Source organism: Notolepis coatsorum (genome assembly GCF_963971535.1).
Source record: "Notolepis coatsorum genome assembly, chromosome: 12".
Taxonomy (NCBI): Eukaryota; Metazoa; Chordata; class Actinopteri; order Aulopiformes; family Paralepididae; genus Notolepis; species Notolepis coatsorum.
The window spans coordinates 55967945-56082447 of record NC_140176.1 but is presented as its reverse complement, the minus strand read 5'-3'; the positions used below and the strand labels follow the sequence as shown (position 1 = coordinate 56082447).

Below are 114503 nucleotides of genomic sequence, written 5' to 3'. Positions count from 1 at the left end.
ACAGTACTGTTACATCCAGACATTTATGACATACAAGATATACAAATATATACATAATATACAGTACTGTTTAAGAGACAGTTTCTAAGGGGCGGCTACGTGGCGTAGTGGGCAAGGCGCTCGCCACGAATGCTGTTCGAGCCCAGCGCTCCACATTGCTTTCAGTTTAGCTGGTCGTTCATACTAATACACATTGGCCGTATTAGGGGGTGGGAAACTGATGGGTGGGGATCGGGCGTTGTGGACAGCGACTCCTACAGGTCGGTTGATGCGCCTGCGCAGTAGAATCAGGAAGTGTCGGGGGCAGCGTGAGCCTCCCACGCGTTACTCCTCGCCACTGAGTGATCGAGCTGCGCAGGTGAAAAGATGCGACTGCTGTTACCTCAAGTACCGGAGGGGACTTGTGCTATGTATGACTTAGTCCACATTGCAGCCGGCTTGTGGGAGGCAAGAAACAGCGTTCGTGACAGGGGAGGGTTGAATTGGATGATACGAAATTGGGATGGGAGAAAATATATAAAATGGGAGAAAAAGTGGATAAAAAAAAGAGACAGTTTCTAAAAGAGAATACATTTGAGGGGGAAGAAACTGTACATTGGAGGGGGTTGGGACATTTACCAGGGCCAGTTTCGAATTGCAGCCTCCCGTAGGTGCTCTTTGAGAGCGGTTTTGAAGGTGATCATCTTATATCTCAGTTTCTTTGCTCTGACCACTTAGAACTCTATACAAGGTACCTTCAAAATCAAGAGCTTGGTAACCCTTGGGCACTTTAGATCTACGATTTTAAACCATTATTTTTCTGTATAACCATGGTCTCAGACCTGCATGCAGAACCACATTGACACCAATTCACTCAGTTCATAAACAGGCCCTGAAGGTGTTGGACAAGAAACCCTTTCGCCACCACCACTGTACCATCCTCAGAAAACATGCCCTGCTATAAGCTGGGAAAACATGCTGAAACTCAGAGATGCCAGCCTGATATATAAAATCAAACACGGTCTGGCCCCACCACCTCTCTCACAGTTCTTAACAGAAAGGGAGGGAGAGCGGGGGAAGAAAATGACTCAATGTGGATGAGAATCTGGCAATCTGCGTATGGGGTGTAGGTGCTGAAAAACTGACTATAGCTCGGCAGAGAAAGGGATACTATTGGATCATGTATCCAGCACACTCACAGCCATAGCTACAACCACTTACGTCAAGGCTCTCATCCACATTCATTGCCCGGCCCTCTTCCATGAGCTCAATGTAATTGATTGATTGAAAACGTTATTAACAGATTGCAGAATGGGTACAATACAGTACAGCGGCTCAATACAAACAATTGTTAAGGGGATGCAGACCAGAAAAAATACTTGTTACGCGGAAGTGCAGTGGTCTATCGAGCTGCACAGTCACTCCGCCCTGGTATTTTTTTTATTATAAATAAATCTTTATTTCTAACTGTCAACATCCACAGACAGTATAAACAGAACACATCAAACATAGAAAAACACAACAAAGCTGAAACAAATGTAATGTAAAATACAAATATTAAATAGAAATAAAGATGCAAGTATGAGTTCACTTAAAAATGTGCTTTGCATTTTTGTTTTGTAAGGTGTAAATTGTTGACACATTAAGATGTACATCAATATTAATACATAATTGTCAATTAACCCTCTTATCCTTAAATGTACTTGACATCCTTTATTGGGGTCATTTTGAGTTTAAACCTCCAGAAAATTATCATAATCAAAATTGTTACCCAAATGTATGGTTTAGGTGCTTTGTTTCTTTGTTGCCTACCTAAATAACCAATAAAACATTACCCCCACCCAGGCCATTATGCATCCAGAATACCTATTATGTGACTATCGAAAAATATATAAATCACCATAAAATCTCACTGATTGACACAATTTAAAGAAAGATCGTTTTGCTGTTGTTAAATTATATATTATTTAAGTTATAAGTACAAGTATATCCTTCTCAATTGATGGTGTTATGAAGAGCTTGAATGCTGACTTTATGTCTTGTACATGGCTGACAGCATATCTGGTGCGGCCTGGAACCATTTTTATGACATTAGCAGCACTAAGCTGTTGTTCAAGTGGGGAGCGGGACCATTTCTGGAAAGTAACATGTCTGCTGCTTGTGGTTGAGAGACAACATGAGCATCTGCACTAAGGGCCTCTATCAGAGGATGTCTCATAACATAACCAGTATGTCACTTTCACCGTCAAAGAGCAGTGACAAAACTTCACTGGCAGAAATATTTTTATCAAGGTAATTTTCAATTTAGAGAGAACATGAAGATAAAGTACACAGTGTGTCAAGGGAAATGGTTTAGAAGGCTGCTATGCAAGCGTTTATATGTTTGCTCCTCCCCTAAGTTGCGTAAACTACCAATGTCTTTGCGGGAACCATATATCCCCATGTTGCTGGTTATATGCACCCACCCCCCTTCCCATTTCACAGTAAATATCAGTTCTCGTATAGTCTCCCCTCCCCATGTGAACTATAAGTGGTTTTTGCACTGCAGGTATGGTATGTTAGATTAGGACCCTAAAGCAGAGGGATGTTTTTTTTCCCAATATTATAAATTACTCAGTCACCTCAATATCATCCTAAATAATCAAAACAAATGTGTGTAAAATGTTGATGTTTTTATACTGTATGTTTTATACAGTTAAAACAGCCTTGGGTCAAATTGACCCTAAGGAACACCGATGCATACAAAGTGTGTTCAGGACATTGAAAACATAATTATGTTAATTTTATGTTTACCCATTTGTCCTCATTAAATTAGGAAAAGTAAAAAAAAAATACATTGAATGGGGAAACAGGAGAGTTGAATTAATAAATAAATTAACTGGCTGTGTAAGATGTCAATGTGTATATAATTTAAGATAACATTTCCCTGGTGGGGGTGATCATTTGAGCAGAAACGGAATGCTTTGAAGATTACGGTGCCCACGTTTCTTTTTGGTAACTCATCCTGTTTCTGAAATGAACATTAATCTGGCTAGCAGACAATATAAACGTGGTTCAGATTAATCAAAACCACGAAGAGCTTCTATGTTAATAAATAAAATAAAAAAAAGCCTATAAAACTATAAAAGTAGGCGAATTTCACGTGACAGAGGCTACGTTCACACTGAAGGCAAAAGTGGTCAAAATCCGATTTATTTGCTCATATGTGACTCAGATGAGATTTTTTCCAACAGTGTGAACAGCACAAATCACATGGAATCTGATCTTTTCAGTTCTGATTTGGGCCACTTTCATATGTGGTCCTAAATCAGATACAGGTGACCAACTTTAACGTCACTCTAAATTGACATTTGTCACAATTTCTTTTACGTCCATCTTTATTGTTAATTCACGCATGTGGGTCAGTTCAGGAGTGTGGCCAGTTCACACTGGAATACGATAACAGCCGAACAAGTGAACTAAGTAGCCACTAGCCATAGTAAAGTATCAAAAGCACACATTCTAAAACATAGACTAAGTGTCAGCTGGTGGTCCGCTCACTGTGCTGGTTTTGAATACCTTAATGTTTTGTGGACATAACCTTTTCCTTCAAAGTAACTCATTAGACTCAAATGTATCAGAATAAACGGATGTAGGTGCAAGTTCCCTAAAATGGGAAAAAAACTGTACTGTTCAAACTATCATCTTTTACTTTGACAGCACAAACAAACACAAAAGAACAACACTCTGGGTTCCCTTTTATTCTTAAAATTTTATGTACAAGTGCGACTGATTTTCTTTTTTAATGTACATTCAATATAGAAAGTTTATATACGTCATATTACATTGAACATTTCACAATTGCACTAGTCTTTCACATAGATTGATAATCAAGAGTCAGTATCATTCCTTACGTCATAGCAGAAGCTCATTTCTCTTGGTAAAAGGTTATTGTTCACCCTATAAATATTCTAGTGCTTTTTGCATTCTGGGGGGGGGGGGGGGGGAATTACATAGGATAAAAGGCAAAAAGGAGAGCCTTCGAACGGAGAGAGCAGAGCGGAGAATGAATGGAGATCAGTACACAACAGTGGGGCACAGAGACAGGACTGAAGGAGACCACATCGGTGTCACCTTTAGAACGACCGGCTTCAGTCAAGTGTTCAAGCTTTTGATCGTTTGTGGGAAAAACTGGGCCAGAACAATAATACAAAACAATCACCCCCCCCCCCCTCGCGACACCATTTCCATACAATAACTCAACAACATTTATTTTTTTTAAACTAGGAATTGAAATGTTGTTCAGCGCGAGTAGACGCATAGGTCCCCGTGCATGGGTTGAGTGTCACCACGTTTAAAAGTCTCGTTTAGGAGATGATAGCAGTCATTTTGTGATGCAGACAGCTGGGCAGACTGGAGTCAGGCCTCTGGGATGAGTTAAGGGCGGTCGTGGTAAAGAGAGGAAGAGAGACGGGTTGACATTTACATTGAATGATCCTCAGTGTTCCAACGTCTTTGACCCACACACACACAACAAAAACTAAAGAAAAAAACAAAACAAAAAAACACAATCAAGAGTAAAAAATATATTCATACAAAAGTAAACAATTTGTCTCATTGGAAGGAACAAGAAAGAAGCGCAAAACAAAATAAACGTGGTCATTGTTTAAAACAATAAAAAAAAAGTGTTAACGAAGACTTGAGTGCTGTTTGGAGAGGGAGGGGGCGGATGAGAGATGTTTCAGAAGTTTAAATTTTTTTTGGTGATAGTCAGTGACGGCCCGCTCTCCTTCATCTCCCTCTCTCTCCCCCTCTCTCTCTCCCTGTCTGTCCCCTCGTCTGGGAACTGACCAGTCCCTCTGTGCCGCGCCCTGGGAGGCTGCAGCGGGGGCAGTCTGGGTGCCTGAGCATGACTGTCTTGTGTGTGTGTGTTGTGTGTCCCTCAACCCAGGTCTCCGATGTCGTTGTCCACAGGGGGCGGGACGTTGGGCATGACTGTGGCGCCGGATCCTGCTGTAAGGTAGCCTGCTACTCCTGGACCTGGAGGAAGCAGAAGGTCGCAGCGCATGAGACGAGACTTACAGGCGGAGTCGTGACGCGGCTGGATGTGAGACTTACAGGCGGAGTCGTGGCGCGGCTGGATGTGGTCACATGGAATACTACGGGCTCACTGGCCGTGGCTAGAGGACATCCGTATCTCCATGAAATGCATTCCAACGTCTATCTATGGTCACACAACATCTTTTTCATATGTGTTTTAGGTTAAGGTGGGACATGTCTCCAGTGAGGTTAAGGTAAGGGTTAGGTTTATAAACAGTGAGGTTGAGGTTAAGGTAAGGGTTAGGTTTGTAAACAGTGAGGCTGAGGTGAGGGTTAAGGTAAGGCTTAGGTTTAGGTTTATAAATAGCAAGGTTGAGGTGAGGGTTGAGGTCAGAGCAAGACAGAGAGAAGGGCTGTCACCTGACATAAATAGCAAGGTTGAGGTGAGGGTTAAGGTAAGGGTTAGGTGTATAAACAGTGAGACTGAGGTCAGGGTTAAGGTAAGGGTTAGGTTTATAAACAGCTTTTAACACTTTGAATGCCAGCCACCTTCACACGTGTTAGCAGCCCGCCCCCTGAATGCCCACCACGATAATTAGCGTGACATTTTTTATTAGCGATCTGAATTCATATTTCATCAACCGAGTCTACCGTTGGGAAACCAGCCCCACCAAGAGCTCAGATGTGAAAAAAGCGCCCCCTATCGTCTCCCAGATGGTAATGCACCCTTTTGGAATTGACTCAATGAAAATGGATGAGAAAAATAAATTCCGGAATCCACATTTTACTTCTCACGCATGTAACCGGAGATGATCCCAGTCATTGTGGAGCCTCCGAACAGCGTGTAATATGTGTTTTACAGTATACGCGTTGGATCAATAAAAGGATCGATTTTTGGAATGGCAATCAGGAATTGGAATAATCTTTTTGGATACCATCTGATCTCAGGTAAGGAATCTATTTGACCAGTCTTCGGATAATCAGACCTGTTTTCACGGAGATATAAGCTTTTCCCCTATGTGTCATATGGCTGTTTGGCTGTGCGAGCGATCAGGAAATATATCAGATCAGATATCAGATCGGGTCCCCAGCGTGCATACGTACACATATACTATCGATAATCTAGCGTTTATTTGAAAACGATTCATAAATAGGCCGAAAAATGTAAGTTTTTTGTGTATTCTAGAACATTCCGTTTATTATGGAATATTTTTATTTTCCTTGAAAACGAGGGCTTTTCAAGATGCTATAAAACGGAAATGAACCGATAAAAAAACAATCCGCTTCGACAATGTTGACTGGAAAATGAGTCATTGATAAGCGACGGGCAGATTAGACACATAGCCATAATTTAAAACATAGATTAGGCAATATTAACGCTAACATTGAAGTGGATGGTGGGCATTCAAGCACTAAATCGTGCGCCCCCTGCTGGGCACTGAAAGTGTTAAGGTAAAAAAAGATCTACTAAATGCGGATACCTTCTAGCCATGACCAGGTTCGCTACTAGGATGGTCTAACCAAAGACAGTGGACATAGGAAGATGACTCATCACATGCTATATGACTATGGGGATGGAAATGGTTGTAGTTTCTCCCAAGCGTGTCGTATTTTACACAACCTCCACATCACGGACACTCTGAGATTAACTGACATTTTTTTTTGCTTCTGTGTCAGAATGTTCAGTACATCTTCACCCGACATACTGTATCCCTCAATTTCTGTGTGGAGAGAGAATTAACCATATTCCGTTAAAACACGTGTGTTTCATGAAACTTCATGAAAAGTCTCTGGTCTATATATATAAAAAAAAATTAAAAAAAAATTAGTACAATTGAACGCATCATACTGGTTGATGACGTATTACAGTCTTGGTGGAGGGAACAAGGATTTTGTGATGCCTTTAAATGTTGTCCCTGGTGCCTTCAGGCCAGACAACCTGCTGCCCCCCCCCCCCCATTGTGACTAGAGATGAGCGAAGATGGGAGGGTGAAAATGGAAAAATAGAGCGTGGGACAGAGGTGGACGTGAAGAGGGTGGCAAATAGGAGCAAGAGGGTAAAAGTCTACCTGCTGTCAGAGCAAGACAGAGAGAAGGGCTGCAAGGGCCAGGCCCAGGCGTCTAGAGCCCGCCCCGCAGCGGGCTACTGGCAGCCAGGAGAGAAGGGGTGGACACACCTGAGGAGGGGAAAATGCGGAGGGGGGAGAGAGCGGAGAAGCAGGGCCAGGAAGTCAGGAGGAGGTGGTGGAGAGGCAAAGGGTGCAGGGTGTCAAGCAAAAGTGAGGAGTCAGCCGAAAAGTGGTTTGAAGGGAAAAGGACAAGAGCAGCAAGGTAACAACAGCTCTGAGAGGGGCTTTAGCGACTTACCATTTTAAGAATTCACACGTGTTATTCCTGTGCTCCAGGGGATTTCAGTTAGTGTGTTAGAACATGCACCACTTGCTCCTTACAGTGAAGCTAGAGATCAGTGAGAAAACCCTCCGATTTGCGATGTCACCTGAATATGAAATCTCACGCCCAAATTAGATTTATATTTTAACGTTTTTGTCACAGGTCGGAGTTAGGATTTAAACCTCACTTGGGGGGGGGGGGGGGGGTGGGGGGGGGGGTGACCTCACACAGTCAGTGTACCAGTAATGGCTCACGGTCACAACACAGCTTTTGAACAGTTCCGCTCGTCAAGCAAATGCCAGCCATCTGTTGAATGGAGTCTGTGATTGTGGGTTGAGGTTTATAGACAGGTTTGCTAGAATTCCATCGCTAGGGAACAGTTTGGACACAATTATAATTTTTTTTTATCCACTTTTTCTCCCATTTTCTATATTTTCTCCCATCCCAATTTCGTATCATCCAATTCAACCCTCCCCCGTCACGAACGCTGTTTCTTGCCTCCCACAAGCCGGCTGCAATGTGGACTAAGTCATACATAGCACAAGTACCCTCCGGTACTTGAGGTAACAGCAGTCGCATCTTTTCACCTGCGCAGCTCGATCTCTCAGTGGCGAGGAGTAACACGTGGGAGGCTCACGCTGCCCCCGACACTTCCTGATTCTACTGCGCAGGTGCACCAACCGACCTGTAGGAGTCGCTGTCCACAACGCCCGATCCCCACCCATCAGTTTCCCACCCCCTAATACGGCCAATGTGTATTAGTATGAACGACCAGCTAAACTGAAAGCAATGTGGAGCGCTGGGCTCGAACAGGCGAGCCCAGCGTCTCCGCATTCGTGGCGAGCGCCTTGCCCACTACGCCACGTAGCCGCCAGACACAATTATTATTATAATTTTTTTGTATCTACTTTTTTCTCCCCATTTTTCTATTTTTCTCCCATCCCAATTTCGTATTATCCAATTCTTCCCTCCCCTGTCTCGAACGTTGCTAGACCATGCCTCCCACTGGTCGGCTGCAATGTGGACGAAGCCTTGCATCACCTGTACAGCGCGATCTCTCAGTGGCGAGGAGTAACACGTGGGAGGCTCACGCTGCCCCCGATACTTCCTGATTCTGCTGTACAGGCGCACCAACCGACCTGTAGGAGTCACTGTCCACAACGTCCAATCCCCACCCACCGGCTTTCCCACCCCCTAATACTGCCAATTGTATTAGTATGAACGACCAGCCAAGCCGGAAGCAATGCCGAGAGCTGGGCTCGAACCCAGCATCTCCTGCGTTAGTGGCGAGCGCCTTGCCCACTGCGCCACTTAGCCGCCCTACAAGTGTATTTCTTGACAACTATTGCATCAGCAAATATTGCAACAGGAAATACACTTGGGTCCTTTTACAATGTTATTGTTGTCACTTTGAAGCAGTCTATGGTTGTCCTTGTACCGGATTCGTCAGTCTCTGCACCCGTAACAGACTAAATCCCTGTACATTTGTATAGTATTTGGCAAACACAGCGATCGTGACTGTGATACTGTACCTGTCAGGTAGCCTGCAGTCTGGGACTCTGAGATGAACAGGTCATGTTTCTGGTCTTTGAAGGCACTCCACACAGTGGACCGGGCTAGTATCTCATTGACCTGCGACGCAAAAAGACAAAACAGATGGTTCGAAAATCAATGAACGAAGGACTCCAAAATCCATTGACTAATCCAATCGACTAAAAGAAACACTAAATGAACAGTGCTACTATCCACCGACTGCTGTAGACCCAATATGGCCATGAAAAGATGCCTTTCAAGGAATGTTTGGAATGGCCATTATTACTCCCATGTTGGAAGAGACAATGATTGCTATGTGAACTTTAGGTACAACATAAAAAGAAAAATGTATCAACAAAAATGTAATACACTGTTGTCTTATTGATGGATTTTGTAAACAAGTCACGGTGAAACAGATTTTTTTTTACAAACACATTCTAATACTCTTTTAACACTGCAGAATTTAACCATATTCTTTCAAGAGTGGTTACCAACGGTTACAGGCAGCCATGTTGGCATTCTGTGCAAGGCCACTATTGTTATACAAACATATTATTAATTAATACAGTATCCTACTGTACCTGTTCTCCATACTGCAGGCTGCGTGTCATGGACTTGAGAGCCTTGACTATCTGGGCTTTGGTGGCCGAGGGGTTGTCTAACGTCTCCAGGCCTATTCCTTCAAGTAGCTTCAGAAGGTACGGGACCAGCTCCACTCTTAAAGCCTGTTCACAGCAGACACTAATCAATCCTCAAGTCCATGTTGACCTTTCAGATGAACAATGTCATTTCATTCATTCTACTACTAACAAGAAAGACTGTCAGACTTTAAAACTGTGTAGGACCCAGGCCTAGAACTGCGCTCTGAGAGAGGGAACTGCGCCCTGAGAGGGAGGTTTGCCCTGAGTGGGAGGTTCGAAGGGTCAAAGTGGGTATCAAACAGGAGGGAAGACCGTCAGGTTTTAAACTGTGGATACCAAACAGAGAAGGTAAAGACGACTTTAAACTGTTAAAAAGTAATCCAGAAATTTTTTATTGCACTGTAAAAAATTATTTTATATGTCTGCACTTTACGTGCTCATTTCATGTCTATTCTATTCTACTACTTATTGCACTATTTTACTCTGTCTATTCTATCTTACTCTTTTTATTATTGTCTATTTCTTTTTTTTATCCACTTTTTCTCCCATTTTCTATTTTTCTCCCATCCCAATTTCGTATCATCCAATTCAACCCTCCCCTGTCTCGAACGCTATTTCTTGCCTCCCACAAGCCGGCTGCAATGTGGACTAAGTCATACATAGCACGATACTCGAGGTAACAGCAGTCGCATCTTTTCACCTGCGCGGCGCGATCTTTCAGCGTCAGGGGTCTGCGCTTTGGAGGGGCGCCGCCCCCATCGCTTCCTGATTCTACTGCGCAGGCGCACCAACCGACCTGTAGGAGTTGCTGTCCACAACGCCCGATCCCCACCCATCAGTTTCCCACCCCCTAATACGGCCAATGTGTATTAGTACGGACGACCAGCTAAACTGAAAGCAATGTGGAGCGCTGGGCTCTAACAGGCGAACCCAGCCTCTCCAGTATTCGTGGTGAGCGCCTTGCCCACTGCACCACGTAGCCGCCCATTATTGTCTATTTCTAAAACAGAATCAAACCATAAACAAGGTGGCCTGTTGGGATGTTAGATCCTAATGTGAAAAACTGTGATTTTATGTCTGCACTTTGTGCTCATTTTATGCCTGTCTTTTTTCTGTTGTGAAGCACTTTGAGCTGCAGTTTCTGTATGAAAGGTGCTATACAAATAAAGTTTTTTTTTTATTATTATTCAAATTTATCTGAAGATGGTCAAATGGAATGTTATGTACATTCATAGCTAAAGTAGGTCAGAGGTTGAGTACTTTAGGTTCTCAACCTAAAGTACATTCACACTCCCAGGTGATTCTGATTGACATACTGTACAAATGGCAACAAAAAAATTCAAACAGATTTAAAAGGAGCACTTTGCCGACTTTCAACCTTAATCCGATTGTTCTGTTGTGAGGTCTGCTCTCCTCTCGGTCACCTGGAGGAATTTCTCAAGGTATTTCTGAGCTCTCGAGACATTGGTTGGTTGAGTTACATGTCTGATTATCACACGTCCTCCTCACAACAGAACCATAGGATTAAGTGCCCGAAATGCCCCGTTAAAATCGACGAAGTGCCCCTTTAAAATCCCTTTTCAGCGTAATTCTGTTGCTGGGGAACAGGTTGGGCCTAAGTGCATTTCCTATTTAAACACTGGCAAGGGAGAAAGATTCAGCAACTCTTTGAAGACCGATGGATGTTCTAAAAATAATGTTCTTTATTCATATAATTAAAACTAACGCGTTTCGGCAACATGCCTTCATCAGGGTTACCATTTAAACACTGTGACGGGAAATACACCTTTGGCTGTTTAGAAGTTCTATAATATAGTATATAATATAGAATATAGAACTTTTAAACAGTCAAAGGTTTATTTCCCGTTATGGTATTTCTGTCTACAAGCTTAGATAAAAATGGAAGGAGGTTCAGAGACCTGACTCGGGTCCTTGGCTCAAGGAGATGTCTGGCAGTCTGGCATACATCTCCTTGATCCAATACACGTCAGCCTCTGCAGTGCCAGACTCCAGAGGGGTAGGATGGAAGACTTGTTATGATATGTGGACACATTTTATGGAGTTTATGAAAAAACCTGACCAGGACCAAAGAGTTTTGGTATATAAATAAAAATGTGAAAATAATATGATTTAAAGAATAAATTAAAATACAAGGTTCTGTATGGTTCTTGATGGTGACTGATGAAGTGGCGTCACTGACAGCGAGGCGTTTGGCATCAGAGGAGAGAGAGCACAGTGAGGGAGGGAGGGGTCCTACCTGGGCCACCAGCTCCGACTGCTCCTTCTGGAACATGCGGTTAAGAGCTTCACAGGCCAGACCCGCCATGTCCGCCCTCACCTTCATCCCACACATCAGAGGGCCGATGGTCTCCAGGGAGGCCATGGAGCGAACACACAGCTGCACACACACACACACACACACACACACACACACGCACACACAAAACACAGGATGTCAGCATCAGGTTCATAAAGGAGTGAGAGGCTGAATCGCATTCATGAAATTTGACTCGACTTAGCCAAAGCGTCTGTCCAATGATGCAGGTCAAGTTTACTACAGTACACCCTCAGCCCCCAAGGGAGCAGGCTGGAGCAAGTCATCAAGTCTGTTCACTTCAGCTCCAAATACAACCCACAATGCAATAGAAGTATATATACTTTTGTTTTAATATAAAGAAAAAATGGCAGCAACAACGGAACTAAAGTTACAGTGCTGTGATTCATGTTGAGTAAACTCATAATGTATTGTAACTTGGTGTAAATAAAAAAAAAAGATTTAATCAAATATTTTACACCGTGGGCCCTGAGCGCTGACCTTAGTTGTAGGTAAAGGAAGAATGATTCGCCAGGTATATCATAAAACTCCTTTAGGTCCTGAAATGCTTGAAGACTGTTTTTATCATATATCTTCAAGTATGAACTCCTCTCCCATTGAGGAATATTAGGTTTGTGCCCAACAAGTAGTTGGTGGTTATGAAAAATTGGAGAGTCGAGGTGAGGTGTAAATTACATGTAAATATTTAAGACATTTTTATAATAAATGTAGAGCTAATTTATATTATAGTTTAAAATAAATGTATTGTGCTCTCTGCCAAGAGGCAGGAATTGTGCAGTGGGGACTCTTTCAAATGCATGCTTATTTCATGTAATTGTGCAAGGGTGTCACATCACACTCTACTCCCTCACACAAAGTAACCCTCGTCGAGATGCAGCCATAAACAAAGTGTTAATTTTAGGGCTTGAATGAAAGTAAATGGGATCCAGCCAGTGAGTGACCAACATCGCCGGTCAATGAGGTGCTTTGCATCTAAAAAGTAAATCATAGTGTAGAAGACAAACTCCAAGGGCCTCTCCGGAGTGAAAAACCATTAGGTAGTGATTGTTCCCGTTGACGACACACTAGCTTGAGAAAACTCACCTCGTTGTCCGAGAGCACGTGGATGACACGGATGGAGCTCTTGGGAACGGCGTTGTTCTTGTGGTTGAGTGCCGCCAGCACGCGGGGCAGGTGGCCCAGCGGAGGGACCTGATCGCACAGCTGGGTCTGTGTGCAGAACAGACACACCGCTGCCGTGGTGACCGTCTCCAAGGCTTCGCCCTAGAGGTCAAGTGTCGGGAGAATTAATGGAGGCATCAAATCAATGTGATCTCTGTTTTGGCAAGTTAAAGTGAATGGTATCTGTGTGTGTGTGTGTGTGTGTGGCTCTCGTGAGGCTCACGTTGGGGTTGTTCTTCTCTAGCAGCTCTGTAAGGGTCTCCAGGAGGGACACCAGGAACTCTCGTGGTTTGCGCAGCACCCACCCTGGCTGGGCGATGAAGATACGGAGGAAGACGCCGCCCACTTCTAGCTCACCCTGTCCTGCTCCGTACGCCACGGTGAAGTCCTCTGGCAACTGAGCACACAGTCCAAAAGAGAATAATGTCACATACAAGCATACGCAACACAGATTAATGTCACATACAAGCATACGCAACACATAGATTAATGTTACATCGGTATATATATAATACATACGCAACACAGATATATAATCCATATACGCAACACATACATAGATTAATGTCACATCGGTATATATATATAATCCTTGTAATGGGAACACCTCACCTTCTCCGTAAAAACCCTGACTGCTCCATATCCATTAACCACTCTATCCTCCCCTCCCCCACAGAGAAAAACTTGGGTGTTCTTTTTGACCCCCAAACTATCATTCGAACCACACATCAACAACATCACCAAGACATGCTACTTTCACCTCAGGAACATTTCCCGCATTAGACCACTACTGTCCCCCTCCGACACTGAAAAGCTGGTTCATGCCCTCATTTTCTCCCGTCTAGATTACTGTAATGCACTACTCATTGGCTCAACATCTGAAGCCCTCCATAAACTTCAACTAGTTCAGAACACCTCAGCCCGCATCAGCACCCGCTGCCCCACATTCTCCCACATCACACCTGTCCTCTCCTCACTTCACTGGCTCCCTGTCAAGTATAGGATTGACTTTAAGATCTGTCTCCTCACTTACAAAGCCCTCCACTCCCTAGCACCTGCCTACAACCTCCTTCAACACTACACTCCCTCCCGCTCACTCCGCTCATCCAACTTAGCCCTTCTGAGCACACCACACTACCGCCTTAAATCCACAGAAAACAAACTATTCTCCTCCACTGCTCCCCGACTCTGGAATCAACTCCCATCACACATCAAATAAGCCCCATCTGTAGAAACATTTAAGTCCCACTTCAAAACCCACCTGTTCAATCTTGCATACCCTCACTCCTGACCTCCCAACCCCTGCATCACTTACAGTTTCACATCTGTACACACCTATATTTTAGTATTTATTATTTATTAAGATTTTCTGTCTTGTCTCTAAGCTGTCTCCCTTTCTCTGTAGTATCCCCACCATGTTGTCATTGTGAAAGTCCATGTACTGTGTTTGTCCATGTACTGTTTGTCCATATACTATAATTCCATGTATGTAAAGTGCTTTGAGATACCATATGTAAGGCGCTATATAAAATACATTTATTATTATTATATTGTTGTACTTACTCTCCAGTTCACATCAGGATTATCCTTTTGCTGTTTAAAGTGCCTGTGGAGGATGAGGGAATATACACACCATATTAAAACCAAGATTTAATTAAGACAACAATTGTTCTGTGGGTCAGTTCTGTCACTGGCTATCCTGTAATCTCTAGACAGACGTCCTGTGTGTCTCTAAATGAGGACGTCATACTCGAGCATCATCTCTCGGACGGTGGTGGAGACCGTCTCCCGGGAGCCGTCGTTCCATATGAGCTCTGGGTTCTCGTGCGTTCCTTCGAAGATGTGCACCGCCGCCTCCGCGTTGTCTCGCATGGCGTCCATGAACACACCCGGGAGGAAGCGGATCAGCGCCAGACGCACCTGGCAGGGAGCGAGGGATGAGTTACAGAGACGTGACGGGGATTAACCTATACGAGAACACTAGAGGTTTCTGTAGACGGGTAGATTCCAGATTCCATACTTTGTTGCTAGAGGATGAACTGATACTGGTATCAGATATGGGTCTGACACCAGGCTAAAATAGGGTAACAATAGGGTAATTGTATCTATTTCTAATACCAGGCTAAAATAGAGTAACAATAGGGTAATTGTATCGGATATTGGTCTGACACCAGGTTAAAATAGGGTAACGGTATCAGAGAATGTACCAGATAGTAGAAATCTGATACCAAAATGCCACAAAAATCAACTGGACTTGCTGCATTCTTGACACATAGAAGCATGTTAGATCTCTCTAATGGAGGAAAATGGATTATATATCTCAAATAATCTTTATGTCCAATGACCCCAAAATGATGTTCTAAGTCAGGGGTTCTCAAACTTTTTCATACCGTGACCCCATTTTATTTAGGATTATTTTTGGGGACCCCACACTTAATGTATCGCGTCATTTCAACGTGGAATTAAGGAATATCACAATAAAAGCACACGTTGTTGAACTTGATCATGCATATTTAGTACTTTCCAATGCGCGACCCCACTGTCACCTACCCACGACCCCAAATTGGGTCGCGACCCGTAGTTTGAGAACCACTGTTCTAAGTCATTGATTGGAGGGAATCTCTCTCATTCTCCCTCTAATTTCTTGCTTCAGGAGAGAGCGATACAGGAAAAAAGTTGCGTGTTTGAAGCAATTCCGTCTATATGCCCACCTTTGGCCCGACCAGCTTGTCTGAAGTCATCTTGGAGAAGAGCTCAGCCGTCTGGGAGCGAACCTGGGGGTGTGTGGAGTTACAGAACAGGTCCAGTAGGTAGATCAGAGCACCTGAGGAGACAGAGGTGGACAGTGAACAATCTAAAACACTCAAACCTTTCACACCTAACACACCATAAAATGTGCACTTATGAAGTATCCAATTCCTCGTGACACAAGACCATTTGAGTCAGATGACTCGGGCGTATACTGCCACCTAGAGGCTCTCAACTAATAAGTTGCTGATCCCGATCACTCTTTCCACTCAGTCATTTGTAAAGTGTTCCAACCACCACTGAATCTCAAATGAGGAAGAAACAAACAGTGTTGTCTTCTGGGTAGAAAACAGGCAGACTGTAGCGGTGTGAACGCATTGGCTGTACAGTGTAGATAGGAACTACCCCCCTCTAGCCGTGCGGATAGGATTTTTAATCCCTTTGATATACACACAATAAACACACACAGACAAGCAGGAATTACCTTTCTCTCTCTCTCTCGCACACACACACACACACACACACACACACACACACACACACACACACACACACACACACACACACACACACACACACACACACACACACACACACACACACACACACACACACACACACACACACACACACACACACACACACACACACACACACACACACACACACACACACACACACACACACACACACACTAACCTTTGGCCATGGCTTCTTTGACTATCTTTGTGTTGGAGGTCAAGGCATACAGGCTCTCCAGCACAAGCTGCCTGCCTGAAGGTGATAGAAAATACAAATGTGAAATATGAGAAAGAAAAAAAAATTAGATAAATCAATGAACTTCTCCCAATCGCAGAATCAACATGGTTTTAGGTGCAAGTGACAAGTGCTCAAAGGCTTTAAAGGACCCGTGTGGAGGATTTAGGGGGATCTATTGGCAGTTATCGGTCTATCTGTTAGTTTAGAATGAGCCCTTCATATCTCCAGAGGGAGCGGGTCCTCTCTCACGGTGCCCGCCATGTTGTACCGCCATGCTTCTAGCTGAGAAGACAATGTTCCGAAACCAAATGGTCAAAAGAACAGACATAGGTGCGGCTGGGTAGCACAGTGGACAAAGCACTCCCCTACCACCGCAGAGACTCTGGGATCGAATCCAGCTGTCAGCGGTACCTCCGGCTTGGTCAGTCGTCCCTACTAACACAATTGACAGTGTTAGCGAGTGGGAAGCCGGTGGGGTATGTGTCCTGGTCGTTGTAAACTGCGACTCCTACTGGTCAGTCCTGTTCAGCCGGGAGGTGATCTGGGGGGAATAGCTTGAACCTCCGCATGCGTTACGTTCCCCCAGTGAAACTCCTCGCTGTCAGGTGAAAAGAAGCGGCTGGCGGAGGAGGAGGAGGCATGTGGTAGTTCTACACCCTCCCCAGGCTGACAGTGGGGCAATGCGCGCAACAACCAGGAAGGGAATTGGCATAACAACAAAAAAAATTGGGACCGGTGAAAAATACAGAAAGCCCAAAAAAAGATAATAAAAAGAATTTATAAAAAAAAGGACAGACAGAAAACTATTGGAATTATATACTTGTGACACTAGTTTTTCAATGCCGTAGTTTTCCTGTTTTGGACGTTTCATTCATGGCTTCAATGAAAACAAAGATGGCGGTGAACGGCACAATAACAAACGAGAAGGAGACGGGTATTGGTTGGTTGTGATCTGCAATCTCACCACTAGATGCTGCTAAATCCTAAGTCCTTTAAGGTGCTTTTGGGAGGCATAAAATCCTGAACGTATGCAATGTTAGTAGGATTGCTGGTGCCCTCTAGTGCAGAGGGAGATATGAGCAAGGTCTTACTGGAGGGCAGAGAATGGAGCAACACCAGCAGGTTGGACAGCACCAGGGACTCTGCGATATTGCTCACACAGTCTTGGTTGGACGTGACCGTATTCACCACCTACAGGAAGTCAATACACAGTATTTCAAATCTAACACACAACAGAGAGATCACATGTTGCACTATTGGTAGCAGATTATTATTATTGTTTATTCCTCTATCAATAATACGGTTTAAGAAGAGTATTGATTTACCTCCAAAGCCAACTGCTGCACTTTGCCAGCCCCATGTACCCGCAACAAGGAGAAGAGCAGCTTGAAATGTCCGATACATTCCGATTCAGAACCTACAGGAAATATCATGAGCACTGGTTTAAAAGAGATGCTCCAGCACACAGGATTCAAGTTAAATAGAGAGTAAAACAATGACTTGATTTAAAAGACTAAGATACTTGATTATTAACACATTCTGTGCCATAAACGTCTTTTTACGTTTCTGGGCGCGATCGTTGAGTGCCATAAACGTAAACAATCGTTTTTGGATTGTTTGATCTTTTTATTTTGATCCCCGCTCTACACAGTTGCCCAGAGCAAGCTGCATCATTTAGGCACGTCCCGACACATTGGAACTGCATTCTGATAGACTATCACCAGGTGGCAGTATCGTCCCGTGTCTGAACTGCATGGGGCTCTGGGCTGATAGTCAGCTTCACTCAGTTTCTCCTCGCGAGTGGCCCCTCCTTCTCCTGGGACAGGAATTCACAGTCCTCGCCTCGGGATTCCGTTGCATAAGCGTATTTGACCATCGAAACGTGTATAGACATATACACTGGTAATCGCGATGGCGATGCGATCACTCACCTCCATCTCGAAAGTCATGGAAAAAATAGTCTACGAACAGGTCGAAAAGTACCTAGCGGAAAAAAATCTAATCTACGAATTCCAATCTGGCTTCAGAACATCCCACTCCACTGACACATGCCTTCTCTATTTGAATGACCACATCAAACAAGAGGTGGACGCAGGCAAATACTGCGGCATGGTCATGCTGGACCTACAAAAGGCCTTTGACACGGTCAATCACTCCATTCTGATTGACAAGCTAAAAGCAATTGGTTTTGATAGTCTATCAGTGAGCTGGATGCAATCCTACCTTGAGGGGAGGGAACAGATGGTGGAGGTAAACGGTACCCTATCCCCCCCCCTCACAGTGAGCTGTGGTGTTCCACAAGGAAGCATACTAGGACCGCTACTGTTCCTAATTTATGCAAATGACATGTCGTCAGCTTGTGACTGCAACTTGTTCCTGTTTGCGGACGACTCAGCCCTGCTGGTCTCTGACAAGAACAAGTTACAGGTTGAAAAAACCCTCAGCTCGGAACTAGGCAGAATCTGCATATGGCTCGCTGATAACAAACTATCATTACACATGGGCAAAACAGAGTCCATTCTCTTCGGTTCAAATAACAAACTCAGCAAGACCGACGGCTTCTCAGTTACAGTGGGTGACAATATTGTCACAAGGAAAGATGAAATTACCTACCTGGGTTCCATCCTAGAGGCTAATCTCTCCTGTGACAAAATGGCATCCAATGTAATAAAAAAAGTCAACCAACGAACTCGATTCTTGTACCGGATCTCCTCTCTGGTAAACAAGAACACCCTGAAGACTCTGGCAGGAGCACTCATTCAGGGGTACTACGACTATGCTTGCACCTCATGGTACCAAAGCACCTCAAAGGCGCTAAAAACAAAATTACAAACATCTCAAAACAAACTGGTCAGACTACTGCTTGACCTTACTCCTAGAACCCACCTCACCCCTGCCCACTTTGACAACCTAGGATGGCTTAGAGTAGACGACAGAGTACAACAACTTGCAATGGGCCTGGTCTACAAGATACACTACACGACCAAGGTACCCATGTACATGTCAAAATACTTCCCAAAGGTCAGTGAATACCACGATCACAACACCAGAGGGAGCTCCACAAATCATGTTAAACCCAGATTCGGCTCAAATAAGGGACTAAACACGTTTCGCAATTATGCCACATCAATGTGGAACGCCCTACCCAAAGCTGTAAAGGAATGTGGATCACTACCCACTTTCAAAACCTCTCTCAAGGGACACCTACGGGAGACTGCAATTCAACACTGGCCCCTGTAAATATCCTAACCCAACCCCCTCCAATGTACAGTCATTTACCTAGTATGGTTTTGTCAATAGTTCAATGTACAATTGTGTTTGTTTGTACAGTGTCTCCTCCCCCCCCCCCTCAATGTACAGTGTTACTTGTTTATACAGTGTGCCCCCCGGCCCCCCCCCCCCTCCAACCACCTCCAATGTAAATTACCCAGTATGGTTGTCAATATCCCAATGTACCCAACCCCCCCACCCAACCTCCTCCAATGTACAGTTTCTACGTCAAATGTATATACTCCCTTTTCTTGACTCCTTCTGTATCACAAACAGTACTGTATTTGCAAATCTGGTATGTCATAAATGTATAGATGTAGCAGTACTGACTATCTGTATGTCATGTATGTCATATATGTCTATATGAATTGAAAATGGGGGACCCTGATGGAAACAAGACAAACGTCTTTCTCAGGTCTGCATCCCCTTAACAATTGTATGTATTGAGCCGTACTGTATTGTACCCATTCTGCAATCTGTTAAATAAAGTTTTCATTCATTCATTCACACTTGGAATTATCTTTTGGAATACCTTCTGGCTAAGGTAAGGTACATTCTTTCTAACAATCACAGTTCTGTGTTCCAACGGACGAAAAACATGCTCGGCAAACGCGATCATAGTTTTGAGTTAAAACGACCCCCCCCCCCCCCCCCCTTGATGATACATAGGGGTGTAACGATGCATCGATTTTTTTTTTTAAACTTTATTTTTTAGCGTTTATCGCTTTTCTGGTCAAGCATGACCGACAGATACAGGGTGAAACGGGATATAGAGCAGGGGAAGACATTCTGGCAAATGACGGCGGGTCCGGGAATCGAACTCGGAGTCCACCAGATCCGTGACGCAGCACGGTTTTCCCCGATGCAGAAATAGCGCCGAGATATGCGGTGAGCTACTGGAGCTCCCGCGATGCATCGATTTTTATGTGTTAGAATAGATTATAATCTAAATTAAGAGAATTTTTTTTTTTTTTTTAATGTTTTTATTTTATGTGTATTGTTTTTATTGACCTATAGTCCATTCATGCTGAGTGAATCAGCCGGTTTAGTTTCGGCTAACAGGAAATGGTGGTTTGGTTAACAACGAGGCCAGAACCATTGGAAGAGACGATGAAGAAGAGAATTAAGACTAAACAATGACAATACGAGATGGGTAACATCTGATACGAGGCTTTTGTTTATGGAATAAACAACGTTTGACAAAGAAAGGTATCACGCTGTAGTGTTTTTTTTTTTTTTTTACTTCATTTTTTAGCGTTTATCGAACTCGAGAAAAGTTGGGTTTCGACACCAACCGTTGAGCGCCAAACCCGACTTTTCTCAGGTTTTTATCCTTTGATCTTTTTCCTTTGATCCCCGTTCTAAACACTTGCTCGGAGCTGCCTGGGTCTTCCTGGCCCAGCTGCCTACATTGGAATTGCAATGACGATGGAATCCCGGTAGGTGGCAGTATCGCCTACCTTTTGAACTGGGGATATCAGTTGTCTTCCAGTACTGAGTTTACCTCCGGCTGCTTCCGCCTCTGAGTGGATCAGGACATAGCAATCGGGAGGAGATCTGGTGCCTCAGACCTATTCTTTCCCGTATGGTAGCCATGCTCAATATACACGAGTAATTGCAATCGCCATGGGATGACTGGGACTTATTCATTTTAGAGTACCTTCTGACTGAGGTTAGGTCCATCTTAGGTAACCTGCTGGTATTTTTTTTTTACTTAAAACATGCTTCTGTACCGATCACAGTGTCGTATTTTACCGGACCTAAAACTTGCTTTTGGTAACGATCGCAGTTTAGAGTTGATAATTTTGTGAAGACACATTATGTATAGTATATACCTTTGATTTGGAAGTATTTGGAGTTTCAGGCGAGCAACCCAAACGATTTGGGCATAATGCATATAACTCGTCATATCTTGCGATCTATGAAAAAATACTGGATTATTTTGGAAAGGGGCGATGTTTAGCATGGAATAGTGCACAAACTACAGTATGTAGAAATTAACTGGTTAGTCAGTGTTGGACTATGAACAATGCCTGTCAAATGAGCCATACTATTGTCTCCATAGGTATAATACAGAACACACAATGGGTCCGCAAACATCGCTAAAATGGTCAATCGAGTAGAGATGGGAAAACAGCGTGGCGGTCAATGAGTTAAAGCAAATATCTTCTCAGATGGGGGTCCGTGGGACAATATCTTATCAAATGGGTTGTCCTTGACTTGAAAAGAACCACTGGTGCAGACCATTGCATTAATGTGCCTATGCCGTGCGCCTAATCCCCACAGTCCCCAGTGTCAAAGCCCTTTTGAGTGCATCTTTGAGATCGGCATGTCGGGGAGCCGACCACCACGTCTCACCCGGGTTGTTCTTGATGACGTTGCGCAGGGCCTCCAGGGCCATCTCGGCGAAGCGGAGCCTCTCGGCGTGCTGCTGGGACTCCACCTTGTTGCTCTGGCTCATGGCCAGCAGGGTGTAGAGGTACTGGGCCTGGGAGCCCACGTAGTCCAGCAGACTGGCCGCAAACGCCTTGGGAAACTTGGGAACACGAGAGAGGGGCTCGTAGCGTTACAGGAAATCTTTGATTTTTATTTAACACTCAAACTATGTGCCCTGACTTTCCGACTGAAATATAAAAAAAATATGGAAAAAAACAGTGATAATAAACAGTGTATATAAGAATATGAGGAAGTAAACAGTGTAAGCAAAGGTGCAGATGAGTCTGTATACCCCATCAGTTATATTATACATTACAATAAATATAGGCGATAAAGAATTTGAATCTGAATATATTCTATGAGGAAAGTAAAGTAAACGGTATACACAGGTGCAGTATGTACAAGGTACACTAACTGGCGTGATAATACGTCAAGCGTTATACGTTGTAGTCCGTGCAGGGTAGGTGGTAAGAGTCAGTCACACTTAGTGATCACACATTCCTAGTAGTTCTCGAGTTCTGCCATCGTTCGTTCTCCGGCTGCTGGCAGCAAGTGGCTCTGTATCATATTCTATAGCTCTAGTGTCGTTTTTTATCGGCATACTATTTCCCAGGCTCCTCTGCTTTTTAATGCTTATAGAGGGATTTTTATCCGTGAAGATCATCATTGAAACATGTAATTGTCACAATTCTTATTGTGAAACATGTAAAAATTATACACCTAGCAGCGTTCTAGAAACATTATCCATCCCCCTGATATCACCTTCCTTTTCAGTACCTTATTTTTTTCTTCATCTTTTTCTTATATTCAGATCAAATGTTATTGTATATATTTACGTCTTTCTACAATTACCCTGGCCATACCTGTATCTCCCCTCCCCATGCTGCTATGACACCCGAATTTCCCCAAGGGGATCAATAAAGGAATATCTCATCTTATCTTGAAAATGAGACATTTAATCCCACACCAGTTCTCTTTACAATAAGCGTCCACCCACCTCCAGGGGGAAGGAAGGTTGCTCATTGTAGACCCGCACAAAGATCTCTCCCACGATCAGCTCTTTGCTGTGATCGCTGAACAGGAACTCGGAGCCGAAGGTCTCATCATTCTCCCCCTGAGAAGAGAGAAGGGAGAGGATGAGACTAAAAACACACGACACCCAATTACTGAGTTAGAAACTACCGCCCGCTGATAAGACAGTGTCTCAGAAGGTCTGTCCATCTGTCCTTCTCCTCAGTCTGTCTCCTCAGTCTGTCTCCTCAGTCTGTCTCCTCAGTCTGTCTCCTCTGTCTGTCTCCTCAGTCTGTCTCCTCTGTCTGTCTCCTCTGTCTGTCTCCTCTGTCTGTCTCCTCTGTCTGTCTCCTCAGTCTGTCTCCTCAGTCTGTCTCCTCTGTCTGTCTCCTCTGTCTGTCTCCTCTGTCTGTCTCCTCTGTCAGTCCATCTGTCCGTCTCCTCTGTCTGTCTCCTCTGTCTGTCTCCTCTGTCTGTCTCCTCTGTCAGTCCATCTGTCCGTCTCCTCTGTCTGTCTCCTGTGTCTGTCTCCTCTGTCTGTCTCCTCTGTCAGTCCATATGTCCATCTCCTCTCACCCTCTTGATGTTGCCCTCCTGCTGTGTCTCCAGGAACTCCAGCAGCTCGGCTCGCGTCCCGTTGTTCCAGATCAGGTACGGGTTCTCAGAGTTACTGTTCAGCAGCTTCAGCACCTGGACACACCAGACACACCACAGACACCACACACACCACAGACACACCACAGACACACCACAGACACACGCCACAGACGCATGTTAAATGCTAAGGAGCCTTCCTGCTTTACCCTCCAGTCCCTACACAGGTTTGCGTTTATGTGCGATTACTGTTCTGAGTTTACCGGTACATCTTCGAGCATAACCTGTACACCTCACCTCTGGGGATGTCCCCGACCCCAGCTTCCTGGCGATGTAAGGCGAGAGCATGGATGCCAGACTCTTGCGGATGGTGGGGTTCTCGGGAGGGGCCGCGTCCACCCCGTTGGTCTCCGCTGCGGGGTCGGCCCCGTCGGGGCTGTGGGGCGCCAGCGCATAGCCCCCCAGGCGGCTGAGGGCCACCAGGCTGAGCTTGGCCAGGCTGTTGGCCACCTGCTGCTGGTTGGTCTCCTGGCTGGTCTGCACGCCGCTCTCCTCCAGGGTGTAGTCGTAGTTGAACAGGTGCACCAGCAGGTGCCACAGCACCCCGGCGTGGTACAGGTGGGTCTGGAGGAAGAAGTCCACCGCGAAGGAGCTGACGCACTGCACCGCCAGCGCCGCCGTCCGGGGGAGACCCTGAGAGGAGAGGAGGGGAGGGAGGCTTTTAGATATCGCTTAGACCCTGAGAGGAGAGGAGGGAGGCTTTTAGATATCGCTTAGACCCTGAGAGGAGAGGAGGGAGGCTTTTAGATATCGCTTAGACCCTGAGAGGAGAGGAGGGAGGCTTTTAGATATCGCTTAGACCCTGAGAGGAGAGGAGGGAGGCTTTTAGATATCGCTTAGACCCTGAGAGGAGAGGAGGGAGGCTTTTAGATATCGCTTAGACCCTGAGAGGAGAGGAGGGAGGCTTTTAGATATCGCTTAGACCCTGAGAGGAGAGGAGGGAGGGAGGCTTTTAGATATCGTTTAGACCCTGAGAGGAGAGGAGGGAGGCTTTTAGATATCGCTTAGACCCTGAGAGGAGAGGAGGGAGGCACGCGTTTAGATATCGCTTAGACCCTGAGAGGAGAGGAGGGAGGCTTTTAGATATCGCTTAGACCCTGAGAGAAGAGGAGGAAGGCTTTTAGATATCGCTTAGACCCTGAGAGGAGAGGAGGGAGGGAGGCTTTTAGATATCGTTTAGACCCTGAGAGGAGAGGAGGGAGGAAGGCTTTTAGATATCGTTTAGACCCTGAGAGGAGAGGAGGGAGGGAGGCTTTTAGATATCGTTTAGACCCTGAGAGGAGAGGAGGGAGGAAGGCTTTTAGATATCGTTTAGACCCTGAGAGAAGAGGAGGGAGGGAGGCTTTTAGATATCGTTTAGACCCTGAGAGGAGAGGAGGAAGGGAGGCTTTTAGATATCGCTTAGACCCTGAGAGGAGAGGAGGGAGGCTTTTAGATATCGCTTAGACCCTGAGAGGAGAGGAGGGAGGCTTTTAGATATCGCTTAGACCCTGAGAGGAGAGGAGGGAGGCTTTTAGATATCGCTTAGACCCTGAGAGGAGAGGAGGAAGGCTTTTAGATAGCACTTAGACCCTGAGAGGAGAGGAGGAAGGCACGCGTTTAGATATCGTTTAGACCCTGAGAGGAGAGGAGGGAGGCACGCGTTTAGATATCGCTTAGACCCGGAGAGGAGAGGAGGGAGGAAGGCTTTTAGATATCGTTTAGACCCTGAGAGGAGAGGAGGGAGGGAGGCTTTTAGATATCGCTTAGACCCTGAGAGGAGAGGAGGGAGGCACGCGTTTAGATATCGTTTAGACCCTGAGAGGAGAGGAGGGAGGCTTTTAGATATCGCTTAGACCCTGAGAGGAGAGGAGGGAGGCACGCGTTTAGATATCGCTTAGACCCTGAGAGGAGAGGAGGAAGGCTTTTAGATATCGCTTAGACCCTGAGAGGAGAGGAGGAAGGGAGGCTTTTAGATATCGTTTAGACCCTGAGAGGAGAGGAGGGAGGGAGGCTTTTAGATATCGTTTAGACCCTGAGAGGAGAGGAGGGAGGCTTTTAGATATCGCTTAGACCCTGAGAGGAGAGGAGGGAGGCACGCGTTTAGATATCGCTTAGACCCTGAGAGGAGAGGAGGGAGGCTTTTAGATATCGCTTAGACCCTGAGAGGAGAGGAGGAAGGGAGGCTTTTAGATATCGTTTAGACCCTGAGAGGAGAGGAGGAAGGGCGGCTTTTAGATATCGTTTAGACCCTGAGAGGAGAGGAGGGAGGGAGGCTTTTAGATATCGTTTAGACCCTGAGAGGAGAGGAGGGAGGCTTTTAGATATCGCTTAGACCCTGAGAGGAGAGGAGGGAGGCACGCGTTTAGATATCGCTTAGACCCTGAGAGGAGAGGAGGGAGGCTTTTAGATATCGTTTAGACCCTGAGAGAAGAGGAGGAAGGCTTTTAGATATCGCTTAGACCCTGAGAGGAGAGGAGGGAGGAAGGCTTTTAGATATCGTTTAGACCCGGAGAGGAGAGGAGGGAGGAAGGCTTTTAGATATCGTGTAGACCCTGAGAGGAGAGGAGGGAGGCTTTTAGATATCGCTTAGACCCTGAGAGGAGAGGAGGGAGGAAGGCTTTTAGATATCGTTTAGACCCGGAGAGGAGAGGAGGGAGGAAGGCTTTTAGATATCGTTTAGACCCTGAGGAGAGGAGGGAGGAAGGCTTTTAGATATCGTTTAGACCCGGAGAGGAGAGGAGGGAGGAAGGCTTTTAGATATCGTTTAGACCCTGAGAGGAGAGGAGGGAGGCTTTTAGATATCGCTTAGACCCTGAGAGGAGAGGAGGAAGGCACGCTTTTAGATATCGCTTAGACCCTGAGAGGAGAGGAGGGAGGCATGCTTTTAGATATCGCTTAGACCCTGAGAGGAGAGGAGGGAGGGAGGCTTTTAGATATCGTTTAGACCCTGAGAGGAGAGGAGGGAGGAAGGCTTTTAGATATCGTTTAGACCCTGAGAGGAGAGGAGGGAGGAAGGCTTTTAGATATCGTTTAGACCCTGAGAGGAGAGGAGGGAGGCTTTTAGATATCGCTTAGACCCTGAGAGAAGAGGAGGGAGGCTTTTAGATATCGCTTAGACCCTGAGAGGAGAGGAGGGAGGAAGGCTTTTAGATATCGTTTAGACCCGGAGAGGAGAGGAGGGAGGAAGGCTTTTAGATATCGCTTAGACCCTGAGAGGAGAGGAGGGAGGGAGGCTTTTAGATATCGTTTAGACCCTGAGAGGAGAGGAGGGAGGCTTTTAGATATCGCTTAGACCCTGAGAGGAGAGGAGGGAAGAAGGCTTTTAGATATAGTTTAGACCCTGAGAGGAGAGGAGGGAGGAAGGCTTTTAGATATAGTTTAGACCCTGAGAGGAGAGGAGGGAGGAAGGCTTTTAGATATCGTTTAGACCCGGAGAGGAGAGGAGGGAGGCATGCTTTTAGATATCGCTTAGACCCTGAGAGGAGAGGAGGAAGGCACGCTTTTAGATATCGCTTAGACCCTGAGAGGAGAGGAGGGAGGCATGCTTTTAGATATCGCTTAGACCCTGAGAGGAGAGGAGGGAGGGAGGCTTTTAGATATCGTTTAGACCCTGAGAGGAGAGGAGAGGAGGGAGGCTTTTAGATATCGCTTAGACCCTGAGAGGAGAGGAGGGAGGAAGGCTTTTAGATATCGCTTAGACCCTGAGAGGAGAGGAGGGAGGAAGGCTTTTAGATATCGTTTAGACCCGGAGAGGAGAGGAGGGAGGAAGGCTTTTAGATATAGTTTAGACCCTGAGAGGAGAGGAGGGAGGAAGGCTTTTAGATATAGTTTAGACCCTGAGAGGAGAGGAGGGAGGAAGGCTTTTAGATATCGTTTAGACCCGGAGAGGAGAGGAGGGAGGCATGCTTTTAGATATCGCTTAGACCCTGAGAGGAGAGGAGGAAGGCACGCTTTTAGATATCGCTTAGACCCTGAGAGGAGAGGAGGAAGGCTTTTAGATATCGCTTAGACCCTGAGAGGAGAGGAGGGAGGCTTTTAGATATCGTTTAGACCCTGAGAGGAGAGGAGGGAGGAAGGCTTTTAGATATCGTTTAGACCCTGAGAGGAGAGGAGGGAGGAAGGCTTTTAGATATCGTTTAGACCCTGAGAGGAGAGGAGGGAGGCTTTTAGATATCGCTTAGACCCTGAGAGGAGAGGAGGGAGGAAGGCTTTTAGATATCGTTTAGACCCTGAGAGGAGAGGAGGGAGGCTTTTAGATATCGCTTAGACCCTGAGAGGAGAGGAGGGAGGCACATGTTTAGATATCGTTTAGACCCAGAGAGGAGAGGAGGGAGGCGTTTAGATATCGCTTCCTGGTGAACTGGTTTAAAAATAAAAATAATCCCCTAGAGACCGATGCATTCCTAGTGGCCTTTATTTTAATTACGACATAATTAAACCCCTTCCAAAACCTTCACTATCAAAAGAACGTTACAAAGTGCCTCACCAGTGGCCAGCAGCCGGAGAACGAACGGCGGCAGAACTCGAGAACTACTAGGAATGTCTGATCACTAAGTGTGACTGACTCTTACCACCTACCCTGCACGGACTACAACGTATGCCGTATATCATGGCAGTTAGGGCACCCTGTGTATACTGCACATGTGTATACTGTTTACTTTACGTACTCATCGTATATATATATTCAGATTCTATGTGTTTTATTGCACATATTTATTGTAACATATTACATAAGTGATAGGGCATACAGACCCTCGTCTGCACGTTTGATTACACCGTTAACTTTCTCATATTTAGTTTATTTTTATTACAATTTGTATCGCTTATATTTATGTCTTTCTACTATTATCCTGCACATACCTCACCTCACCTCCCCCCTCCCCCATGCTGCTATGACGCCAGAATTTCCCCAAGGGGATCAATAAAGGAATATCTTATCTTACCTTTCCATAGTACAGGATATGACAGAGGTCTCTGATGATATTGGGCAGTTCGATGATCTTTTCCCTGCATTCCTCGAACTGAGCCGCTACGCTGTAGCACTTACAGATGTGCCCGCACACCTAAGAACACACCCAACATCATACATTATCAACACACCACAGTGAAATAGTCACGTCTGGGTAGGCCTACCATTATTATTTTTTTTATTTATTTTCGTACAATAATTGAATACACTGTTCCAAGTCAGTGGATTATGATCATCTAACCTGAACGGCCATGTCCTGGACCTTGCTGGAAGCGGTTAAGACAGCCACACAGCGAGAGAGCGCCTCCAACAACACCTGATTAAGTACAGACAAAAAAAATATATGTTTATTGGTTATACAAGTGGGATTTTAGGATTTACGTTGTGGGTCGACCACAGCAGATATTTCAGTGGTTGTTGGTGAACACGCACACACACACACACACCTCGATGCCGCTCTCGCGGCGCAGCTCCTCTGCGTTGAGGGCGGAGCAGTTGACGGTGTGGAAGGCCAGCTCGGCAGCAGCCGGGAGGAGGGGTGCGGTCTTGGAGAAGAGCTGGTCATCCCCCGTCTCCATGGTGATGGTCTTGATGAGCATGGGGTAACCGGCGTATTTGTACGGTTCCAGTTCTGTGTGGAGAAGATGCAGTGGTTGGATGTGATGCAGTGTAATTTCAACAGTTTTAGCCTCAATCAATTGCTCCCCAATGAAGAAAATGGTGGCCAAATCTGCTGACTGACTTATCCCTCTGCATTTGATCCATTCTACCCGCATTTCATTGTATATCCGTATGCCGTGACAAATAAAAAACTCTTGACTCTCTCTCTCTCTCTATTCTAACCATTCAGGAGCAGTGTGAGAGATTTGGGGTGCTTTTTCAATGTATGTGATGTATAGTCAGAGAGGTCGAAGTGCATGCGGACGGTGGAAGCAGGAGACGGTGGTTCAGTAGAGCAGGGTGTTTGTTGTGAGGCACACTGCCAGCGAGAGAATGTTTGTTGACATTCCTTGTAGGAACATCTGAGATAAGAGCGAGAGCGAGGGAGAGGGGTTCATCTTAATGCAACAGTGAATGAAACGTTTAATGTGTGAAAGGTTAGCAGTTGTCATGACAACACGTCGCATGACAACCAGAAGGCGGGGCCGTCGTTGCGACGACAAACATCTATGAGTTGAACGGTGTTTCCGGGTGTAAGGCAGACTAGAATCTGACCAAGAGCGAGTAGGACTAAAATCTGACTGAGACTAAGAGGGAAGGAACCAGGAGAGACTCTTCCTCCTCCACCACGGAGGGGGGGGGGGGAGGGAGAATGCCACATCATCATTACAGTAGCTTCGGCTAACACGAGGAGGGAAGGCTAACGAACAGGCCTGAACACTATTGGACTGAATAACAAAAGGACGATAGACGAACACACCGAAAGATCATTAGAATAGACTCTCCAAGGACGATACAATTTGATAACATCTGATAACATCTGATTATGAGGTTCTGTTTATAGCAATAAAACAACGCTTTTCCTCATAAGGTATCTCACGGTGTCGAAGTGTCGAATTCTTACGGAGGTGGAGAATTAGTATGGTTTATGGATTGCACTAACGGGGGAGATAAGGATCTTATCTGCCAGTATCGGAGACGTCAGGACCATTAAAATGACACAACGCAGAGGAATTGGATGGAGAGCCAAACAGACGAAGACGTGATACTGGCCAGTTTGATCAGGATCTTACAGTTGGTGCCGTGACCCGGATTTGCAAGAGATTAAAACAACGGGAACAGTTGGTTGTTGATGACAGCCGGATTTGCAAGAGATAAGAACAACGGATAAAGACTTTTTCAATAATGGGGCGACAGTGGACAACAGTCATCAATGTGTGGGAGAATCATGATCGAAGCAAGGCCGGCCAGCCCTGGGAGAGAGCGTCGAGTCGAGCGGTCATGAGGCGGACCAGCGCTGTAGGAGAAACAGCGCTCCGGAGAAAGATGCAAGTTCACTGTGCACACATGGTTGTTTTGATCTTTTAAGCCAGTATCGGAGACGTCAGGACCATTAAAATGACACAACGCAGAGGAATTGGATGGAGAGCCAAACAGACGAAGACGTGATACTGGCCAGTTTGATCAGGATCTTACAAGTGGGTAGCCACAGATGGTTGTAATGCCAGTACCTTGGTCAAGGGCAGGAGTTACCTACTGTAGCATGCATGTCTATAGGTGTGGGATGCGTCTCACGCTAACACGGGAGAACCTCACTCACCACCTTCTACAGGGGCCCCTTTGAGAGAACACTAACTTACTGCCCCACGTCCTGGTTCGGTAACTGCAAAGTGCATCAGAACAACATCAGCTGAACAGGATTGTGACTTGTGAGGACAGCTAGTAAGATCCTTGGTGCCCCTCTCCCCCCCTTGCTGGAGATACACCATCAACGCTGCCAAGCCTCCAGCACCATCAAGGACACACACCACCCTCCCACAGCGTGTTCTCCCTCCTGCCGTCAAAGAGGTACAGAAGCATCTGTGCCAAATCCAGCAGGATGCTACACAGCTTCTACCCACAGGCGGTGAGGATTATGAAGAGACTATGAGCCCTCTCCCCCAAGATGATGCCAACATTGAGGTGAACATTTCACAAAATGCACTTTCTCACCAACGCACTTGAATGAACTGTGCTGCTACTGTAGTGCTGCTAACTGATTTACCGTAATTTAATCATTGAGTGTCTTATATGTTTTTATTTAATCATTGATTGAGTGTCTTATGTTGACTTATGTTTTGTGTACCGTTTCTTAACCTCTTAAGCTTCACCCCGAAAACGGGGCAATTTTTGAGGATTGCATACTTTTTTTGCAAACCTTTAGCTTTATATAGCACATGCCTGGTCTCTTTTGAAAGGTAACATTCTGAGCTTCAGTTACTAAAGCAAAAAAAGGATAATCACCTTTAGTGCTAATGAAATAGAGTAACAGAGGTTTGAACTTGAGTTGAACTTGTGAACTCACATTTCTCTTTAGTGGTTGTCAGATTCCTGTTTTTTTTTTTTTTTTAAACTTTGACCAGTCAGCTGGTTCTTTTTAGCGTTTATTGCTTTTTTCATCGCATTCATACTTGGTCAAGTTCGACCGACAGAAGCAGGCTGAAAGGGTTCAGATGGGGGGGAAGACACTCTGGGAAAGGCACGGCTGCCGTCCGGGATTCGAACGCGCTCAGCCCCAGATCCGTGACGAGCACGGTTGTCCACAGCGCTGAAATAGCACTCGCGGTACGTGGTGAGCTACTGGAGCTCCCCCAGATTCCTGTTTTTAAGTACCAGCATAGAGGTATGAACTGGAGAACACCGCAGTTCCATAGCCTTATGTAGTACAAGTCCAAATTTTATTAAAATCTGTTCAGAAATGAGTGCTTGAGAACAGTGTATAAAAAAAGCTAGAAAATCCAAAATGGCTATCCACCTCTGTGCGTTCTGAAGATTCAGTCACAACAAATCTTCGCTCGTCAACTTTCACCTACTCCCTCTATTCGCAACGTGTCCCGCGCACGGGCATGGCGGCCCGACGGCAGGCCCATGCACGCTAAGAGGTTAATGGACTTTTAGATATATTTTATATGCATATACATTTTTGTATAAATAATAAACCAAATCTTGAATATTTAACATGCAAACTCCACACAGTAAGGCCGCCCGTCGCGTTTGAACGCAGGACCTTCTTGCTGTGAGGCAACAGTGCTAACCACTGCTCCACCGTGCCGCCGCTAAACAGGAACACTGTCTAAACTCCTGTTTCTACTTCCTCTTATCTCTTTATTTTATTATATTTTCGATAATATCTATTTGTTTTTCCTTTTCATGTTCCCATTTTGCTTTGCACAACTCTCTTTCAACCTGATGAATTGAAAATGGGGGACCCTGGTGGAAACAAGACGAAAGTCTTTCTCTGGTCTGCATCCCCTTAACAATTGTGTGTATTGAGCTGTACTGTATTGTACCCATTCTGCAATCTGTTAATAAAGTTTTCAATCAATCAATCAATCAATGCAGTGTTGGCTATGACGCAGTTTCCTCCCCGGGGATAATACAGTTTCCTCTCATCGTACACGTGTCAAAGTGAACGGGACCTTGTTTGTGTCTGTTGAAGAGGATGCTCTGAGCTTTGAGGATCAGGATGATGTTCTCTGGGTCCGGGCCGTCGATGATGCGAGACGACTTGGTGCACAGGAACTCGTAGGCTTTGTTGACTTTCTCAAACATGTCCTAAAAGATAGGAAAACACAAACGTTATTTTGCCATTCAAAGCTTTGAAGTTCGAACCGTCATATATTTAACATCATCACCCGGCAGAATTATTCTGTATAGCCCTACTGAAATCAATGTGTACAATATAAGCTATAGACGGTTTCAACTTGATGACAAAAACAACCTTAAACCAGCATTCTAAAATAGACTACATTTGATATTAGTAGTAGTAGTAGTAGTAGTTTATTTTTTTCAGTCATAAAAAAAAAGTACAATATACATCATTTATCAATATTTGATTATTTACAGTGACTGAAAAAGGTACAGACTGAAGCATAGTGCTTATATGTGCCTGTCCTATATTCTTACCAAAAAAAAAAAATTGACTCCAAAACAGTATTATAAAGAAAAGAAAAAATGCAAGCAAAACAGTGTTTTTCACCCTTGTAGTTTTTCAAAATTTAGCATTAAAAAAATAAAATAAAAAATACAAAAATGTAGATTCCAAAACAGTATTCTAAAAGAAAAAAAGAACAGTTGTTGACATTAGCAAACACTGCGACAGGAAATGGACTGTAGTCCAGGCTGTTTCGTAACCGTTTTCTAGCAAAGCATCAAACATTTCGGTAAAAGCGTCTGAAGAACACAGTCTATCTCTGAAGGTTGCAATACGTACCCTGCCCTCTGGGTTCTTGTCAGGGTGGTACTTCTGGGCTAGTCTGAAGTAGGCCTTCCTGATCTTACTCTCCTCGTGCCTGAAGACAAAACAACACATTCAGACTCAAGAGTTGGAGCAATAACACAGGAGTCACTGCTATCAACACTCGGTCAGCCTAACACCGTGTTTCTTAAACTATGGGCCCAGGAACCAAAACAGGTCACAGGCTTGTCCCGTTTGGGTCCTGACAAGACCAAGATGCTAAACATCAAGGCGAGACCACATTGGCTTAATGGTTGTGGGCTGAAAAAGAATCAAGGCTTAACTCATTCACAGCCAACCACGACTATAGTCGGGTTATCTCGCCAACCGCTGAGTGCCAAAACCCGAGTATAGTTGGGTTTTCGATCGTCTATCGTTTTTTCTTTTATTCTATTTTTTTATTCTATACAGTCTCACGGACCTCTATGTTACTGTTTGAAAGCCATACTGAGACCCCGAGTGCGCAATACCGGCCAGATCCTGCTAGGTGGCAGTATCGCCTACCCTTTGAAACCCTGTTCCAGACTGTGTGTCACATCTAATGTCGTCTGGGCGGAGAATTTAGACCAAGCCAAGTGAATCGCTTCATCCAAGCACTTTGTAGCGCGTGCATTCATGATGAAACATAATACGTATTATATACCTTTGATTTGGATATACCTTTGACAGTAGCGTGTCCAGGCGAGAAACGCGAACGACTTTAGCTAAATTCACATAGCGCTCCATAACTCAGCTTCCAGGAATTAGCCAGGATCACTCTGAAACTATACAATATTCACCACGAGATAACACGCGAACTGACTACAAGGATGGATAAAACGGCTGGCGCTGAAAGTGTTAAGCTCTCTCCCCTGAGTCAACAACAGAGTTCCCAGATATTAACGTGTGTAACTGTAGGAGTTCCCAGATATTAACGTGTGTAACTGTAGGGGTGTGTGCAGGGTGTTGTTGAGGAGCACACACGCTCAGGAAATCTTCCCTACATAAGTAAAGATAAAAAAAAAATATATATATGATCCACTGGTTCCCGGCATATGGTATGACTCACGGTCCCGGTGACTTGGTCAGGTTGAGGACTTCGTAGGCGTCGTCTACGGACATGGAGGGAGGCTTCTTCTCCACCTCCCTCTTCCAGGCCTCCAGAGTGTCCTTCAGCAGCTTCACCTGTACCAGGCAGAGAAAGAGGAGGATGTTAGAACACCTACAAAGTGCCCAGAGATGGTGCACTTACAAAACGACACATAAATCGACTAACAAAGGTCTCTGTTCCATTAATAGACTAAGAGGAGCAGCCCTAACGGACATCTCCAAAACATGGTGAATCAATTAACAATTGCAGTAACACACACACACACTATTTCTAATGCACAATGTGTCTACGTACAGCATCTCGTATGGGCCAGTTGGGGAAGCGGTTGGTGTCACACAGGTGTCTTAGGTAGTAGATGTTGCAGAAGAGCTCGTAGTCCAGCTGAGGGTAGCTGACCACGGGGATGGGACAGTACTGGTAGAGGGCCCTCGTGTTGCTCTGCAGGCGGGGACTGAAGTCAGCCAGGTGGGCAGCGATCTTCTCAATCATCATACGCCTGGGGAGGGAGAAACAAACAAACACATTCAAACAAGACAAAAGACAAAGTGTGTTCTCAAGAATCCAACATTTGGAAGCTTCTTTGACACCTATGCATAATCAATACTGATGCCAAAAATAGGGTCTGTACTGATAAGTCTTATAACAGCCCTACAAACCACAAGCATGACAGCAAAATGCGTATACTACTTAAATATGAGTGAAACAGAATGGTGGATAGATAGAAAGAGAGATTCCCACCTCATCTCACAGCTCCAGATGGCCTCAGGCGTGTCGAACTCTCCCAGGAAGATCTCAGAGAAGCGCTCTGCCTCGTAGTTCTCCAGGTAGCACACCATGGCTTCTGGCAGCACGGGGCCCAGAACACTACGCTGCACTATGTCCTGGCCCTTAGACTGGGGGGACGAGCACGCTGGGTCAATAACATCACTGGACCTCACAACATACAAGTACGGTTTCATATGAGGTCTGTTTTACCGTATTGACCAGAATATGTGACCTAGAACTAAGCACTCTTGTTTCTTTTGGATTCAATAATCGTCCAACATCAACATGTAATTGTTTCTGCTAATTGCTCTTGCTTATGAACTGTATTATTATTATTATATTTATGATTGATCTATTGTTTTAAATTGATTGTGTGTGTCCTGTTACATGTAATGCTCTGTACACTCGTCTCCCTCAACGACTCCAGAGTTTAAATAAAGTATATAAATCAGGCGGCTGGGACATTGCAGCGGACATTGCGCTCGTCACCAACGCAACAGACACCGGGTTCGACTCCGGCTGTCGGCGTTGCCTCCGGCTTGGGCCGGCCGTCATACTAACTCAATTGGCAGAGTTGGCGGGTGGGAAGTCAATGGGTGGTAATCTGGACGTTGTGGACAGCGAGTCCTACAGGTCGGTTGGGGGACGCCTGCACAGCAGAGACAGGAAATGGCGGGGGTAGTGTGAGCCTCCCACACGTTACTCCTCGCCAATGAGAGTCCGCGCTGGCAGGTGAAAAGATGTGACAGGCTGCCTCCTCGTGTATCGGAGGGGACACGTAATGCAAGGCTTCTATCCTCCCTACAACCGGCCAGTGGGGGGCATATGCGAGCAACGTTCAAGACAGGGGAGGGGAGAATTGGCACAGCGAAATTGGGATGGGAGAATTTTTTTTAAAAAGAGGATCAAAAAAATAAATAAAGTATATAAATAAAAAATATTTATAATAATATATCTATATATAAGACATATTTTAGCTACAAATTACACCTGAAAAAGTGATGTAATCTAGAGATTGGCGGTGTTAAACTTTGGAGCGATATCTAGCCCCTTTACCAGTAAGCAAGGATGACGTGTTTTGTATCTATGGATTCATCACCATCTCTAGTCTTGTGATACTAGATAATCAAGTGGCTTTGCACTAGCTTTAAACATGGGCCTGCTACGGCCTCTGAAAAGACAATTAACACAAATGTTGGACTAGTGTCATCGTTAGGATTCAGAGTGGGCCAAGTTAACCAAGGTCAGGACTAGAGGAGGAGTTCTAATTCCAAACTTAAGATAATCTATTTATCCCTATAGAAATAGGCCTACAGTTCATTAGTTTAACTCAAATGAATAAAGATGATCTTATTTAAAACAAGACAATTAATTAAAAAAGATCACACAAACACTGGGGGGTCATCTTATACAAACTGGAAATAAACCAGGCATTCTCTGAGCTCACCTCATCTGACTTGAAGGCTTGCTTCAGGTGAGTGTACTTCAGGAACCTGATGGAAACAGACAAAATATCGGACACTCAAAATATCAACAAGAATATCAAATGTATAAAAACACTTCTTCAATCAATATCTGAAATGAAAAAAATATATATAAAATTACTTTCTTATGCACTCTTCCTACTATACTATTATGTCTTTACTACTATGCACTCATCACTGCAGCACCCAAGTTTCAGCACTGGTTGATGAACATTGTTACTCAGTTGTAAGAGTCGTACCCTTCCTGCTGACTTTGGATAAAAGCGTCAGCTAAATGACTAAATATAAATGACTATATGTATGCATGTATAAAACTTTGAAAAGGTGAACCTATTATTAGGGACACATTTACAAATAGCTTAGTCTAAAAACAAAGACCGTAGAGTCAAATGATAACTACCTCTTCAATTGTCTATGTTAACTCTATGTGGATTAATTTGTGCTTTTAACATACATAGTTAATGTGCTGTCTTTTATTTATGCAGATGACAAATGACTGATCTCTATTTATGAATGTGGTAAAGGGCATTTGTTATATATATTAATTGCTTTTCCTCCCTGTCTTTAGCCTATAAGCAACAGGCTTCCAATTGTGGGAAGGGTTCAAATGGTCTACGTTTCTAATGCCATGCATCACCCTGAAGAAGACACAGATGTGTTGAATTTGCACCATATTAAATATGTTTCTAAAGATGATCCATGTGCTTCTTCCTTTAAAAAAAAAAAAAAAGACTTGATTGTTTTTACGGTTAGTTAAATTAAGACGTGCCGCGGAAATGTAGTGCAATTCTATTTAGTTTTTCCCTTTACATTGTACACTGACACCGTCGTTTAACTACGGTATAGGTTAAAGTAATGACACGTCTTACCTGTGCAACGGTATAGGTACAAATAATGACACGTCTTACCTGTGCAACCTTAGGTTAACATGATGATGTCACACCACTTTTACATGTTTCTATGTCTATGTGATGTCATGCGTCTTTACGATGTCTGTATGATGCATGTCTGAACACTTCGTGCCCCCCCCCCCTACAAGGACCACAATGGAAATAAGCTCTGAGGTTTTTTGTGTCCATCCTTGGCAATATTCCAGACTGTGCTTCTGTCACATGTTTATTTACGGTATATATTGTCAAATAAAAATCAATCAATCAAACTATTCCCATCCTCTGTGTGTGAGAGAGAGAGAGGTCCCACCTGGCCACAGGCAGCACGTTGGAGCCGGTGTACATCATGATGAAGAAGAAGATACCGGTGAGGTAGAGGCGCTGCAGGTTGGGGTTGTCCTGCATCACTAGGTAAAGGATGTTGGCCACCTTCTCCACCAGGATGGGGTCAAAGGTCAGCAGCAGCTATAGAAGAGGAGGGAGAAAAACAACACAAACAAAGAGGGTTAAGGAAAGAAGAGGCCAATCATAGGGGGGGGGGGGGGTGAATGGAAGGTGATGTCCTTGCTGAAAATCAACACCACTTTTACTGATATAAGCGATTTTATGTCTCTTTTCATTTCGGAGCTCTGCATATTTCCCGTGGACCGCTGACAGAAATAGCCGACGAGACAAAAATGTCTTGCTTCTTCCGGTGTTTCCCAGGAAACTACACTTCCAAGAACATAGAAGGCGTGTTCTGACTGGCAACCAAAGCAGATCCTGCTCACCTGGACGATGTGAGGCAGGCAGGTGTTGTCACTGATCAGCCTCTTGATCTTGGGTAAAGGACGGATGATGGCGTTGTCCTGGTCCCTGGAGAACAACCAATAAAAAGAGGCTGGTAACAATTCATGGTCCCTTGGGTTGATATGAAGCGGCAGCCAATAACTCGACTACGCTGGAACTACAATCTCTTATTTTACCCCCCGTTCCCAAATGTCTAAAAATGAGACCAAGGGGTCCTGTGTGCTCATGTATAATGTAGAGCAAGGCACCGACACTGCCAAGATTAAGGGTTCAATTCACTCTGGGACCACCCATGCTTCAAATGTAGGCACTTATAGTACTGTAACACATCTGTAACACAGTGTCCATTGAATGGCGTTTGAATAGAGAAGGGAAAGGTGCATCAAAGGGGTTTTTAAAGGTGATCCTAACGCTGGGGACACACTGGATGCCGAAGCGTCGGGAATTGCAGCCGAAGTTTGCTTTCAGCGCTCATGTTAACCGGGTCTATTTTCTTGGCGCATTGCGGCGAGTGCCTCCATGTGTTGATTGGAGCAGAGGCGCAGCATCTCTCGTTGACTGACGCAGAGAAATGCTCTTCTGGCGTGAACAACCAGGCCCCTGCTCGTGTGAGAATTGACACTTTGTGGCACTTCCAATTCTTCCGGTGTGAACCCAGCGTCAACCCAGCCTCGGACACAGACGGAACCCACCTGCTGGGGTAATAGGAACACATGGTGATGAGCATGTTGAGGATGAGCGTAGCCAGGTCGGTCTCGTTCATCACCGCCTGCCCCGTGGCCAGGAGACACCACTTCAGCTGGGGGATGGCCTGCAGGGGGCGCCAGCCGTCCATGCCCTGAGCCCAGCACCGCGTCTTGGCCGTCAGGACGCCCGTGCTCCAGAATTCCTGCATCTGGAGAACGCGAAACAGAATTGCTTACAAGATTAATCTGCCCACCCACACATCTTCAAATGTGTTTCTGTTGAACATTTATATTAAAAAAATAAATAAAAAGAAACCTGTACCTCTTCGAAACTGAAGGGTCCTCTCCTTTCCTTGTCTGCGTTACCAAAGTACCACTCCTTCTCACTCTCCCTCTTCATGTCTGCCGACGCCTCCAGCACGTTGCTCTGTCAAGAGTCCAAGAGAACCAGCACTAAGAAAGAGTGGCCTATTTACACCAGGGTTCTGTCTGTTTACACCAGGGTTATGTCTGTTTACACTATGTCTGTTTACACCAGGGTTCTGTCTGTTTACACCAGGGTTCGGTCTGTTTACACCAGGGTTATGTCTGTTTACACCAGGGTTATGTCTGTTTACACCAGGGTTCTGTCTGTTTAGACCAGGGTCATGTCTGTTTAGACCAGGGTCATGTCTGTTTACACCAGGGTTATGTCTGTTTACACCAGGGTCATGTCTGTTTAGACCAGGGTCATGTCTGTTTAGACCAGGGTTATGTCTGTTTACACCAGGGTTATGTCTGTTTACACCAGGGTTATGTCTGTTTACACCAGGGTTATGTCTGTTTACACCAGGGTTATGTCTGTTTACACCAGGGTTATGAAAGTGGACTTTCAAAAATAACCTTTGGCATGAAAAGGTTATACTAATGATGACAATAGATGTATGCAAGTGACAGATGAACAGCAACTTCTGTTTACATTTTGAATCAATACTGAATTGTTTACACCAATCGGACTGACTAGTTTGATTTGTAGCATTCGATCGCAGGCATCTTGGTTGCAAACGACCACTCCGATAGGCCTTTCACGTGCCGGAGCCGGTTCCCGATCGTAATCTCGAACCGGCCGGCGCGTTCACACCGGCGAATAATTTGTTCGGAACATGACGGAGGCTTTACTTCGGCCCTCTAAGAAAACACTGAGCACCGATTTTTCATGTTCCGAACCAATTATTCCCGGTGTGAACGCGCCGGCCGGTTCGAGATTACGTTCGGGAACCCGCTCCGGCACGTAGCCCGGCCGGTGTGAAAGGCCTAAGAGTGTAGCACTCAAGTTCAACACGGTTTGACAAACAGCATCACTTGGCCTCAGCAGCCAGAGTTGCACCCTTCCTGCCGACTTGTTGTCCAGAACGCGTGTAGCTTTATGCCAAGCAAGCAGTGCAAAAATTTACCGTAGTGGCATGCAGTAATGCGCCTTTCATTTTCCGCCGCCCAGCGCCCAGGTCGCGCGGAAATAGGCTGTCTATTGCCATTCTCTTTGACAAACTCTAACCTTAACCAGCTCCTTAACAACGCCTAAACTTAACCGTTCTAACCTTAACCAACTCCGAAACAATGCCTAACCTTAACCATAGAAATTATATTGCCATTCTCTTTGACAAACTCTAACCTTAACCAGCTCCTTAACAGCGCCTAAACTTAACCGTTCTAACCTTAACCAACTCCGAAACAATGCCTAACCTTAACCTTAAAGAATACACGTTAAAAAAAAATCACGTTAAAAAATATTTTCGATGGGATTCGAACTCACCAGCAAACAAGCCATAGGATCCACAGCCATGTGTCCTAGCCAATTGAGCTATTGCTAGATACTGGATTAGGGGCGGTTACTTATATATATTGAGCTCCGCTCGTGTCGGATCTCATGCGCATGCGCGGGCACCTCGCGCGAGCACGCCGGCGCACGCACGCACCTGAGCGAGCACGCCGCCGCCGGTGCACGCACGGTAGCATTTGTCTGAAAAGAAGGGCGCTTTACCGCACTAGCGTGCGGTGACGAATGCGGAAGCATTTTTGCACTGCTTGCTTGGCATTAACGTACAGGCGTCCAGAACTTGTAAGTGGCTTTGGAGAAACGACTAAACGCGAACGTAAATGTAAACGTGACCGAAACAACAGGTGATTACCATTCAATGATAACCATTGGCCAGTGAGCTGCGGCGCCAAGCCGGATCGCATGGCGAAGCTCGTCATGAGTACTATGAAAACAGTGTTATTATTACTATATGAGGTCTTATATGCTGCATGCATGGGATTATACTAGATTTAGAAAAAAGTTCCTGTGTTATTGTAGTCGACACCATTGGGATCTTTGGCAGCAGACTGGGGTCACTGGGATCACACTAAGCGGAGCCCAATATGCAAATCAAGCAGCACTGTGTCTCGGGCCCCAACGAATGGGAAGTGTGTGTGTGTGCTCGCGGGTGGGCAGAATATCAGCATATTGATGAATGGATAATGTAATACTGTATCAAAAGAAAGGGTTGTGTGTGTGTGTGTGTGTGTGTGTGTGTGTGTGTGTGTGTGTGTGTGTGTGTGTGTGTGTGTGTGTGTTGGAATTCTTGCTTAGGGCAATTTCACATGGATGAGGGAAGTCCACACAGGGACTCCTTCAGAATAACTTGAATCAGGGACAAGCTGTAGAGATCCAGTGGCAACAATGTGCCCTACTTGTATTACCCATAGCATCATTATAGGACAATTATATGATATATACTCCACTCGTCCAAATAGGAAGGAGTGGATATATTTTCATGTCATACCACTCTTGATGTGTTATATGCCTATCGAATTTTAGAATTTTCATTCAGTCAGCTTAAAGGTGCAGAAGGTGTTTCTGTGTGTGTGTGTGTGGGGGGGGGGGCAACTAACCTAGAAAAAGAAAGTCTAAATAAAGTACAATATATCTTTAGTATTGAATACATAAAGAGGAAGGGGAAATACTGGACCCCTGGAACATGGCTTGAAACTAGAGATTATCCGTTTGACCTTTAAAATACAAAGAAGCGTCCTCTACACACAATGTTGATTCACTTTGTTTCAAATGGTGATTTTGTTTTGATTATGAACAATATTCAAGCATTTGTAACTAGTTATTGTAGAAGTAATTTATTTTGTCTCAAAATGACCCGGATGGGCTGCTTTAACATATATAAGAAAAAAAAATATTATGATCACCTCATCTGGCAACACACTCATGTTAAACAATAGTTTCTAGCCTGCACCAAAGATAGTCTACACCCCTAATGAGAACACAGTTCTGGAGCAGGGTGTGTTGCCTCAAAAATATTTTTGGGAATATGAGCAAACATCCAGCCTAAAATAAATTGAGAAAAGAGCACAACCAAACACTAAAATTAGATAAATTACTATTACGTATTATACTCTATTACTATTACTATTATACTAGGGGCGACAGTGGCTCGGGAGGTAGAACAGTCGTCTGGCAATCCGGAGGTTCCCGGTTCAATTCCCGCTCCTCCCGGGCAGCGTGTCGATGTGTCCCTGAGCAAGACTCTTAACCCCTAATTGCTCCCGATGAGCAGGTTGGCACCTTGCATGGTTGCCTCCGCTGTCGGTGTGTGAATGTGTGAGTGAATGTGTGAGTGAATGGGTAAAATGTGAGTAACAAATTGTAAAGCGCTTTGGATAAAAGCGCTATATAAAAAAGCAGCCATTTACCATACTCCTCTTTTAGTTTGTTTGCATTCAATGTGCGCAATGATGAGCACAGACTAATTCTGATCCACGCATGAATTCAATAAACGCAAGTGTAAAGCGTAAATATCTTTCTGTGATTAACAGATACAAATGTTGTATTCAGTTAGAAATCGGTTGAAGGATCAACTTAAAAGTGGGGTGGAATGCATATCGTGACATCCATAAAAAAACTCTTTGTGAGAATATCGAGAGATGTTCCTGCACGTCAGAGCGCCGGTGTCCGAGTGGGTGGCGGCACGGGTGTGTTTTTATGCCAAAATGGATACCAACATCGCACTGCGGCATCAGATTTTCATCGACACCCCACCGGCTGCACCAACCCGTTGGTTTAGGTTGAGACAGGAAGTGACCAAAACGCTGCCTTACGGCAGACCTAATGGCAGGTACACCTGCACCGGCAGGAAAAGAAGAGCCCTATGTATGCGATACAACATTGTGCTTGTCTACCTGTAGCGGAACGGTAGCCCTGCTGGTGTGGAGGTGGGCCAGGGTCAGCAGGTCCACCATGATACGGACTCCATTCGAGTCCATCACATCCTTCACATTTTTCTACAGGAGGGAAAATGATGGAAAGGGTAGAGGATGAATCTAGTGCTGCATGTGAGGTGGGGACGCACTCGTTTGAGGCAGGTACCGATTTAGTTATGCAGTTACAACAGGTTAAACTCACAGACATGCCTATCTGAAGAAGATAATCAAGTTGTCTCATGTAGAACACAACCGTTTAGAATTAAAGGAGAAATAATTGATTTGGTCTTTAAACAGAAGTCCTCGTTAGTGTTCATTCTGCTGTTCACCTACAATTTGTATAAAGCCAGGTGAATCTGCAATGTGAGGAGGCCCTGTTGCTGTCCTTCGCTCACCTTATTGAGGATCAGTTTGTTGATAAAGAGGATGAGTCTGTCCCTTTCCAGTTTGTCTGTACACTGTAAAACACACAGAGGAAGAGAGTCAACATATCGAGACCCATGGTAAGGATCTCAGACGAGAAACAGCCCTACAGTGACGCCTGTACTCCTCACCCTGTCCAACATGCCCACGATGTATTTGGTGTCCGCGAAGGGGCCGATCTCCTCGCAGCACTTCCCGTAGACGATGGCGAGGGCCTGCAGGCACAGGCACTTCATGGTGACTTTTGGTGTGAGCAGGAAGCGGTGGTAGAGCTCGTTGAAGAACTCGTACCTGAGAGAGAGCGGGGTTAAAGAAAGTTAGATGTAAGTCCTCTGTATTGAAAATGAAGAGCAGCGTGGCTGTGTTGTTGCACTGCGTTCTTACGATCTCTTGATGGCACTCGATTCGTCATTCTCATCCTCCTCGAGCAGCAAGCGCAGGTAATAATCCCCGATCTTTATCTCGTCCGAAAGGCACTCGTACCTCACCTGCAAGGAACGTCACAATGCACACAGGAAGAGGTTTTAACTTGGCCTACTTCAGACTCCCAACATTATTCTTTTACGTTTGATATGGACTGTTTCAATGTTTGGAAACGATAACACCCAGGTGCAGTATGTATGCATGCGCCACTTCATGCTGGTCCTTGGAAACATCCAGTACAAAGGGCGACAGTGTGGTGCTACAGACTGCCAACTGTGTCTAATTAGGCTATTGTTTCACTGCTCTAATCCATTCTTTAGGAAAGTGGCCGGATTTTGGTTGGAGCCCCTGCACAGTTAAGGTCCAAAAAGGAATTTAGACAGTTGCCAATATACTGAGATGTAAGACTTAAGTTTAGTGTTACATCAGCTGATGTTTAAATGTTGCGGACAGACTGATCCACTTTAATAACAATGTTCTGGAATAAATTTAATCTAAAATAGAATCTGTAACGTACGGTAATCTGTAACAGGGAACTCTAGGCAAAAGAGCTCCTCTTGATATTCTATTCCCATTTTCATAATTTCACTGATTTAAAGGGGAACTATCTTACTATTTCTTTCACTATTTGGGCAATTTTACACAATTCCTGTGAGTCTATGGAACACACCTGTAAGTAAAAAATTATAATAATAATAATAAAATCATTGTTTTGTATTTCTAATCAAGTACTGTAGAGCAGCAGTTTCTGCCCTTCAAGATTCCAAGCTGTTTTTGGCTGGGCTCCGCCAATACTCGCAATGTGCTTTGAGTGACAGTCACCCACAGTTAGGGATGGGTATCGTTAGGATTTTATAGATACTAACTTTTACTACTCTTATCGATACTGCTTAACGGTTCGGTACTTTATCAATACTCTTATCGGTTCTTTTAGATTATTATTATTTAATAAAAAAAATTATACATTTATTATTTGAACGGCTTAAGGCCATATCTGTACTTGATGTTTGTTTGTTGTGTTGCATATTTGAAATAAACTTCAATCAAATCAAATCAAACCCCCCCTCTTAAAAACAAAAACCTGTGTTTAACCTAGCCATCTATAAAACATCATGCTAAAACTGTGAAACAAATGTCCTACTCCCCTAAAGAAAGAAATACATAGCAAACATGACTCAGTTATCCAATAGTGCTGCTGCTTTTTATTTTGTTAAAATCTTTTAGTTAAGACTAAAAGACTACAATATGACTACAATATACAATGATTTCATGACGGCTTCCTGTCCTCGCGTTTCCGGTTTCCGGTGCTATGCAGGGAGATTTTTAACGTCACATTTTCAACAACAGATTGTTGCTAATTAAACACTTCATGGAAACGGAGTAACGTTAATGTTATGTCGAGTTCATACGTGTAGTGTAGTATGAACTCGGCATAACGTTAACGTTAGTCCGTTTTTCAGTGTTGCTGGCTGCCACCGTTGCATCGCAGATGGATGGTACACAGTTATCTCAGTTTTTTTCTAATTTAGTACCGGTTCCCATTTAGAACCGGGTTTCGGGGGGCATCCCTACCCACAGTCTGCACTGGCAGATACCTTTTGGGGGAGTGGGGGAGAGAGAGAGATAGAGAGGGACTAATTAATTTCGCCGTGGGGAATCATAATCCCACAGGACAATGCATTGGTAACTTGTTTCAAATAACAATATATACCCCGTGAATTATTGCACGGATCGGAATACGTGTGGGAGCGTGCGCTGCGCTATGATATATATATATTTTTTAATCCTCTTTTTCTCCGCCTGATTTTCTATGTTTTTCCTCCCATCCCAATTTAGTCGTTATGCCAATCCCCCACCCCCCCCCCCCCCCCCCCCCCCCCCCGGTCGTTGTGCGCATGTTCACCCTACTGGTCGGTACAAGGGAACCCTGAAGTCTACCACATGCTTCCTCCGACACATGCAAAGACAGCCAGCGGCTCTCTTTTCACCTGGCAGCGAGGACTCTCATTGGTGAAGTGTAACGCATGGGAGGTCACGCTGCCTTCACCACTTCCTGCCTTTCGCTGAGCAGGCGCCCAGACCTGACCTGTAGGCGTCGCTGTCCACAACGCCAGATTACCACCCACGACTTCCCTCCCGCTAACTCAGCCAAACGAGTTAGTATGACGATCGGCCCAAGCCGCAGGCAATGCTGACTCCGGAAGTCGAGACCGCAGCCTCTTGCATTGGTGACGAGCGCAATCTCCGCTACGCCACCCGACCGCCGGCGTGCGCTATGATATTTTGCAACAGGTTGACAGTGATACAAGCAAGAGAACGAGCGAGTGAGAGAGAGAGACAGAGAGAGACAAGAGAGAGAGAGAGAGCCTCCTCCCAGTCCCATTACCTTCCCACCCGTTTTATATAGTTCTCTGGTTGATTCACGATGTGTGTGTGTGTGTGTCTGTGTGTGTGAACAGCTGAAGGTCTCTGCTAAATAACTGCTTCCGCATTATTTCCACTCGCTGCTCATATAAACGTATCACAGTTGATTGTGGGCGGGCGGTGGCAGATCAGTGCCTATTCACGTCAGCGAGCGAGTTAAATCAGAATGGCTTGGTTCAGTGGGGGAGGATTTTGTCTCATCTGAACTGGAGGAATGCGCCAAAAATAGAATTTGAGACCTAGACAATGTTGGTACAACCCCACATTGCTAGAAAACAATGCAAACCCCTGGAAAAGGCCATTTATAAGATAGTTCCCCTTTAAATTAAAGGTGCTGTAAGTGATATAGGATGTATGTATGTAGGAGAGAGAACTCCACACTGAAAAACAATGGAGACCCATGTTACTGACCAATCCCTCTATTTCAGTGATGGATGTTGGAATGTATAGCTATTCAACTGTGACGTAGGTAGGTAAACTTATTTTAACAGCACCTTTAATTCCTGGAACATCTGACACAATAACATCGCACATTCCAAGTCTTCCAAGTTAATAACTATTTTTTATCCACTTTTTCTCCCCATTTTAAATTTTTCTCCCATCCCAATTTCGTATTTCCAATTCTTCCCTCCCCTGTCTTGAACGTTGCTAGACTATTCCTCCCACTGGTCGGCTGTAGTGAGGATAGAAGCCTTGCATCACGTGTCCCCTCCGGTACACGAGGAGACAGCCTGTCGCATCTTTTCACTGCAGCAGCTCGAACTCTCAGTGGCGAGGAGTAACGCATGGGAGGCTCACGCTGCCCCCGATACTTCCTGTTTCCGGCGTCACCCAACCAACCTGTAGGAGTCGCTGTCCACAACGTCCAATCCCCACCCACCGGCTTTCACACCCTCTAACACTGCCAATTGTGTTAGTATGACGGCCGGCCAAGCCGGTAGCAACGCCAAGAGCTGGGCTCGATACCAGCATCTCCTGTGCTAGTGGCGAGCGCCTTGCCCACTGCACCACTCAGCCGCCCCCAAGTCAATAACTCTCATAGTCGAACTAAATAAATTTGTACGAGAAGGTTCCCAGTTTTGGGATATGTGTGAGATCATTGGGCATAAATAAGTCAGCGTTACTATTTTGGGGTGGAGTGTTTTTCCTTTAACACCGCTGAACCCTGACCTCAAACTCCTGGTGGTTCCAGGAGATGACACTGGCGTTGCCCAGCTCCCGGTCCACGCTGAAGGAGCGCATCTCCCCCTCCAGGGCGTCCCGCAGCTCCTCCCTGGTCTTCAGGTTCCAGATGAGGTTGGAGCGTGCGTGGTCCAACTGGAATCTGGAGGACGGAGTGGTTTACATTAACTTCACTGCAGGCAACGTCTATCTGTCTACTCATATACTCAGTGCTGTATAAACCGCATATTTACATTTATATCTTTATATTACCGCATATATATATACTAGGGGTGTAACGGTATACAAAAACCACGGTTCGGTACTGTACGTACCTCGGTTTTGAAGTCACGGTTCGGTACGGGTTTTCGGTACAGTGGGGGAAAGTTTGGCTTTCCATGTTCCACTCAGGGGTGATGTAGTGTAGTGTGTGCAGTAACTAATTGTACTTGTAGGGCTGTCAACGAATATTCTATATTGAAATTAATAATTTACTTGTAAAAAAGAAAAAAAATTATAATAATAATTATATTAGATTGTGAAAAAAACAGCCCCCAGTGGGCTGTCATTAGTGGTCAACATACCATTATATTCGTTCGGTACACAGCCGTTTGGTACGGTTCGGTATGGATATGTGTACCTTTACACCCTATATACCCATATTTGTCTGAATATACCTGCATATAACCCCTCATATACTTGCTGTACACCTGTACATAACCCTTAGCTCTGTATGATAGCATGTACTATAATGCTGTATATATTACATACGTATATATATTTATTTATTCACACCGCATATATACCTATCCCCACCTGCCTGCACATAGTCCCTTACTATATCTATACATATCCTACTCTTATCCTACTAGTTACGCTGCTGGACAGTAGTAGTCATACTGTCTCTATTTATATAATACAACTCTGTACATACATCTGATTAGCAGTGCACTACACTCAGTAGTACTAATTTGTATATTGTATACCCAGTTTAATCACATTGTATAGTACTGTTGCACTTTACTGCTACATTTGCACTCTGGTTGGATGCCAAACTTATTTTCTTTGTACCGTACTTGTGCTGTATAATGGCAATACATTTGAATCTAATCTAATCTAAGGGGTAAATTCTATATCTTGTATTCAGTCTTATATAATAATAAAATTAAAAAAGTGAAATTATCTTGGAATTGGGTGAGTATAATAAGTTACTATATTATAGCTATATAGTAACTTATTAATATTATACTGTGGATTTCTCCAGACTTCTCTTGGCAGAGTCTGAGGTGTGGTGTCAGCAATACCAACCCATCCTCTATCCTCACTCAACTACTCAACACATCAGACCAAAACATAAAATGTAAACAAGGTGCAACACCAAGTGGGGCTCTTTTGCCTAGAGGTTGCCATTTTGACTGTGTTACATCCCAATGTATGTGCTTCCCCAGTGTGTGTCTTGTTCTCCATTTTGTTTCCTCCCTCCAGCCAGAACCCGTCCTCCACCATTGGTCCCTGCTATGCCTGCCCTTCCATTGGTGGACTACATAGCAGCACAGCACCGATTGGTGGATGGGTTTCAAGACCCCAGGACCCAATCAGAAGCCATCACCCACCACCCAATCATGGATCACCACACCCTGTTAAAACATGGCTGCTCACTTCAGTCACTCTCTCTCTCTGGCATGAGGCTAGGCCTGGCGTGATTTTGTGACATTGAACTTTGATAATATTGCATTTGTTTATTGGCCTTTTGTATTAGTGACATTGCCTTTGTGTGTGTATGGCCACAGAGAGAGCATAGATAGCTATAGATTGTTTTGTTATGTTTGCCATTCTTGTATGCATCTCTAATGTGTTATTTTCCTCTTTTTCAGGAAGCACGGATGGGGTGAGCTGCCATTTCCTTTGGACATTGTTTTTCCCTGTTTTTGTTAGGTAAGGGTAGTTTAGATATTGCAGATGATACTTTTTAAGCCTCAATACAAAATGGAATCACTTCTTAACACTTTGATTACCGGCGATGTGGTGCACCTTACCGCCGTTGAATGCCAGCACCCACTTCAATGATAGCGTTGTGAACGCATAATCTCCGTCTTAAATTATGGCTATGTGTCTAATCTGTCGTTTTTCAATGACTTGTTTGCAGTCAACATTGTCAAGACGGATATTTTTTATTTTTTTTTAATAATCGGTTCATTTCCGTTTTATAGCATTTTGAAAAGCCCTCGTTTTTCAGGAAAATATAAAGATTCCGTGATCAACGGCATTTACTGGAATATTCTGGCATACACAAAAAACTTTGTAATTGTTCTGCCTATTTATGAATAGTTTTCAAATATATGCTAGATTATCGATAGTATATGTGTACTTATGCACGCTAGAGAAGCGATCTGAAAAAATATTCTCATTTCCTGATCAGCGAGCGCCGAGCACACACTCACAGCCACACACACACATATGGGACACGTTGATATATAGGTTAAAACAGATCCAATTACCCTAAGACTGGTAAAATAAATTGCTTACCTCAGATCAGATGTTATCCAAAAAGATTATTCCAATTCCTGATCGCCATTCCAAATATCGATTGCGTTTATTGATTCAGCGTTGGGTACTGTAAATATATATTCCACACGTTTTCCGGGCCGGCGATCAACTTGGGTCTCTTCAGATGCCTCGTCAGAAAAGTAACATGAGGAGGGTGCCCCCCCCCCCCCCCCCATCAGTCTAAATGGGGTGCAGTTACACAGGGAGAGACGATAGGGGGCGGTATTTTCCCAATTGAGCTCAGAGAGTCTGCAACACTAGCGTGAGGCTCGATTGATGAAATATGAGTTGAAATCGCTAATTTAAAAAAATACCACAAACAAACGCTATATAGCGTTGGTGGCACTCAACTGGCGGCATGAACTAACGACAAAACGCATCCCTGGCACTCAAAGTGTTAAGATGGATTTACTTTTTTCACAGTGAGGAATAAGGTGTAATCTTCTCGTACCTGTAATAGAAGAGTTCCCAGTTGGATTCGATCTTGATTCTTTGCCTTCTCTTCCTCAGAATGACAGGCTTTTGGTTTGGGTTCTGGAATCAACCAAAACACACCATTAACAACAACACAACAAAGGTTAAGCAGACGGTCACACCATCGGTTATCTGCCTTCTACAATGTCTGCTAAGACCACCTATCCTATAATCACTGGGATGACGATAGAGAGGACAACAGCTACAATGGTCACGACATTTAGCACAGAATGGAGCATCGACAATTAGACTAGATGCTCCCACGTGTAAACAAAGTAAGAGGCACATCCGTCTTCATTGGTCGGTTTGGTCCTCCATCCACCAAGACTTTGTTAGTCAATTAAGTTGTTTTTCCTAACTGACTTGAGTTATATCATGAGAAATGATGATTTAATGGAGGTCCTTTTTTACAGATTTGTCAACTGAAATTCCTCCTTCCTATTTATCGAGCAAGAAATGATTTAATGGAGGACAGCCCCAGGAAGTAATTATACACTAATTGTTATGATAAAAATAAAATGGACAAACAACATAACATCATAAACCATGGAATGTAACATGACCCCAACCGACACACACACAATCTTATGAAAACACAATTACCAAGAAGAGATCCCACAATGCATCAGATGAGTTCTAATGAATACAAGAGGGCGGGATCAATGAGAGAGGAGATGGTGATCCCATTGGTTAGTCCTACTTACCAGGTTATTTCTGTCCTGCTGCATTGATTGACAGCAGAGTAAACCAACCAAGACAAAGGAAGGGTGGGGGGGGGGCAGAGACAACACAGAGAGATTATTGTTCCTTGGATCAAACAGAGGTGGATTGCGACTACTATTTCATTTAAATATAATGATATAAAAACAACAACCCTGTAACCAAACCATATAATCAAAGCTTCCCGACGACAATCAGAAAGACTTACTTTCTCATAACTAGTACAAACAAATATCTGTAGGCAGGGCTTGCGGCGGCAGAAATTGGAATGTTTGCTGTGATCGGTAAATACTGTGCAAGAGTAAAAATCAATAAAAAAGATTAAAGAAAACAAAAAAAAGAATCAATACAACTTTAATCACGTGAAGCCGCTGTGAGCTCGACAACACGAGAACCAGAGCTATTCAGAGGAGGCCAAGGAGCCCCTGGTGAAAGAGGTCTGTGGCAGCCTGCTTCATTTCAACACAAGATCTGATTTGAGAGTTGGAGAGGAAAGCCAGAGCAGACAGCCGTGATCCAAGACACTGTCCTCTTGTTAATGAGTGACCCGATCAGCTGACACAGACACACACACACACACACACTTTAACCTATTAACGTGCAACGGCCCGGCCCCTCTTGAGGACGATTTGCCCACCGGCGCGATGCGCCACTTTAGCGACCTCTAGCGGCTCGGGTGTGCATATTTTTTAATACAATATATAGATCGAATTGGCCAAAATCCGTTTAGCGGTTCTCGAGTTACATGCCGATATGTAAGGCGTGCGCCCTGAAGCACAATTTCAGGAGGGTCATACAGAACCAAGCATTTCACGATAATGTACATGTACCTTATGTGACAAATAAAAACGAAATTTGCAAACACACACACCTCTCACGGAAATGAGAAACAGAACGTCTCACACACCAACCATGTCCATAAAAAATACATCGCCCACCAGTGGCACCACCCCCACAGGACAAGAAGATGAGCATAAGAGCTGGACCAGACTGCACCCCGTGTAAAACACCATGACCGACGAGACTGTGGTGCACAAGCACCTTTGAGGAAAGTCCCAAGTCTTGGATGGACAATAAATACCCTATGTCGAAACAAACAAACAAACAAACAAACAAACACACACAAGAACAAATGCGGAGGTGGTGTGATTCTGGCGTGATCAGAAGCAGGGGCCTCGAGTACCAGACGCACCAGGTGCTTAGCGACACGAGCCATGCTAAGTAACTGCAGCAGCTCAGCAAAGGCCTGTGATTAAAAAATAAAGTGTGCTTCAAAGAGTCTGCAATACAGCTCGGTTCCCAGCAGGGGGAGCAAGAGCCAGAAGCACCGGAGAATGGGCAGTCAGCACAGCAGCAGCAGCAGCAGCTAGCTGGGCGATGAGGTCATAAATTCCCTTGTCCTTATTACTCAGACCCTTTTGTGGAGGAAAAGGGGGAAAGCCTCACCTCCTTCTGGGCGATGCCCATCTTATCCCTCCAGTGCATCAGCACTATGTCTGCCTTCTCCTTGGCAAACTTCTCCACCTCTTTGGCTGCTTTACCGGCCACCCGCTGCCAGTCTGGCACCTTGTTGCGACCTAGCTGGTCCTGAAGGAAACAAGAGAGACCAAGAGAGTTCTTATTGTTTTATTTTATTATTGGACTATTTTGGACTTGTATTCATTCAGACTATAAATTCCCAGCTCTGACAAAAGGTTTGTCCAGTTACCGTAGCGATCTTCAAGTTGTCCCGGATGTGCATTCTGTCCATGTCTTTCTCCGGGACTGGGTCAGGACTGTCTAGGTAGGCCAGCAGGCCTGTGGGCTGGGAGAGGGAGAGGGAGAGGGAGAGGGAGAGGGAGAGGGAGAGAGGAGAGAGAGAGGACAGTGCAGTCAATGAGGAGAGGACTCACACGGACAGACTCAGCTGCCTGTGAAAGCCATTGGCTTCCAGCCTGTAAAGTACTTTCCCTCCACCATCAAAAAAATTACACTAACAGCGTCTGCTACAAATACTGGACACAGATCAAATAATGATGTGGATCTTTAACACAGGACTGATTCTGGAGGCCAAGTACCAGAATCCTCTTCAGCAGATTCATGGCGATGGGGTTCTCTGCCGTCCACAGGCCCACCAGATGTCGACTCAGCTGTCTGTCACATTGGATAGAGAAAATGTCCATCACTTTTAACCACGTGGACATTATTTGTGGATAAGAGTGTATTGTGTGTGTGTGTGTGTGTGTGTGTGTGTGTGTGTGTGTGTGTGTGTGTGTGTGTGTGCGTAGCTCTGACCTGTTGGTAAGCATCCTCTGGTCAGCACTGGTGGTGAACATGGATGTGTGCAGGTGTCTGGGTAAAGCCCCCTCACTGAGAGCCAGATCCTGCATCTTAGTGGCTATTTCTTTATCTCCCTCCTAAAACACACACGCGCACACACACACACACACAGACAGACACACACGCACACACAGACACACACGTTATTTTTCGGTATCCCAGGAACAATCCAATCATCATCGCATCATAAATTATCCATATCACAGAGGGATATAAAGACGACAATTCTTACCTCGATGATGGCTTTCATTACTAGGCCTGCTCCTTTTACAATAGCCATGGAGGGATGCTGGATATATTAGGGACAAAACAGTCAATTACACACCGGCATCTACCGAGACAAACGGGTCAAATTTTTTTCACTTTGTTGGTCCGAGGGAAGCAACAGTTCTGATTGGAGGATCAAGAAAAGAGGGCAGGGTTTGAGGTCAATATTGTCATGATACTAGCAGTTTATATACATGGTGTTCGACCTATATATTGTTTTGTAAATATCTATTTAGTCCAATAATGTTTATTTTTTGTAAAAAACTAAAAAGGTACAATTATTAGGTACAATTCAAAAGGCAATAATGTATCCTTGTAATTTATTATTATTATTTATGGGCATACATTTCTTTTTACATTTAAAAGGAATTGAATATTGGCACAAAATATCAGTAATTTTCAACAATATCGATATCACATCAGTGTACCAGTAACACTTCATTCATAAGTTCTCTATCTATATTTTATCATATTATTATTATCTATCTAACTTGTACTAATCAACCGTGTACTACCTGGAAAACGTCTCTATATATCTAATGTAGGGATGTCCGATATTATCGGCCGATATTGGCATAAAAATGTGATATCGGAATTTTCTTTAAATATTTTTTACATTTATTTAACCTTTATTTACCCAGGCAAGCAAGTAAGATTATGATTATGATTTTATTTATTGTCAAAAGTATGCATAATGTGTTAATTCCATGACAAGATATATGTAATGTTAATTACCTGAAATTATTCCGTTTTTTGGGGGGGGGGAACCCTGCATATATCGGTATCGGTTGATATCGGTATCGGAAATTAAGAGTTGGACAATATCGGTATATCGGTAAAAAAGCCAATATCGAACATCCCTAATCTAATGTGTACTCATCAACCGTGTACTACCTGGAAAACGTCTCTATATATCTAATGTGTACTCATCAACCGTGTACTACCTGGAAAATGTCTCCATCTATCTAACTTGTACTCAACAACTGTGTACTACTGTACCTGGAAGAGTTTGAAGAGGGTGCGTCCATTGGAAGCCACCATCTCCAGCAGCATGTCAAACTGCTGGCCCTCCGTGGTTTCGCTGTAGGGGGCGCACAGGGCAAAGGTCAGGAAGTCTAGCAAGGAGCTGATGACCAGAGCCCCCGTTCCGTGGTCCTGGAGAGGTGAGAGGTGGGGATGATAACGAGAGATACAGAGAAAGAGAGAGATGGAGGATGGGAGGGGGACAGAGTTGGTGAGACTAAATGATGGACTAACAGATCGCTAAAGCACAAACTAAAACAAGCTTTAAAAGACAACTGAAACAACATCAACAGCCCTACGCCTGTAAACACATTATGTACATTTAGACATACACACCTATTAGTTACTTATATTTTCATTTAATAAAACATTTTGTGATAGGAATATCAATAGCCTATACAAATAGCTGGTAAGAGTTTATTTGTATGTATATTCAGCACATATGACTGTAGTATACAGTATGTATGTATGTATGTATGTATGTTTATGGTTTCTCACTGCTTGCGCCCCTGTGCCTCAAATAGATTCGCTATCAGCTCTATCTTCAATCTTTCAAAATGTTCAGTTGCTATCGCTATCAGCTCTATCTTTAATCTTTCAAAATGTTCAGTTGCTATTGCATGCACTCATCTGTGTTTCACTACACACGAGTGCATGCTTACCAACTGTTAGTCTGCAACACTACTATCACCGACATCTAAGAAGGGAGATCTCCCCTTGAATGGCCCTTCTAAGGTTTCTCTCCTCCACACTGCCTGTGGAGCATTTTCCCCTATTGTTAGATTTTAGTGAGTTTTTCCTTACCTTCGCGTGGGGTATGTCTGGGAGTGCTTGCATTCTTTCATTTATTTGCATTTATTTAAAATTTGTTGGACCTTATGGTGTTCTTGTTCTGTTCTTGACTTATTGTTATGTTTTCTTCTTGACTTGTTTAAAGAAGACATGTACGGCCCATGGGGACATTAACGTGTGTTGTCGGGCCTTATAAATAAATTTGATTTGATTTTGATTTGATTTGTTCATTTAGTGCATATAAATATATATTGTATTATTTAATATATATTGTACTATGTATGATTACATAAGATTAAGAATATGGTATGTATAGTAATATGTTTGAGAGAAAGGATATTGTCACTTTCTGATTTTAATACCTCTTGGTTGTTTCGTCTGTAAATGTAAATCTCTATTGTCATGTTTATATGTTATGTGTGGACTGCAGGAAGAGTAGCTGATGTTCTGCATCAGCTAATGGGGATCCTAATAAAATCTAAAATCATGAAGCAACTTTTCTGCTGTTTTAGAGTTGCATTAGTTCCCTTTCAGTCAGTTCACTCTCATGCTACTGGCTGAAGAGAACTTCAATCACACTTGAACAGGCCCCGATTGGTCTAAACCAGGGAGGGCGCCGCCCCACTGGCATACAAATGCCAGACCAAACAGCTCATTCTTTCTGCTCTTCATAGAACTATTACACCCATTTTGCTTGCTAACAAAAACTGAGTCGTTAGCTACTAGTTAGCATGGCTAATCAGGACGATAGTTTTGACACAGTGGAGGCTCCTCATCACTGTAAAGGGCATGAGTGTCTGAATGCTTGCAGATATACTATCACAGATAAGGACCCACACGATTCCTGTTTGGTTTGTCTGGGACTTATTCACACAAAAGCAACTCTGTTGGAAAAGCTAGCCTCCGTAAGTCCACTCAATGTATAATTATTCAATGTATAATTCAAAGAAGTATGCAGATAGACCTTAAGAAATTAAATTGTGAGTTATATCGCAAGGACAATATCTTCTAAAATAATCGCAATATGATATTTTGTCCACATCGTTCAGCTTTAATCTGACATGACGTACCACATTACTGATGAATTTTTCAAGAAGGTTCTCCAGGAACTTTTTGGAAGAGAGCAGAGAGGCTTTGTTCAGCTGCTCCTGCCTCAGGTCATAGTCATCATGCATGGGCTGCAGGGGAAATAACAAGAACATTTCTTAAAACAACAAGACAATGTTAATGTCTCTTAACACTTTGAGCGCCACTCACGGCTAATCTCGGGTTTACGATCGTGACGTTGAAAGCCACATCACGGCTTTTCTCTGATTTTTTCATTTTTTTTAGCTATCTAAAATCATATTGCATCACGCGAGCCTACCGTTGGAGATCCAGGGGCCACCGGCGATCAGATGTGAAAAAAGCGCCCCCTATCGTCTCCCAGATGGTAAATCACCATTTTGGAATAGACTCAATGAAAATGGATGGGGAAAAAAAATATTCCAGTCCACATTTTACTTCTCGCCCATGCAGTTATGGGTTATACTGTACACACGTTGGATCAATATACTTATCGATTTTTTCGAATGGTGATCAGGAATTGGAATATACCATTTGGATACCATCTGATGTCAGGTAAGGAATCTATGTTATCAGTGTTAGGATAATCAGACTCGTTTTCATGGAGATATAAGCGTTTCCACTATATGTGATATGGCTGTTTCACTGTAAAAGCCATGAGGAAATAATAGCAGCGATTATCAGCGCACGGCACGAGCGTGCGTGCGCACACATATACTATCGACCATCTAGCGTTTATTTGAAAACGATTCATAAATAGACCGACAAATGATAACATTCTGGAATATTCCAGTAAAAGGCGATTATCATGGAATGTGTTGTTTTTTCTTCGAAACAGAGTGGTTTTCAAAATGCTATAAAAAGGAAATGAAGCGATAAAAACACAATCTGCTTTGCCAATGTTGACTGGAAAATGATTCTTTGATAAGCGATGGGCAGATTAGACGCATAGCATAATTTAAAACATAGATTAGGCGATATTAACGTTAACATGGGCCGTGGCATCAATGGGGTAAAAAGGAAAACACGGCCCGGCACTGAAATTAAGGCAACAAATTAAATAACAAGACAATATGTTAAAGGTCCACTATCTTATAAATGGCCTTTTCCAGTGGTTTGCATTGTTTTCTAGCAATGTGGGGTTGTACCAACACTGACTAGATGTGAAATTCTCATTTAGTCCCATTTCTCCAGTTCAGCTGATACAAAATCCTCCCCCACTAAACCAAGCCATTCTGAATTTAAGTCAATCTGTGACGTGCTTTGGAGGAGTTAGCGTAACGTTGAGGGAGAGAGAGACAGAGAGACGAGAGCACAGAGCGTGCAGCGGCTCGAGTCACGAGTGTGTGTGAAAAAGCAGGGGCAGAGAGCAGAGAGGAGAGATCGCTCCGAGACTCGCACCGTATGAGCCTCTCTCTATCCGTCTCTCCCTCTTTCTCTCCCTTTTACAGTGCAAGTCTCGGAGCGATCTCTGCCCCTGCTTTTTCACACACTCGCGACTCGAGCCGCTGCATGCTCTGTGCTCTCGTCTGTCTGTCTCTCTCTCCCTCTCTCTATCTGTCTCTCCCTCTCTATCTCTCTCTCTCTCTCTCTCTCCCCCAAAGGCATACTGGGACTCCGAAGGTGCAGTACCGGCCAGATCCTGCTAGTAGGCAGTATCGAGAGTGCAGTAAACCCTGTTCCAGACCGGGTGCTACATTTAAACCGCTCCGGACGGACTTTTCTAGTAATGGGAAACCACCGGGAATACCACCGACCACAGGCAAGGACAATCTGACGTCAATTTCAGATTGATTGTGCAAGGTTATCATACCCATCCCCCTGATCGGCGTGTGTTGTGGTAATAACGAATGACGTTACTGGCAATCAAATAATCAGAAACGACCCCCCCCCTTCATGATGAAACATTATACCTATGATATAGATTTGATTTGAAAATAGTAGCGTGTCTAGGGACGAAACGCCAATGATTTTAGTAGAATTCACGTTGCGCCCTGTAGCCGGCCTCCCAGGAATTAGCCCGGATCATTCCGAAATTATACTTATATTCACCACTAGGGTTGGGCACCGAAAACCGGTTCTAATTAGGAACCGGTTCCTAACTTCCGGTTCTTATACATACATATCTGCATTTCGATTCTTAAAAAAAAGAAAAAAAATTACTTTGTTAATTAATACCCTAGTTACAGTACAGCAACCAAATTAAACTGTATCAAGTCAACTGAAAATGTGAATAGTATGAAAAAAAAAATTATTTTCAAAAAAAAAAAAAAAAAATCTCCTGCGAAATAAGCTGTGACCTGCACCTCAAAGAATCGGAATCGAGAATCGTTCAGAACAGGAATCGATATGGAGAATCGGAATCGGAACCGGAATAGTTCAAATCCAAACGATGCCCAACCCTATTCACCACGGGATAACGCGTGAACGTATTCATGAAAAGATTTAATCCTTTTTGCATCTTGAATGGAAGATAGTTACTGTCAAATGACCATGGTATTGTATCCATAGCTATAATATAAAATATAGATTTAGCTCTACAAACAACGCACAGTGAAACTATGTAATGGAAAGCTGGCCCAGCTATAGCTAGATGGGGACATCGAATGGCCGCGAATGTGTTAAGGTAACAAATGAAAAAACAAGATAATGTTAATGTCTCTTATGGCAACAAATGAAATAACAAGACAATGTTAATGTCTTAAAACAACTAACAAAATAACAAGACAATGTTAATGTCTTAAAACAACTAACAAAATAACAAGTCAATGTTAATGTCTTAAAACAACTAACAAAATAACAAGACAATGTAAATGTCTCTTAAGGCAACAAATGAAATAACAAGACAATGTTAATGTCTTAAAGCAACTAACAAAATAACAAGACAATGTTAATGTCTCTTAAGACAACTAATTAACTAGCGCAAATTCGCAATAGTTGCAACCTTTTTGCAATAGGTCACTCCCATTGCCAATTGGCATGAACACACACACTTGACCTCCATGCGAAATGTCAGCCTCCTAGGGCGAAACCTGTGGCCGCTAGAGAGTGGAGATATTTTTCTGGACCGACCGACAGGCCAACAGAGTTACTTATAGAGCTGCTGGTTGCAGCTAATACAATTAAATAAAAACATCTACCTGCCCCTGCTGTTGGATGGTTGATATTGAGCAGACTGAGACTTACACACATAAGGGCACAGAGCATGTCTATAGCAGCGTGGGTCACACCATTGTGGTTCCTTTTTAAAGCTTTGACTGTCTTCACTCCCAGCTTCTCCCTGAACCTGGAATGCACACAAACACAAACACATGCACACACACACATAGGCTTACTGACTAACAGTAATATATATATATTAGGGATGCTCGATATTGGCTTTTTTACCGATACCGATATACCGATATTGTCCAACTCTTAATTTCCGATACCGATATCAACCGATACCGATATATGCAGGGTTTCCCCCCGCAAAAAACGGAATAATTTCAGGTAATTAATATTACATATCTCTTGTTGTGGAATTAACACAACATTATGCATACTTTTGACAATAAATAAAATCAGAATTTGTTCTTACTTGCTTGCCTGGGTAAATAAAGGTTATAGAAATGAAAACAGATAACGATATTTTCCGATATCACATTTTAATGCTAATATCGTCCGATAATATCGGTAGGCCGATAATATCGGACATTCAGTGTTATGTTCCCAATATAAATTTTTATTTGAATTAAGACATACATATATATATATATTAAGGCTGTCAAAGTTAACGCGATATTAACGCGTTAACTCCCGATTCTATTAATGCCACTAATTTTTTTAACTCAAGATTAACACTTTGGCTGCCATGGGTTAAATTCATTATCAACCGTAGTTTGCCGGCTCTATTTGTCTATAGAGAAAGTCCCCTTCTTTGCAGGGCTATAACTTTTTAAATTATATTGCTACATTGCCATTATTAGGGCCCATTCAAAGTCCTATATGTATTGTTCATTGTGTAGCAACGTTAAACTTTTTCATTCACATATTCATAGTAAAGTATGGTCTAATGTATAAGTATGTTTTCATCTCTTTCTGCAGCTTTCTCCAGAACGTGATCTATAGCCCCAAATACATTATATTGATGATGCAATACAGTTTTATGGCAATCAGCGCGATATAAAAAATTCCAACTAGACGTACTTCTAGAAGTTACTACACGTCATCTGATGTTGACCGGATGGGCTAGGGGGCGTTTATAATTCCGTGGGCAGCGTTATACCAATCATTTAATGTGGGTCAAATGTTGATAATAGCAGTTAGTATCGAAGACGGTAACTTTACACGCTAAAACTCACCCCAGTCTCTGCACGCCGTTGGGCGATCATCGTAGAGTAGACATTTTATCATTATGGGATGTAGATTTACCCGGTCCATCTCCAGCTTGTATAATGGTATATACGTCCAAATCATGTTGTTTATCGAGTTATTGGCAATCGATCGCTATGTAGTGTGTCGAGAGCGAGTCCCGGGACCTATTAGCGAGTGCCCAGAACTAATACGGCCGTCCAGCACAACCTCTACGGCACTTCCTGTTAAGCGATTGCGCCAATCGGCCACCAGATGGCGCTCCTGAACCGCCAGAGAGCTCAGTGGGTCCTCCTGGTGGATCTCAGGCCAGCGGAGGGGACATATGAATCCGATCCCAGATTTTTGAAATATTGATATTAAAGACGCTGTAAGGCGTCTTCGGCAACTTGAGCATGGCCGGGAATGACGTGTTTAGGCGTTTCCCGGCACCCAAAGTGTTAACTCATTTTTTTTTTTTTTTTTTTACTAGACTTCACTCCGGTGTATTATTGATGCTCTCATTGATACTATGTTTGTTTCTGAAGTGTGTGTGTGTGTGTGTGTGTGTGTGTGTGTGTGTGTGTGTGTGTGTGTGTGTGAGATATAGAGAGAGAGGGGGGTGAGAGAGATGGGGAAGGGGCAAGAGAGAAAGAGAGCTGGGAGAGCCTGTGTGTAAGGGAGAGAGGGGGGTGTGTGATGTGATTAATCAGCCCTTGTGTGTGTGAATGTAACAAGTTCCTAACGTTTTCTTTCCCCTATTATTTCATGCACACTTTATTCATTGTTTTAAATTATTATTTTCTTTTAAGTTATTTTGTGCATCACTCTGTTTTGAATTTGATGCAAATTTGCAATGCATGAGGGTCATCCTTTTGTGTTAAATGGCTGCATAAAGCAAGCATTTGTTGACTCGCATGTTGATAAGAGTATTAACTTGAAAACTTGAAAAAGATCTGTTTAAGGTAAAAAAAAAAAAAAAAAAAAAGCAATTAATCGCGAGTTAACTATGGACAATCATGCGATTAATCGAGTTAAATATTTTAATCGTTTGACAGCACTAATATATATATATATATATATATATATGTCTTAATTCAAATAAAAATGTATATTGGGAACATAACACTGAAAACCCAAACAGAGAAATGGGTCTAATATTTGTATGAAATCTGCAATATACAATTATCTTTTTTAAAGGTCTGGGGGGGCTGGTTTCCCAAAACATTCACAGTCAAACATTTTGGGAAATCCCAAATCCTGGCCGATTCCCTACTGTAACTCCACAAAGAAGATAAATACGGTTTCTCTCATACATCTCAGTCACCCTACAGGAATAGACAGCAAGTGCCCTGGATATATGAGAGAGATGCACAGAACAGAAGGGGTGGATTGAAGTGAGTGACGCTGAGAGTGAGTGCAAATAATGAGAGAGAGAGAGCGATATATAGATACATATAAATACAAATATATAGAGAGACACACACACACAGAGAGAAAGAGAGCGCAACAACACAAATGGGGGCTGACAGGCTTTAATGAACAGAAGCTATGATGTCCTTCAGATCTTGCCGTCTGAAAGCCTTCGATGAAAGGCGAGGAAAATGAGAGATGAGAGGACCAAACAAGACTGACTCATGCAGGAGGAGGAGGAGGCTTAGGACGATGTGGAGGATGATTAGGAAGGTTAAGAGACAGAGACAGACGACAGGAGGGCAGACTGAGATGTATGGATTCATATTTACGTTCCATCTGTGAGTCCGGACCCTTGACCAGACCTTGGAATGACAGAGTACGCCTGTTGTTACCCAGCAGCTCAAAAATACATTGACACAAATACAGCCAGGAACAGAATTGTGGGGGTTGGAGGTCACTGCCTACTGGGGACTCACTTGGGCAGCTGGGTGAAGGCCTGAAAGCCCGCCTTGGATGCCACCAACCGTCGGATGGCCTGGAACTGGCTCTCCAGCTCGGTGTTGGGCCCGGGCAGGTCTGCATCCTGGGATAGCAGGGCCAGGATGGCGTTGTTGATCAGCTTCTCTTTGTTCTCCGAGAACAGACCCTGGAGAGGAGTGGAGGGGGAGGTAAGGTTGAGGGCACTGTGAGATCTGCTGAGGTAACGCTAGATGAGACACACTCGCACACAGATCTGCCTCTACGTCTGTACGTCACGTCCTAACATCAACACAATTGAACACCAAAAGCGGAGTTTAGTCTCATCGGCGCCGATTTTGTTAGCTTACATGCTAACGTGAATGGAATATGCCAGTATAACAGTATAGCATTGTGGCTAGCAGCTAACGTTAGCTCACGTTAGTTAGCCAGCCAGCACCAAACTGATGATATCGGGAGCCATCAGTAGCTAGATAACATTAGAGACACCACTGGTCTATAGAAATAAATGCATTCGAACAAGAAAGTATAGTAGACATAGCAATGGCAAACGCTAAGCTAACGGCTAACGCTAGTTAGCTTAGCCTGTTCAGCAGCTAACATTATCCCATCGCTCGTAGCAATTATATTGCATGTCATTGATCTACTGGTCGACCATGGCCGACTGGTTGGGCACCACTGGTCTAATAGAAATAAATGCATTCAAACAAGAAACCAATGTATAGACATAGCAATGGCAAACAAAATTGCCAGGCCTAATGCGAGCCAGGGAAGTGCTGTGCTTTGTAACGTGGCTTCATGTTTTTATTCACTGAGCTGTGAGGCTCCACATGCTTGTTGTTGAGGTCTGAACTCGCAAATTGCCCATAAATATCGTTTTTGTGGGTATTGTCCAGTTGTTGCTGTGTGGTTTTATCTGCCCAAAATTCAAGCAAGCATGAAAGCATTACAGTAACGACGTTGTGTGTGTCACGGCCCCCGCTCCCACTGGCCCGCACCCGAGACCACCTATTTCATCAGTCCAGGTTCAGCGCCCCCGGGGACGAATCAGCGGGGGGCAGGGACGGGGGGGAGCGTTCTCACTCAGACGGACACACCCCTTTTGGGTGCGAAGCGGCGCTGATTCGCCCCGAATGGTGAGTGAGAAAGGGCCCTAAGACAGCCCTAGTAAGCACCGCTCACGTTGACTTACGTCTTGTGTTACAGCGTGCAGCACGCCGCTATAGGAGATGTTGGCGTTGAATCTAAACACTGCATCTGCAAAGATTCCATCTGAATAAAAAAGAGGGGGAGACAGGATGAGAGGGAGAGGGTTGATCAGAACCAGAATCAGAAAGGTCTTTATTGCCAAGTAGTTTTCACATACAAGGAATTTGATTTTGTTTGTTTTTTGTGCAACATTGACGAACAGCCAATTATGGTAGGAGAAAAAAGAAAAAGAAAAAAAAGGTGGAATAAAATAAAATGGATATAAACTAAATTAACATAGAAGCACAATAGAATAGAATTGTACAATAAAAGATTATAGGAATAGGCCAGGGCTGTACAACTGTGCACGATTAAATATTTACAGGATGGAATATTTAGCAGGGCTGTGCAATTGAGCAGTAATGTGCAAAAAGTATGAACATTGAGGTATGAACAAGTATGAAGAGTTGTGATTGTATATACAAATATATAGTCCAGTGGGGTGTGTTAATGTAACACAGTGGGGGGTGTCAGTGGGGGGCTGATGAGGCTCACTGCAGAGGGGTAGAAGCTGTTATTGTGGCGTGAGGAACACTGTTTTCTAAATGAACCAGTTGAAGATACGGCCATATTCCACTCAAGTCGCCGCAATGAGCTCCGGGGGTCAGACTCACTGGGAGGCGTCGCCAGGAACTTGAGGTGCAGACTCTCCACCTCCTCGTCCACGGGCATGCTCAGCAAGCCCCACCTCTGGCCCCGTCGGGTGGGGGCCATCTTGACGCACACGTCTCTGTTGCCCGACGCTCGCACCCCATCCAGCAGGCTGGCTAAGAGGGAGTCCCTGTGCAGACGCACACAAACAGCCTTATCTTATCACACTGCACTGCAGGCTATAATGCAACCACATACAAGGTTATTCCTGTGTGGATGTTCTTTTTTTTTCTTCTCAAGATGGCCAACTCACTGCTGTTCCACATTGCCTTGGACAAATTGTATAATACAAAAAGAAAAGAAAAAAAGCACAAAATAAATAATCCAATCGTTCCGTTTTGAGGACATGTAATATTGTGTGTGTGCGTATGTGTGTCTGTGTGTCTGTGTACACATTATACCTTTCTGTGGAGGAGAACTTCCTGATCTGACCTCTGATGAACTCCACTGTAAACACCTGAGGGTTGTCTACATCACAGATGAGAGCAAACACCTGATGGAGGGATGAGAGAGGAGAGAGAGAGGGGGGGGGGATGTAGAGGGAAAGAGAGGGGAGGGGGCAGGGGAGAAGCAAGGGAATGGAAGAGAAGGTGGGTGGGGGGTAGAGGAGGGAGGGAGGTAGAGAGTGAGGAGGAGGGAGAGAGGGATGCAGACAGAGAGGGAGGCAGAGGGAAAGGAGGAGGTGGTGAGTGGTGGATGAAGGGAGGAAGAGGTGCGTGTGAAGGGAGGGAGACGGGAGAGTGTTTACCAACATCATCACAGAGACACGAGTGCTTTCAACCACTGCTTTTCACGCGCTAAAACAAACACAAGCTATTCACGTCATAATCCTCCAGAATCTATTTTGACGGGGGCTCTTTGCACAGGCGGAAGCGGTTGCCTTGAATTGCCAACGCTCACTCAAAACAAACATTCTACAGGGTTTATTGGGAATGCACACGAGCGCTCGCCCACCTCTCCGAAGGGTTTGATGGTGACGATGTTGTAGGAGGCTGGGTCTCTCTCCACCAGACACGTCTCCGTCAGGCACAGGATGCGCTTAACAGGCTCCTGGAAGGGGGAAAAACAGCACTATGAGTCAGTCCAAAATAAATAAACAGCCTTTTCCCCTCCATGAGACAGGAGGAGGTGCTGAGAGGGAGACAGAGTAGGGATGACATGGAGGAGACATCTGGTGGGATTCAACCCCACAACAGCACACACCTACTCTTATTAGTCCTACCACTGGCTAGTATGGTTTATTACCATAGCTTTGTATAATACTGTACATACATTAGCTTAATTACTCCACACATGTTACACTGTATACCGCTATGCACTTTGCACTCTGGTTGGATGCCTCATTTAGTTGTGCCCTGTACTTGTGCAATGACAAGAAATTGAATCTAATCTATGTGGTTCCACAGGCGGGTGGTCCTCCTGACTGAAAATACGTAAATAAAGCACTAATTGACCGTAGGAACAAGGTGTGTGTTGTGTTACATGTACGTTATGTTATAACCCATAAGTAATGTATTGACGTCGAACCCTAACTTTATATCTTAACCATAACCGTAAATGTTAAAAACAAAGCATAATCACAGTAAAGCGCTTTACAATTTGTATTGTTTGTACCAGGGTGGGTGGTTTAGTCTAGCGGTGAAAGCACTTGTTGGTTAGACTCCCAGTCGCAGTGTTTCTTTTGGACTTTACCCGATACAAAATGTAAATATATTACTTATACAAGTTATATTACTTATGCCTATAACATAACTTACATTATGTACCTTTTTTTCCTGTGGTCGATTAGTACTTTATTTATGTTTTCTGGCGAGACCGTGTTATTCTTGGGGGTCATCCCAACACAGGCCCCATCTTCAAAGTCACAGTCCTTCAGTGTGTATTGGTGTAAAAACCAAGTGTGCTCTGACCATGTGGCGCGGTGAGATCTTCTGCACCACAAACTCGGCCAGCGACGTGATGCTCTCGTCCGAGCTGTACTTCCCCAGGCGGTCCGTTGCGAAGTCCTCGAACGTCAGCACATCCTTCCTGAGCCGCAGCGTGATGCCAATGAAGTTCCCGGCGTGCTCGATGGCACTGCGGATGATGTCATCGCGTTGCTCTGATGCAAAGAGATGCTGAGAGAGAGAGAGAGAGAGAGAGAGAGAGAGAGAGAGAGAGAGAGAGAGAGAGAGAGAGAGAGAGAGAGAGAGTACAGGGACAGAGAGAGGGGGACAGGGAGGGAGAGGAGAGAAAGAGGGAGAGAGAGGGGGGAGGGAGAGAGAGAGGGACATGGACAGAGAGAGGGGGACAGGGACAGAGAGAGGGAGAGGAGAGAAAGAGGGAGAGAGAGGGAAAGAGGGAGGGGGAGAGAAAGAAGGGGGGGGGGAGAAAGATGGAAAGAGAGAGAGGGAGGGAGAGAGAAAGAGAGAGAGAAAGAGGGAGGGAGAGAGAAATAGAGAGAGGGGGAGGGAGAGAGATAGTCAGTTAAGCAGACAAGACGCCGCTTCCTGTGAAAAGCCATAAACTAAACCATCAACATTATGCTAACGGCCTCTGCTGCAAATACTGTGACGAATGTAAATAAACAACTGTTATCAGGACAGGTGCTGCAAAATGAAAGAGACTGTATATAATGCACACACACACAGTACCACGTACCAGCCTGCTGAAGCCACCATAGAGGATGCAGAAGCCCCCCTGGTAGTCGGAGACCTCGGCGAAGCCCTCTACGCAGCGGTAGTCGTAGGAACATACCACCCGGTTGGACTGGGGCTCGATCTGGTCAATGCCCCCCGGCGTCACCTCTAAACTGATAGACTTCCGCGCGTCGCTCCAGTGGTGCTTGTAACAGTTGTAGCGCTGTGAGGGGGGGGGACACCCGACAGACAAGTAAAAAAATCTCTCTCTCTCTCTCTCTCCTTGATGAAATCCCAGCTGTACATGCTAAACTGGCCATAGGTGTAGGCTGTACATACTTTCCATAGTGTACTCACCCTGCCAGTAATCTTCCCTTCTGAGAAGTCTGTTCTGAATCTCTGTGGAATATAGAAAAAATAAAATTCATATAATCACGTCAACCTACGTGTTAAACTTAATCACCCCAGTGAAGTGTTTTCCAGGAGGGAGGAGGCTGGGGAGGGTAAGATACACAGAAATTAACAGTAGGACGAAAGGCCCAATCAGTGATCCAAATGTAAACAAATGGGTGGTATTTAGCTCCATAGCCATGAAGTGCTTTGAGAAGCTAGTGAAGGGCTACATCTGTTCCCCCCTCCAACACCCTGCAATTTACATATCGCTCCAACAGGTCCACGGAGGACGCCATAGCCCATGTGCTGCACACAGCAGCATCACACCTGGACAAAAGGCAGGGGAACTATGTGAGAATGCTATTCATCGACTACAGCTCAGCATTCAATGCCATAGTCTCCTCCAAATTCGTAGCCAAGCTCAGGGACCTGGGCTTGAACTATGACCTCTGCCAGTGGGTCTTAGACTTCCTGACAGGAAGACCCCAGGTGGTGAGAGCAGGCAACTGCACCTCCTCATCCATCACTCTCAACACAGGGGCCCCCCAGGGCTGTGTTCTGAGCCCCCTCCTCTACTCGCTGTACACACACGACTGTGTGGCACAGCGGAACAACAACACAATCATCAAATTTGCTGACGACACAGTTGTGGTGGGCCTGATCTCTGCAAACGATGAGAGGGCCTACCTGGAAGAGGTAGAGGACCTGGCGCGGTGGTGTCGGGAGAACAGCCTCTCCCTGAACGTCAGTAAACCGAAAGAGATGATTGTGGACTTTAGGAAGTCGGGGCCAGCGACTACAGCCCCCTCAGCATCGAAGGGGCACCGGTCGAGAGAGTGAGCCGTTTTAAGTACCTCTGAGTCCACATATCCAAGGACTTGACATAGGGCTGGGCGATATAACGATAACGATAAATATCGCGATATATTTTAATAATCGATATCGAATATCGAAATAAATAATAATAAATTTTTTTTGCAACAGGGCAGTTTTAAAACCAGAGACAGTGGACAGACTTGTCTTTCTTGCCTGCAACTTAAAGTAATGGCTTTGCTTGTCCAAATGACAATACTGACCAAATTCAGATTTCTTTTTCTCTTGTCCATTTATTTTGTTTGCTTTCTAATTTAAAATACATTTTGAAACCGTCTGTACACAGTAGGCTATGTGTGCTAGCAGAACTAGACTCCAGTCACGAGTCACAGTGCACATGTGCGGTGGTTTGTCCACCAAAAAAGCGCCAAAAGATCGAAAATAAACTAGCAGAGCCAGAACTGTTCAACTCCTCTGGAGCCACAGCCAGCAGAGAAGCCGGTTTACTTTAGCTTTTAAACCAGCTGCAGCCTGAGAACTGGAGTGTGAGGGGATGTAACACTAAAGATGGCGGCAATGACAAAGAATTGCTGCAAAATAATCATACATCTGTTGTAAAAAAAAAAAAAAAAAAAAAAAAAAAAAAAATTTATACTTATAACAATTCGATAATTATCGATATCGAGAAATAAAATAAAATTATCATATCGTTATCGCGATATGATTTTTTTCCATATCGCCCAGCCCTAATGACATGGACCACACACATTGACAGTGTAGTGAAGAAGGCACGACAACGCCTCTACTTCCTTAGGCGCCTAGGGAAGTTCAAAATGAGTCCGAATATCCTCAAGAACTTCTACTCGTGCACAATAGAGAGCATCCTGACTGGTAACGTCACCTCCTGGTTTGGGAATAGCACCACACAAGACCGCAGCAGACTACAGAGAGTGTTCAGCCGAGCGCACAATTGGAGGTGGGCTTCCCATACTTTGAAAACTAAATCCCAGATTGGGCCTTTAATGTGTTATTGTATCACTTTGGGGAATCGTATTTGGACTGGGCCACCACTAAACGAATGTGTGTAGGAGAAACACTGCAACAATTCAATGTATTCGTCACTAAACGAGAAAAGACACTGTTGGCTCATCCTCGTTTAGGAAGAATAGCCCCAGCACTGCTGTGGCTAATGGGGATCCAAATAAACTTAAACTTAAACTACAGGAATCTCCAGCCTCAACATATTCTTAGAACTCTTAACTCGATGAGTTGATTTTATCACACGGACAACTTGTCGGGTGGTTGATAAAGTAAATGTATACTTAGGATAAAACACAAGATACTTGTGCAAGAAACGTTTGGATGGGCTTCTCTGGTGGAAAGGCATAATGGTCATTGGTATTTGTTTATTTTTTAAAGCCCTCATTGGTAAACTTCCGCCATACATCACAGCAATGTTGGAATGGAATTCTGGAACCTATTCTACATGTTCAAATTACTGGTTGGTTCTTAGGGTTCCTTCAGTTTGCTCTGAACTAGGGAAAACTGCTTTTTCCTCTGATGCTTCAAACACCTGGAATGTCCTCCAACTGACTCTGAAGCTGAAGATTCTTCCTTCTTTTTCTGCGTTTAAAAGTAGGATCTCAGACCACTGTGTGTCGACTTGTAACCGTCTTAGCTGATCTTCTATGGTTTATTATTATTTTTATTATGCTGATAAACTATGTCATGTTTTGTAAGCTTGTTGCCGCTGTAAATGAGGGTAACCTCAATGTCTTGAGAGTTGAAATAAAGGTTTGAAATTAAATTAAATTAAATATGGTCATCCCACTATGAATTCCTGGCGATGTGATCACATTAATAGTGCAGAATGAGAAATGAGACCACCGACACGTCACCATGGGAAGTCAGATCGACTCCATGAACCATTCTTGCCGGGAGGCTATTTGTTTATTTATCAGTGTGTCTGTTTCCGACCCAAGGAAGAGATACCCTGCGTTGGCATTCCATGGGTCTGACGTGTCTGGCTTCTCTGGTGGTAGTGCATGTTGTGCAAGACCCTAATTTGCACCGTTGTTAATTTTTCTTAATGAATTATATTGTTTACACCATTTATCTTTTCTCATAGTTTTATATTCAGATAAAACTTTATTGCTTATATTTATGTCTTTCTACTATTACCCTGCCCATACCTGTACCTCCCCTCCCCAATGCTGCTATGACAACCGAATTTCCATAAAGGCATACAGTATCTTATCTCATCTTATCTTATTTTATGAAACTGCTACATCAAAAGAACCTATGATCTGCAAGCACTGCAATGCTAAGCTGTGCACGGACCGCACATTGTGTCATTTGTCTGATGCAATTTCTTGTCGTCGACACAGCAAAATCTTAAACCGGGAACTGCCATTTGGGTGTGTACCATGAAAACTCACACAGAGCTCAAAACCCAACAGTAAACAAGATAGCATTGACCCAAGGTGGGAACAGGGTGGAAATAAATCCCAACCTGGCCATCACATAAGAGCAAAATGGCCACCGTGTGAATATGGCCAAGGCCTCAGCATCCCGGCAAAATTTACATTTAGTAATTTAGCTGACGCTTTTATCCAAAGCGACTTACAGGTTCTGTACGACAAGTCAGCAGGAAGGGTACAACTCTTTCAGCTGAGTAACAATGTTACATAATGGGCAGTTTCCAGCAATTATATTCAGGTTTCTCCATGAGCTTATCCCTGCTACTGTAAACGGGGTATGGTGTTTACATCATGCCAATTTATAATTGGAATACTTATATTAACATGCATGTATAATTTGTATTATTATTATTATTATTATTATTATTATTATTATTATTATTATTATTATTATTATATTTATTTATTACAAACACATGAAATTGAATATTACATTTATTAAAAAACAACAAACAAAAAACAGTTAAAACAAATAATATCAACCCAACATGTCCGAAAAGGAGTAGGAAAACGTATTTAATCCTTTAACCCCTTCTCCACTTAGTGACTGCGAACATACATCTCTCTTAAGTCACAATACATATGAACTCACCTGTTGAATATGAAATGTGAATCAGTCACTGGGTGCACGTTCAAAGACAATAGCGCTCACACCCTGTTAACACTTTAATCGCCGGAAACGCCGTAACTCGTCATTGCCCGCCATGCTCATTCTGCCGAAGACGCCGTAACACGTCTTTGATATCAATATTTCAAAAATCTGTGATCGAAATCATATTTCTCCTCCGGGGACCTGAGATATACTGCTGATCTCCACTCAACTCTCTAATGGTTCAAGAGCGCCATCTGGTGGCCGATCAGCAGATCGGCCAAGAGGAAGTGACGCGCCAAACAGGAAGTGCTCATCCATATTTCGTCCGGGCACTCGCGATCGTTAGCCGGACTCCATCTCGACACACTGGATAATCAATCGCTCGCCCTAACTCAATAAACAACGTTATTTGGACGTATATAGTATTATACAACCTGGAAATGGTTCATCTAGATCAACATCCCATAATCGAAAACTGTCTACTCCAAGCTGATCGTCCAACGGCGCGAGGAAGATATGGTAAGATCCAGCGTTATTTTCTAACGTGTTCCATATAAACTGCTCTGATGATCATATGACCCACACTAGGTGAATGATATAACGTTGCCCACGGAATTATAAACGACCCCCCGCCCATCATCAGATCATACGTAGTAACTTCTAGAAGTACCTCCAGTTGAAATTTTTTATCTGGCACCGATCGCTACCAAACTGTATTTGATCATCAATATAATGCATTTGGGGCTATAAATCAAGTTCTGGAGAAAGCTGCAGAAAACGATAAAAACATACTTATACTTTAGACCATATTTTAGTATGAATATGTGAATGAAAAAGTATAACGTTGCTACACCCTGAACAATGGATATAGGACATTGAATGGGCCATAATAATGTCAATTTAGCAATAGAATTTAAAAAGTTATAGCCCTGCAAAGAAGGGGAACTTCTCCATAGACAAATAGAGCTGGCTAGGGATGGTAAATTATGAATTTAACCATGGCGATCAAAGTGTTAACTCATTCAGCGCCATTCACGAGAAAAGTCGGGTTAACTCGCCATGTGTTGAGCGCCAATCATGAGAAAAGTCGGGTTTTAATCGTTATTTCTTTTATTCGCTATATCCATTCATTTTTCATCCATCCAGCCTGATGTTATCATTGGGAATGGGTCTGAGCTCGCAAAGGGCAAATACCGCCACCTACGCCTTCCAGCCGGTATTGCACATCATTGAAATCCCTCCCCCTTGGGCTGTGCAGCGATCTAACAAGTCCGGTCCAGGTTTTCCTTCTCGGGCAAGACTAACGTTATAACACATGGATTTGGGACACTCAGAGCAGCGTGGATTATGCATTTTGGACAAATAACGTTGGATCAATAAACACGATCAATATTTGGAATGGCGATCAGGAATTGGATTAATCTTTTTGCAGTACATCAGAGACCAGGTAAGGACTCTATGTTACCAATCTTGGGTTGATCAGATGTTTCTTTCGCCACCATCGGAGCGTGTGTGTGTGGGTGTGTGTGTGTTTCTGCCGTTGGCTGCGGCCAAGGCACTGAGAAGCGATTTTCAGCCCTGCTTCTGTATCGTGCATAATGACACATATAATACCGATAATCTAGCGTTATTTTCAGAGCGATTCATAAATCAAGCGACAAATGGCACGATTTCTAAGCGCAGTTTGCTCAAGTTTCTTGAGATTAGACAGAACGCTCTGGAAATATACTCATATTCATCACGGTATAAAACGGAAATGTATGTATGAAAAAATTATCTGTTTTGTGCATGTTGACTGGAAGAAACTCACTGACAATCGACGGGTGTATTAGATCCATAGCTATAATATTTCATATAGTTTTAGCACTCGCAAGTTTGGCTTTCTCCCCATTGAACAAAGCGATGACGTTCTACCCAGAAGGTAAACAGCGACCCCTAGGCGCTGAATGAATTAATGATCGTGTCCATTATGTAGAGACTACTGCTCAGCGAGCTATAGGTTTTCATTATGTAGAGACTACTGCTCATTAGGGATGGGTACCTTTCACATTTGAACCGATACCGGTACCGGTACCTGTGAATCGATACCGGTACCCAACGGTACCTTTTTTCGGTACTTTAGTCTCAAGAAATTTAATTTACCTACATCAGTCGTAAAAAAAAAATCCAAACTTCAAATAACTACAATTTCGACAGTTTTCGGCTTGTCATTGCTCCGACTGCTTTGTTGTTGAATCAAGTCAAATCCTAGGTAAGCATATATTGTGCGTGTGAACGTTGACATGAAAAGAAAAAAGTAAAAAAAAGAGAAAAAAATAAAAAAAATAAAATAAAAATCGGTTTCTCACTTGATTCGATACACGGTAGTACCGACGTGTTTCGGTTCGGTACCTCAAAAGTACCGAATTCGGTACCCATCCCTACTGCTCATCGAGCTATAGGTTTTATAATTACCTTTGGAGAGAGTCAACCCGCACACTTACATCCATACAATTCAAATGTATTTATTCAATGTGTCCATGACTTGGCTTGTTGTATATTTGTTGGTACCTAAATTGTCCAGTTCTTGGTGTTGTGTACATTCTTAGTGTTGTGTACATGTCTTAGTATTGTGTACAGTTTTCAGTGTTGCGTACAGTTCTCAGTGTTGTTTACAGTTGCTTAGTGTTGCGTACAGGTGTTAGTATTGTGTACAGGTCTTAGTGTTGTGTACAGGTCTTAGTGTTGTGTACAGTTGCTTAGTGTTGTGTACAGTTCTCAGTATTGTGTACAGGTGTTAGTATTGTGTACAGGTCTTAGTATTGTGTACAGGTGTTAGTGTTGTTCCTCACCAGTGCTTCTGTAAGCAGCTCTGTCCGGTGTTCCGTGGAGAACTTGAGCGTTTCGGACTTCTTGCCGCCCTTGCGGAATGTGAGGTTGAACTCCGTGCCTTGGCCCTTCCCTACCGGGGCGATGCCACAGATGTCTCCATAAGGCCACTAGCATCACAAGAGGGAACAATGAGAAAGCGGGGAAAAAATCACGACTACATTCACATAAAACCAAAGTCCATTTTAATAAACATGCCTATTGTGTGTCTATTATCACATACTGTTATATCTTGTACTGTCCAGTGATGTACCACTGTCCTTGTACCATGCACGTTGGTATGTACTGTGAAACTTTACAAGTTGCTGGTATGTGTCCACACCACTATCACCATGACACATTCCAGTACGTTTACTGTACTTAGCAAATACCATTTATCTGTAGCTTTATTAGACACATATTAAGTGTATATTGAAATTCTTTATTGGGAAAACCACTTGATACAGTATGTAGTTTTTCGAGAGGGTCCCACTAACTGTGTCGAGTACCATTTATCTGTAGCTTTATTAGACACGTATTGACTGTGTCGAGTACCATTTCTGGGTAGCTTTATTAGACACATATTGACTGTCGAGTACCATTTCTGGGTAGCTTTATTAGACACATATTGACTGTGTCGAGTACCATTTCTGGGTAGCTTTATTAGACACATTGACTGTGTACTGTGTAGAATACCATTTCTCAGTAGCTATACAAGACACATATCAACTGTGTCGAGTACCATTTGTGGGTAGCTTGTTGCATACTGACCTGGTTCGTCACCTCTAGCGTTGTGGGGTTGTATGTGGTGATGCCGTGGGTGCCCACTGAGAAGACTCTCTTGTACCTGGAACCAAGATATGACAGCGGTCAGGGAAAACACTTGGGAGTGGATTATCCCATCGTTGTTACAACAGAATAATTACTTTTGTCAACTTCTTGCACCAGTTCATTATGTATTTTATGTATTATTGGACATGTGCACTGTATTCATTATCATCGTTTACTAGGCTGAACCCTGTAAACTTTTACTTCTTTCCAGCATATTTCTAACAGTCCAGCTAAAACCTTTACAATCTGAAAAATCAGAAAAAACTACTTTGAAGGCCGATTATGAAGCTTTAGATCAATTAAGCATTGAGGAAAAACCTCTTCGATTAATCGGACACATTCCTGCCGCGACCCCATTATGAGCCACTTAAGAAGAGACAATAATAAAAAAGGAAATTGAAGCAGCTCAACGACACAAGCGGTGATTCACGTAATAACATTAGCCTGGTCGTTCATTTTAAGGCACTGAAGATTGGGGGAACAAAGAACACCCTCAGAGTAAACAGTGGTGGTGGTATTCCAAATATGTGGAGGTTAGTGTTGGGCTGGTGGACTCAATTATCTCTAGCTAACACAAGGATGTACCGGTATACCAATGTGGGGCCTGTACCACACACTCAATCTAACAAAACTAGAACCCAAGATCAAGAGCCACATGTGAAAGATATCTGCATTTTTGTCACATAGAAGAATGTAAGAGACCTCACTCATGGAGAAGAAATGGACTAGGTTATATCTCAATATATTGTTGTCCGATGACCCTAAATCACATTTTTTAAGTCTCCAGCATGTAGGCCTTGCACGGAATGTTTGTGTAGTTATCTTCCAGCATGGCTGCCTGTAACCATTGGTAACACAATCAAAAGAAAAGTAGGTGAAAAAAAGTAGGTACAAGATCCAGTAATAAAAGACACCAAAGTATTATGTTTTTGTTGATATCATTCTCATATATGAACACATAGCAACCGCTGTTTTGCACATAGCAACTGTTGTCTCTTCCCTTACCCTGTACAAAACAATGCTTGCTATGTTACAGGTAGCCATGCTGGAAGACAAGAGAACTACACAAACAAGGCCTCTGTTGTTCAGCATATGGCCAAAAGCAAAGGATCAGATCTGTACTCTGTACCAGCAGAAATCCTACTTAGAACTTAGAAGGTGACTTAGAAGCCCTAATAGTTGATTAGTCGGTCAGTTTGGTCTTAGTCCATTAGTACGTTTGTATGCATTTTTTCCGTGCTAAAGGAGTTATTTCCTGAAAAGATTATGAGGACATCTCTGGTAAGAAGTAGGTTTAAAAGAGGTCCTTCTGCATTATTGCATGTGGATTTCCTTTTTTCTTTTTTTTGTCCACATGTGGGCCCTCTTGAGGACGATTTTCCACCGGCAGTTTGGCGACCTCTAGTGGCTCGGGTGTGCATATTTTTTAATACAATATATATATATCGAATTAAAGCCCTATTTGTTGCCTGTCGATAGCCGTTTCAAGTGACAATCTGTTCAGTGGTTCTCGAGTTACATGCCGATATGTGTGAGGCGTGTGCCGAAGTACACGGTATTGCGCAAATACCACTCCCGACTCTCAATCATTTGGCGATCTCGAAAATGATTGGAAAGGGTTGTAGCCAATGAGTGTGGCTCTCTAATGATACCCCACGTGAGGATGTACGAATCAGGGATCTAGGTGAAAAGTCATGATTGAAAACAAGAGAAAAACCACAGAATTAATTGAACTCTATGAGGAAAAGGAAACCAGGAACGCTACACATTTTACCAAAATTGCTCCTAAATCCTAATCACTCATTTCTGAACTGATTTTTATGAAATTTGGACATCAGGCTATGGACCCAGGATGTCTTTTCAGCCATACCAATTTTTGGTTCAGACCTATGTTACTCTATTTCTTTATTGCATCAGAAACTTCAGAATGTCATCTTTCAAAAGAGACCAGGCCCATGCATGTGCTATAAGTATAAAGCATAGTATTTTGGTTTGCAAAGAAAGTATGCAGTCCTCAAAAACTAAAACGGACAATTTTGGGAGCTGTTAAGAGGTTAAATGTGTCTATGAAATCAACTAATCGATTAGTCGACAAATTCTATGACTATTATTAGAATTTCTTTAGTCGAGGAGGAAAGCCCTAGGAGGTAGGGACTCAGAAATCCGTTATCAGCTGTGAAAACGTGGCATCAGAGCATCAGTACCAACATCATTCCCTATCAATCCATGATCCCAAAATAGCTCTGGTGCTGAATATAGCTCATCCCATATATAAAGCTCCATTACACTGGACAGACGGCAGAGGCGGAAGGAGAGCAGCCAGTGAATATGCCCCCATCCACTTAGGCCCTTCACATTCTGAGTGGAGCACACACATACCCCCGTCCTCCTGGGCCCTTCACATTCTGAGTGGAGCACAGACACATACCCCCGTCCTCCTGGGCCCTTCACATTCTGAGTGGAGCACAGACACATACCCCCATCCTCCTATAGGCCCTTCACATTCTGAGTGGAGCACAGACACATACCCCCATCCTCCTATAGGCCCTTCACATTCTGAGTGGAGCACACACATACCCCCATCCTCCTATAGGCCCTTCACATTCTGAGTGGAGCACACACACATACCCCCATCCTCCTATAGGCCCTTCACATTCTGAGTGGAGCACACACATACCCCCATCCTCCTATAGGCCCTTCACATTCTGAGTGGAGCACAGACACATACCCCCATCCTCCTGGGCCCTTCACATAATGAGCAAAGCACAGACACATACCCCCATCCTCCTGGGCCCTTCACATTCTGAGTGGAGCACAGACACATACCCCCATCCTCCTGGGCCCTTCACATTCTGAGTGGAGCACAGACACATACCCCCATCCTCCTGGGCCCTTCACATTCTGAGTGGAGCACAGACACATACCCCCATCCTCCTATAGGCCCTTCACATTCTGAGCAAAGCACAGACACATACCCCCATCCTCCTGGGCCCTTCACATTCTGAGCAAAGCACAGACACATACCCCCATCCTCCTGGGCCCTTCACATTCTGAGCAAAGCACAGACACATACCCCCATCCTCCTATAGGCCCTTCACATTCTGAGTGGAGCACAGACACATACCCCCATCCTCCTGGGCCCTTCACATTCTGAGCAAAGCACAGACACATACCCCCATCCTCCTATAGGCCCTTCACATTCTGAGTGGAGCACAGACACATACCCCCATCCTCCTGGGCCCTTCACATTCTGAGCAAAGCACAGACACATACCCCCATCTAGAGCCATATGAAATCCGTTTTATTATTTTCAAAATTCCATTTTATTTTTTCCCAAATTCAGTTTTTTCCGTTTTTATTTTTTCAGAATTCTGTATTTTGCTTTTTATGCTCATTTTACCATCAGAAATAGTGTCTAATAAGTGGGAATGAATAAATGTCTACAATTGAATATGATATAACAGTCCATTTAATGTTTTTAAGTGCTGCAACTCAGAAATACAGTTACATTTTACACAATACTTTTCAAATAATATTGTGACAAAATAAAAATACACATTTCAAGTGTAAACAATAGATACAGCTAGCTACTACTGACATTATCACAATGTCAGTAGCCTAGCTATATCTATTTTATTGTGATGAAATATAGTAATGCATAATTTAGGCACCTTTAGTTTATTTCGTTTATAAAGGACAGTGTATAATGACAATCGTTTGCATTAAACAAATGGATTGCACCAGATTTAGCAAGAAGCTATCATTTCCATCTATAGTCCTATGTACTGTAAAACGTTTCATAGCTATTTAAGTTTATTTCGATTATAAAGGGCAGTGTATAATGACTCGTTTGCATTAAACAAATGGATGGGTGCACTAGATTTAGCAAGAAGCGATCATGTCCTAACGTTATAGCTATTTAATCACAATAGTGTCGCAAGTGTTTTTGTGGCTCCAGTCCACGGAACGTTGACAGAATTAGCAAAACACCTTATCGCCGGAGGCATAAAAGTCATTAGGATACTGCTCTGCTCTGAATTGAGGGCTTATTGGGGAATTTATTAGCTTCTTGACGATGTAAACACCGAAGCAGCGAGACGCTTGGGAGACTGCCTGTGTTGTGTGTAACCCGCTCTAGCGTCCGCCTCCCCGGTCGCGTGTGCACCAAGCGTTCCACCCAAAAACGGAATTTCAGTCCAGATTAGGCCAAATTCTGCAATATTCCACGTTTTGCAGTTGATTCCATTTTTATTGGTCAATTCCGCGATTCCGTCCGCGATTCCGTGAACGCGGATTTCATATGGCTCTACCCCCATCCTCCTATAGGCCCTTCACATTCTGAGTGGAGCACAGACACATGCCCCCATCCTCCTGGGCCCTTCACATTCTGAGTGGAGCACAGACACATACCCCCATCCTCCTGGGCCCTTCACATTCTGAGTGGAGCACAGACACATACCCCCATCCTCCTGGGCCCTTCACATTCTGAGTGGAGCACAGACACATACCCCCATCCTCCTGGGCCCTTCACATTCTGAGTGGAGCACAGACACATACCCCCATCCTCCTGGGCCCTTCACATACTGTACTGAGCAAAGCACACACATACCCCCATCCTCCTAGTCCCTTCACATACTGAACAGTGAACAACACATACACGCTTTTAATTACACCTACACTAACAGCCATGTATGTGTACAGCAAGATAGCTACCTTTCAGTCACTTTCACCAGAGAATGGCTGAGATAAGGCGCAAACCCAGGGAAGCGTGCTAAGAAATGACTATTGCCTGCCACTGCCACACTCGGAGCAACCATCAGTGAGCAACACCGCATTCATAAAGGTAAATCGAGTGTGTTGTGCATGCGTGCGTGTTTACTTACAAATCAAAAGTGTGCCACTGTCAGATGAGCGAGCCAGGCAGCCAGTAAACCCCACCCTGCCTCAGAGAGGCTGAAGACTTTCCGCTAGACTGCATCTCTGATCCCTGTTCCACACATCAGACAGGCTCACTGCTGCTACCAGACAAAGAGAGGCCGAGGCCAGACAATAACAGTGCTGGTCACACAAAGAGAGAAACACATGGAGCCCAAGCTAAACCCTTACCTACTCCGCTGCATCTTCAGCCTATAAAGGCAGAGGGGAAATTCACACTGCATTCAAAGCTGGGATCTACATACTGTATGTTCATAAAAAGTTGGACTTTCTTATTGGACAACTCATATTACATGTTTGTTTTGTTCCAATATTACAAACAAAATATTTAAACAAACCTTTTACAACCTCAAAATTCATGCAGACATTTAGCTCGATATGTTCAGTATTTCTAGCAAAGCCTTCAGTCAGACAATATTTCAGCGATGGTGGAGGCAACCATGCAAGGTGCCAACCTGCTCACCAGGAGCAATTAGGGGTTAAGTTAACTTCGACACACCCAAAGTTGCCCAGGGAGGAGCGGGAATCGAACCAGGAACCTTCCGATAACCAGACGACCGCTCTACCTCCTGAACCACTGACACCCCTGAGCGAAGCATGCGTGAGTGAATGGGTAAAATGTGAGCAACAAATTGTAAAGCGCTTTGGATAAAAGCGCTAAATAAATGCACCATATACCATTTACTGATCGACTCTAAGGGAAGTGTGCAAGACTGCACCCTCATAAAGGTTGGACCGTGTGACAGTGAGAAGCACAGACCATCACTGGAAAGAAGACCATACCAACCACATGCACGGAAATCCTGCGAGACCAATTCTCGAGTGCTATAACTTCTGCTGTGAGTCAGCGCACTACGCAGAAACGAGTGAAGCGGCGTTGATTTGAGCCAGCGCGGGGGACAGAAATCATTCTGACACAACAGGAAATGAGGAAGGATGAAATTGTGTCCGGTCATACTCCCCATGTTCTGCTGTAATGTTATTGAACAGATTTGCAACTGAGGAACAACTGAGTGAGCATGTCTAACCTAGTAGTCTGTGGTACCCGTGTTGCACTGTGTTCAAGTGTCCACTAGCGCTGCTCCATTATGGAAAAAATTACAATCACGATTATTTTGATCGATATTGAAACCCACGATTATTAAACAACATTACTCATTGATTTGAGAACATCCTATGATAACAACTGCATTTGTTTGACCTTTCTTCTCGACCAAAGGCTGCCTTTCTGTCATCTTCTATAATAAGTTACCAAAGATGTTTCAAAAAAAATTGAGCAACTAACAATGTGATAATCGCTTCATCCTGATTGTTGTTTTCATTATAGTGGAAAGAAAAAAACGTAATTGAAATTGAAACTCGATTAGTCGCCCAGCCCTTAGCATCCACCAAGTACATTACTTGCCCACCGCCCCCACCAGTGTATGCTTCTTCCTTTTGTTAATGGAAATAAAAACCCATTTTAGTTTTCGCATATCAGTGCCCACATTCATCAAATAAACAAAACTCTTCATTTGTAAAACAGTAAGTGTGTTATCAATACTTAGTCAGATAACATTATAAACTGAAAGCGTGCGTCTGCTCCGTCTGCACAGAGTAGCAGAGTAGATTTCACTTCTACTTCGGAGAGGGAGAGAAAGAAGACTCAACGCAACAGGTTACACAACGATAAGAGAAAGAGTTGGCAATATTTAAAACTAGGGATGTTCGATATTGGCTTTTTTACCGATACACCGATATTGTCCAACTCTTAATTTCCAATACCGATATCAACAGATACCGATATATGCAGGGTCCCCCCCCCCCTCCCCCCCCCCCAAAAACGGAATAATTTCAGGTAATTAACATTACATAATTTGTAGTGAAAACACAACATAATGCATACTTTTGACAATAAATAAAATCAGAATTTGTTCTTACTTGCTTGCCTGTGTAAATAAAGGTTAAATAAATGGGGAAAAAAAATATATATATATATATATATATTTTTTTTTAAACCGATACCGATCATTTCCGATATCACATTTTAATGCCAATATCGGTAGGCCGATAATATCGGACATCCCTATTTAAAACCAAATGCAAATAGGGAAGCTGCTAACATTAATGAGGCGATCTGTAAACGCTGTATGATGAAGGAAGCTGGGCCCCGCCTCGCAGCAGTGACAGCTGGACTAGATAAAAGCTCACAAGGCAGACCAGCAACAGTGTGTTTCACCGTGCACTAGACCAGGGGTTCTCAAACTTTTTTATACCACGACCCCATTTTATTTAGGAATTTTTTTGGTGACCCCACACTTAATGTATCGCGTAATTTCAACATGGAATTAAGGAATATCAAAATAAAAGCACACGTTGTTGAACTTGAGCATGCATATTTATTAGAACATTTAATTACAGCACTATTTAGCACACATTTATAAAACGAGGCATATTTGGCCAAAATATGTTGCCAGAACATACATCTATATATAGATTTAAAAATAAATGTACTTGCCAATGCGCAAGTACCGTCACCTACCCACGACCCCACTTTGGGTCGCAACCTGTAGTTTGAGAACTGCTGCACTAGAGGGACTGTGAGCACTCGCATTGTTCAAAGTAAGGGGAAGATCTAAAGATCCAAGGCTGCAGCTACATTGATCCGTCAATGACCGGATAGAGAATTGACGGAAGGCATTACCGTCCGTTGGTTTATTTTCAAAATAGAACCTAACAACTCTATCCGACAAATGGATACTCCGCACTGAAACTGAATTTAAAAACGTAGACGGACAGACACAGCGGATCAATGTAGCCGAATAACGTTAAAGATCAAAATAAGTGCTTTACAGATATTGGGCATCACTAGGGGTGGGAATCACCAGTTTCATCACGATATCGATTATTTGGACAACGATACGATATTTGCCGATATCACAAAGTCTGCCACGATACGATACGATTCGATTCAGGTGCCTGCGATCGATATGAGACGATATTATGTGCCCATTTAACACAATCAGTCACATTTAGATCAACTAAAAAAAGGCTACGGAAATATCAATTGACGTTTTTATTTTTGAGCTCTTCCAGACATTTAAATGAAAAACAATCTATTGTTTTTAATACAAATAGACCTCCTGTTCACCGTTTTTGGTTTGTTTTTCTTATATTTATTATGTATTCATGTTTAAATATCAACATTATCTGTCCATCCTCAGTAACACATACACACACACACACACGTACGGCCCCTCCTCCTCCTCCTGCCCCTCCTGCACCCATGTAAACAAGAGGCTCCAGCTGCCTCCGGCAACAGTCTGCTCTGGTGCATGCGACGTGAGCAAACGTTGGCTACCTACCGAGCTAACGTTACTGTTTAAACTAAATGACCCAGTCAACTAATACATGAGGCAACGTTATCTAGCTGGCTAGCTACTGATAGCTGCTGATATCAACAAATGCTCCAGCAATAGTCGAGTGCATGATAAGTTACCTCCGTTGACTCGTTAGCTCACGTTAGCTCTAAACTAAATAGTTCACTGAGGCGTTGTCTTAACGTTATCTAGCCGGCTAGCAGTAGCTACAGATAGCTCCTGATATCAATGTCTTATAACATTGATTCGATGCGTATTCGAGCTGAGGGCATGCTGAATGTGATTTATACCAATAGGGTCCAGCTGCAGCGCCGGAGAATCCTGGCCGTAGCTGGAGGCTACTCGAGTACACACAGACAGTGGAGCTGTTTGCAGATAGCGAGCATTTTGACTTGTTGCGTGGTGGCGATGTCTCGCAGATAATACAACTACAAGTATGATTATATAATATATATTTTTTATAAAAAATTAAATAAAAATAAATTATATATACCTATATATATTTTTGTTTTTTTATATACCAAAAACGATCTGTATCGATCGGTATCGGCCAATATGGCTCATAGACGATCGGTATCGGTGGCAAAAAACGTGATCGGGGCATCCCTAGCAGCTAACGTAACGTTAATTAGATCTGCAACGTGGGCATAAAGGAACGGCGACGATGCAAAGCATGTTAGATGCATTTGACCCGTTGCGGGGAAAAAACTGCACAGACTTATATCGGGTCGCAAAATAGACGCTCTGTAGCGCTTAGGGATGGGTACCGAATTCGGTACTTTTGAGGTACCGAACCGAAACACGTCGGTACTACAGAGTATCGAATCAAGTGAGATACCAAAAAAAATAATTTATTTTTTTTACTTTTTTCTTTTCATGTCAACGTTCACACGCACAATATATGCTTACCTAGGATTTGACTTGATTCAACAACAAAGCAGTCGGAGCAATGGCAAGCCGAAAACTGTCGAAATTGTAGTTATTTGAAGTTTGGATTTTTTTTTTACGACTGAGGTAGGTAAATAAAATTTCTTGAGACTAAAGTACCGAAAAAAGGTACCGTTGGGTACCGGTATTGATTCACAGGTACCGGTATCGGTTCAAATGTGAAAGGTACCCATCCCTAGTAGCGCTGTTCTGCTGTAATGTCTACACAGAGTTTCACACTACTGGGCGCGGGCGGATATAAATAAAGCTGGGAACGATGTTAGGGGGCGGATACGAATCACCGGATTTTCAAAATAAGAGTATCGATCTTTTTAAGTTGCATCGATCCTATTTGATTATTGATAATAGATCAATATATCGATCTGGATCGATGTATCGTCCCACCCCTAGGAATCACCTTGTAAAATGTCAGGTGTAACCGGTAACTAGGGTTGGGCACCGAGAACCGGTTCTGATAGTGTGAATAGTATGAAAAAATTCAAGATTAAAAAAAAATTATAATAATCTCCTGCGAAATAAGCTGTGACCTGTTTTGACCTGCACCTCAAATAATCGGAATCGAGAATCGTTTAGAACAGGAATCGAAATGGAGAATCGGAACCGGAATCGTTCAAATCCAAACGATGCCCAACCCTATCGGTAACACCGGTGTCTCATGAGTTTATTAACCGGTGGGAACATTTCCTCACAGTGGCATCCCTAGCTGACACACCATATGTGTCAAACTCGTGGCCCGCCACGGCATTTTATGAGAGCGTTCGGGGGCAGTCGCGGCAGTTTGCGCTCGTCTGTCTGCGCTCGTCTGTCTGCTGCATTTTTTGCCGTGCAACAAATACATTGTCGGAAAGTTTTATTTGCCGCCTTTCGATCATCACCTCACTCAACGCATTGCGTGCTTCGGGTCTCGAGTTACGAGACAAGAAGACGAACAAGTTCTTTGTTTTGACTCACGCGTCTGAATGAAAGTAGACGGCCATTTTGGATAATCACGCTGAATTATTGCGGTACACACATTACAAAAACCTTTGTAAAAGGGCGGCCGGGTAGCACAGCGGACTAAGCGTCTGTCTACCACTGCAGACAGGGTTCGAAATTAACGGGGGCTTGGGGCATAATGCCCTTGAAAATGGCCAAAATGCCCTCGAAAATCAGTTAAGGGGGGCACAAAATGCCCCTGACAGTTTACTAATTATATATATTTATCCGGTAATGGCGCGTCTGTGTATCGTACGGTTCAGATGACGCGCAAATAAAAAAAATTCATTTGGCGGAGGTGAGCACTGGCTGCAGCAGCACTGCAGCTGAGCCAGGTGCTAGTCAGTTTGTGTACAAATGGCAAGCACAATCTAAATCAATCTTCATTACTACTTTAAAAACATAGCCATTAACATTACATAGGCATACACACATCTTGCCATAGCGTTAGCAGTTTGTACAACACGACGCACGTTTTAACTATAGAATCAGCCCGCGAGGTAATAGTCAACGAAATGTTACCGTAGCTACTAGCTAGCAGAGGAGGAAATGGGAGTCTGAGAGGCGGGGTGTTTAAAGACAATGATAGGCGTTTATTCAACATCCAAGAAGGCTAACATACAACTGTGTTTTACTAACTCCAACCGGGACTATTGCCGCTTTCCCACTGCATGCCATCACCTCCTAACGTTACCGGAGCTACCGGAGCTGATAATAACATTGCCTGAGCTGAAGGTGCGTGCGTGACACTAAAATGTCCGTGGGGACCCGGCGCCAACCCATAGATAGTTCCAACTCACCGAATTACGTAATCCACCACAGTTGCACTCAATATTTAAATAATGTTAGTCTAAATAAATGTAGACAGATACATAATAATTTCAAGCAGAACACGAATCTTTCCATTAAGAACTGACAATCAGGGAATTTAAACATGGTTGACATTGTTTTTTTGTGTTTATATTAAAGAAAGGAAAGTCTAGTGCTGGCTGAGCATATTGTTTGTTTGCACTAAGTTAATACTACAAATGTAGCCTATATTTTTCAGTCAGTTCGGTCTTTGTGTGCCAAACATTATTTAAGGCTGTAAACACTAACACTGTAAACTTTTTTATTTTTTTTTAATAAATGAGAAGCATGTTTAGATTTGAGTGTTACATTTTTTTTTATAAAAATTTACGTATATCGAACCGAACTGAAAACCGTGACCCCAAAACCGTGATACGAACCGAACCGTCCATTTTGTGAACCGTCCCACCCCTACCGTTTATCATAAAAATTCAGTGCCCCCGAAATACAAAAAAAAGCCCCCGAAAATCAATTAAGGGGGGCAAATAAAGCCCTTGAAAAAAAATGTTAATTTCTAACCCTGACTGCAGAGACACTGGTATCGAATCCGGCTGTCAGCAGTGCCTCCGGCTTGGCCGGTCGTCGTACTGACTCAATTGGCAGAGTCAGCGGGAGGGAAGCCGGTGGGTGGTAATCTGGTCGTTGTAAACAGCGACTCCTACAGGTCGGTCAGGGCGCCTGCACAGCGAGGGAGGGAAATGGTGAAGGTAGTGTGACCTCCCACGCGTTACACTTCACCAATGAGAGTCCTCGCTGCCAGGTGAAAAGAGGCTGCTGGCTGTCTCCTATGTATCGGAGGAAGCATGTGATAGACTTCAGGGCTCCCTAGACCGACCAGTGGGGGGCACATGCTCGCAACGACCAGGAAGGGGAGGGGGGAATTGGCATAACGACTAAATTGGGATGGGAGGAAAATACAGAAAGTGGATAAAAAAAAATACAAAGAGTACAATCTACGTCTGCATTTTGACACAAAGTGTCCAATAATTAAAAGGCAGACTGAAATCGCAGCAGAGTATGTTCACAGGAGCTACAGCCAAAAACCATGCAGCAGTGAAAGCTAGCTTTATTGTGGCTGAATAAGTATTGTCTGAACTGTCAGATGCAAACTGGCTGTGTGACTTTGCCATGTTGTGTGACATAACCGAGCATCTCGCCTAACTGAATCAGAAGCTGCAGGGACGCAAACAAGTCCCTCCCAAAACTTGACCAATATTAGTTGTGAACTGAGACGACCCTTATTTTGTATTTTTTTAGTACAGTTACAGTTGTGTGTTCATGCAGACACGTGTTTTCTGTAATCAAACTATCTCCCATTAGTTGTATGTATGGCCTCTGCAAGGTTGTGTGTAGGGATGCACCGAATGGGAAATTCTTGGCCGAAACCGATACAGAAAATAGGAAACAGTTGGCCGAAAACCGAATGCCGAAAGGCCGAAAATGATTCATAGAATAGAATTTTTTTTTACCAATGTTGTTCAGCTACCTGATTATGGAAAAACTTAACTTAAATAATAAATAATCACTATTATGGGTCGATAAAACATTTATTCAGCACTTCTGAATGCATACAGTACATTAATTCCAAGTCAAGTGGCGGACATCTGTGCTCTACTGAGCGCACCTTTCTAGTCCGCTCTCTTGACTTTGGCACAGTAGACGCGCAACGTGTATTCTCGAGAATGATAATAATAATAATGCTCTTCAGATTATATTATCAACGACAGACAGCGTCAATGTGAGAAACACAATCCCCCCCCCCCTCTTAAGTTAACCGCGACGGGCATATAGTAAATAAGGATATAAAGCATGTTAAAGACGCATTTATTGGACGCGTTGCGCGCTGAGTTTACATAGAAACAGTGCGACACATAGAAACAGCGCGCATGTAATGACTGAAGCCACGTTTTGATGACATCATCACAACAACACGCGTTAGGTTACAGGTTGTTTCTGTTTCGGTGATATATTTTCGGTGAAAAAACTCTTTCGGCCGAAAACTTTCGGTGGCCGAAATTTCGATGCATCCCTAGTTGTGTGCATTTGTTTTTGTAAAATGATCTGTGCCACATGTTCTTAGCAGCTCAAACTTGTTGGTTGCACCATAGTTCTGCCCCTCTTGACTGTGACAAAAAGGTTTTGAACAAACTTAATGTCATAGCTTGTATTTTATGATATTCTTCTTGGTTATTTAATTGAATGGTTTGATCATTGATTGATGGAGTACTATGGGGTACTATGCATGCAATATGTGTAACTTGAATAAGTAATAAATACAGAAACAATATATTTAACAATATGTAAAGGAATAGTTACATTTATTTTACATTACATTAACATTTACACAGTCTTTGGCCCTTTGAGGACAACCATAATGCTGATGTGGCCCTCAGTGAAAATGAGTTGGACCCCTGGTCTACAAAGTGCAATGCTTCCCCACACATACCGATATCCCCACCACGATATCAGACAGACCCACCACAATCCCCTCAAGGTGTAATATATCATATATGCTCTGTTCCTTTCTATTCTTATTTCTTACCCTGCCCAGTGTCCTACCACCACAAATCACCAGTGAGCCACCATGCATTCCCACTAAGGCTATGTTTACACTGCAACCCTTTGTGCTCAAACCCTGATTTGTTGCTCAGATAAAAAATTTGTTTGGCTGTTCACATGATAAAATGTTTAAATGGTCACGCTCCTTTTGCTTGTACAGAAGGATCACCCCAAATTATATGGTAAACACCTTACTGTCCCTCCACAGACCACTTCCATCACGGACAGCTCTGTCTTCCATGTTTGTATTGTGACTCTCGCCAGCACAGAATTGTGATGAATGTCAATGAGTGATGTAAAAGTCATGAATTCTGTTCAAACTGAGGTTGATTTTTTTTATTTAATTTTTTTAATCTGACCTGTATCAGATTTAAGACCAACCACATATGAAAGTGGCCGAAATCGGAATTCCATGTGATTTGTGGTGTTCACAATGTTCAGAGTCACATGAGCAAAAATAAATAAATATATATTCCTAAAATCTGAACCAAACCCAAAAAACGAATTGTGAACGTAGCCTAAGTCAGCAGAGAAACAGGAAGTCACACCTACAACAACCGAGGCCTAGTGATAGTTTTTCAAATGAAACTGTGAGTTTCAAAGTGAGAGAGAGTCTTTTGGAGAAGGTAGGTTTCTTAACCTAATGTAGTCCCTGGGAGGCAAGGTTGTCTGTGTCTTCTGACTGCTAGACACCTTGACAGGTAAAACTATTTTCTATTCCAAGATAAAACGTTTGGCTGGTAGACTGAATTTATGAATGCACCAGCCACCGTAGGTGTCAGCCGATCAGTCAGTCAGTCAAACAGTCAAACAGTTAAGACAGAGAGTTGCCCAAAGCGAGGCTGACTGAGGTCAGGTGGAGTCTTGGTAGAGTATCTCTGGACTCTGCATCCCAATAGCAACAGGGAAACACCTCTATCCTCAACCCTAAAGGTCCGTCCATCACTCAACACGACAGCTGCCTCTAGTACACCAGCCTTTCGCTTACACCCCCCCCCCCCCCCCCCCCATCCTTTTCCCCGCACCAGAGGCCCAGAGTACTGCTCTGGGAGCTGTAGGTCTATAAGAAGGCCTCTCTGACCTTGGTGCTCAGTGGCAGGCTGAGCTGGGCCTCGTCACATGCCTGGTTAATTATTCATTCTCTGTGGCTGAATTGCATTTATTTTTATTTTGGCAGACGGACCATCTCTCTGCCCGAGCGCTGCATGGCGTGCGACGGGGCTCCTGTATGATCTACGTACAGATGGTGGAGTGGCATTACAGATAGATCACTGGAACAATCGTCACGTCACTTCATCCATCTCAGTCATCATCCCTGGCTGCTATTAAGATTTTGGTGGAAGAATATCATGGTAAGACTAAATTAATAAATTAGATGCAAAAGTGAAAAGTGAGTTCTATCTAGTAGGAACATTCCACTAAACTGTTTGGTTTGAACCACTTTCCTCACTTGAGTCGGAATCGTCGAGTAATAATAATAACATCTTAAGAGTGAAACCTTGAAGATCCTCTTCTGTAACGACGGCCTGGTCTGAGATCAGTCCAGCGACGCTATGCTGAGAGTCTCTTTAAAAGCAATAACAGCGTGGGAGAACTCTTACAGAAGCACACTTGAAGGCCAGTCCTTCCCATCAATAGATAACTACAGTAAAGGGCGCATATTGAACAATCATGTCAGATGATGGTGCTTTTCCCGGGTAAAGTGCACCGGTCACCAACACTGTGCAGCAGCAGCACTATATAAAAATGCTCCAACACTATATGGCGCAGGCTGACTGCATTACAAAGCCATGCGGTGACAAGCACCACAGAGGGACAATAAGACACAGACTACAGCTGGAGGAGCCAATGTCAGCCGCTTGCTGGCTGCTAGGATACAGTTATGTGGGCGCACACACACACACACTGCTGCATACACACAGAGATAAACACATACCACGCACACACAAACACACACCAAGCACACAAAGAACAGGCCACATTTGCATTTGACAATTCGTCAGTGTTAGCGCATGTAGAACAAAAACGTGGGAAGGCGAGGAGGAGCATGGGTAGGGGAGGGGAAGGCGTTTATGGTAGATTATGTTACCAGTGTGTAATAGGGTCCATGAACATTAAAACTCTTCAATAAAGGAAATGTATGAGGAAGAGCACATTATAGAACACGATAGACAGCAACAGATCCCTGTAAGTGGTCCGACACGCGGCACAGAAGAGCCAACGTGTCACTTCTTCATTCATCATTACATCATGTTGAAACAGCGGTGCTGCACACACACAAAAAAATACGGTTTTGCTTTCCTTTCCACCTCTAGGATTTCAGAATAACGCTCAACATTTAGCAACTTCCTGAAACTGAACCAAGCCTCTGAACAAACCACCCATGTGACGTGCATTCTGTCTCTCTCTCTCCACAACGATGACGAGACCGAAACATGTCTTACAGGAGGGGCCAACAAGTCTTACAGGAGGGGCCAACATGTCTTAGAGGAGGGGCCAACAAGTCTTACAGGAGGGGCCAACATGTCTTAGAGGAGGGGCCAACATGTCTTAGAGGAGGGGCCAACAAGTCTTACAGGAGGGGCAAACAAGTCTTACAGGAGGGGCCAACATGTCTTAGAGGAGGGGCCAACATGTCTTAGAGGAGGGGCCAACAAGTCTTACAGAAGGGGCCAACAAGTCTTACAGGAGGGGCCAACAAGTCTTACAGGAGGGGCCAACAAGTCTTACAGGAGGGGCAAACAAGTCTTACAGGAGGGGCCAACATGTCTTACAGGAGGGGCCAACAAGTCTTACAGGAGGGGCAGACAAGGCCAGGATAATGATAGGAAAAGATGCAGCCATGGCATATAATGTTATCACGTAAATCCAGCCAAGCCTGAAAGTCTAGCCACACTTTCAGGACAGTATAAATGTCGCTATTCTTTTCTAATTTGTTCCCTCATTTCCCTGCATCTAAAGGGGATGTGGCCTACGACTCGGAGCCTTTTAATTGATTTAACAGCCATTACAATCAGCCGGTCAATTAGATTAGCAAGCACTGTAATTGGAGACTTTACTTCACGTCGCAGGGTCCGTTCAGTGGCTAAGCTATGGGAAGGTAGGAGATGTCAACCCATGTGAGCTATAGGTCTACTAACCTAAATCTACAATCTGTCCACAACAAATAATGGAAGTATTAGGCCTGACGTGAGATACGGCAGCAGCTAAGCGCCCCTTATGCTGGACCTACAAATATGGGGGGGGGGGGGGGGGTCTCATTTAGAAAGATTATCCTAAACTTCTTCAACTTGCACATCCACATTTTTCTAAAGCATAATTCATACAACATTCTGCGTTAATTAAAAGCATCTTGCATACCTTAAATCTATAATTCACATTGGGCAAATGAAGTTATGAAAAGGTGAAATGCAATCATAAACCTTTTCAGTTCCAAATAGAGATGCGTTTGTGGGCTGATGTCAACGCCATTCATATTGCCGCAGTTCCAGACTGCTGAGTTATAGCCTGGTCATTAACAATTCAGCGTGTGCGTGCACGGTCCACCATGACGGTTCGCACAAGGCTCACTACGCTCTCAAGCGTGTCATACCCCAACGTGACGAGCAGGTTAATGTGCACATGTCCTCGAGACCCGATAGAGCCGCAAGCGTTTCCACGCCACGTTTCACGCCGAGTGAAATGTCAAAAGCCTACTTTGATGTCATTTTCTACATAGAGTAGCGGGCGGCACGGTGTAAGATTGAAAATGATCCGTCAGACCACTCTATAGCAATGAGGCCTGGCCTGTACACGTAAAACCATTAAGGAATTCAAAAGGAGGTGGTGATTTGTATCCTTCCTAGTCAGACCTGCAAAGGAGCGCGAAACAGGATAAATACTTGATGATTGGGGCAGCCACTGAGAGAAGCCCTTTGTGTACAACATGGAGATGCTCGTTAGCCTACCGTACACATCAGTCAAATCTAATATAGCGGTGCGAGCCGGAGTCACAGGATTCTAAGGCAGAACAATTAAGAGCACCGAATGGAGAGGAAATGTTGTTGATGCTCGGCGGCAGACGGATGAAATGAGAGGAGATGAGAGGCATTCTTCAGGTGCTGGGGGAATCTGTGCTTCGCTTCCCCCCCCCCTCCCCTCACAGAACACAGAACAAAAGTAATTTTGCACCGAGACGAGAGGGCGCGCTAATCAAGGTTGATTGTGACTGAAGTCTGCTTCTAGGCACCTACTCATGTACACCTACTCTAGTCTGTACACAGTGAAGAGATTTCTCACTCTGGAATCCTCCTCAGCTGAAGCGTCCTATTGGCGAATACTTTAACACAGTAAGATTCTCATTAAAAGGGGAACAACAGAAAATGTATATTGTTTAGGGGGTAATACAACATGTTTTACAAAAACTAAAATGTCAAACTAAACTAAATCTTAAGATTAAATGTTTTGAGAGTTTTTGGGACCTGCAAGATTATGTACAAAATAAAATCAGTATTGTTTTTCGGTGAAGTGCCCCTTTAAAGGCTGGGCAATACATCCTTATTATTGTTTATTGTCTTCAACTTGTGTGAGGATTGTATTGTATTTTAATACTGTGAATATTTATATACAATTTGTCCAAATTAATAACAGTTGGTAAAATTTCGCACAAAATAAAGATTTTATTTGATTTGCAAAGTGATTTTTTTTTATCTAGGCAGAACTAACTGCCTGTCATTTCCGTGATTTGAGCCGGTATCAGTAAGTAAAGAGTGAAACCTTGAAACCCTCTTCTTTTATGAATACTACTTTGACGGCATCTATTAGGGGTGCACCGATATGAAAATTGGCCACCGATACCGATTGTTCAACTAACACAATCGGCCGATACCGATACCGATACTTGTGGCAAAAAATAAGTATTTTTAATTTTTTTTGATATTTTTTTTAATATATATATATTTTTTTAATGAAACTACTGTATATTTGTATGTGTATGTTTGTATTTGTAGGCCTCTTTACTTACTTAAAAAAAGGAAACATAAAGAAATATGTTTATGGTATCACTGATCCCTCTCCCAGTATCGTCTGGCGGCCTGCAGAGGGATACTATTTTCTCAACCAGAGCTTTCAACCAATGCAATGGAACCATTCTGGCGGCCTGCAGCGGGATACTATTTTCTCAACCAGAGCTTTCAACCAATGCAATGGAACCATTTTGATTGACAGTCGATTCGGCCAATTACGCCACACCGCTAGCACCCACCTCCTGCTGTTCTTACCACCAATCGGCAAGCGTTTATTCATTTTCTACTTCGGGGCATGCCGCCATTGATCTGCTTGCGAGAATGCGAGTCAAACTCAGAACCACAACAAGCTAATACATTAGCTGCCCGGCAGTGCCCGCCGACCAGCGCGCTCCACAGGATGGCCAAACGAGACACAATGATTTTACTGCAACAAATGTTATAATAAAACAAAGCCTTTCTATACATTTGTCTGGTTGAAAACTTTATTAACAGATTGCAGAATGTGTAGTTGGGTACGGAATGAGCAACGGAATGGAACCGAGCTATGAACGGCTTGCTTGCTATCTTCGGGTAAATACTATGCTGATGTAATTGAACGTGTAACTAACTATATAACGTTAATGCCACAAAACGAATGTTTGTGTCATTTTAACAGCAGATACTTTCTTAAATGCCATCCTCCCGACAGAGCGGTGTTGATGGGGAGCTCTGATGGGTTCGCTTGGTTGTGTTATTAGCATTGAACAGCTAACCGAAAGCTAGCGTTAACTAATGTTAAAGGTTTAGCCATAACGTTACGTTGGCTAAAGTTGGGGCTATTCATAATCCAGCAATAATGGCTGCAGACCTGCAAGTACAAGTACAGCAAAGTTGGCAAAGGAGTATTCCAACGTAAATCACATTTTCACCAGTAACGTTAGTCTTCTGCCTCCCGGCTATGAACGGACTCGGAGTAATGCCTTGCTGCTATGGGTAATAATAATATGCTGATGTTATTGTCCGTGTAACACTAACTATATAACGTTAATGCCACAAAACGAATGCCTTGTTAATCATAAATAGTAACTTTGATACAGTAGCTTGTGTGTGTGTGTGGGGGATGGCGGGCGTTGTGCAGGTAGGTCGCGAGTGAACTTTTTTTTTTTTTGCCTTTTGACGCTACACAAATTGATGGTTAGTTATCGGCGACTGCTATCGGCACATTTGAGCTTATCGGCCGATAGCAGTCAACAAGGCACTTATCGGCCGATACCGATACCCGACCGATATATCGGTGCACCCCTAGCATCTATATATTAAATAATCACACCTATAATTAAATAATCACATCTATATATTAAATAATAACATCTATATATTAAATAATCACCTATAAATTAAATAATCACATCTATATATTAAATAATCACATCTATATATTAAATAATCTCATCTATATATTAAATGATGACATCTACACATTAAATATCACATCTATACATTAAATATCACATAATCACATCTATATATAATATTACATTATTCAAGAATATCAATTGACAGAGATTGCGTTCGTCACCAAACCCCGGAGCGGCTAGATTCGCCTGTTCGAATCCAGCTCACAGCTCCGGGGTTGTCACCGGCCGTTCACACTAATACAATTGGCAGTATTAGAGGGTGGGAGAAGCTGGCGGGGTGGGTCCGGGTCGTTGTAAACAGCGACTCCTACAGTTCGGTCAGGGCGCCTGCTAAGCGCGGATAGGACTTGAGTGGGATAGTGTGATCCTTCCACACGCTACGCCCTCTCAATGAGAATCCGCGCTGCCAGGTGAAAAGAAGCGGTTGATTGGCTGGACGTGTGTCGGAGGAAGCACGTGGTAGCCTCCACTCTCCCAGACCGACTGTGGGGGGTAAGTGCGCAGCGACCAGGAAGGGGATTGGGAATTGGCATAACGACTAACATTGGGATGGGAGAAAATCGGAGGAAAAATGGAGGGGGGAAAAATATCAAAAAAAAAAAAAAATAATATCAATTGAAAGTTTACATTTGATATCACACTTCTCATTATCACATGGTTAATATGAAAAAGATCAATTGGATTATGTAATCTATCGATATTGGGGAAAAAATCCCTGAAGCTAGAGAAAAGAGGCTACACCATCATCATCACCATCACCATCACCATCACACTGCCTGATTCCTCAAAGCCCTGTCTTGACTCATCCTTCACTGTCCACTCCATGCACACATCAACACCCATCCCCAAGCGGACACTTCAGGGGGCATTAGCAGGAGGACGGCCCAATGGTGGCTAATGCCCTACTAGCACTGTGCTTAGGTTACCTCAGTCAATAGGGGCCTTAATGGAACAAAGCCATTTAGCAAACCGGTATCGGTAATGTGAACCCATTGGCTTGCTGTTCAAAGAGGAGACACTGTAACATTGTGCAACCTGAGGGCGAACACAGGGCCTTGCTACGTCTCCCGTGTTAACCATCAGCTCATTTCAAGTTCCTCGTTTCAGGTGAGCTCAACTGAGCTGTTTTTCAGACATCTTGTGTAATTGTACCTTTATTTAGGTTCACTGAGCATGGAAACTCTTATTCAGCAACACCTTGCTTCACACTCACATTGACACTGTTGGCCACTGAGCAGCTCCACCGGAGCAGTTAGCCGGGGTTAAATGCCTTGCTCAAGGAAATTTCAGCAGTTGGTACTGAGGTACAGGAGAAAGCTATTCATTCACTTCCCCGCTCAGTTTTTTCCTGTCAGTCCAGGGAATCAAACTGGTGACCTTCCAGTCACAAGCCCGCTGCCTCCCAGTCCCTTCCTATGCTACCCCCCCCCCCCCCCCCATATCATCGACTACATTATTGACATGTACTTACTGAAATCTAGGGCACGGAAGACACACACTTGACTCTATCTTGGTGTCAGGAGTCTCTTCAGGCCTGAATATGATGCATTAATTTACATTTTAGCTGACTCTTTCATCCCAAGGGAGTCGGGGACTTACAGGTTCTGTACAACAAGTCAGCAGGAAGGGTACAACTCTGGCAGCTAAGGGTAAGTGATATTGTTTGTCATATACCGGTACATATGAGTGAGAGACCGTCCATTATATATATTTACACAATATCTCCTTTATTCTCATGGTAATCTCCTGGGATAACAACTAAGCACAGCAAAGAGACTCCTCCTACTATACCCATTCCCTCTCCTGCCTGTGGCCTAGAGTCCGGCTCAATGAATGTTGCTTGCGTCGCACTAGTTGGGTCCGTTCAGGTCACGTATCATAAATCATAAATACCAGTCACGCCGGCACTGTTGTTCTGGCATCTTGAGCCGACGCAATCCAAGCACTGAGGTGGGATTTCAAGGCTTTTCCTGGTTACAAACTGAACATCTACTTGTGTGACGTGTTAAAGAGAGAATAGCAGAGGCTACGTCTGCCTAACACACCATCAGAAAGACCACATACACAGACAATGCCACCGCCCACCCCAAGGTTTCCGTTAACCGAATTAATTCGTTAATTTACTGGAAGAATCTGTTGAATTCTGACATATTTAAATCTCTCGTGAAAATAATTCCAGAGTGGGCCAAACTAGCCAAGGTAGCCTGTTTGATCTCCTCTCCAGTGTGCCAGCAGAGAGAGGGTTCTCACTCTATTCCTTTCATCCCAGAACTGTGGCTCAGCGCTGTCCGTGGAGCTGTCCGTGGTGCTGAACTCGCAAGACAGCACCCCCAAAATTACCTTTTTCCGACGATATTGAGATTGTTATATTTTGCTTCCTAAACATGTCTTCTATGAAACTAGTGACAATAAAATGTCAATAACACACATTTAGTTGTTTATTTGACTTCATTTTGCCTGATTGCATCCATAAATGTGCACATATTTAATGGGGAAGTGCCTCATTTGCATATATAAACATAAAATTCAGAAAACTTGCAATATATTTTTTCTTAGTTTGTATGTACATAACAAACTGGGAAAGTTTCATAGTGATATCTATTCAAGTATTTTTGTCCCCTATTAGGGGGTGCTGTCTCACCTGTCTAAGAACATCCACTCAATTGTTCTTAAGCTAGATAAATACAGATACATTTTCAGCACAATTTCGGACCATTTGTCCAGGTCCAGGACATTGCAATATTACTGGACACGTGGACCAGCAAGGAAACCCTGATCCCCCCTGAAACCCTATTGTTGTTAAAGCTGGTCTATACAATTGTACCCAAAAAAACTTTTTGTTATATTTGTTGAAATGCTATTATCATTCCGACAGCCCACTGAAATATAACAGAATCAAAAAGGAAACACACAAATCCATTGTTCTATTCTCCTCTGATCCTAAAATAACCGCTACCAATAATTTAGTTCGGACCGAATGCAATGATTGGCCTGCCTGTCTAACTATGTCCTACGTCACTGGTGCCTGCATGCTGCCAGCCAGTCTGGGCAGTGGAAGGCTAGCACTATAGCTAATGCTGCAGCTAGTAGCTAATTGGAACTACCCGTCTAACATTAGATTTTTTTCTTTTCTTTTTTACTTATGGCAGACAACTTTCAAGCCCCACTTCCACCTTCAGAAGCTTCCACTGCGAAAGAAGCTAAAAGAAATACCTTTTTGAAAAGCCACAACAGAAAAGCTGCTGGATTAAGACTAGGGATGGGAATCGAGAATCGGAATCGATTGGGAACCGGTTCCTAATTGTCCGATTCCTGGAATCGCATGCCTCCGTGACTATCAATTCCTCTTATCGATGCCATGTTTTTCCGACAGTTGCGCATTTAAAAACAATAACGTTGGGGGGGCAGGTGGCGCACGGAGATTACGTTCGTCACCAACACCGGGAGACACTAGGATTCGCCTGTTCGAATCCAGCTCCCGGCGTTGCTATCAGCTTGGCTGTCCTCTCACGCTGATACAATTGGCTGTATCAGGGGGTGGGAAGCTGAAGGGTGGGTCCTGGGCGTTGTGGACAGCGACCCCTACAGTTCGGTCGGGGCGCCTGCTCAGCGAGGGTTGGATCTGAGGAGAGATAGTGTGGCCTCCCACACGCTACACTCTCCCCGGTGAGAACCTGCGCGGCCAGGTTGGCCTGCCCCAGGCTGCACATGCGTCGGAGGAAAGCATGTGACAGTCTCCGGTCTCCCGGACCAACAGTAGGGGAAAGTACGCAACAACCAGGAAGAGTGGGATGGGAGAAAAATCGGGGAAAAAGGAGGGGAAGAAAGATAATAAAATAAATAAAAAAGAAAAAAAATTACGTTAGCGCCATGCATGCAGCCATAGCAGACTATTTGATTCCTTGACTAGGAAAACCTAAAGGGCTCGATATTGCGACCGTTTTGTGTGTGCAGTGAAAACTGAAAGTACTTTGCATCCTAGTCATTCATTTACATGGTAAAGTACGTTAGCCGCTAGCTAGTTAAATAGCCATGCTCATTGCAGAGAGAGACAGAGAGAGAACACTGAGCTGGCCTTTATTTATACAGGTAAGTTATTGCTAACAAATTATCTTTTGCAATAACAACCTGTTGAATGCAACTACAGTTCAATAGATTAAATTAGTTCTCAAATACATTATTTTATTTAAGTGTATACCGGTAGTTCATTTATTTTTTAGTTTTTGTATTTTTCTGACATGGTGGCTCAACAATAAATGATAAATGACAATCAGAAATGTCAAGTTGCCTGTTGTTATTCTAACCAGCTTAGTTCTGTTGCATTTCCAATTTATTTATTTAAAGTATAAATGTAGCAGGAATCGATAAGGGAATCGATAAAGAACTGGATCGATAAGCAGAATCGATAATGGAATCGTATCGATAAAATCTTATCAATTCCCATCCCTAATTAAGACAGGGCTAAGACCAAAGTGAACATCGTCACAGCTTTTCAGAGATGGCATCAACTGGTTTTTAATTTTCCTTTAAGGCGAGACACTGCAGGTGAATAGTCAAATATACTTTTTTTGTTGATTTTGAGATTTTGTTATATTTTGCTTCCTAAACATGTCTTCTATGAAACTAGTGACAATAAAACGTCAATAACACACATTTAGTTGTTTATTTTACATCATTTTGCCTTATTGCATCCATACATTTGCACATATTTAATGGAGAAGTGCCTCATTTGCATATATAAACATACATTTCAGAAAACTTGCAATATATTTTTTCTTAGTTTATATGTACATAACAAATTGGGAAATTTTCATAGTGATATCTATTCAAATATGTTTTGCCTATTAGGGGGTACTACACTGTACTACACTGTTTGTAGCCTGTGTGTAGTTATGTTCAGTTCAATAACATCATTATTATTATTATTCAGTTATCAGGCATGTGTTTAGGTTGTCTATTACTAATGGTTTGATTAGGTATTGTGTTTGTAAATATCTATTTAAAAAAAAAAGTATGGCATTTTACAATACAGAACTTTGAAGGCGTTTTCCCAAAAATGAGTTTTAAGAGTTTTTCCTCATACTGAGCCAGAAATCTCCACTTCAGTAGCACTCGCATACACCAAACCTTCCAGTTCTATTCATATCTATGTTCTGAAGGTATTTAAAGAAGGGTTTGTTAATATCGCATTCATACCCTGATTTATATCACATTTATTCCTAAAAACATGGCGAAATATGTAATTTTACCATAAAAATGGACTGAATGGAGTATTTTCTGATTTATGGAGTGATAAAAAGAGATATCCAAAATCCCCTCTGTAATAACCTTTGGCTCTAATATGTCAACAAAATGAAACTATAATTTTGAAAATGGCTTTATCCAATGTTCAGATTTCTGTCCTGGAATTATATGCAAATTAGTGCATATTTAAGTAGATAATACCTCATTTGCATATTTAAACATACAATTTCAGAAAACTTGTAATACAAAACAGTCTTGTCTTAATATAAGTAGTCAACTGGGGAAGTTTCATTGTGATATCTATTAGTTAATTTTTTTACCCTATTCACCTGCAGTGTCTCCCCTTAATGTATAACGCTGCTTCACTCAGAGGGAGGGCTGAAGGGAGACGGCGGGTTTATGAGCTGTGGATTTTCAAATTGGGACTCACTCACTCCACAATCGCATAGACCAGCTTTAAGGGGAGAAGGACAAACAGGTGGGTGCTGCTTACTTTCCCCTCCAGGAGTGTTTGGTGGTGTAGAAACAGGCCAAGTCGTTGTTCTCTTTGACCACGTTCATCTTCTCACAGGACCTGCAACACAAGAGGAGCAGCGCAGGTCATATTATCGTCATGAATGAATCAAACTAAAAGAAAATAACAAACTTATGTTATTTCCTCATATTCAGTAAGTATCAAAGAGTTTGGCAGAGTAGGTGAATAAGTTCTTTGAGTGTAGACCTCAAGCACAGAATTGAAGATGCGAATTAAATTATACCGCATAGAAAAAAGAAAAAAATCTGATCCGAGGTTAGTATTTCATATACTGCTTCATCCACGTGGCCAATGTGGGGCGTGAGGTCCATTGAGGTTAAAGGTATAGTTCAGATTTTTTTGACTTTCTATTGGTTTGTGACTAACTAGCCGCAGCTAGTGTGAGGAACAGCGTAATTGTGCTGAGAAAGAACTCTACTGATCGACATCATCATTGGTAAGTAATAAACACCACCTCACTCGACCAAATCCGTGCCTCGGTTCTCGAGTTACATGAGGATGGGGGGGGACCCTGATGGAAACAAGACAAACGTCTTTCTCAGGTCTACATCCCCTTAACAATTGTACCCATTCTGCAATCTGTTAAATAAAGTTTTCATTCATTCATTCATTCATTCATTCATTCATTCATCATTCATCATTCAGGATATGTCAGGCAAGCATCCGTTTACGCTCCGTGCGTCAGATGACCACCCCGGACTCCCGACGCTCCAGAACTGCCAATCATCTGCTGATGGCGAAAATGATTGGTCAGCGTTGTAGCCAATAAGTGTACCTTTCCAATGATACCCCAGGTGGGGGTGTGCGAATAAGGGATCTAGGTGAAAGTTGACAAGCGAAAACCAGAAGTGAAAAACACTTCAGAATGAACGGCCGTGGATGAGGAAATGGATTTTCAAGAGCTTCTTTTTTCTTTTACACGGTTTACCCGGATCTCTCTCAAAGACTCATTTCTGAACAGATTTTTATCAAATTTTGACCTGTACTACATAAAAGTTCGGGCTATGGAGCCGCGGTATTTTCCAGCTTATACCTCTATCCTGGAATATTGGAATATGGAATCTTGCAACCACTACAGAAAAATGTGAATACACGGGCGGCTGAGTGGCGCAGTGGGCAAGGCTCTCGCCACTAACGCAGGAGATGCAGTGTTAGGGGTGGGAAAGCCGGTGGGTGGGGATTGGATGTTGTGGACAGCGACTCCTACAGGTCGGTTGGTGCGCCTGTAACAGCAGAATCCGGAAGTATCGGGGGCAGCGCGAGCCTCCCGTTACTCCTCGCCACTGAGAGATTGCGCTGTTCAGGAGAAAAGATGTGACAGCTGCCTCCTCGTGTACCGGAGGGGTCAGGGGACACGTGATGCAAGGCTTGGTCCTCACTGCAGCCGACCAGTGGGAGGCATAGTCTAGCAACGTTCGAGACAGGGGAGGGGAGAATTGAAGGGAGAATTGGCGAGGCAAAATTGGGATGGGAGAAAAATAGAAAATAAGGAGAAAAGTGGATACAAAATTAATTTTGAATACACAAGTTTAACTTCAACTCAAGTTCAGACCTCTGTTACTGTATTTCATTAGCACTAAAAGTGATTTTCCTTTTTTTCATTAGTAACTTCAGAATGTTATCTTTCAAAAGAGACCAGGCTCATGCATGTGCTATACAAGTATAAAGCTATGCTTTGCAAAAAAAGTATGCAGTCCTCACGTTCAAGTTAAGAAATTGCCACTTCTCTGCCCGCCTGTTAACACATCCTGCGCCAAAAACGTTGTACAATGTGTTTCAAGTTCATGCTAATTCTGCCAATCCACGGCGTACGACGTTATTGAGATAATATTTCATTTTTTCGCCATGTTATTCATATTTCCGTCACAGAGCCTGGTCTGATGCAGTGTGAGCCGGCACAACTCTGCAACGCTTCAATACTGCCCCCTGGTGGATGATCGGCGAGTTGCCAAACCGGAAATGGACGAGTCGATCTCGGTGCGTCTTCTAAATGCGTCCGGCCACTCGCATATTGTTGCGGGACTGTAGACACATGTCTGTGTGTAGCGATCGCTGCCATAACGCGATAATCGATACGATTTGGCCGTGTATTATGATTATACAAACCGGAAATGGATTTAGGCGATCGCCGTCAAATAAGTGGGATCTTTTTCCTCCAGTCTCATCGTCAAACGGTAAGAGGACGCTGACGTTACTTTCAGCCTGTTTGTTTATTATTATCCATGCAAACTGCTCTGATCAATATATATTAGGCATAAAAAAAATATTGTTTGTTTCCTGTTGGTTGTCAGTTAAGGCATGGGTAGGTAGGGAATTTATTTTATTTTATTTTTTTATTTTATTCTTTCCCACGGCGACTATGGATAGGGAATTTCTTTATTTAATTAAAATGTTCACAACAACATGGATGCATGTACTCTGCCAGCATGTTTAATATCCATAATACTAAAGGTTTGACTAAGATTTCTATGAAACTTTATTCAAAAAAAAAAAGAAAAAAAAAAGAATCAGAATTTTTTTATATATCATTTTTTTTTTTAAACTCATAAAATATATTGGGTCGCACCTAAATCGGCAGGGTCGGTCGGCAACCGGAAACAAACAATATTTTTTGTTATGTCTTATCACCCATACTACATAAAGCATTTAACGACGATCACGGAATTATAAACGACCCCCCCCCCCCCTCCGTTCTTCCGCGCATGATCAGTCATAATGTTTAGGATCATGTACAGTTGAAATTTTTAATATAGCGTGGATCGGCAACAAACGGCATTTGATAATCTATATATGCGTTTATGCCTATATCTCACATTCTAGGAATTACTGCAGAAAACAATAAAAACATATTTATATTGTAGACGGTATTTTCGTATGAATGTATGAATGAAAAAGTAAAACGTTCCTACATCCTGAACGATAGATAATCGATGTTGAATGGGCCATAGTAATGTCAATTTAGCAATACAATTTAAAAAGTTATAGCCCTGCAAAGAAGGTGAACATCTCCATAGACTTATAGTGCTGGCAGAGAATGGTATAAGATGCTCAAATTGCGTGGCAGGAAATGTGTTAAGAGGCTATGGTTAGGATTAAGGTCCACGTGAATCAGGCTGTAGAGGATGTAGACTACAACACTGAGGCTTCCTGATGGATTCTCCATAGCTATGGCTTTTCAACTACAAGGCCTTGAACCGACCAAAGCCACAGGGCATTATGATTATGTGCCCATGCCCTCCATATATTATGCAATTGACATAATCATCTCTCCTTCGACATCATCTGCTCTCTGCGGACACATTGTTTAAAGGCAAAGTGGGCAAGAGAGGCATACTTTCAGCCAGGCAAGGCCATAGCTGTCAACATTGGGATTTGAAAAATAATTGATATTTCGCCCAGCCCCCTTCCCCCCGGCCCCACCCCCTCCCAATGTAGTCTCCTCGCCCTCGTATGTATATTATATATTGTCTGCACTGCGCAGCCGTGGAATCGCGAGGCCATAGATTTAGAATAGATAGAAAGGGCACATTGTGGTGTATCATAATTAATTTGTTGAATACAATAGTATTTTTATAACGTTGACACAAATTAAAGAATATTTACACCAAGTTCTCTTTTACCTCTTATTTAATTAATCATTAATTTAATTGTAGGCACTGTTTATATTGTACATAGTCCTGTGTGTTGTATATTGTGTCCTGTGTTACTTTTGTGTTTATTGTCTCTTTCTATATACACCGTGGGAAGGGGGGCACGTAATTGAATTTGATACTGGCACATGGGTCTAATACAGCAATGGATTATGGGTAAATGCAACGTTAAAGCAGTGCCAATGTAAGACTGACTTTACATTAAACAAATGACAATAATATAGTATAAAGTAGGGTATTATTTGGACTAAAGAATGGTGTTGTCTCACCCTACTCGCATGTTGAGGGAGAGCACCATACATTATACACTGAGAAACCACGGCCGAGAGTGAGCTCTCTGGGAACAACCCCACATTGCCGGTATCTCTTCTCTGCCTTTTGTAGGTAGGTAGTTGTACAATGTAATACATTTCGCGCTAAACCACTCCTTTATCCGGTCGCTGTTCTTCTTCTTCTTCGGGTCGCAACCGTCTTCCAGTCTGACTTCCTGTGATAACGTTCTAATCTACACTGCTGCCACCTGTCGTCACGGAGAGGAATTGCAGCCATTTTGTAAACAATTTTTAAATAAAAAAAAAAACTGGAGAAATATGGGAAAATATTTTACCGGGATGACGGCGGGAAGGAAGGTTGAAATAAAGTACAATCCCGGGAAAAACGGGATGGTTGACAGGTATGGGCAAGGCATCACAGAAATACGGCCGGCTCAGTGAAATAGGCAGGACATGGACGGTCTTGAGAACAACACAACAGAGCGCCCTTTGAACAGGTCAACGGAGACTACTAGTGCAAAGAGAATATGGCCTATTGATCTTCTTGAAGCAAGTAGAAGACTGTTAGCCCGTCAGGGGTGGAAGATTAATTAACTAGGATCTAATAACTACCACAGAATTCGCATAGGACATGGCACATTCTCAGTTTATGACTAAAGTACAATATAGCCTGCCAACGCCTACACACATAGTTTAGCTATAGTATATCAACTATTTTGCTTGAAGTTTGCACTGCTGCAATACTCATGATGTGGGCTGCTGATATACCATACCCTAAATCTATTTTTCACTCTGCCCTGACGTAGACCACCAACTAGGAACCTAGTAGCTGACTCCCACCTAAAAGGACAATATACTTACCTTAGGCATACCGCACCTTATGTGAATACTGTATATTTCATCAGATCATATATTTAGCATTTAGCTTTTTAGCATTTTGTAGATTATATATTAGATTCGATTTAGATTGTTGGATTATTAGATTATATATTGCATATATTTAGCATTTCATTTTTTTAGATTATATATTAGATAGATTAGATTTAGATTATATATTGTAACTATATTTATTGTAGGGCAAATACAACAGAGGGCATACATACCCTCATCTTGCACCTTGTTGCCCATATGCGCATGTCCAGAGTTAATTATATTGTATAGTTTACAGTGCCTTTTTATTCTATTTTTACTTATCCACTGTACTATAATCCTGTGACCTGTACCTGTATGTCTTCTACTACCTGTACCTCCCCCATGCTGCTATGATGCCTGAATTTCCCCAAGGGGATCCAATAAAGGAATATCTTATCTTATCAAAGAGACCACATGCCACCAGGTAAACTGGTCTCTTCTTTGTCTCGTTTCTGTTACAGTTTGAACCCACCAGGGGCACCTTGAATACAAACTGAACATTCAACCTACTACACCGAGTATGCCATGTCTTTTTACTCAGTTCAAAAGGAGCAAAAGTGAAAATGTGCATTCGGAGAAGAAGAGTAGGGAGCAGTGGGAGCCAGGGAGAGGGCAGCTGCCTCCCCTCTCCATAGAGCGGTAGTAAGCTCTCTATCTGCTGCTGTCACAAGGGGAACCTGTGTCAGCACTCTGCACAGATCCTGGAAATAACTGACTCCAGGTTTCCTTCCTCTCTCAATGTCGGTTTGCAAATGAGGCAGGGAGCAGCAAAACAAATCCAAATTATGAAATCCACTGTTCATCAAGGAGGATGCTTGTCTGGCAATTACAGCTGTTTCCATGGCAAAGTGAGTGATACCCAAGTCCCAAAGGCTGTCAAAAAAAAGGTTTGATGTCATTAATCCACCAGTGCACTATGTCTGTGCTGGAGAAGGAATTCCTACATTCCTTAGCAAGCCTTTTCAGCAACTTTATTTTTTTTTATTATTTTTTTATCTGTCGGTCGGGTCAGTTAGTGGACAAAAATCTACCATCTAGCTAGCAGGCCACAGTTTTCGCCCTAGGATGCTGTAATTTGGCAGGGGGGTCAAGTGAGTGTGTGTGAAGGTAGGTGCATTCTTAGGTTCTTCACGAAAGTATAATAAATGTATCTAATCCAAAGCAGAAGGTTGGACGAAGTTAACAATAGGGAGATGTTAGAAGTGGTCATGGGACCCATGCTCTTCAAAGGGCACCAGTGCAGTTTAATTCAGTTACTGGGATGGGTGTATAAAAAGACCAAGGCAGATTCCAGGACCTGGTCATGTGATGATAGCCCTTCCCTGCAATTTCGCTGCTACATGCAGATCAATAGTAGCATGCAGAGCTTGAGAACGAACTGGATCCTGTAGTGGAGAGACCAGCGGACCTCAATAACGGCAAACACTAGGCCACAACATGAGGACCTCCCACAGAAAAGTCTCATGCTACTTTTTAGTCAGTGCCATCAGTGTCTACTAGTAGTGAAACATTTTTTCTGAGCAGTTCCAAAAAGCAAGACTTTAAAAGTCTCATTGTGTCTTTATCAACCACTGCTAAGGAAGGATCTCAAATAAAGCTCCATGTGGGACCCAGCAGGTGGTAATATGAACTGTGAAAAGTGAGTGTAGAACAAAGTATAGACCGAGTGCTGCTGCTGACTTTGCAGAGCATCGCCTGTCACTGTGTAACCTCTGTGGCAATAACAGATCAACGACTAGTCAGCTGTTGCATAGATATACTGAGTATGGTGTATGGTCCCTTCATCCCACCAGTCACCCCTTCCTGTCAACCAACAGTGCGGGCTCTTCTTGAAAGCATGTATTTATCTCGCTACTTGCAGCAATGACCCCAGCCTTAATAAGAATATCATATTAAGTCTTGAAAAAATACATTCCAAACAGATCAACCATAAACTATGGGATTAAACTACTGCCACAGTCCAATGAATGCATTTGAATGATCACATGAACGCTTTCCCTCTCAAGTAGTATCAAGCAAGCTTTGCCAATGCTATGCATTGAAAATGGGAGACCCTGATCTGATGTAAACAAGACGAAGGTCTTTCTCTGGTCTGCATCCCCTTAACAATTGTGTATTGAGCCGTACTGTATTGTACCCATTCTGCAATCTGTTAAAGTTTTCAATCAATCAATCAATCAATGACTCCGGATGTAAAATTATAGAAAAAGAATACACCTTTAACAATATAAATAAATAATATCAAAAAAGCCATGTGCGATTAAAAAAAAAACATTCAAACTATTTGGAACAGCTTGCCATCTCTGTGGATCTGCACTTTCATCCAATAAATCCCTCCACCAGCAGTCACTATGTTGTCCCACTGTTGGACTCTGTGTGCTGGCTAGCTGTCATGTAGCTCCTCGGTACCAACAGTGCAGCTACTATGTCTCTAACGTTAGCCAGCTCTGCCTCTGTCCACCAGGCCTGTTGTTGTGGCGAACTCAACGGAACGACAAGACCAGTCAGATGTGGACACTACATTCTACCAGAGCCAGGAAAGGCCTTTTAGAGACCCTTTCGTTGTCTTTGTTTTTTTACTGCCTACTGCAGAAAGGGCCATGGAAAGCTGACGTTATGCTAGCTGGTGGCTAACGTTAGCTAGCTAAATTAGCCAGGTTCTCCAAAGCCAACGGGATTCAATCAAGTAAGCGCAAACATGGAGGAGAAATGACTTGAGGCGAGAGTGTCAATCGCAGAAGTATTTACCTGTATATTCGCGACCGAATTCAATTTGTGTGTGTGTCCCTCAGCCCCCCACCCTCCTGTGAGTGTGGCTGGCGTGTCTCTGTTTCCCCCCAATCCGATGCTGAAGGTGCTCAAAGCTCAAGCTCAGTTACGCCGTCTTCTTCACTACGGGACTCAGGACGCTGCCATCATCCAGTTAACCCAAAGTGTGGCACCGCGCAGGCGCGAGGTCTGTCTGTCATGGGTCTGTCAGCTGATTGGTTTGTCAGGAAGTAACGACAGCGAAATATCTGATCCAGGATCAGCCGTTATCGTGCTTTCTTCTGGTTTGTAGAGCAACGGCTGGATACACGTTTCTGAAATATACTTTTAGGATGGCAATAATAGCCCCAGCAACTTTAAGTAGGCCTACATGAAGTGCATTAAGGGGCAGTTCCATCTGGCTACTTTTGCCTTGCCTACTTGGAGCTCAAAGGCGTCCCTTACTTACATCTTGGGAGGATCTAGGGAGCCATGGGGAGTCCAACTTTTAGGTTTACAATATCGACAAATGAAGATAATTAGACATTTATTGGTTATTCATTTACTGTGATACATTTCTATATTTTATGTTATTTTATTATTCATTTATTGTATTTAATTATTACTTAATATTTAATGTCCTTTACCTTTTCCCATTGGTGGGGTGGGGACCCCTAGAGAGATGGGAGCTCCAGAGACTTGTGCTACTGTACAATAATATACAAATGATGGGTCAGCCATTAAATCTGAGAAACAATATATGTATATATTTTTTTATTTTTTTTAAAGACCATAATCACTGAGACTGTAAACTCTAAAGTAAGATAATGAAATGGCTCTATGCTTACTGTAGGCTGTTACATGACACGCAACCTGAATTAGTGTTGTTGTTGAAATTCACATTTTGGGAGTTATTGGTGTACTGTAACTCACGCTTTCTGACAAAACTTTGAGGATATTCAAAGTGTTCTCTCTAGTTCTACCATACTATTCACTTTACTTCTATTCGGCACATTTCTCACTACAGTTGTCATTTCTATAACTCTGGTAGCATCATTGCAAGGTGAAGTCCAGGGCTCTTGCTCCCTCTAGAGACTCTTTCCCAACATTGCAGAATTATAGCACTCATTTTATTCAGTCTAATCCAACCCTGATGAAGACTGAGACCAGAATAGAACATGTTTGAAAACCACAGTTTTTCCACCATATTAGAAAAACTAAAAACCTGACTTATAGGGCTGCTGGTAATATATTTGTATTTGCTCTTTCGTCTTACAGATAATAGGAAATTACTACAGAATCGGAATTGCATTGCACTTATTCACAGTATTGGATTACACGCACAATCATCCATTCCCAGACATAGGCAAACGACAGGTGACTGCAAACAAATAGCAGATGATTATCATTAAATGACAACCGTGGGCAATGAGCTGTGTTTATGGCATTGCGTGTTTGTAAGAAATGCATTGTACGTCATGAAAATACTATGAATAATAACATCTGTAGGGTTGGTCAACAAGTGGATAAGAGCCGTCTCTGGACATGGCCACTGTGCTGGACACTACTCTTCTCTCCTATTTCCAACTTCAAGCAACCAATGGTAGATGACCTGTGATAATAAAAGAGTACAAGAGAGATGCACCAACTATTGGCTCAGAGTGCTTTGAGCTACTACGTTTGGAACATTTTCCCACAGGGCGCAGGTCATTAGGACAGCAGACTCGGTTGGCACTTAAAAAAAAAAAAAAAAAAAAGCTCAAAACACATGAACACACATTAAACATTAAATTAATTATTATCTTTATTTTATTATTTTATCTTTCTTTCTTTCTTTCTTTCTTTCTATTATTTTGAATTATATTTAACTATTTTATTTGTAATTTCTATTGTCATTATTGTCTTACTGTTTGTCTTATTTAGCTATTTTTATTATGTTATCTAATTGTTTTATTACCATTTTATTATAATTTTAATGTCTGTATTTCCATCCTTATTTTATGAGGGTTTATAATTATTTTCTTGTTTTTTTATCCTTTTGTTTAGTTGTTTGTGTAAAGCACGTTGAGCTGCAATCTGTATGAATGGTGCTATATAAATAAAGTTATTATTATTAAGTTATTAAAGACTTTTAACAGCACTGTGGATGGTTTTGTTATTGCCATGCTTGCTACTGCACACAAACACACACACACACATGCTTCTATGTATCCTTTTCTTTGTAGGTAATATTATAATGTTGGTTATCTATTATAATCTATGTATACCTATGTATGGGTTGTATGCAATTCCTTGTATGCCTCTTAGCCACTGTTTACTGGCTGGTAAATTATCTCACTCTGGTGGCTCCTCCATACTATTCTAAAAGTTATATATTATAGAACAATTTGATAGGTCCACATGAAACATATCAAATTACCATTTTGATACAGCCCAGGCCCCACACCATCAATACTTTTCTCTTTGTTTAAGTATTGGTAGTTAGAATAACAGCAGAACAGACTATAATTAGATTTGGTCCTCTTGTCAAATAAATATGATCTAATGGATAGTAAATACAATTTAAGGCCAACCACATCAAAAGCCCCCTGCCCTGGAACATTTCATACAATTATGTGTGTCAAGTTCATGTACACTGCAGCAAAATACTTCCCTATGCCCCCCACCCCCCACCCCCTGGACTACACATAGTATCAAGATAATAATAAAAGAGTAGAACAGTAACGGCTCAGTAAAAAAAAATCCTTAAATAGAAATAACAGTAAAAATAAGATTAAATAAGATGCAACACTGTGTATGTGAAAGAGAGAGTGACTCAGGCAGTCAGTGAGCATGAAAACCATCCGAATCTGCCCAAGAAATTACAACCACACACTGCAGTAATTGAAATGTTCCCGCAGGAAAAACCATGAAGCACGATCACCTGTCGACCTGTCACCTTTCTGAATACTGTCTTTTTTTCTTCTGGCACACACCCCCTGTCACAAAGTGTGAGTAACTCACCGCGATTGAAGATAGAGGGGAAACATCTTGGCCTCTGAGCCTGACCGATACGAGTGTCTCGACAGAGAGTGGTCACGTTATGAAGCATCTGGTGGAGGGGCCTTACCATGCGCTGCCTGTTAGGCTAATCAAGTTATAGACTGAAAAAGAGCTAAAGAGACAGGGGCCTTAATCCCCCCCCCCCCCCCCCAGATCCTCCTTAACAAAATGGAAATTGACCCACATGCTGGCTTTCACAGAAAGAGGAGGCAAGGAGACCGCCCAACTAAACTTTGATGAACTTTTTATTCGGGCCATGTGGAGTCAAATAACTTTAGAAAGTGGATGGCGCTCCCGTGCTGTACTGTCCAATGAGTGGATCAACTGAAACAGACGTTGTTTCAATAAAGGCCGGCATGGAATGTTATTGGTATTTATCTTTCTTCCAGCATGGCTGCCTGTAACCATTGCTAACCACTTTTGAATGAAAATGCCTCATTTCTGTGCAGTAAGTAAAACATTGGAAAAACACGATATTATGGTTCCATTCCAACTTGTCTAGAAAATGTAATGAAAAGACACAAAACGATTATTTTTGTTGATATATTTCTTGTATATCATCAACGCAAAACAACTGTTGTTTTTGCACATACAGTAGCATCCGTCATGATCCGTGGTTTCTTCCAACATGCGGGAAATGGGCATTCTTCTAAACTGCCTGTGAAAAGCCTCAAATGATTCAAAATTCATAATGAGTCTCGTCTCGTTAAAGGTCCAAACCATAATACAAATCTAAACCAATGTAGTAGCCCCATCACCGACAATAAGAAATAAGAATGGAAACATGTTTAGTTTATCTGTTGATCAGAATGAGGTCTTGACCCAAGGACTAGATAACACATACAAGTTGTCAGTTGTATTTACTGTATTCTGTGGCTGTAAAGGTAACATTGGTCATATTTGTACCCTTAGGAAAAAGTATAATTGTAACTGAGGGGTACAATTCCCTGACTGTATTGATAAGTATGGTATCATTAAACCACTACCGATTATGTACTTTAACTACTGGCCACACAGTACATGATATAGATATGATGAACACTTTCCCACCATGAAACGAAGTCCACACAAATGTATAAATCGAATATTTTATATAGCAAAGGGTATATACAACGTTCACTTAATGACATTTATGATTTGAATGCACTTGTAAGGCAAATTAGTATTCGTAGGCAAATCAACATTGAATGTCCAATCTCTGGTTACGCAGGGAGCAAGTATACAACCTGGTTCTTTAGGGAACTATAGCGATGGTACTTAAATGATTATAGCTGGATACACTAAAGGGGGGGTCCCGCTGGTTGTAAGTCAGTAGGGGGGGGGGTTTAGGAGAGCCGCCGGCGATATCCCATCTGGCCAACGATTTCTTGGGAGAATTCAGAGTGCTGAACACGGTGCCCACAGAACCTCGGTCCGCAGATGAATACAGCTGGGCCCTCTTGTAGACGGTAGCTGCCGGTCCACAACGAAGAGACGTGAGGCGACCTCACTCGGGGTAGAGCGCCGTCTCACCTGGACTCCTCTCGGGGGGTAGTTCCAACACTCAGCAGTGTTGGCTGTTATCCATGGCATAATCAAAGCACCCAAAGCAAGTAGATAATCCAAGCCGTGTAGGGCTCGCCGTCGTCCGGGTAAAGTAATCCAATGTGCAGGTCCACTCGTCCTGGCCCAGAACTCCTCGGATGAAAGCACCACACGTGGTCTGCCCAGCCTGGTTAAGACTCTAGATAACGCCAGGAACGATGGGGGTTACTGCTCACTTTATAACTCTAACTGAACGATGCACCATACATAATAGACTATTATTAACTTAATAGAAATACGTCCCACTCGACGGTATAGTGCCAAACTATGACAATTCAACTATTAATCCACACGATGTCTCAATGCCTATTGTTGTGAAGGATCAGATTAAACCGAATATATATATTTATTTATGGATATATATTTAATAGTATTTGTATATCGTTTGATATCC

The 114503-nt window shown here is 43.3% G+C and overlaps 1 protein-coding gene across 2 annotated transcripts; it reads right to left on the bottom strand.

Annotated features, from left to right (window-relative positions):
* Positions 1-3718: 3718 nt before the first annotated feature.
* dnajc13 (DnaJ heat shock protein family (Hsp40) member C13) lies at positions 3719-109618 on the bottom strand. Of its 2 annotated transcripts, XM_084326410.1 has the most exons (57): positions 109484-109618; positions 101860-101940; positions 76035-76110; positions 75248-75394; positions 68496-68537; positions 68161-68361; positions 67431-67637; positions 66475-66570; positions 65922-66013; positions 65484-65650; positions 64814-64893; positions 63621-63790; positions 63474-63506; positions 60583-60682; positions 57402-57509; positions 55516-55671; positions 54482-54538; positions 54205-54326; positions 53988-54063; positions 53639-53734; positions 53377-53517; positions 51915-51932; positions 51188-51270; positions 48199-48352; positions 44566-44669; positions 44313-44472; positions 44154-44216; positions 43738-43839; positions 39851-39955; positions 39535-39737; positions 38824-38908; positions 38364-38518; positions 37127-37172; positions 35653-35807; positions 35209-35410; positions 34873-34988; positions 33801-33879; positions 33007-33142; positions 29335-29519; positions 29130-29204; positions 28863-28982; positions 24175-24570; positions 23860-23973; positions 23270-23386; positions 22195-22372; positions 17892-17983; positions 17658-17757; positions 16507-16581; positions 15771-15883; positions 14810-14979; positions 14623-14665; positions 13283-13456; positions 12982-13161; positions 11821-11961; positions 9504-9647; positions 8922-9021; positions 3719-4998 (listed from the first exon to the last, which is right to left on the bottom strand). In XM_084326410.1, exons 2-57 carry the CDS (start codon positions 101925-101927, stop codon positions 4901-4903), a joined length of 6816 nt encoding a protein of 2271 aa, XP_084182536.1. In that variant the 5' UTR covers positions 101928-101940; positions 109484-109618; the 3' UTR covers positions 3719-4900. The 2 variants fall into 2 exon arrangements, with proteins under 2 accessions (XP_084182536.1, XP_084182537.1); XM_084326411.1 differs by lacking the exon at positions 63474-63506.
* Positions 109619-114503: the final 4885 nt, after the last annotated feature.

Coding starts and splice junctions, on each gene's coding strand:
- dnajc13 (XM_084326410.1), bottom strand. CDS start 101,927: ATGAACGTGGTCAAAGAGAACAACGACTTGGCCTGTTTCTACACCACC. Junction 54,064..54,204: donor CAGAGGATGCTTACCAACAG/GTCAGAGCTACG, acceptor CCAATGTGACAG/ACAGCTGAGTCGACATCTGG. Junction 17,984..22,194: donor CGTCATCAAGAACAACCCGG/GTGAGACGTGGT, acceptor TATTTCCTGTAG/GTTCTGAATCGGAATGTATC.